At 41.6% G+C, this 121,745-nt stretch overlaps 2 protein-coding genes across 2 annotated transcripts; one reads left to right on the forward strand and one right to left on the reverse strand.

The window, feature by feature from the left end:
• The first annotated feature begins 37,750 nt into the window (after positions 1 to 37,750).
• On the forward strand, positions 37,751 to 44,220 carry LOC306860220 (uncharacterized protein). The gene is made up of 13 exons (XM_079401808.1): positions 37,751 to 38,402; positions 38,596 to 38,763; positions 38,887 to 39,023; positions 39,421 to 39,532; positions 39,625 to 39,705; positions 40,441 to 40,621; positions 40,753 to 40,859; positions 40,969 to 41,046; positions 41,166 to 41,226; positions 41,519 to 41,561; positions 41,644 to 41,831; positions 41,949 to 42,133; positions 42,284 to 44,220. The coding sequence occupies exons 2-8, from the start codon at positions 38,608 to 38,610 to the stop codon at positions 41,020 to 41,022; spliced, it is 828 nt and encodes a 275-aa protein (XP_079257934.1). The 5' UTR covers positions 37,751 to 38,402; positions 38,596 to 38,607; the 3' UTR covers positions 41,023 to 41,046; positions 41,166 to 41,226; positions 41,519 to 41,561; positions 41,644 to 41,831; positions 41,949 to 42,133; positions 42,284 to 44,220.
• A 9,672-nt stretch (positions 44,221 to 53,892) lies between these two features.
• Positions 53,893 to 107,434, reverse strand: LOC306860215 (uncharacterized protein). Its single transcript, XM_079401794.1, has 9 exons — positions 107,343 to 107,434; positions 106,271 to 106,370; positions 88,780 to 88,904; positions 88,604 to 88,658; positions 75,125 to 75,318; positions 59,725 to 59,879; positions 57,215 to 57,627; positions 56,900 to 57,105; positions 53,893 to 54,564 (listed from the first exon to the last, which is right to left on the reverse strand). The coding sequence occupies exons 3-9, from the start codon at positions 88,870 to 88,872 to the stop codon at positions 54,367 to 54,369; spliced, it is 1,314 nt and encodes a 437-aa protein (XP_079257920.1). The 5' UTR covers positions 88,873 to 88,904; positions 106,271 to 106,370; positions 107,343 to 107,434; the 3' UTR covers positions 53,893 to 54,366.
• Positions 107,435 to 121,745: the final 14,311 nt, after the last annotated feature.

Consider the following 121,745-nt stretch of genomic DNA (forward strand, 5'->3'; position numbering starts at 1 on the left):
CTGAAGTCTATGAACAGCATCCTGACATATGAGTCTTTTTTCTCCAGATGTGTGAGGGCTGGGTGGAGGGCAGTGGTGATGGCATCATCGGTCGAGCGGTTGGACCTATATGCAAACTGGAAGGGGTCCAGGGAGGGGGGGAGGACAGACTTGATGTGGTGCAAGACTAGCCGTTCAAAGCACTTCATGAGGATGGGAGTGAGTGCTATTGGACGGTAGTCATTGAAGCAGGATGGAGATGACTTCTTAGGGACTGGAATGATGGTGGTAGCTTTGAAGCATGTGGGGACAACAGCCTGATTTAGTGAGATGTTGAAGATGTCTGTGAAGACCTCAGTGAGTTCCACTGCACAGTCTCTCAGTACACGCCCAGGAATGTTGTCAGGACCCGGAGCTTTGCGTGCATTGATCCTGCTGAGGGATCTCCTCACACTGTCTGGGGACAGCGTCATCACCTGGTCACCGGGAGGAGGTGGAGTCTTCTGTGCAGTGGTGCTGTTTTGTGCCTCAAAGCGAGCAAAGAAGGCATTCAGCTCGTTCAGCAGGGGGATGGTGTTGTCACAGGTCTGTGGTGGGGGCTTGTAATCCGTAATGGTCTGTATCCCCTGCCACAGTCTCCGCGTGTCTCTGCTGTCGCTGAAACGATGGGCTATCCTCCTGGAGTACTGTCTCTTGGCCTCTTTGATGCCGCGGGATAGGTTGGCCCTAGCTGTCTTCAGGCTCTCCTCATCTCCAGCTCTAAAGGCAGCGTTCCGAGCCTTCAGAAGTCTGTAGACCTCCCCTGTCATCCACGGCTTCTGGTTGGCCCGGACAGTGATGGACTTTGTGACTGTTACATCATCAATGCACTTGGAGATGTAGGCAGTAACAGTCTCTGAGTACTCTTGGAGGTCTGTAGTATTGTTGTATGTGGCAGCCTGTTTAAACATATTCCAGTCAGTGGTGTCAAAGCAGTCTTGAAGTGCCTCTGACGACCCTTCCGGCCACACTTGAATGTGTTTGTGAACTGGTTTGGTGACTTTAACGAGCGGTCTGTATGCAGGCATTAGCATGACAGTGATGTGGTCTGAGGCTCCGAGGTGGGGGAGGGGGAGGGCCTTGTAAGCTCCTCTCTGGGTGGTGTAAACAAAGTCCAGAGTGTTTTTCCCCTTGTTGGAAAGTCTATGTGTTGGTGAATTTTTGGGAACACATTCTTTAAGTCTGCGTGATTGAAATCCCCAGCCAAGATAAGAAAAGCATCTGGGTGGGCTGTCTGCTGCTCACTGGTGTGCCGGTACAGATCATTTAGTGCCTCACTCCTGTTGTTGTTGCTGGAGCTGGGAGGGATGTATACAGCAACGAGCAGTATGGCTGTATATTCCCTCGGTAGATAGAACGGCCGGCACTTACTAATCATAAACTCCACCAGGGGTGAGCAGTGTTTGCAGACCACAACAGCGTTGCGACACCATGCATCATTGATGTAAACACAGAGACCGCCGCCGCGGATCTTACCTCCCTCGACGAGAGCTCTGTCAGCTCGATAGCATGTTAGCTGGTTGAGCTGTATAGCACAGTCCGGTACGCTGTTGTTAAGCCATGTTTCCGTAAACACAAAAACACAACAGTCTCTTACAGTCCTCTGAGCAGAGCGGAGTAGTCGGATGTAGTCCAGTTTATTGTCCAAAGAGCGTACGTTCGCCAGTACGATGGTGGGGATAGCTGGCTTGTGTGGGTTGGCCGCTAGCCTAGCTCGGATACCTCCGCGCTTACCCCTCTTCTGCTTCCTCTCACGCAGCTTGTAGCGTCTCCGCTGTGGGCGAGATGCAGTAGTGGGGGTCGGTGATGGAGAAGGCATTCGGAGCAGACCGAGGTCCCGCAGCTCTTCAGCGTGCGCGGAGTTTAACTCTAAAAATGTGGTTCTGCCGAATTTAAACATTAAATGTAATAGAAATATAATCATTTAAAGAAAATAAACAAATACATCAAAACAAAATAATGAAAAAAAAAACAATACGAATGTACAAATATTACTTTTGCCAATAAAGCACTTAAAAACTGAAACATAGAATTAAAGAATTCACCAAGACCATATTTCTATATCAGTCTGAAAAAGGTGCTATGTCCAACACCTCTGTAGGATCAGAACAACCTAATCTGTAGAATAGATACATTTATGAGAAGCAATCTTAAGTTAAGAATTATTCAAACCACCAACTTCTCAGACCTGCCCACCCTATCCATTTCCTTCTAACAGTGAAGGTCTCTAACTGACAGCGGATATCCTCTATGTCAGGGGTGTCCAAACTACGGCCCGCGGGCCATCTGCGGCCCGCTATCACTCCTGTGGCGGCCCATGAGGATTTTTAAAAATTATACGAATCTGCAGAAAGTGGGCAAACTACAGGCGTTTTCATCCAGCCCGTGAGGCAGTTGTTCCAAAATAGGTAATTTGATGCAATATCAGTAATATCCAATAGATGGCGAAGTGCAGTATATAACCTCTGATTTACACTGTCCCATCGCTCCGACGCGGCCACCGGAGCGGATCGCGGCCACTTCAGTCAATCCGCAGCACGTTTCAGAAGCAGCTCTCCGCACGGCTTCACTAAAGATAGGCGCCTAGTCTAATTTTGACGGACGCCGCATTCAAGCCGCACAGCAAATACAAAATAAAAAGTCAAAATAGTTTATGCTACAAAACTGGCACAATTGTAAATAAGTTACTTGTTTTGAAAAATACCTTGTATTGGAACTGTTTTAAAAATGCTCTGTAGACTTTCCAGTATCAGAACAAAAACCAGCGTTATCCCGTTATCTTCCTGCTCACGGGTGCTGTCATTTAGTGGGGAAAACATGGAAACAATTTGTCATTTTATCTTGCAAAGATATGCTTTCTTCTGTTTTCCACACACATTTTTATGAAAATGGACATAGCACTGTTTTCTGTATTATAAATTGCGTTTTTTCATCTGAAACGTGCTGCAATTTCCAAGGCGATTTATATAAAGCAATCAAGGTCAAGCGCAAAGCACGCACATTAGGATGGGTGTAGAAGAGGAAATTCAACTGCGCCATCTGCTGGACACTCTCAGGCATCCAGGTTAACAAGCATCCAGGCCGCAGTAGTTATCATGCACCGATCACGTGAAGGGACAGCCAATCGAATAACCGCATTGTCTGACGACTGTTAAAATATATATTCTTTTAGGGATTTTGCTCAGTCAGAAAGATATGGTTCGTGTGTTTTCTCCTGATTCCTTGTTGTGTGCATTAATGACCAAAAGTAAGTGTTTCTTTATCTTGTATAGTGTTGTTAATGCTAATTAAGATTATTTATCGAGTTGTTTATATATAAGATTAGACAGATGCGCGGAAGACCTGCGACCCTGCACGAGCGATCGTTTATGTAAAGAGTTGGGCTGTATACCAAATATGTAGAATCGTCCTATTTAACTCATTAATGCGATTGTGAGATATTTCTGCCTAATTCAAATGCTAGTTAGTTCAGAAGTGTGGTTAATGTCAAATTTACACTTAATGTGTATACTCATGTTTACATATCGTCGCTGTCGGGCGGAAACCTCCTATGTCCAAATTTGGTCAATTTCATATTTTTTCACAAATCGATGCTATTGGTCAGTCCCCACGTGGGTCTGTTATTTTTACAAATTATTAACCAATCTAAAGTGTTGAAAATAGCTTGAGAGCAAACCTCCTAACTCCATTGGACACTTCCACTATCTGAGAAGTCTCATAACTCCACCTCTTTTTCACTCCGCGGGAGCTTCGCGGCATTACGTCTCCTGATTGAAAGTCTCAACGAATCATCATCGAGCAACACGTCCTCTGAGGTAAATGTCCTCAAAACACTGGTTATTCATGATTTAGTTATATGAATTATATAATATCATTTATATATTATATATAACAGTTTTATCTCGATCTTGTAGTAATGGTAGTGCAATGCAAGGTGTAATGTATTGTTTCTGAGGATGCTAGATTTTTCTTCTGCTAATTTAGGTCTAGCATAGGATGGTAGCTATCTTTGAAATCTTCCATGGTTTTGTTTCTGAAGAGGATAATGAATTTAAAGCACAAAAATTGCCTGCCGTTGACTTAGTTAGCCACTATGCATTGATTTTGTCGTCATGTTTGGTGAGATAGCTAACTTGATTTTCATGGGGCTTAAAGAAAAAAAAATCTCGACCTCCGCTAGTTCTGGCACACTTGAGGATCGGAAATTAGCGCAAGACAATCCACTGCAATGCGGACTAAACACTGTACATTGCAGATAAGACAGGATTGTAGCTTACAATGTCAAGGCATGCTGTCACGTTCAACAAATAGCTGCCTTTACCGTCATCACTTTAAGCAAGCTAGCTGGCTTCTTGCCTCGTTACTTAAACATGCCGTATAACTTAGGGAAACGATCATTTGACCTTTATTCATTTTATTTTTTGCAGCAACCATGTCTGTGTCCTTAAAATAACTCTGTCAGATGGTCAATGTGCCATATGATCAGGCAAGGGCCCTAATAGAGAGTGAGAGCTCTGATGGAGAGAGTGTAGAGAGAGAGGAAGCAACAGTGGTGGAGGCTGGTAGAGTGAATTTCTGAGACATAATCATGATTTCACGTGCCAAAATTTATGAGATTTATGCAGATGGATTTCACAACAATAGACATTTGTTAAATAAAAAATATTCACACTAATTGTACCATGTGTTTGAAAAGATTTCTCTGGTGGTCTGGAAGGAGAGGAGGCCTCGCTGCTGGCTCCAGAGCAGGTGCAGTTTGACACGGGTAGGTTAGATGCTTTTCTACAATTTCTCATTAAATTGGATAAGGTCCTTCAACGCTAACACTTTATAATAACGTTTAGTTATAAGTCACATATAGGTTATTAGTTAATGATGAACTAATCATTTACAAAACATGACTATACATTCATAAATGATTTATTAGTGGCATGCTAACATTTTGTGAATGTTTTGTAAACTCAGTTATAAGTTAGTTTTAAATTATTAGTTAATACGTTCACAAATTATTAATAAGTGGTATGCTATACTGTATATCTGTATATATCAGTGATGAATAGTTTACACTTTAGATTAGGGGGATGCAGAAAGCTTTGTAAATTATTTGTATACAAGTAAAATGTAAGAAAGGTTCACATCACTAGATCCCACACAGAACACAAGTCTGTGCTGATGAGTGAAACGATTTATCATAACCCACTGCAATCCCCAGACTGTAAGTCATTTATAAACGTTCATCCACTTGAAAAAAATTAATTACTCTTCTTAAAAATACTGCTCTAGCATACCTGCATGTTTGTCCTTTTAAATTAATTTTAACTGAATTAACAAACATTTATAAAATGGTAACATACCACTAATTAATAATTTATGAACATATAGTCATGTTTTGTAAATGATTAGTTCATCATTAACTAATAATTTATAAATGACATATAACTGAATTAACAAAATATTTATAGAATGTTAGCATGTCACTTGTTAATTATTTATAAATGTAACAGTCATGTTTTGTAAATTATTATTTCATCATGAACTAATAACTTATAAGTAACTTATAACTGAATGTTATTATAAAGTGTTACCCCTTCAACTATAGCTCTCACTGTTGACAGTTTATAAAGATGTAACTCATTCATGCACGTTTGGTTTGTGTGTGTATTTTGAAGTTTTCCATGGTGGAAGAGATGAGGACCTGGATGCAGAGAATTCAGGCTCAGATGCTGAGGAAGGCGCACCTCCAAGGACAAGACTGAGAACTGAAAACACCTGGAAGAAAGTCATCAACAAGAAAAGAAGAATGGTTGGGAAGTCATATGTTGGAAAACAGAAGCAGAAGGAAATAATGAGGGAGCCACGGGCTATGGGGCCTAGATGTTCATCAGCAGCATGTGCCAAGTCAACTAAACATCACTGCAGTGCAATCGGCGAGCCCGAAAGGAATAAACTTTTCAATGACTTTTGGCAACATATGACCTGGGAGGAGAAGAGGGTGTATGTGCGTGGTCTAATTGATGTGGTCCCCGTGCAAAGGAGAAGGGGGGCTGAAAATTCTCGTAGATCAAATTCCCTGTTGTTTTTTTTACGGGTCAGCGGGCAGAGAAGATGCGTCTGCAAAGGTATGTTTTTGTCTACCCTAGGAATAGGCGAGTGGTCTGCCCTTAACTGGGCAAAAGAGGGACACACGCAAGCAGACACTGAGGGACAAACACACAGCAACGCACGTCGTTCAGTGGCAGGCCTTGAATTCATTCGTAGCTTTTTGCAGGACCTCCCAAAGGTGCCCTCACACTACTGCAGATCCACAACATCCAAACAGTATCTGGAACCTGTGTTTCAGTCGATGGCTGATCTGTATGCAGTGTATTGTCGCGCTGCAGCAGAGAAGACTGTAATACCTTTGTCAAGGCAAGTGTTCACAGATGAGTTCAAGCGTCTCAACCTAGGCCTTTACCACCCAAAAAAGGACCAGTGCAACATCTGTTGTGCTTTCAAGACTGGCAACTTACCTGATGACGAGTGGCAGCACCACCTCCTTCAAAAAGAAGAAGCCCGAGCCGAAAAGTTGTCCGACAAAAACAAGGCCAGCAACAACATCATGGTCGTATGTATGGACTTACAAGCCCTCCTTTTGTGCCCAAAGCTAAAAGCCTCTGCCTTGTATTACAAACAAAGCTTGCAGTTCACAATTTTACCGTGTACAACATGCTGACACACAGTGCCACATGTTATGTCTGGCATGAAGGTGAGGGATCCCTGTCTGCCAGTGAGTTTGCTTCATGCATTGTCGACTACCTGTCTGCACACACTGAGCCTGACACATTTATTCTGTGGAGTGACGGCTGCGGGTATCAGAACCGGAATGCAGTTCTAAGCAATGCACTTCTTCTGTTCTCCATGACGAAAAACAAAGTCGTCATTCAGAAGTACCTTGAGAAAGGGCATACGCAGATGGAATGCGACTCCGTTCACAGCGTCATCGAGAGACGTCTGAGGGACCAGGATGTGTATCTCCCAGCGGAGTATGTTAACCTGATGAAGAGGGCCCGTGTGAAGCCTCATCCATATGAAGTCAAGTACATTGACCACACCTTTTTCCAGGACTTCACCAAGCTGAGGCTCTGCAAGTCTCTGCGCCCTGGAGTAAGGCCTGGTGACCCAACTGTTCATGATATCAGAGCCATCAGGTAATTACCAATGTAAATCTTATGTCTTACCAATATACTGTAGACATAACATTATGATGTTGCATATTGTTTTATGAAATCTTACAGTGATTATGTTGTTGTGTAATATTTTGTGCTATAAGGTACAACAACAATGGAACGATGGATTTCAAAATCAACCACTCTGATGACTGGCATCCACATCCGAGTCACCAACTCCGAAACTCCACCTCAGACAGCCACACAGTCACCCCGCTCTATTCAGACCGTCTGAAGATCAAAGAGCTGAAATTCAGACACCTCCAAGACCTGAAGGAACTCATCCCGAAGGACTTTCACAGCTTTTACAACAATTTGCTTCACTAGCTTAATATAGGATACACTATTAACACAGTCAATATGATGGCAATGTAACAACACACACAGAGCCTCACAGATACATGCACACAGACAAGGGCTCACACTACTCACAAACACAAATACACTCAGAAATGGGCTTAATAAAGCAAGCCTTAACTATGATTTTATCTGTTAAACTATGATATCAGTTATTGATGTATTTTAAATATCTACTTATTACTGGGCTTATTATACATGTGCATTGAAGTTTTAAAATGTATCTAATATAATACTTGAATTGAATTAAATGTTTTGAATACCACCATTAAATGATTGTTTTTATGATTATTTTACTGACTTTAAGTTCAGCTGTTCTAGACTATGCTTCTCTTGGCACTGTGCATGTAAAATACCTCAAGTAGCAAGGTTTTCATTTATGGGAGAAAAAAGGGCTGTCTAATGGCGCCAAGTAAGCCTATCTTTGGATAACTGTCTGTTTTTTAGACATTAATGAGTGAAAATAGTTAGGTTAGATGCATTTGAATAGGCCTGTTTTGTTAAAAATCGATAGCTGTAATGCTTCGGTGCAGAAGGAAGCCCGTGAACCACGAAGGTAAGTTTGCGAGCAGGTTAGACAGTTTAGTCAATTCATCGGTTTTTGTATTGCATCACTTATAAGCTCTTAAACATTTAAAATAGAGTTTAGGAAGATGTATGTAACTACAGTCGTTAGCTTTGGTTAGCTCTTAAAGCCTTTTTTCTCTTGTCAAAAGGTTCAACGCGACCGCCGACTTTGTTTGCGTGCAGATTAATTTCCACCTATTAGACAGCCTAGTCAGTTTATTGTTTTATTTTGGTATTGCATCACTCAGCTCTAACGTTTAAAATAGAGTTTAGGAAGATGTATGTAACCACAATCATTAACTCTGATTAGCTCTTAAAGCCTTTTCTCTTGTCAAAAGGCTCAACGCGACCGCAGACTTTGATGAATACTGCTGGCAGCAGCGACGTCTGTGTCCGTCCAATTCTTATCAATGACAGCGTAACCTCGTATCTCCCTGCTCCCAAGTCATAAATCTTGTATCTCCAATTAAACATGATTTTGGGGAAATGTTGTGTTAATGTTGGTACACAGCAGTATATGATAGCAATATAAGGTATAATACCAACTTTAACGATACAATGTTTAATAACTCAAAAAATATGCAGTTTTTTTTATTTCCTGAATAATAATGGTTTTGGAGATGCGAGGATTCCGCCCGACAGCGACGATATGCTGTTAGTTTCTAAAGCTTATATGCTTAAAGATGTGCATTATGTCTGTTGCTATACAGACATAATGCACTATCAGAAAATTAAGGAGACGGGACTGGCTATCCAAAACCTCTCAAGGCTGCCCATCATGATTGAGGCTGTAGGCAGAGCGGTCGCCTCTGAAACAGAGACGATTAACCGCAATATGGATTCGATCACGGCTAAGCTCTCGGCTTTGGAAAGGAAAATTGATGGACAAGGAGATCAGAATGGACAATGAGAATAGCTGTGAAACTGGAAGACAGCTGTTCGCCCAAAGACAAAACAATCTTATCTCTTTCCGGCTTCCCACAACAGAACGGCTTGGCAAGGCCGCTCTGGTATCAACTCTCCTGTGAATACTGCAGGGAGACGCTCTTTCTTCCCTCCCCCATCAAACACCTTGTTATTGTCGGGCGCTTGCGCTCTGTCCAAGGTCGTTTCCATGGCAATTGCTATGTCGCATCACAACCTGCGAACTGAGTCGACTGGTTTGGAGTGCTGGCGAAACGGATTTCAAGACATACGAACTCACACGAACTTACATACACACACTGATACACCTCCCTACCCCCATCCCACGCCTTCGTCGCTTCATCCTGTCAGTTGATAACGGGTCTGTGTGTTCGCGCTGTAATGGCTGCAGGCCGGATGGCTGTTTCGTCTGAACTAGGATTACTATGCAAGTTATGTTCCTGTGTTGACTGTGCTCTATGCTGAGTTTTTTGTCTGTTCTCACACTGCACTCTCGTTCAGGAGCGTAGTGTGAGGACAATTTTTTTTCTCCTCTCTTTCCTCATGTTATGCTGTATTTCTTCTTCTTTATTGCATTTCGTTGCCTTGTACCTACATGTGCAATGACAATAAATTGAATCCAATCTAAAAAATCCAATCCAATACTGCATACAGTTTTATACCTGATAATTTACATGTGATAATGTTTTCCTGTTTGTTCTAAATCACTCAATTTATGTAATTCTATTTCTCCTTTCCTTTGTTTAGACCACACACACACACACACACACACACATATAGCCACACGACCATGCACAAGTTTGTATAAACCAATGTAACCAGTAAACTTGTTGGACATTAAAGTAAACTAACTGGAGTTCCTGTCTCCGTGTCCTTACTGACACTCCATGGCATTGACCAAGTATACTTAAGAACCAGCACACCTTCCCTACAATGGGTGATGAATGAGAAAAGGCAAGTGAGTTTGCGTTGTGCATTTTCCAGCAACCACGCCGCTAGTTTCAGTGTTGCGTTAAATATTTAAGGCTGGGCGTTTATAATATATTTTTATAGTGAATGCCACTATAATTTGTGTTTGTTTTTTACTTATATTTTTGTTCTTTTTTCTATTCTGAACACTGCTAAATTTACAGGATTTTTTGTGGAGGGTGGGGAATATAAAAACCATGTTTCTAATGTTTGTAAACGTTTAGTTTATTTTACATTATTTCTGAATGAAATTATAAAATGTGTCTATACATAGACTATATACATAGACTTGTACACCAATGCAACTTATCTGTGTGTCATAAAGTGCTCATAAAAATAGGTAGAGATGGTACAAGAAAAGAACTGCCATGTATGTACAAGCATCACAGTACAGTAGTAAGTGAGTGTCAATTTAGAATAAAAAAAATCAAAGCTTAATTTGTCATAAACATATTATGCAGCCCCTCACTACATGTGGAAAATTTGATGTGGCCCTCGAGTCCACACTGCATCACTGTGTGGTATGGCGCTTGCAACGCATCCTGCCGCAAGTCACTTCAGCGCATAGTGAGAGCATCTGAGAAGATCGTTGGTGTCTCTCTCCCCTCCCTCCAGGACATCTACAGCACCCGTCTCACCCGCAAAGCCCTCCGCATGGCAGGTGATCCCACCCACCCAACACACAGCTTCTTCAGTCTGCTGCCATCAGGGAGGAGGCGTAACACAGTCTCATCCCAACTCGTCACATATTGACGCTTGGTTTTTGCGTCGCTTTTTGACGCTCAAGGTACCCCTTTAGCGTCAACTTTTCGACGTGAAGGGAAGGTAATTTTTTTAAATAGGAAACACTTAGCGTATATTAATCATTTTTAAATAAATTATGCCAGTACTTGCATCTGTCTCCTATATCTTGCGTTTTCTTCACAGATGGTAGATTTAGGGGCAGGGGTTGGGTAAGTCACTATTTTGACTGTTTACATTCAAAAATCACACCCCTACATATAAGCAATAATGGCAACCTTATTATGACGATAAAACTCCCAATAGCGCGTTAGCATATCGACGCTGAAAAGTTACGCTTCCCTTCACGTCGAAAAGTGACGCTAAAGGGGTACCTTGAGCGTCAAAAAGCGACGCAAAAACCAAGCGTCAATATGTGACGACTTGGGATGAGACCGGGTTGCCAGGCGAGGACCAGCAGACTGAAGGACAGCTTCATACATCAGGCTGTCAGGAAGCTGAACTCCCTCCCGTCCTTGCCCCCCCTCCCCTCTTTTACCCCATGCAACATTGAACTCTGATACTACAACCCCCCCCCCCCCCCCCCCCCCCCCAGCTCCCCACATCCCCAGGACCCCCCCACCAACTTAAAAACTGTGACCAGCACCAGTCACTTGTGCAGCATTGGACTAATCACTACCTCATCCAGCATTGACTGCAAACTACCTCTTCGGATAGTCTGATAAAAGACTGTTCTCGTCACTTTAACAGACTGATAAGCTCTTCTTGCACTACACATATATCTGCACAGTTTTGTTTTATTTAACTGGTTTGCACTCTATCTTCCATGTGCCTTATGCCACTTTATCTATCTATCTTTTCTTTATTTTTCTACAATGTCCTCATTTGTATATCTGTATAGTTGTATGTACATAGGTTTAAACTGTATTTATCTGTATTTGAACGTCTGCTGTCAGTGTTTAATGTTTACTGTATGCACCAAGGGTCTGAGAGTAACTAAATTTCAATTCTCTGTATGTATGTACGGTACATGTGGAAGAATTGGCAATAAAGCAGACTTGACTTGACTTGAGTCAAAAGGTTTGTCCACCACTGCTCTATGTGCTTGTGTTAATGGCTTTACAGCATCCACCTCATATAGATGTGCACAGAATCATGCTTTAGTTCAGTTCAGTTCAATTTATTTATAAAGCACAATAAAACAACAATGGTTGACCATTGTGCTGAACAATATCGTTTAAAAGAAATCAAAGTACATACCATGATATGACAAGACAAACAAACATTTTAAATAAGCTCTGCTTTAGACAATGAACACACACACACAGGTTAGGTTTCCATGTTTTGTGGGACAATCCATAGGCGTATTGGTTTTTATACTGTCCAAACTGTATTTTCCATCACCCACACAAACTTACACATAAATGTACCCCTTACAGAAAACTTTGCGCATTTTAAGATTTTCAAAAAACTTAATTCTGTATGATTTATAAGCTTGTTTCCTTATAGGGACAAAAATATTGCCATCTTTGTCCCCCATAACGTAGGGTATACCTGAGCCATGTATCTGGTATGATATACCTGAGCCACACACACACACACACAAATCTGAGTATGCTAAATTTTAAATGAGTAAAATCGTATATGTTGTTTTTACTTTTTAAGAAATGTTTTCATTTTAATCTAGCCTGTAGATATATATATGTACTGTAAAAGAGCAAATATACATTTCACTTTAAACTTCTCAGTAAAATAATTACACCTACAGTTTTAAACATTATTAAAAAGTTTTAAACACATTGTGTCGCTAAAGCAAGTCATGCTGTCTATTGTCTTTAAATTAAACTTTAGATTTATTCTTTAATTTCTTCAAAATAGTCTGATGAGAATGCACCCACGTACTTTTCTCACATGAGTAGAAAACTCTGGATGTTTTTGACAAACACATAATTATTTTACTTCAGAATTTTTTTTTTTTAAATGCATGATTGAACTTTTCTCATCTGACTGACCTACGTTTTTCAAATTATTTATTATTTCAAATTATGTTTAACAGCCACAGGAAATACATGTTGTTTTCTAACGTTCATGAAACCTTTATTCATTGCTTACATACTATTGCTTACATATTTCAGATTGTATTTTGTGAGTGTTGTATAGAGTACATGGCACACAGTAATGGATACTTGCACATTCACATACTTCTTTATTCTGTTCTGTTCTGTTATACATTAGTCTGATTAGTCTATGTTAAAAGACATATCTTATCATAGACAATGCTGTAAATAATCTTTACCTCTGAAGCCTCACTGAAACTGTCTGCCTCATTCACTCTCAACTCTGAATTCACTTCTGCCTCCGTCTACAGCAAATAAAGTAGTGTTTGAAACATGTACATACAGGGAATAGTGACATACAGAAGAAAATAACACATTAAGTACACTGCTGGACAATAACCAATCATTTGTATCCTAAATTATTTTTTAACACTTTAGAATGATAAACACATTCACTATTAACTATGACGTTTGCCTCAATAAACTCTTCATTTACTGCTTATTAATAGCTTGTAAGGTAGTCGTTGTAGTTGTTAAGTTTAGGATTATGGGATGCAGAATATGATCATGAAGAATACATAATTAATATGTGCTTAAGTACTAATAAACAACCAATATGCAAGCTAATAATTACCTACTGTAGTTAAAAATGATAGCTGAGAAGTTGTTCATCATACTAATGTTATTTTTTATTTTTCTATATTTGACTAATTATTTTCTATGATTGGTCCATATATAATCCTACAAACGCTTGTTTATTAATAGATTTTATACAATGTAAAAATAGCCAGGTGTTAAAAGCCACTCTATCAGTTCTTCTCACCTGTGAAGTTTGTTTTTCTTGCGTGTCGTCCTGATTCTGCTCTAACAAACCTAGGCTGACTGTTTCTTGTTCATTCTTGACAACACATAAAAACGTCAAATTAGTGCAATAATGACAGAGCACCCCTAAATGAAGAGCGGTCCTGTATCAGATCAGAGCTTGCATACTTGATTGAAATACATCATGTAGATGAGTGTCACAATGCTGCAAACGCTGTAAAATCTCAGTTCAACATTATCTTTATTCTTATTTGAAGGGTTCTGATAACATACGTCTTAAAATAAAAGACGTTACAAAAGAGTTACGGAAAAATACACTGAAAATAAATAAGTGCATGTTTGTCCAGGCAGGTTTTTTCCCCTCCATATAATGAACATCAAAACTTGCTAATTATTCAACAAGCGCAATAGGCAGAGTCACTGAACACCGTGCAGCACTATTCGGATCCCACATGACAACTTACGCTGCTTGACTTCTTCCTAAAAAAGGAGTGAAGAGTTTCTTGCCGCTTTGAACTCATCTCGACCTCTAATGAATGATGGATACAGCGCGGGACTGCGAGCGCGAGCCTGGGCATGTCGTGACGTAACAAACTGAGTGACTGATTGCCATGGAAACGTAAACGTCATGTATAAATTATCTTGTCTTTTTGAATTTTAAATCATTCTGCATTTATATACATTGCTCCATTAAAACCTCAACATGTGGAGAACACAACTGTCCAATGAAAAAGTGCGGGGGACGAATTTACTTTTTATAAAAAGTGGGGGGGACACGTCCCCCGCGTAATCTACACCCCTGAATCAGTGCAATCAGCTGTGTGATCAGAGCAACGTCAGATTGGTGACAGCTGTGTGTCCTCAGTGCAATGGATGATGGGAATTGTAGTCTGAGGTGAATTGCCAGTAGTGTAGTGTAGTGCAAGAGTCCATGCAGAGAGCGAGTGACCTCTGGTGGTGTGTAAGACCTGGTCGAAACCAGAACACACACACATACACAATTTCGGACAGCACATTCTTGAGCAAAGCTTCCCTCCTGCTGATCTCCTGCCCTGAACCTTCTTATCTCCTGGGACCATAAAAACCAGGATATATTGGAGAGGAACATCTGGATGTCTTTAGAGAAGAGAACCTTAATAATTCAAGGATGGTATCGTTGAAGATGATGTTTTTACAATCAATGTCCAACTAAGAAAATCTCCAGATCTTCCCAAAAAGTGACATTATGACCTCGCGTTATCAGCACATTCCAGGAACGCGCCTTGGTGCTCCCTAACAAACAAAGAGGCGCCACGCTTTGCTCAAATATTTTAAAAGGGACAAATTATACTAGTTTCTGCTATTGAAGCAATCAGTGTTAATTTCGTTGACGAAGACGACGACCAAAAATATTCGTCAACAAACCTTTTTTCTGTGACTAAGACGAGACGTTGACGAGCTAAAACTAATATCTGATGATAAAAACTATGACGAAATTTATGCGCGTCTTCGTTCACAAGACGAGACGGGACTAAAATGTTATTTGAGGACTACCGGACATTCAAAATACATCCTATAGGCTAAGTTAACTGTCTTGTCTTTCAAAATGTGCGTCTCTGTCATTGGATAAGGTGCGTTTGCATATCTAGTCTCAGTATGGCAGCTGCAGTGGACGGATAGCCTACCAAAACGCGAACTAGCGATCTGAAACAATGGCCTCAGCAACCGAAGGGTTAGGGAGTAGGTGACCAGACGTCCCGTTTTTCTATTTGAGGGTAGTGCACTATTTGAGGGTATAGGGGGCGATTTCGGATACAGCCCAAGACAGAGAGGAAGTTTAAGGCTTATAAAGCGTGTGTAATCAGTGCAATCAGCTGTGTGATCAGAGCAATGTGAGATTGGTGACAGCTGTGTGTCGTCAGTGCAATGGATGATGGGAATTGCAGTCTGCGGTGAAGTGCCAGTAGTGTAGTGTAGTGCAAGAGTCCATGCAGAGAGCGAGTGACCTCTGGTTGTGAGCGAATGGAAGTTCATGGCCAGGATTTGTGACAGATACAATGTACAGTTCTCATACTATGTGTGTAAATAGCTGTGCTAAAACATTTATGAGTATTTTTGCATGCCAACAGATTTTGTTAGGGATGTGTCGCATCAAAGAATCACAATCTTTGAAATCTAGTAAATGACATTTTTCTTACACCACTAGTTTTAGTCATATTATCAAGATTTCAGATGGCCGTTCACAATTTGTTTGTTGGACTGTGTATGTTTTTAGGTGAAGACACCTCTTTGTGAGCTGTTATCATAATAGGAATAAATGAAAATTAAGAAATTAAGTAACAGCCTTTTCTCTTTGAGAAATTTCTTTTAGTGCAACTTTGTGTCTGTCCAGGATGTGCGAACACATGAAGCATCAACATGAAAATTAAGTCTTGCTGTTTTACCCTTAAAACTATTACAACTGAAACAAATCAAACTATTGCACTGAAAGCTGCACATTCATTTAAGTTTGAGCATGTTAAAATTTCCACACTCTTGTAAAGAGTATTGAAAAATTTCATTCATAACCTTTCATACATTCAAGAGACAAAATCACTAAGAAAGAGAGTATAGCAAGACAAGAAAATTATTATAATGCAGATAGAATTCAGAAAATCTGTTTCATAAACAATTGTGAAAGTTTATTAAATGTGGATTTGTAAATTAGATTTTTATTACTCCGCAGGATTTCACAATTCACATTACGTTTCTTTTACTGTATTTGTTTTAAACTCCTCTGCAAGTTCATGCTAATCCTTGCATGGCAAAGAGAGCATGACGAGCACATATTTATTAATTTAAGAAAAATTCCTGAACACTTGACTGAACTTTTTATTATTTTGACAAACCTCCATTTCAAATTATTTCCCTTGAGGTGTTTGTCCACAGAATTTTTTTCAACACTTCAAGAATGTTATCAGTCACTATCGCCATCTTCTTTGACTCAAATAAAGCAACATTTCTGGTGTACATAAGCATCTACAATGTGTGCATGTGCTAAACGTCTTTATTTCTCCACTTCTTTCTCCACATCAAATCTTATTTGATGTAATGCAAACATATTTTGAGAACTATGATGTCCCACGCTTTTGTAAAGGTTATAGAAAGTATTCAAACATAATCGTTGCGTAGGAATTATCTTTGCGCAAAACGAATTTATTAAAAATCTTTGAATTACGAAATGCAAAGTGTATACATCATTTAAGAAAAATTGCTATCAATGCATACAGGATACAGAAATCCTCCTCTTGATCTATTGTGGCTGACGCTTTAGTAAGTCAGACGATCAGGATTATGGATGATGCGGCTCACATTTTGTTTGTTGGACTGTGTATGTTTTTAGGTGAAGACACCTCTTTGTGAGCTGTCATCATAATAGGAATAAATGAAAGTTAAGAAAAATTTCTTGAGAGTGTTTGACTAAGTCGGTATTTATTTTTTAGGACAATTATCCATCTGTTTGATGTGAGACCCCCATTAAGTATCGACACGAATATTAAGGCGTGCTGTTTTACACCCACAACTGAAACATATGTAACCATTGTGCTCAAAGCTACACATTCAGTAAAGTTTGAGGTTGTACACAGTCTTGAAAAGGCTACAGATATCAAGGAATTTTTTTGTGCTCCCTATGAAACTCAAGAGTTCAAGTCATTATGAAAATTATCATATGAATACAGGAAACCATAACATTATACTACATTCCCTTTGAAAAGGTTATAGACATCGTTTAAACAGGAAATATGTTTGCACAACAGAAATATGTATCAGTATAATAAATACCTAATACTGAAATCCTGTCCTCTAAATATATTGTTAAAGTTGTAATGTTGATTTTGATGGCCTACCTCACTTGCTGATACCACTCTATACTTTTTCATTGTTTTTTTAGATGAAGACTATTCTCAGAATCTGGTCAATCGCGTCACAGGTGTTTGCAGGAAAACATAAGATAATAAAAGGAAAGTCCTTCTACAAGAGATTATTTAAACTGAGATTGTGATGTACTGTAGAGCTGTTTCTGGTCTGTCTACAAACCGGCCACGAGACACAAGCCCCGTACTGTTTCTCTGTTACACGTACATCTGTTTCATTTAGAACACAAAGTTGCACATTACAACTTGAAGATAGTGTGGAAACACTATATTCTTTGCACATGTCTCTAAACATGACTTTAATAAATAAATCACAGATGTCATGTAGTTAATTCATTGAAAGGTGCATGTTTTTGACCATTTTAGATGGTCTACACTGGCACACAGACACATGTTTTAGGTATTCATCTGACCAAGAGGTTTGATCCTGGGGAAACACACACAACAGCATCTGTGTGTTATCATGACTGTCTTCATAATTGATCCACTTTTATTAAAACTTTCCTGTAGCTCAAATAGTAGAGCATGGCGCTAGCAACGCCAAGGTCATGAGTTTGATTCCCAGGGAAAGCAAGAGCTGATAAAATGTAAAAACTTGAATTCAATGTAAGTCGCTTTGGATAAAAGCGTCTGCTAAATGCATAAATGTAAAACAATGCGGCATGAAGTTACTGTATTCAACAGCACGGCCCCTTGAAATATTGTAGTATATCTTTTTTCCCTTCTAAATATCTAAACATGTATTTAGCTTAAATATTAGTTAAGTGTTTACAAAGTTGCCATGGCTGTTGTTGAATTTTATAACATATATTTCACCAAACTGAAAATGCAAGTGAACTGAGATTTCATAACTGAGATAATCTACAGGATGTGAAACAAGCTCACAGTTACATTAGAGTTTTGGATCCTAGTTTATGTCAATGTTTTTATGTTAATGTTTGTTACTGTTCCGCATGTTTAACACCTCATTACTTGAAGACACGTACTGTATAAATCACTGTAGTAGGCCGACTCTGAAACCAGACCAAAAAAAAAATTAGACTTGTAGCAGTATGAAAATTATGTTTTTATCTTTCTATGATTTGTTTGTGTTGTTCTGAACCAGGGTTTTCATTTTTAACATCACAATTCATATTATATTGTCATGTGTGATTGTAAAAGTTTTGTGCGTGAGTGTCTTGTTTTTTTTTGTGGGTTTTTTGCAAACAGTACTGCTGTAACGTTAGCGAGCTCTTTGTGTTCTTTGGCTTCTCTTCATATTCATCGATATTTATGTGAATTTGCTTGATTCAAATATTTACCAAAATGTTTGGGTAATGTATGTAAATATAGAATGCAGCACAAGGATCTTTGAAAATATTTTATCTTGAAATATCCATGTAGTAATAATTCAATTAACACATTAACATTTTACAGGAGATGTGAATGTGAGTTCTTGGTTGATTTGTACATTATTCGATTAAAATAATTATATTAAACACTGTGCATTTGCCAGCAAGATGCACAGTGCCTTGTTCGCAAGAAAAACATAAGATTGTTTAAGTGATGATAATCTCACTGAATGTATCAAAGCATCTGATGTTTATGACTACTGAAGGAGCCACATCCTTGGTTGTTTCACACCTACAGGCCCTTCCTACATTCAGAATTTGGTATTTAAATAAGGTTTAGCGGCCACATAGTTAACCGGAGAAGACAATGCAGTCTCCTGTTACAATGGCTGCTGCTGTTCCAAATAGTCCTGAAACATCTAGAAGAATGATGTGTGTAACACCGCCAAGAAGTTCTATTGAAATGAGAGAAGAGCTGGCTTTAGCACCAAGGAAAAATCAAGGGAAGAGCCTATGAAAGGTTCTCATTGAAGATGAAGATATTGTGGAACAAGATTTCACTGTGTCTTGTGATCATGTGGGGAGATTTGTGTTTGACAAAGAGTTGCAGATTGTGAAACTCTATGTTTTGGAATCTTATGATGAATATACACCCGAATGCTCCTACCTGCTTTTTACTGCCATAGACTGGACATACTTCTACAATCAAATTTGGTGAAACTTTATTATGGATGAAAAAATTTGGTACAATTTCCAGTGGGATGGTACAATGCCTGGCACGAGATATAATGTGAGCAAGCCACCGGACTACATATCCATATCATCCTGTTGGAACAAAACGGTTAATGACCAAAATGATCTCATGCTGGTAAATAAACGTCGGGAGGACTCACTTTCTGTCTCAAAGTAGCAATGAGTCTGACTCTGATGAGTATGATCGAGACTGGCCTCTTCCTGAGGTCAACCCTTTTGAATGCTGCAAAAAGAGTCTATATTTCGAGCAAAGCGATGTACCTGTGTTAAACACCATTTTTTCAATGATAGACAAGCTGTTTCAGTCAAGTTAAATTTCATTTAAAACCAAATAATTAGTATGTGTATTCGGTATAACAAACCTGAACAATTATGTTGTAATGTTTCTTTTACAGCGTTCACTCACCCATCTATTTGTTCCTTGCTGTATGTTTAATCGTTTAATAATTGGCTATTGGATTAAGTTTTCCCAAGCCACAATACATTACCGTTTACTTGAAACAAATTACCAACATCTTAACAAAAATCCTAATAAATGACCGCGTTATCTCATAATCTTTAATCAAAATATCTTTCAAGGTCCCATGGCATGAAAATTTCACTTTATGAGGTTTTTTAACATTAATATGAGTTCCCCTAGCCTGCCTATGGTCCCCCAGTGGCTAGAAATGGCGATAGGTGTAAACCGAGCCCTGGGTATCCAGCTTCTCCTTTGAGAAAACGAAAGCTCATATGGCCCGATCTGGAATCTTCCCTTTATGTCGTCATACGGGGAAAGGTTACCTCCTCTTTCTCTGCTTTGCCCACCCATGAGAAAATGAGCTACGACCGTGCGAGGAGAGCGAGAGACATCATGGCTTGCAAACGAGCGAAGCATTATTTTTTGGCACTTCAGATCTGTTCTACTCTATGAACTGTAACATACTGTAATACAACTGAATGCAATAAAGCTGTTCACATTTACATATTTTCTGTTGTCATACATAAAACAAGTATAATAGTAAACACGACCCATTAATAATACATGTTAACCCTGAATCACTCTCACTATACTCCTTAAATCCTGATTTATAATCGCAACATCGTCTGATAAAATCAATATACAACTAACTTACACTAAAAAGAGACTATATGCAGTGGTTTTGGCTACATTACTGTTTTGCGTCTGCGTAATAAACTGCGCATATTAACAGACAAATTATGTTCATATTTAAAAGTCCAAACAGTCAGTAAGCGACAAGTGCTTGTAAACGCTGTTTTGTAAATGATTTATTGATGAGTCTGCTGCTTTAAGGCAAACTGAAAGCGCTGCTTCTCTGCCGCTCGCTGCTCAGAACAGACACAGAGAGAGGGACACTGCGCCGGGAGAGAGACCTCGTGCTCGCGGGGCAGTAGGCCTACTGGAGACATCTTCCAACTGAATGATAGTTTTTTTTTTAAGTCGCTAGGTTTGTTAGTATGTACCCGTTATGGGAAAAAAGCCGCCAAAAGATACTAAATATTGTTCTAAAGTCGCGCTCGTGTGTGTGAGACGCGGGAGCTGATGGCAGCGGGCGGTGGATATTGTTGCGGTCCGCCCAGGTAAAGTCTATGTGTGGGAGACACTGACCGTATCAGACACAATATTTTAAACTAACCATTCGGAGACGTCCTGCTGTAGCCGCTGAGTTGCAACTTCTTCATCCGGTCCTTCTCCATCCGGATCAGATTCTGGGTCAAACTGAAAAGCTTGAAGGACTGCGTGTCTACGAGCCACTGCGATACATCCACTGTAAACATTAGCGCATGGTACCGTGGCACAAGCTGCAGGCCACACCCACCCTCCACCTTCCCCCGCCTCTCTCCTCCTCATTAGCATTTAAAGCTACAGACACAGAAATGGCTCGTCCTAAGGAAAGCTCATTGTGGGACTGGCTCGTAGTGGCTGAAATTCTGCACCAAGGCTGAATTTCGGGAACGAGACTTCAGATGCAGTACTAGGGACCAATTAGGCCTATATAAAAGCATCCAAAAAACAGCATGTCATGGGACCTTTAAGTCTGAGGGTGTATTTGTGTGTGTGTGTGTGTGTGTGGCCAAAATTACCCAGAAAAAAACTATTGTGAAAGATAACTCAATCATAGAAGAATGCTGACTTGTAAATGTTTTCACACATGTAAGTCTAGTGTTGCTTTAAGTCTGAGGATGTGTGTGTGTGTGTGTGTGTGCGCGCATGTTTATGTGGTATATGAGGACACAAATTTGTATAATGACATGTATGACAGAGGTATTACAATATGAAGGTGGTTTATGAGGACACTGCCTATGTCCCCGTAATTCAAAAGGTTTAAAAAACATACTAAATGGTGTTTTTTTGAAAATCTAAAAATGCACAAAGTCTCCTGTGAGGGCTAAGTTTAGGTGTAGGGTTGGTGTAGGGCAATAGCACACACAGTTTGTTCAGTATAAAAACCATTACGCCTATGGAGAGTCCCCATAAACCACAAAAACCAACATGTGTGTGTGTGTGTGTGTGTGTGAGTGTGTGTGTGTGTGTGTGTGTGTGTGTGTCCAAAATTACCCAGAAAAAAAAAATAGTGAAAAATAACTCAATCATAGAAGAATGCAGACTCGTAAATGTTCTCACACATGTAAGTCTAGTGTTGCTTTAAGTCTGAGGATGTGTGTGTGTGTGGCCAAAATTACCCAGATAATTTTTTTTTTTAAAAATAACTCAATCATAGAAGAATGCAGACTCGTAAATGTTCTCACACATGTAAGTCTAGTGTTTCTTTAAGTCTGAGGATGCGTGTGTGTGTGACCACAATTACCCAGAAAAAACAAAATTGTGAAAGATCACAATCATAGAAGAATGCAGACTCGTAAATGTTCTCACACATGTAAGTCTAGTGTTGCTTTAAGTCTGAGGATGTGTGTGTGTGTGGCCAAAATTACCCAGATAAAATTTTTTTTGAAAAATAAAAAAATATTTTTCATGTATGAGCATGTATGAGCAGCACCCGCTCATACACCCAGGCGTCGAGGCACGTCTGTTATGGTTTGAAGAGGGATAAACACAAATCGCAGACAGTATGCAATTAACACGGATTTATTCAGACGCAACAGGGAAAACAAAACCCACGTTGGGCAAAACAAGGCTGGAGGGCAAAAACAAAGACTAACTTCACTAGGCTAAGACTTGACAGATAACTAGACGAATAACTAACAACAGCAACAAGATCAGGACTTCACAAGGCAGAGTTCTTCACAAGATACTCACGGGAAGGTCTACACACAAGTAACGTATCACAGGATACACACACTGAGAATCACAATGAACCGGCCCAAGACAGCAAGAACAAAGGGATTAAATAAAGAGACTAATGATAAAGCAAGAGGGGCCTGTTTCAATAAGGAGGTTCAACCAACTCAGAGTTTAAACTTGAACTCTGAGTTGATTTACCGAGAGATTAAAATCTCAAGAGTTTTCGGTTTCAGAACAGCTGATCTGAGTTAGGTCAATCAACTCTGAGTAGACTAAATCAGAGTTAAGCGCGCACACCGCGACTATAAAAAGGCATTATCAATGGAGCGCAGATATAACGAGTCACCATGGCAACATCTGAAAAAAAGAGATCTGCATTTTTTTCTCCAGCTGAACTTGATGTGCTCATGCAGACTTATAGCAAATATGAGCATATATTTAAAAAAAAAAGCAACACCACTGCATCTGCGAAACAGAGACAGTTAGCGTGGGAAAACATAGCTGCTCAAGTTAATGTGTAAGTTTACATTTAAAATATTTAAAGTATTTCAATATTTAATTATACTAAAAAAAATAAGTAATGTAAGTGTGACGTGGGGAATTGGCTTAAATTTTGAAGTTATTTCAGATGTAATTGCATTCAAATACATAAACTAGGCTACTACATAGTTTCTAAAACAAATTTGACAAAACAAGAATGCATATAAACTTAACTTGATGTTCAGTAGAAATTTTTAATTAAAGGTTCCCACTTTTACACATGTTGATGAGTTTAAGATAAAATTTGTAAAATTTAGTTTTTAAAAGATTTAAAAATGCACTTGTGTGTCTGCCTTTTTTATTGATCAAGTGGTAGAGGTTGATATGACATTTAGAATGTAAGCAGTACTAAAAAATAGTTTTTAGAACGAGTAATAATCCGATTAATCTAGTTACAGTACATGTCCCTGTTGAAGGTCAGTGAATTTAAGCTAATTATTATTTTTTTTTTGCAGTAATATCAAAGGTAAAACTTAAAACTATGGTATTGAATCTAATTGTAATGTTCATGTAGGCGCAATCCTGCAGGTATTAAAAGAACATGGCAGCAGCTGAAAATGAAATATAAAAACATAATTCAATCAGGTAAGGTTTGAGCATGTCATGCATGTAGTTTTTTTTACAAATGACATTTATGTAAATGGCAATACATGTCTAATGCTGTTTTCATACAGTGCTCTTTTTCATTTGACATCTCTTCAGCCAACAGAAAGAAGGCAGAGGCTCGCAAGACAGGGGGAGGCCCTGCACCAGCACCACTCACAAATGCTGAGGAGATGGCCCTGAGTCTGAACACTGGAAGGCCAGTGGCTGAGGGAATTCCTGCAGGGTGTTCATCAGTGCCAGTCACTCCCCAGGACACAAGTGCCTACATAAAATGTAAGAGGGCTACATACACACACACACACACACACACACACACACATATAAAATTTACTTATTTACTTTCTTTTTTGCATTGGTCTTAATAGATTCTGATGGCAATATCTGTCACCAATTTCACCTCCGTCCGCTGATCGCCAAATCGACTGCGGTGAATTTTCAACCGTTACACGGAAGTCATCTGCACCGAGTTTCCCCACAGGAGACGCGAGCTCGGCGACTATCTCGCGATAATTACTGAACTCGCATTATCATACCGAGGCTCTCACTTCTATATGTACCACAAATTATTTGCAGCTAAATGCACCATTCGAGTGGCCCAGTGGAATCAAGCCCCTTACTGGGGAGCCCTGGACACCGAACTCCACAACAGAGTATTTTTAGGCTGCCGTAACATAACATGTGGGGTCTGCTGATCCATTTCCCACTCCAGCACCATATGCCCCTTCAACAACCCATCCACCCCCCCCCTGCCCAGAATCACCTCAGCTGAAATCCACCAGCTACGTGCCAAGCATTCCAGACGTCTCATCCAACCCATCTCCTTTACTTCGCCACCGCCCATTTTCCTCTGACAGCCAGGTCTGCCAGTTTATGCATGTTTGCAATTTTTGTGGCAGTGCTCACGCCCGCTTGATTTGTCCTGTTAAAAAAGCTGCAGATAAAAATACTAAAAAGATATTTATCGACTCCTGTAAATGTTTATCCACAGAACTGCTCCATCACCCTGACCCTTATTTCTTTGATTATGTCATATCAGGTCTCTCACACGGTTTCCACCCCGGCGTCGGAAATCTCCCCAACCAAAGCCTCATCTGCTCCAATCTCCAGTCCGCTCTCACCGAACCCGAAACCGTCGATATCCTAATCAAAAAAGAAATGGACGCAAACTTCATGATCGGCCCCTTTTCCGTCCCCCCCTTTAACATTTTCCGAGTTAGCCCCATCAGCATAGCTACCAGAAAATTTTCAGGTAAAAAACGCCTCATAATTGATTTGTCATCACCACACAATTCCCTGTTCCCGAGCATTAACAGCCTCATTCCGCTCAAAGAATTTTCCCTCCACTACCACGACATTGACCAAGCCATTACCCTGATCAAAATCGCAGGTCATGGCGCTTGGCTGGCCAAAGTCGACATCACTTCTGCCTTTAAAGTAATGGCCATTCACCCAGACTTTTGGCATTTATTCGGCATCCGCTGGCAGGAAAAATGTTACTTTTCCGTCCGCCTCACCTTCGGCTGCAGAAGCAGCCCCAAAATTTTCGACATGTTGTCAGAAGCTATCTGTTGGATCCTCTCGAACAATTACAACGTACCTTACCTAGTACATCTCTTAGATGATTTTCTAATCATCTCACCCCCCAAATCCATCCCGGCCGCTCATCTTCTGACAACTCAAAACGTTTTTTTCAAGATAAAACCGCGGGCCCTAGCACTTCCATCGAATTTTTAGGTATCAGTTTGGATTCACAAAAATTCCAGGCTTCTCTACCTAAAGAAACAATTGACAGGACGATTCTAGTAGCATCCACTCTCTTAGCCAACCAAGCTGTTCTAAACGCGAACTGCTATCCATTCTCGGGCATTTAAATTTCGCGATGCGCATCATCCCGCAAGGCCGCCCCTTCATCTCCCATCTCCTTTCTCTCGCATCATCCGCCCATGCACTTGAGGATCAAATAGCTCTAACTGACTCATGCTGCAACGAGCTCAGCTTATGGATATCCTTTCTCAAACAGTGTGAACGGCTTATCCTTCTTTTACAATAACCTGATTTCTTCCCCAGTTGACATCCAATTATTTACCGACGCCGCACCCTCCGTCGGTTTCGGAGGTTTTTATCAAGGCCGCTGGTTCGCATCTACATGTCCCCCCCCAGCTGCTAAGTCTACCTCAGCCACTAATGTTCTCAGCATTATTCAAGCTATAACCCTTAGTTGTCGCAGCCCTTCTGTGGGGCAAAGAGTGGTCTGCCACTAGCATCATTATCCACTGCGACAACGAGGCTACAGTGCACCCGCGCTAATGCATTTGCTAAGACGCCTGATTTGGATTTCAGCTCACAACCAATTCATCATAACAGCAAAACATATTCCCGGGTCCAAAAATCTAATAGCAAACTCTCTCTCTCGCTTTGCCTTTCAGAAATTCAGAACGTTGGTGCCAGAGGCGGACCCGTTCCCAACCCCGGTACCTCCCTATTCAGAGCTGATATTCCCGTAAATCATCCTCTGAAACCTCTCCTCGAAGCATCCCTCAATTCGATTCTTCAAGCAGTCTCCCCCAGGACCCTACAGTCTTACCTAACAGCATGGAAATGCTTCAAAATTTTTCACTCTGCTTACAACCTGCTGTTCCCCGACTTTTCCCTGCTCTCCATCACCTCTTTCATCTCTCACCTTAATGTAAACAAAAAGCTCCAAATCAGCTCCATTAAAAGTTATCTAAGTGGAATCCAATTTTTCCACAAACTTTTATATGGTTCCCCTTCCCCCCAAATAGCCAATTCACAAACCTCCCTACTCATCAAAGGTATCCAAAAAGCCCATCCCACCCACCCAGACTCCAGGCAACCCATAACCTTAAAGATTTTGACTGAATGTATTTCCACCCTCCGCAGAGGTTACCATTTCGTCCACACCGGCCACACGCTCAACGCCATGTTTATCCTGGCTTTTTCGGCTTTCTCAGATGCTCTGAGCTCGCTGTTACATCTAGCTTTAACCCAATCATTCACCCCACAATTTCTGATCTAGCGGTGCTGGACGACGAAACCATCTCTTACTTCATTATGCAAAGTAAAACAGACCAGTCAAAGAAAGGTCACTTCATTTACATCTTCAACCTCCTATCGCCCATATTACCATACCAAGCCCTCCTAGCTTTCCTCCACCTCAGGAAATCACAGTCCAAACTCCCATCCGACCCACTGTTTACAGACGACTCCAACCGCCACGTCACTCGCTTCTGGTTCCAAAAGCACCTTAAGTCAGTCCTGCTCCTATCTGGTACCCCAGCCAAAAACTTTTCCAGCCATTCGTTCCGAATAGGCGCAGCAACCACAGCGGCCCATAAAGGCCTTTCCCAGCAGCAGATACAAGCACTTGGTCGCTGGTCATCAGAAGCTTTCAAAAGCTATATTTGATTGGACAGCTCCCACATCAAGGAAGCTCACCAAACACTAATCGGCCAACCCCTCTAATGACATACATTCCTGGGAACCCGAACTTTAGACCCTCCATAGCCAACCCCTCTTTAACATCACCTATATCCATTCATTCCAACAGCACTACATTCAGCCTTGTCTGTACTCCCCCACTGCCGCAGCAGTGACTGCTCTAGCAGGAGCCTTTTCTGTATTCCTCCACTGCCGCAGCAGTGACTGCTCCCGCAGGAGCCTGTATCTCTACCTCCCTCTTATCTCTACTTCCAGACTCCACAGAAGTACCACTACCACCGCAGTATCCAGCATCCCTTCAGCCCTAAGCCATGCAAGTTTTGGGGGTGTTATCAAGCCCCTCTTCGGCTGCTGTCCCGCGATAATAGCGTTTTGGGGGAGCGCTCTGGGTCTGGGCTAAACAGCGAGCTCGTACCCTTTCCCCGATCGAGGGGAGTACCCCGGGCTCGGGAATGATTACCGAGCTCGGAGCCCTCTCCCTGGACAGCACGCCAAATACGCATAAACTTACTCTGTTATTATATGTAAGTGTGAACTCGTGAAATGTAAGTCTAGTGTTGTTTTAAGTCTTAGGATGCATGTGTGTGTATGTGTGTGACCACAATTACCCAGAAAAAAAAACTTGTGAAAGATTACTCAATCATTGAAGAATGCAGACTCGTAAATGTTTTCACACATGTAAGTCTAGTGTTGCTTTAAGTCTGAGGATGTGTGTGTGTGTGGCCAAAATTACCCAGATAAATTAATTTTTTTAAATAACTCAATCATAGAAGAATGCAGACTCGTAAATGTTCTCACACATGTAAGTCTAGTGTTGCTTTAAGTCTGAGGATGTGTGTGTGTGTGTGTGTGTGTGGCCAAAATTAACCAGAAAAAAAAGAAGTGAAAGATTACTCAATCATAGAAGAATGCAGACTCGTAAATGTTTTCACACATGTAAGTCTAGTGTTGCTTTAAGTCTGAGGATGTGTGTGTGTGTGTGTGGCCAAAATTACCCAGATAAATTTATTTTTTTAAATAACTCAATCATAGAAGAATGCAGACTCGTAAATGTTCTCACACATGTAAGTCTAGTGTTGCTTTAAGTCTGAGGATGTGTGTGTGTGTGTGTGTGTGTGGCCAAAATTAACCAGAAAAAAAAGAAGTGAAAGATAACTCAATCATAGAAGAATGCAGACTCGTAAATGTTCTCACACATGTAAGTCTAGTGTTGCTTTAAGTCTGAGGATGTGTGTGTGTGTGTGGCCAAAATTAACCAGAAAAAAAAGAAGTGAAAGATAACTCAATCATAGAAGAATGCAGACTCGTAAATGTTCTCACACATGTAAGTCTAGTGTTGCTTTAAGTCTGAGGATGTGTGTGTGTGTGTGTGTGGCCAAAATTACCCAGAAAAAAAAGAAGTGAAAAATAACTCAATCATAGAAGAATGCAGACTCGTAAATGTTCTCACACATGTAAGTCTAGTGTTGCTTTAAGTCTGAGGATGTGTGTGTGTGTGTGTGTGTGTGGCCAAAATTACCCAGAAAAAGAAGTGAAATATAATTCAATCATAGAAGAATGCAGACTCGTTTAAAGATGGTCTTCTTTACTTTTTTTCTTTACTCCCACGTGTGAATCCCCAGTGGTAAACCAGCATGAGAATGGTAAATGATCTCGCAACATAATAAAATAACGATGATAATAATAATGAACAGGAAACATAATACTAAATAACTCTTTCTTATCTCAACAAACTTACTATATATAAAGTACCTTATATCGGTAATCTGCGCATCAAAATAATATCAAAATAATAAGTCTAATTTGTTTATCATTTGTATGAATGCATCTGTTTGGTCAGCCTACTAGTTGGCAAAAAAAAAAAAAAAGATATTTATGATATACAGTAAAATGAACTTATTTAACCCTTTCAGTGGTGTTTAAAATATTCTAGGGGTCCCCCCAGAGTGAGTTTTTTAAAGGCGACCTTATTTTAGAACGTTTCCATGGCGATGCGTCATGATTGTCACGTAACACACCGCGGCCACAATAACACTGTGACAGATGGATCGCTTTTATTTAGTTTTTCCTTTTTTATTTAATATATTCACAAACTTGCTCATGTCATGGACAATCTGATATTCCGATTCACAAATATGTGTAAATGAGTGGCTGCGTCTGAAACCGCCTACTTCTCCACTATATAGTAGGCAGTGTTGGGGAGTAGTTAACTACAAGTAGCGACGCTACTAACTTAACTACATTTTTCAGTAGCTTGGCAGTAGCTCAGTTGCTTTTTAAACAGTGTAGCTTTTCCAGTAGCTAACTACTTTTTGCAGCAAGTAGCGGTGTAGCGCGAGCAAAAGCTACATTGCGTTTTGTCGAGCCTGCGCGAATCAGCGCGATGCAAGGATATTCTTCTTGTTTGATTACAAACTCATTTTTTGCCATTACCGCCACCTGTTGTTTAATCACGCATCTTGCGGCTAACAGTTCACTGACGTACAGAAGTGGGTTGACACACCCATATTATCCATGATGGAGCAAGACGTGGCGGCAGATTTGGAGGATGGAGAAACAACTAACTTTAATTACCCATGGCCTTATTTGTCCAAGTTCATGTCTCTCAAAGAAACGACAAGTAAAGGTTACACTTTTTGTAACAGTCTGAGATATGAGTGTTGTGTGTAATAAAACAATACTCTTTGAAATCATAATTGTATTGCATTGTTTTAAACACTAAATATTTTACTTAAAACATTCCTCAGACACTTATTCAGTTATTTATAATATACGTTGTTCAAAAAAATCAAAAGTAGTTTCAATGTAGCTAGCTACTTTTTGATAGTAACTTGTAGTGTAGCTAACTACTTTTCCAAAGGGGTAGCTTGACTGTAGTTTAACTACTTTAACTTACGAGTAGCTTGTAGCTTGTCAAACTACAGTTTCAGAGTAGCTTCCCCAACACTGATAGTAGGGGAAATGCAGTAGGCGAGCGAAGAAGTTCCCGTATGTCCTACTGCTTCTGCCCAGATTCTCGAGTGTTCATCTGATGCACACTTTTCTATCCCAGAAGCCCACGCGAGAGGATACGTCATCATCACGTGACGGAGATCAGCGACGCGGGTGTTTACAAATGTGAGTATTATCATCAAAAACACGGTTACATGTGTTAAAATTGCATTTCTTGAGCTACTGTATAGTAAACTGTTGATTTGCTGAAGGTGTAGATGCTAGACAGTAACGCTACAGTATATTAGTAGAGCTCCAGTAAACACATTTACATAGACATTTAATGGTCTTTAAGATGTATAAGGTTTATTTAATAAGAGACAGGAACATATTCTAAAAGAATATTCAAAGGCTCTCAGTGAGCTGAAAACCTTTCAGTTACTGAAATGAATAAAACATGATTTTAAATCTTAAGGTTTCGTTTATTTTAATGATTGTAATGTCAAACAAAGCTGTTACAGTGCTTTTCTGATTCTTGAGTTCTGTGCATTTGATGCAGATCTTTTGTGCTGGAGCAGCTGACAGCGGGATTTGTGGAGAAAAAAAGGATAACAAATATAAAGTAAGAAATCATTTTGTTACTTCTAATACAGAAATCAAATGACATTGTGCTGTTAAAATGACTGCTTGTGTATTATGTTTGTGCATCTTTGTATGATCTGAAATGTCTGCAGACTGGTGTGTGCAGTGAGGATGGAGAAGTCCACAGCAGCATCCTGGAAATGATCCAGTGCAATGAATGGGACGCTCCATCACTCCACCTGACCTTACTGCCTCATCTGGACCGAATGCTGCTGTGTTCTCCTCATCCTCAGTGACCCCAGAGCCAGCGAGACCATCTAGAGAAAGACCAAATGAAATTAAGGATGTGATTTTATTCAAGTTTGACCTGCTGGTTTCTGTTCATACAACATCAGTCAATGGAGCACGAGTTTCAGAAGCTTCAAAAGCATTGTCAAATAATTTCACGAAGAATCTGAAAGTTAGGCTCCATTGACTGATATATGATGTTTTATTAACAAAGTTCGGGAGGAGCACGTCAGATACTTAGCCTAATTAACCCTTGTGCATTGTTTCAATTTACAACCTTTCGTTATGTTTGTGGCTGAAAACAGCCACTACTTTAAACTGCTGTAAAAATGTATCAGATAAATATTTTTTTCAAATGTTTTTGCATAAATCTATTAATCAACCTCAGTCCTGCTCAAAAATACTAAATGTTTAAAAAAAATTCAGGATTTTAACTCTTTAATTGCCAAATTCGTAAATGATGTCACTGATTTGGGAAAAAACCCCCACAAAATTACTAATTTTCAATATAAAATGTGAATGTGGACTGGATTTTTTTTTACCTTTTATCACAGTCTTGGACATGTCAAAGATTAGAAACAACATTGGTTTTGATGCATTGTTAGTTTTTGTGCAGCATCAGATTTTAACTTTTTCTCCCTCATTTACTGTTCGTGGCTGTTTTTGCCCCATTGACTTCCATTATAACCACATTTTTTGTTTGCAAAGCCATGACACCATATAAGCATGCATTTTTGATTGTTGGTGGTTTTCCCTGTTGGGAAGAGGTAAAATTTGTAATTTTTACTGTTGATAACCAGGTGGCACCATTAACCCTTTAGATAGGCCTGTGCAAAAAAAAGCTTAGTTTCTGGCTTTTACATGGAGTTACATGGAGTATAATAGCATATTAAAGTGTGTGTGTGTGTGTGTGTGTGTGTGTGAGAGTGTGTGAGAGATAGAGTATGAGAACTCACCTTGATGCGTCTGAGAAAATCAAAACATGCACCTCAGCTCTCAGAACTACATGGAGTAAACAAAAACAAAGTAAGTGTATTTATGCATCTGCTGCCTTTTGATGGTGAGAAATGCAGACTAAACAAAAACAAAGCAAGTGGATTTAAACACTTGCATGCAAGCATGCTGGTCATTTGATGGTGAGAAGAGCAGCAAGCAACATGAGAAAGGGCTTGACTTGTAGTGAAGTTTTAGAGATGATTATGCAGCCTGACCCCTCCAGCGAGCTGCAGGATGTATCGTCTTCTCCCTCTGACACCACAGACTCAGGAGAGTCAGATCCTGATTTGGATGTGGCACCCTCATCATCCTCTCTAGCTTCCACTGAAGGAGAGGAGGATTCGGAGGATCCTGGATCTGGGTGGATAGGGAGAAACGGTGAAGTGTGGTTTTCCACCAACGTGGAGACAACTCCCTTTCTTCAGCCTGCCAGAGGCGTGACTCCAGGGCCAACGCGCTATGCCATCGCAAGGGTCCAGAACATGGATTCTGTGTTCAATCTTTTTTTTACGGAGGAGATGATTGACCTCATTGTCAGCATGACTAACCTCCATGGGCGCCGCACAATGAGAAACTGGACCGGGGTGGACTCCACAGATATCCGTGCCTACATGGGGCTACTGATTTTGGCCGGCGTCTACAGGTCCAGAGGGGAGTCCACACGTTGCCTGTGGGATGATCGCAGTGGTCGTGCGATTTTTAGAGCCACCATGTCCCTCTCAAGATTCCATGAAATAAGCAGAGCTCTGCGCTTTGACGACAAGCTGCAAAGACCAGCTCGCCATAGAGAGGACAAGCTTGCCCCGATCAGATCCCTGTGGGAAATGTGGACGCATCGCCTTCCCCTCCTATTCAACCCTGGCAAAGATGTCACAGTGGATGAGCAGCTTGTGCCATTCAAAGGGAGATGCAGCTTTCGGCAGTACATGCCAAAAAAACCAGCAAAATATGGGCAAAAAATTTGGGTGACTGCTGATGTTCAGTCTTCTGCAGCTGTCCCTCCAGACACAAATCCACAGACACCAGCAGGCACCAGCAGCTCAGAAGGGAAGAGGGGAACATGCAAGTGGTGCACAGGACAAAAAAAAAGAACAGTGAGCACTTGCATCCGTTGTGGTGGACACACTTGCAAAGAACACCAAGTGATATGCTGCAAGTCCTGCTGGAAATACTGAAAACACACACACACACACACACACACACACACACACACAGTTTGTGGTTCGTTTAAATGTTTAGTTCTTCATCCATCCTCAACTCTTGAACCATTGTTCAGTTTATTTGAAGTTGTTGTTGCATTTTGGTTCATAATAAATTGTTCATAAATCTGATGCAGATGCTGAGTAGATTTTTTTTTTTACAGAAAAACTAAGCTTTTTTTGCACAGGCCTATCTAAAGGGTTAAAGGTGCCACCTGGTTATCAACAGTAAAAATTACAAATTTTACCTCTTCCCAACAGGGGAAACCACCAACAATCAAAAATGCATGCTTATATGGTGTCATGGCTTTGCAATCAAAAAATGTGGTTATAATGGAAGTCAATGGGGCAAAAACAGCCACGAACAGTAAATGAGGGAGAAAAAGTTCAAATCTGATGCTGCACAAAAACTAACAATGCATCAAAAGCAATGTTGTTTCTAATCTTTGACATGTCCAAGACTGTGATAAAAGGTAAAAAAAAATCCAGTCCACATTCACATTTTATATTGAAAATTAGTCATTTTGTGTGGTTTTTTTTCCCAAATCAGTGACATCATTTATTAATTTGGCAATTAAAGAGTTAAAATCCTGATTTGTTTTTAAACATTTAGTATTTTTGAGCAGGACTGAGGTTGATTAATAGATTTATGCAAAAAAATTTAAAAAAAATATTTATCTGATACATTTTTACAGCAGTTTAAAGTAGTGGCTGTTTTCAGCCACGAAACATAACGAAAGGGTAGTAAATTTGCCCACAGTGTACTGTTGAGTTTTTGAAAAATTTCAAAGCATTTTCCCAAAATATGTATCAAAATAAGATTAGTCACCAAAAATCATTCCATTTGCTGAAACATGGAGAACGTTATGGCCAAATTAAGACTCAAAATCACCCCCTAGTGGATGAAAACATCCCCAACAGCACATAAGGGTTAAACACAAGTGGTACGCAATCAAGTCAATCAACTCGCGGACATAAATACAGCTGACATACCTCCACTCATTTGACGGTCTATCAGCATTCGGTCCGCACCTCTTGCTATTACATCACAGACTCAGCTTCTCCCGTCCAAACCACGAGACCTATGCTGGGAATCTTTTCGGATCCTCCAGCCAATCTGCCGGCCCCAGGATCGGTCTTTCGCCACCAGACACGGCCGCTGCTCTCTGCTCAACCAGCTACACACTCTCCTCCACCGGCGTCTTAAGCCCGATTCTGACGGTAATTGTTTCTCTGGGGGACGTAAGTGATTTTCACCATATACAGGGGGTAGTTGGTGATTTAATTGCGGTCCGAATCCAAGACGCCTGTGTTTTTCTCTCACCACCTCCGTAAAAATCCCCGGCCGAATTATCTACGGTTTTTGACAAACACCAAGGTTGTGTGGTAATTTAATTGCCTTCCGAATCCACATCTCTGAGTTTACGAGAAGAAATCGATTCAAATTCAGCGTTTAACCCCTTTTTGAACACTCCCGAACACCGTACGTCTGTTGTACTTCGGTGTAATTTGCATAAATATTTATTCTGAAATGCTGGAAAGTATTTAAAAGAATAATACTTCATAACTGCTCCACCACAGCGAGTGAAAGCAGAAAGAGAAGAAAAGCACGTAAACATTCGAAGTGGGTCTTTATTATGGCAGCGGCAAGTATGCAATACAATTTTAAAATGTGTATCATAAACGGATATATATCGCGTATAATTATATACAACCATAGGGCGTATTCCTATTCTAAACAGGAGATTAAATAATCAAATAATAAATAGGATTATACATTATAAAATATGCTTGGAATAATAAGAATATATTTTACATAATAATAAAAATAAATTATTTCTATTTACAGCACACAATCATGTGACTGGCCACGTGAGCAGCGCGTTCGCAGGATCACTTAAATCACTCCTCCACTGTGAATAAATTGCCGTCGAATCCATGAGTTTTATCACTGAGAGGTGATATGAATATTAATCTTTACAGACATCCATATGAGAAACAATTACCGTCCGAACCTGGCTTTATTCCTCAGATCGGAATATAGATCGTATTCAAGCCTGAGGCAAACACTGATTAATTCCGACGCACCGTCCTCGCGGAAGGTAAACAAGCAGATTTACACGATCTTCCATCACCCTGCAAACCAGCCAACCTCACTCCTAAATCCACTCCAGCCGCCAATAGATCGAGGAAAGCCCGAAATCGCCTCGCAGACACCACCATTGTCCCGCTAAAGACCCGGCTCTCCGCAAGCGTTGGGTCTCTTCCGCAGGCCTTTAACGAGCCTGGGCCCCGCCCCAGTTCTCACCGCAGCAAAGCCTCACTCGCTTCCTGCTTCGGCTCAGCCTTCACCGCGTTTCTGCCGGCCGCAGCGTCTCATGCAGCCGGGCCTCTAGCTTCTGTTTCCAGCCTCCGTTAGCGGCGCAACCACCAGTGTTGCCAAATAATCAAGTAAATTCGCTAAAGGCAGGTAATTTGTTGATGAAAGTTGTTAAAGGACGTCGCGACATCATTGGATGTTAATGCCACTATGTAACCATGGCGCAAGTGCGTGGGATACACACTGGGATTACTCAAACTATCTTTATTTTTCACCAGCATTTTACCCATAATTAATTTACACATTGCATTTCAATAAATGGATAGAAAAGATTAATAAGATTAATTTTCGTTTTGTGGGTAAAACCAACAGTGGAAGAGGAAGTTTCACAATTGATCACAGTGGACCAATATATATAATTTACTTTACCACTTTAATTTTTAAATCACCACATTTGTTGCTTGAAAAACAAGTTACTAGGGTAGTGCAATAAATGGCTAAATCGGCACCGCCGCAGGCTGACTGGACATTCCGGCATGTCCAGCTAAGATCTCAAGCCACTTTCTGTGGCCTACAGCAGCAAAAGCAAGCACAAGGCTGTCTCCACTTGCTACACAAGCCCACACATCTCAGTCTTTTACCTCCCGCTACTAATAACCCCTTTTGTCCTTTTCAGCAGCCTCCAGTGGCAGACACTCCGTTAGCAGATCAGGCTACACAAGTTTTTCCAGACTCCCTTCCTGTGGCCTACAGCCACAGCAAGCGACGCAAGCGCAAGGCTGCGTCCGCTTGCAACACAGACCCACACATCTTTTTCTCATACTCTCCTTTTTTTTTAACGCTTCTATCAGTTTCCCAATAGGCCATAATCATTTGTATAAAGTATCAAGAGTAAGTAACATATGGTTTTGTTAAACTTAATATAATGTATTAAACAATATCATGCACATATGCATTACACCAAAGCCTCCAATAGCTAGACAATCGTCTATATCGGTGGTTCTCAGGGCCCCCGGCCACTGCGCGTCTTTGTGTGTCTCTCTCACGGGCTGCGCCCATTTCAAGTCTTGCAGACTCTATCAATGAGCTGATGAGTTGGATCGGGTGTGTCAAGTGGGGGGGGCATGCGGAGCGTGCCGTGGCTTGGGGTCCCCGGGATGAGTTGGGAACCACTGGCCTATATGCCACCGTGCGATCTTATCCTCGTTCGGCTAAAACATCCATACAAATGTCCACCTAATCTCTAACATTTGTCCATTTCTTTACGACAGAAACGCAGCATCAGTCGTAAATTATTTTACCTAGCTCGTCTTCTACCACGATGGGGTCCAGCCCGCTCCCTAGGGTCGCAGGGCTCTTGGACTTGGTGGTGCCTAGGATGGCAGAATCCACTGGGGGAGGTGGAGATTTTTCACGTTTGGCTCCTGGGCTCCGGAGTAGCCTTCCTGGTGGCGTTCGGGGTTCGGACGCATTCTCTCTGTTTGGATCTGGATCGGGGACGCATCTCTTTGGCCAAGCATGGCCAGGATTCGTGACACTATCAGTTTTTCTTACAGAATGACTACTATGAGCCATCCTCCCTGGGGTTATTCCTGTATTTACCTGAAGGCCATGGCACCCATGCTGTGTACACGAAGGACATGAAGGTCATTGTCAGCACAGGTTTGTCATTTTACATTGAAAAATCTTAATGTATTTAATTTTCTTAACAGGTTGAGGAATCCAATCCTATTAAATGTGGAGTAATGATTTCCTATAAGGAATTCATAAAATTTGTGATACATTTTTGAAAATAATTTGATGTGCCTGTTTACTGATTCCAATAATAACAAACATTAAGTTATAGGTGTAGGTGACACACACAGGTGATTTAGTCTATGCTGATAGTAGTCTCTATAGTAGTACTTGGTTATGTTTTTTATTTTATTTCCCTCTTTTTATTTGGCAGGACGGCTCTGCACCGTCACAGTCAATATGTGTGCGTGTGAACCAGAAACCTGCACTCTGCTAAGGTATGGGCTCTGGCCAGCAACTGCCGACAAGCCTCAGACAGCCTTCTCCATTCCTCTGCTAGAGCTTTTTGTTTGTCTGTCACTGGAGTGTCAGGTTTCTGTTGAGGGTTTTTGCAACACCCTTTTGCTGGAAAAATAACCTCACACTTGCAGAGGTAAGTCAGTTTGCAGTGGTCAGTTTGAAGTCCTGTCTGTGAAGTGACCATTTCAGCTACTTTCACAGAAGACTGACGAGTCCATATAGATGTGAAAATGACACCTTTTTCCTTGATTGTACTACATCATTAATTATCACAACTAAAAGTAAACAGTTATGGAACCATCTAGGATTGTACAGTTGCATGAAAAGTATTCTTGATATTTTTCTATAAAATAACAACTTCTGAGTTAACCACCATCACAAGATGTAAGTATATGAAACAGTAATGTTTTCACTGACTGCTGCTTATACCGTAGGTTAACACACTCTACAGAGCCCTGGTGGGAGAATCCATTTCCCATTTTAGGCATCACCACTTCCGACAAAGAAGTTTGGTAGATCTTTGCCCACAATTAGATGATGGGACCACATGCCCAGCATGTCCAAAGGTTGGTTCTAGTTCCAGCGTGGTTCTTGTTTGTTTAATGATAATTGCATTTTCCATCACCTGATGGCATTGAATTGATATCTGCAAAATTAGCTAATTTTCGTATAAAGTATTATAATAAAACAGTAATATTACAAGTGTATAAAACTGGTGCAGATACAAAACCAGGATTATTGTAAGTGTTTGTTTTTCAGGCGGATGGAGATATGATAGTGACATTGGATGCCAACTTTGGCCTTGTGAGGAAGCAAAGCTCAGGGTCAAGTGCGGTTGAGCCATTACATGGAACCCGCATGTTTGTTGATGAAAAGAATGTAGAGGAATACCTGCTATCACATCTTGACAACTCAAAGCCTCAAGAGGTTAGTCATAGTTGCAGAATACTTCTGAGAATCTGAGAAAACTGAGTCCATGAAATATTAGATTTGACTCGTGGAAAAAAAACATTATTCCTCCCATAAATCCATGTTTTCTTTAAATTTTAGGACTGCAGTAACTTCAAGGCTGGCAACGTGCTGAGGTCACAACAACAAGCAAAGAAACTTGATGTTACAGGAGTGTTTGGAGCCTCTTGTCGTCATGAAATGCCCCTAATGTTTGTCAACATGAGCCAAGGAGAACGGCAAGTCTATGCCACAGTTGTTACATCTCTGACTATTGACTCAGTGTTCCAGAATGATTATCCCCGTTTGATTCTACATATTCATAAAATGCTTAGAATAGCATGACCCTAACATAAGCTATATATATATATATATATATATATATATATATATATATATATAAAATTTTTTTATTTTTTTTTATCATCAAATATGATCCTCATGGAGTGTTTATGGGAGATTACAAAATTTAAACTTTACCACCATTCTATAATCTTCACTAATATAAGAAAACATGAAAAATGTTTGGATAATTTTGAGTGCCGTTATTGAGTATTTAGGTATTGAATTTATGCTGGAGATTGTATTTTCCTCAGTATAAAGTGTGACATCATTCACATTTTTGTCTTGAAATAGATTAGCCTATCCCCTGTATGTCATTGATGAGCTACTTCGAAGATGTGAGGATAATAACATACACCTGCGAGTAGTCTATGACATTGCCTGTGTTGTTGCCTCACATTTGCATGTAAGTACTTTTTTTTTTGTAATTATTGAATTATTGTTTTGAGAAAACCTTGACACATTAACTGTAAATTATGCCATATTGTGTTCAATCAGAAATCAGGGAAGGGTATACCACACAACATCTCCTTGGCTGTACCGGCATTTCACGTTTATGGACACAAATTGCCCTGCCAGGTAGTTCATTGACTTTATAGAGACATCAGGAACTGTGTCGCACATCATTCACTCCCTGTTTGGCCTCCATTTTCCTGTCTGTCCACTGCACAGCTGAAATTAAGTAGAAATGCCTAAAAGTAATCTTTAATCTAACATTTTCCCCACCTGGTGTTTGTGTAAACTTGTTTCAGAGATGCACTGTTTAGGACAATACAGTGGAAACCACTTATCTCACATCTGTATGGGTCAAACTAATCACAATAAGTGGATGATTGTTATAGCCAAATTTGTTTTCTTTTTGTTTATTTTTATGCAGATTACCATCTAATTTGTAGAAGTATTACATGCATATAATAAAATGAACCGCTTCTCTATTTGTACTGATTTAAAGATAAAATAACATAAGGTGTGCCAAGGCCCTCTCCTGCTCCAAGACCTGTATGAGTGGTCAGGGTAAATGTATTACACTCCACTCATGTAATATACAGTAGGCCTACCTGTTGCTGTGAGAGAGCGGAAACATTAATTATGCACATTAAAAGTCCCAAAACTGCCAGCAGAGCAGGAACGGGAGGGCCAAATAACTTACTAGACCACAGCAGTGTGAGTATACGGAAAACATCACATGACGCGCAATTACGCACAGCAAGCTTATGTACACACACACACACACACACACGCTATAAGCAATTTCCACTGTAGTAGGATCATGCTCAGTGTCTGTGATATTCTACCACTTTGCTTTAATCACAGATCAAGTACAGCACCAGACGGCTCGATGGGTTTGGGCTCACAGACGGGGAAGGAATGGAAAGGCTGTGGTCTTTCCTCCGAAGATTTGCCAGAGTCACAAAGAAGATGACTCCATCTCACCGCCTTGACCTGCTGACTGATGCCCTTTTGCATTATGGACGGAGGAAATCAACTGACCTAGGTTTGTCCACTGCTGTATAACCTGTCAAAATTCTGTGCTGGTGGTTCACTGTTTATACATTTGATATTTTCTGGAGTGAAGCTGATCACACACAAATTGGTCCGTATAAGAAAATTAAACTGTCTTTACAGAGGTGCAGCAAAGACTAGACAAAGCAGAGAAAATATCTATTCTCGCTCAAGAAGACATCTCATCTGTCATCAGAGAGGCACCAGGAAACAATGCACATAAGAAGCAGGTAACAATAGTTGTAAATGGGAGACTTTTAGATTCCATTTACAAGCTCATTTTTCACAGACTATGCACCATTGACGGTTGTCTTGTTTCCTGTTATTTTTGCTGTCTAGTGTTGGTTTCTGAGGGAGACATGGAGAGATGGAAGAAAAGGGAGATGGAGCTAGCCCAACAGAAACAGAAACCAATAAGTAAGCAACTGAAGTGAATGTGTGAATGTTTTGAATACTGTAAGATATGTGAAGGAGTAACATTAAATGAAGCACTTTATTAGAGCAGTAGTAATGACTTTAAATTATCTGTTCTCCAGAGCCTGTCTGTAGATGGAAAAGGGACTACATCATCAAGCTGATTCAGTTCTACAAGTTCAAGTAAGAGTTCCATGTGTTATGTAAGACTAAATGGTAATTACAGCCGTCTTTAAGTGGTCTGCTGATGTGCTTCAACATGGAAGCCTAGGTGTGATTACAGTAACAGCATAGTTTTGAAGGACACTGTCACAGTGGTTATAAATGAAGAGTTGCTATAATTCTGTAGTAATTTAATGTGGTATAATAAGTAATCACTTACCACCAAGGCCTCCCTTATAATATATACAATGTTGGGTCAGGTTTCTGCTTGGTAGCTATTGAATTTTTGTGCTGCACTTTTTGTGATGTATAGATCTGGGACTCGTGAGTCGTACATGGAGGGTGAAACAGAATAAGTAAGCAGTAATCTGTCTGTTACTGTACTCTGATCAAGTGTGTAAATAAAATTTTATAATATTTATTTGCTGACCATATTAGAATTGAAGACTCTCTGCTGAACATGGAGAAAAAACACCGCATTGGGAGAAGATGGCAAGAATCTGATTCAGACTTCCAGTCTACCCTTAAAGATGTTGACCGTGAGCTTAGAGGCCAACTGATCTGCAAGGCTAGAACTGAATCGAGGGAGAGAGGTGTCCTCCTCCATCTGAAAAGAAAATATCCAGGTAAAGTAATGTGAATAAGTAGATACAATAAGACATTATGATCAAACTTTAAAAAGGTCCATGATACAAACTGATCAATTCATTTCTCTGCATGTGTGTTTACTAACTTTGCTTCAGATGGGCAGGCCATTGCCATTAGACTGTCCAAGCAGGTAGCCAGCTCCAACAAGAGACTGAGACAGGCAATAAAGGAATACAATTGCATTCAGTGGCCACCACAGATGAGCATCTTCCCTGCAACAATTGATTTTCAGGAAGCATGCGATCCCTCTTGGCATGTCTACTTCTGCTTTGATGACACTGTAAGTATAGTTACCTAACCCTAGTAACCACACAGCAATCACTCTAGTAACCATCTGACAACCGCTTACTAACCACAACTACCTGACAGTCATTTTAGAAACCACCTGGTAAAATGACATAGCATTTAGTTGTCTTTTGTCTTTCTCCAGATCGAAGATGATGTTGTTTCACAGAGTCTAAAAAGGCGAGGGATAGATGCCTTGCATATGAAGACTCGGGCAGCTGAGGAAAAGCGCATGCTTTACCAGGAAATGAGAACAGTAACTGAACATCTCCATCAGCAGCATACCTTTCTGTGCTCTGCCATCAAAGACACAGAGCAGCCTGGTGCAAAGGCTGCTCTCATCCAATGTCTCCGACAGCTGGAAAGAAAACTACATCAAGCCACTGTGATGTTTCACCCACATGTTCCAGACATTGTTCCTGAAGACAGTCCCTACTTGTGTCAGGCCCTCCCCATGTCAGGATTTCAGACACTGGTGTACAATGATGATGGAGATAATGATGACTATGAGGATGACAATGAGATCTAGGACTGGAAGCAATTGCTTGGGAATTATTCCTTAGGCAATTTTCTCCCACAACAAAAATGACTAACACTGTTTATCATCATCTTTGAGAAATGTTTCTCAGCCCGTCCATCTGTCTTTCACCTGGGGCCTCATTTATAAAGTGTGCGTACGCTCAGATTTGATCTTAGTGTGAGTACACTTAAATCCACGCCAGCGCTCATATTTATAAAGACTGTTTGAGCACTGCAGGTTTCTGTTCTTGCAGCTCGCTGTTTTAAATTATGATTGGTGATATTTTATGTTAATGACATTAATTAGGAGTCGTTTACAAGGCAGCGAGCGGAAACCATTCAATTGCGTGTGAGTTGAAGATCATTTGCGATTCATAAATTTCACATCTAAAAGAGACGTACATTTTATAAATGAGGCCCCAGGTGTGAAGTTCAATCTTTCTGTGAACACAGAAGATTATTTACATTTCCAGTGTTGTATGATATCATTGTATTCTGTGAAAAATGAATGATGTCCTAAATTGTAAATGCAAAGCGGAAAATGTGTTGCAGCAGATCATAGAAAAATTTCATGGTGGTGGAATATAATGTAGATGTGCTGTTTTACTAGGTCTGATCAGCTTAGGTGCTGTTTTTAACCACACACATCGCCAATAGTCTGTGTGATGACAAATTTTGTGTTTACCATATTGTGATTATTTTACTTATTTTACTTATTTACTGTAATGTACAAATGTGATCAATGTGCGTGAGGTGTTTTGTTTTTTTGTTTACTGTGTTGAGAGTTGCTGAAATCGCGTTTGGTCTCGTACTGTATCGCGTATCTTGTCAGTGAGTGCACATGCTTGGCCATTTTTAGTTGATTAACAGGAAAGTGGGTTCAAACGCCAGCAGAAGGCAGTGTAATGAAATAGTCTTTAAGAGAAGCAGTCTGTCAGCCGAAGTTTCAGCTCGTAAGTGTATTTACTTGTCTCAGTGTTTAGCGCATTTGCCGTTGCTAGGAAACGCTTTTTGTTTACTGTGTTGAGAGTTGCTGAAATCGCGTTTGGTCTCGTACTGTATCGCGTATCTTGTCAGTGTGTGCACATGCTTGGCCATTTTTAGTTGATTAACAGGAAAGTGTGTCCAGCTGAATTAAAATGGTGATTTGTTGGATTGGTATAAAAAAGGTTATTATACCGCGGCAGCGGTCCCGGCAGTCGTCGTGTGAAGCCCTCCTAGTGTGAAGACCAAAGAGTGTAAAGACCATCAACTCTACCGTGCGACTCCACCGGCAAGGGATAGAAGTATCGCTTTTTATTTTAGTTTTTTCATTTATATGTTTATTATTGAAATGATGTGTCAATTTTATTTAATTTCTTTATTTTCTTAAACATGTAGGTATATAGTATTTATAGAGTTGTAACTTTTAGTTTTAGTTACTTTTTCTTATTTGTAAGTCGCTTTGGACAAAAGCGTCTGCTAAATGACTAAAAGTAAAAGTAAAAGTTTTTGTGAGTTCACCAAACCAAATCCCCTTTGACTACGTTTAAATGACAATAAAGTATTGAATCTCGAATCCTTGAATCCTCTGAAGCAACTATAAGTTTGTAAAAATAACAGGGAACATACAGGTGTATTGACTCTACAATACAACTTTCTCAAAATTAGTTACAGCCGTGTTTTCAGCCATTGTCACAGCACGCTTGAAAAGTAATTGACTTAATAAATTAATTCTACAATGATTTTACAGTCATAATCTGCCAGAGAGTGTGCTACATATACTATAAACAATACTCGGCAGTGACAGAGAGGAAGTCCAAGGCTTATAAAGCGTGTGTGATTGGGTGATTATTCTCAGCTGTGAGCGTGATTAGTGTAATCAGCTGTGTATGTCGTCAGTGCAATGAATGATGGGAAATGTAGTCTGGTGTGCTGTGTAGTGTGAAAGTCCATGTGGTGAGCGGGTGACCTCTGGTGGTGAACAAATGGAAGTTCATGGCTAGGATTCGTGACAGCGTGTGTGAACGCGCTGATGACATATCCTGTCTGCGCGAACAGGGGTATGCAAATACATACGTTGACAGGCAGGTAGGAAAGCCAATTAAAATGCTCAGACCAAGCGTTTTGATTGTACGAACATTTCTTGGTCCTACACCTTCCACAGAATATATAAATACAGATAAATACACTGACCAAAATTATAAACTATATCAATTATAAATTATATAAAAAAGCATTTTTTTTTGCCCCCATTTTTCCATGAGCTGAACTCAAAGATCTAAGATCTTTTCTATGTACACAAAAGACCCATTTCTCTCAAATATTGTTCACAAATCTGTGTTAGTGAGCACTTCTCCTTTGCCGAGATAATCCATCCACCTCAAAGGTGTGGGATATCAATTAGACAGCATGATTATTGCACAGGTGTGCCTTAGGCTGGCCACAATAAAAGGCCACTCTAAAATGTGCAATTTTACTGTATTGGGGGGGTCCGGGGGGGTCCAAAAACCAGTCAGTATCTGGTGTGACCAACATTTTCCTCACGCAGTGCAACACATCTCCTTCGCATAGTTTATTATGTTGTCCACTCCTCTTCAATGGCTGTGCGAAGTTTCTGGATATTGGCAGGAACTGGAACACGCTGTCGTATATGGCGATCCAGAGCATCCCAAACATGCTCAATGGGTGACATGTCCGGTGAGTGTGCTGGCCATGCAAGAACTGGGATGTTTTCAGCTTCCAGGAATTGTGTACAGATCCTTGCAACATGGGGCCGTGCATAATCATGCTGCAAGATGAGGTGATGGTCGTGGATGAATGGCACAACAATGGGCCTCAGGATCTCGTCACGGTATCTCTGTGCATTCAAAATGCCATCAATAAAATGCACCTGTGTTCGTTGTCCATAACATACGCCTGCCCATACCATAACCCCACCGCCACCATGGGCCACTCGATCCACAACGTTGACATCAGCAAACCGCTCACCCACACGACACCATACACGCTGTCTTCCATCTGCCCTGTACAGTGAAAACGTCTCGGTTACGTACGTAACCCTCGTTCCCTGATGGAGGGAACGGAGACGTTATGTCGTGACGACATAGGGATTTACTTGGAAGCCCCAACCATCTCTGACTAAAGAGAAAACGCCAATGAAATTGGCTAGTGGATTTTGCATACCTGAGCCACTCCCCGTACATACAGGTATAAAAGGGCGACAGGTGCATCCACTCATCAGGTTTTACCCGCTGAGGAGCCAAGAACGAGTCCTCGGCAACCAGCAATGGTTCAAGATTGTGGCATGGGGACATAACGTCTCCGTTCCCTCCATCAGGGAACGAGGGTTACGTACGTAACCGAGACGTTCCCTATCTGTCGGTCACTACGAGTTATGTCGTGACGACATAGGGGTCATATGGAAAGCGCCACAACCTGAACCCCGTCACGACCTTGTGCATGCAGATGTTGACAAGCTAGTGCGTGACAGACAAATGCCATGCGAAGGTCGCAACCTTCCCATCGCCCCAGCGCAAATTTGATAACCTTGGTGCCCGCAGGGACCACTGAGTACATTGCTGCTGGACATAGCCAAGCCGCTGTTCCTTTCCCCAAGAAATCGGAAGGGATTTCGACCTTCTATGAAAGACCGCTTCAAGTCTTTCCTATTTGTTGTTACAGCTTGGCAGTAACGACGGGGAAGCGAGCCTTCCGGAGAAGGGCGCTACGGAGGCCACATCCTACCCGAAGGGAGGTAACATGTGGAGACACTGATATGGACTGACCCAGGCCCAGGGAGGAGGGCTGCCAGCAGGGCCTGACAGAGGTCTGCCAAAGGGAAGACACGGGTTTACCGTGAGGGAAACCGTACCATGGACGAATACACGTGTGGGATTACCCGAAGGGAATCAGGCCATACGGACACCTAGCCGAGTACAGGGGCTGACCGGAGACCCGGGCGAGCTAGCACCAGTACTGGGCCTGGCGTCAGACTGGTCCGCCCAGTCTGACTGCCGGGGGTGCTGGAGGTCTCCACCAGGGTTCGCCGTCCGGGGAACTGAACTGGAGGAGGAAAACAGGCGCTCGTATCCCCGGGTGAGGGGGAATGGCGCAGCAAGCGTGACACCGGCCAACTGTTCCCGCCACTTACCTGTTACCCAACACACGGGAAGAGACTGGCTCCACGCGGAGACTGTAAAATCTCGCGAAGATGTTCGATGTCGCCCAGCCCGCAGCTCTACAGATGTTTACCAAAGAGGCGCCGTGCGCCAACGCATAGGAGGAGGCAACACTCTGTGTGGAGTGAGCCCTCACCCCAAGGGGGCACGGCTCGCCTTGGGATTGGTACGCCAAGGCGATGGCATCCACTATCCAGTGGGCCAACCTCTGCTTGGAGACAGCCTTCCCTTTCTGCTGACCTCCGTGGCAGACAAAGAGCTGCTCAGAGCTTCTGAAGCTCCGGGTGCGGTCCACGTATATGCGCAATGCTCTTACGGGACACAGCAACGCCAAGGCTGGATCTGCCTCCTCCGAAGGAAGTGCTTGCAGGTTCACCACCTGATCACGGAAGGGCGTGGTGGGAACCTTGGGCACGTATCCAGGCCGGGGTCTCAGGACAACGTGAGAATAGTCCGGCCCGAACACAAGGCACTCTTCACTCACCGAAAATGCTTGGAGGTCCCCGACCCTCTTGATGGAAGTGAGCGCGGTCAGGAGCGCTGTCTTAGCCGACAGGAATTTCAGCTCGACTGAGTCCAGCGGCTCAAAGGGACCCCTCTGAAGTCCCGCCAGGACGATAGAGAGGTCCCAGGAGGGCATCAGGGTTGACCTAGGCGGGTTCAACCTCCTGGCACCCCTCAGGAACCCCACGATGAGATCATGCTTTCCCACGGACCGGCCGTCCACTGCATCGTGATGGGCCGCGATAGCAGCCACATACGCCTTCAAGGTGGAGGGTGACAGCCTACGCTCCAACCTTTCTTGCACGAAAGAAAGCACTACTCCAATCGTGCATCTTTGGGGGTCTTTCCGGCGAGAAGAACACTAGTTCGCGAACAGACTCCACTTCAGAGCATAGGCTTGCCTTGCTGAAGGAGCTCTAGCCTGAGTGATGGTGTCTACCACGGCCTGTGGTAGACCACTTAAGTCTGCCGCGTCCCGTCCAGGAGCCACACATGGAGGTTCCACAGATCTGGACGCGGGTGCCATATGGTGCCGAGCCCCTGAGAAAGGAGTTCCTTCCTCAGAGGGATACGCCAGGGAGGGGCTGTCGCGAGGAGAATGAGTTCCGGAAACCAGGTCCGGGTGGGCCAATACGGCGCGACCAACAGGACCTGCTCCTCGTCCTCCCTGACCTTGCACAGTGTCTGTGCGAGCAGGCTCACTGGGGGAAATGCATACTTGCGTAAAGCCCGAGGCCAGCTGTGTGCCAGTGCGTCCGTGCCGAGGGGCCCCTCGGTCAGGGAGAAATATAGCTGGCAGTGGGAGGACTCGCGGGAAGCAAACAGGTCTACCTAAGCTTCCTCGAATCGACTCCAGATCAGCCGGATCGTCTCAGGATGGAGTCGCCACTCTCCGGGAAAAGTGAGCTGTCGTGAGAGCGCATCGGCCGCACAATTGAGCTCCCCCGGAATGTGGACAGCGCGCAGCGACCTGAGCTGCGTGTGACTCCAGAGGAGGAGATGGCGGGCGAGCTGTGACATGCGGCGTGATCGTACACCTCCCAGCCGGTTGATGTACGACACAGCCGCAGTGTTGTCCGTACGGACCAACACATGCTTGCCTAGCAGCAGTGGCCGAAACTGCCGCAAGGTCAGATGCACTGCCAACAGCTCCAGGCAATTGATATGCCAAAGCAGTCGAGGCCCTGTCCAGAGCCCCGAGGCTGCCTGCCCGTTGCATGTAGCGCCCCAGCCCGTGCTGGAGGCATCTGTTGTGACAACAACATGCCGGGACACTTGTTCTAAGGGCACCCCGGCCCGTAGAAAAGCAAGGTCCGTCCAGGGGCTGAAGGAGCGGCGACACTCGTGTGTGATACTCACCCGAAGTGAACCGCGGCGCCATGCCCACCTCGGGACTCGGGAGTGCAACCAGTGCTGAAGTGGTCTCATATGAAGCAATCCGAGCGCCGTGACCGCAGCTGCGGATGCCATATGCCCCAGGAGCCTCTGAAACTGTTTCAGTGGCACCACAGTCCTGCCTCTGAAGGAACTCAGGCAGTTCAGCACTGACTGGGCGCGCTCGTCCGTGAGGCGCGCCGTCATACTCACCGAGTCTAACTCCACACCGAGAAAAGAGATTCTCTGCACAGGGGAGAGCTTGCTCTTTTCCCAGTTGACCCGAAGCCCCAACTGGCTGAGGTGCCATAACTCCCGCTCCCTGTGATCGCACAACTGCTCTCGGGACTGGGCCAGAATGAGCCAGTCGTCGAGGTAGTTGAGGATCCTGACGCCCACTTCCCGTAGCGGGGCAAGGGCACCTTCTACGACCTTCGTGAAGACACGGGGAGACAGGGAGAGCCCGAAGGGGAGGACCTTGTACTGCCATGCCCGACCTTCAAACGCAAACCGTAGGATCGAAACATGAAAGTAAGCATCCTTCAGGTCGATCGCTGCGAACCAATCCTGGGGCTGAATGCACCTGATCATACGCCTGTACGTCAACATCTTGAACGGGAGCCTGTGCAGGCCCCGGTTCAAGACTCGGTTCAAGACCACCGCCTTTCTTGGGTACGATGAAGTAAGGGCTGTAAAACCCCTGCCTCATCTCGACTGGATGGACCGGCTCGATTGCATCCTTTGCCAGGAGGACAGCAATCTCCTCGCGCAAGACAGGAGCGTTCCGAGCTACCACTGAGGTCTCGAGAACGCCGCTGAACTTGTGAGGTCGGCTGGCGAACTGAATCGCATAGCCGAGTCGAATTGTACGCGTGAGCCACCGAGACAAGCTGGGCAGCGCAAGCCACGCTTCCAGACGTCGTGCAAGGGGCTCCAACGGCACAATCGACGTGCCTGTGGTGGTGCAGTGCAGAGGAGTATGGCTGGATGATACAGAAGGCAGCGCGTTCTGAAGCATCCTTACCGAACTCCCTGGGTCCCAAAGGTCCCAGTGTTGATTTGGCACGGGGCGGAGCAGCTCTAGAGGACGCAGGGGGGCGCCCACGGCGACGAGCAGACTGAGGCCTGGGCTCGGGGGCAGCTGTTGCAGGTGAGCAGCCCAACCGGGGAGATGGGAGCGTCAAGAAAGCGTGCTTTGTCGACATCCTTCATCTCCGCCAGGTTGAGCCAGAGATGGCACTCTTGGACCACCATGGTAGACATCGCCTTCCCGAGGGACCGCGCCGTGACTTTCGTCGCTCGTAGAGCGAAGTCAGTCGCCGTGCGCAGCTCCTGCATCAACCCCGGTTCGGAACTACCCTCGTGCATTTGTTTGAGTGCCTTGGCTTGGTGTACCTGCAGGATAGCCATGGCATGCAGGGCAGAGCCGTCAGCTTACAGGCTTTGGACGGGAGACGCGGGCGATTCCTCCAAGTGGCGGCGTTTCGCGACCGCTCTCTCCACCTGGGGAATGCCCACGTACCCCCTGGCAGCCCCGCCATCGAGGGTAGTGAGGACGGAGGAGGCAGACGAGCGGCTTCTGGCCGTGAAAGGGGCCATCCACGACTTCGTCAGCTCCTCATGCACCTCCGGGAAGAAAGGCACTGGAGTAGATCGCGGTTGTGAGCCGCGCCCCACTCCGAGAAACCAATCATCCAGCCGCGAGGGCTCGGGACTGGGCGGTCTGTTGACCTCCAGCCCGATGCTCACGGCTGCCCGGGCAAGCATGGCCGTCAACTCTGGGTCCGGTGCAGGGGTGGCGACCACACCCGAAGGGGGCAGCCCCTGTGCACCTTCATCCTCAGAGGACGTAAACCCGTCCCCCGATGCTGCGATCGACATCCTATCCTCGGGTGGTGCACCGAATGAAATGCTGGGCGTCCCGTGGGACGAACCATCGAAATCACCCGGGAACCAGACGGGACATTCGCTGCGTGAGGAGTAAGAGGTCCGTGGGGACGTACCCGGCGGAGAGGCTCTTACTGTGACCCTCAGATCTCCCAGAGCGCCAACCGGCGGTCCTCTGCTCGAGCCAGAGAGACCGGGGCAGGTGGCGGCAGAGGGTGCCAATCCTTTCAAAAAGGAAAGGCGAGATCGCAGCGACGTCATGCTCATACGCCCACAACAGGCGCATGAGTCATCCACGAACGCAGCTTCAGCGTGCTGGAGACCCAGACACTGAAGACAACGATCGTGTCCGTCATCCGCGGACAGAAAACGACCGCAACCAAGAGGACACGGACGAAACGGCATCTTGAAAAAGACGCGATCGTCCGTGATTTTGCTCTTTTAGAATTTGCTCTTTCAGTTGAAGTGCCCAGGGGAATCGCTGGTGAAGGGACTCCGCTGTTTGCACCGTGACGCCAACCAGGAACAAAACAAAGATGAGGCTTTGTGGAGAATCGCACAACCGTCTTCATCCACTTGGCTCCGAAGCAAAAATCTGATGAGTGGATGCACCTGTCGCCCTTTTATACTCGTATGTACGGGGAGTGGCTCAGGTATGCAAAATCCACTAGCCAATTTCATTGGCGTTTTCTCTTTAGTCAGAGATGGTTGGGGCTTCCAAGTAAATCCCTATGTCGTCACGACATAACTGGTAGTGACCGACAGATAGGGAACCAGGATTCATCCGTGAAGAGAACATCTCTCCAAAGTGGGAGACACCATCGAATGTGAGCATTTGCCCACTCAAGTCGGTTACGACGACGAACTGCAGTCAGGTTGAGACCCTGATGAGGACGACAAGCATGCAGATGAGCTTCCCTGAGGCGGTTTCTGACAGTTTGTGCAGAAATTATTTTGTTATGCAAACCGATTGTTGCAGCAGCTTTCCGGGTGGCTGGTCTCAGACGATATTGGAGGTGAAGATGCTGGATGTGGAGGTCCTGGGTTGGTGTGGTTACACGTGGTGTGCGGTTGTGAGGCCGGTTGGATGTACTGCCAAATTCTCTGAAACGCCTTTGGAGACGGCTTATGGTAGAGAAATGAACATTCAATTCACGGGCAACAGCTCTGGTGGACATTCCTGCAGTCAGCATGGCAGTTGTACGCTCCCTCAAACCTTGCAACATCTGTGGCATTGTGCTGTGTGATAAAACTGCACATTTTAGAGTGGCCTTTTATTGTGGCCAGCCTAAGGCACACCTGTGCAATAATCATGCTGTCTAATCAGCATCTTGATATGCCACACCTGTGAGGTGAATGGATTATCTCAGCAAAGGAGAAGTGCTCACTAAAGCCCAGTTCGGACGGTAATTGTTTCTCAGGGGGACGTAAGTGATTTTCACCATATACAGGGGGTAGTTGATGATTTAATTGCCGTCAAATCCAGGACGTCAGTGTTTTTCCTCACCACCCCCCATAAAAATCCCTGGCCGAATTACCTACTGTTTAAACACCAAGGTCGTGTGGTAATTGAATTGCCGTTATGTATCCACATCTCTGAGTTTACGATATCGTGTGATATTGATTAACTATATGAATTGATATAAATATATAAATTTCTACCCCCTTATCTTGAATTTGTGATCATTCTTAATGCATATTAATAGACTGAATTCAGTGAAAGAACGCACTCTAAATGCGCACGCGCACTAGTTAGTCTAACCAGACTTCATCACATAGTGCACTCTGTAAATGTGTTTTGTTTGGTTTTTGCAATATACTCGATAATGCCACGATGTCTCACGAGTTCAGTATTTACACTAAACCTGCGCAGATTTTGCTTGCATGAACTTCCCCAAGAAATTAATGAGTGAACATAACCTATGAAAAGTAACCTGCCAAATTGGCTAGTGATTTGACAGCGTTACCCGCCACAGCTGACTTTTACCCGCATTTGGCGGGTTGTCGGGTATTAATTTCAAACCCTGAGCGTACCCTATACATTTTTATTGAAATGGTAGAATAAAGACTAATAATTGATGAATAAAAACAATAAATATTAATGTCTCATATAAAGCAGAGGTGTAAAAGTTTTTCTTAACCTGTCAGCAATGTAAAATTTTAAATGCAAAATAAATTGGTAGTGATTGGCATTTCAAATACAATAATGACCCACAAACATACAGTACTGATAAATCATATTATTAGTTAATTGTGCCTTTCTTCAAACCCAAAAACAAATACAGAAATAGGAGTAGATGAAAATTAGTAATAGTAATAATAAATTATAATAATATAGTATGATATTTTTGCATTTTAATGTTTGGTCTTATCTTACACTAATTGTGAGCATTAATCTTGATACAATATAATTGAAGCTGGCACAAGTATTGCAGAATTAATAATAGTAATATTAATATATAATACTAATTTTCTAATCTAGGTAACTTGGAGCTGAAACTGGATGATAGAAAGCTAATGCTGTTAAACTGGTAAATTATTTAAGGTTAAACTCTTAAAATAATGAATTTACCACTGCAATATTTACACACACACACACACACACACACACACAAATATTTAGGACAGCCTACAGCCTTGACAGGGCTATTATAATTCAGTTGCATTTCTTAATCTCATTAGCTGATAGACAATACACAACCTTCATGCTCCTAGGTTTGCATTCAAATTATTTTACTTGTTTTTTACAATTTTTTATAGTGATCAAACTCCATCGCACACCTGCAAGTAATAGGTGCGTAGGACAAAGGACCAACCAGGTGGATCGCCTCAACAGACAAGCAATTCCCGCACACTATCGTAACTTGCAAAAAAGTAATATTTATTAACACAACGTTTCGGTCACACGACCTTCATCAGGAGTATACAAATGTTCAAATTCATCTCTTTTAAGATGAACACATGACCACTTAACGAAGCTCCATCTGTAACAATTAATTCATCTTAAAAGAGATGAATTTGAACATTTATATACTCCTGATGAAGGTCGTGTGACCGAAACGTTGTGTTAATAAATATTACTTTTTTGCAAGTTACGATAGTGTGCGGGAATTGCTTGTCTACAATTTTTTATAAACCATCATTTGAGGCGTCTTCAAAACTAATTGGTTCATAACACCACAGAGCCTAATTAGCATAGCATGTGACCTACACAATACAGTACGTTCCTTGCATCTCCAAATAATTCTTGGTTTATTACAAAATGGCTTTAATTTTCTGATTAACACTAAATGTAGTAAATTTGTTTAGACAAGGGTTATGTTTATATTGCATTACAGTTAAAAATAATTCCACAATTTCTTCTGCATTTTAATTTCTTTTGTGTTCTAGAGAAGGTATCAACATATTGTCTCCGCTATTAACATGATTTATGGATGGAAGCAGAACTGTAATGATCCCTGATGTATTGAACACTGAAGCATTAGAAATGGCTTTTTTAAGGATTTGGCTACAATAAAATGTTTCATGTCTTTTTTCTTTATTGTGTGACATAGACATTAATCATGTGAGCTGACCACAAGATCTGTACATAGCATAATAAAAATGCAAAGCGATTTTGAAAGAGATAGCCATAAACTGATCTAAATAATATTCCTAACATCAACTTAAAGAACATGTATATTGTAATTAAACATGTTCAAGAGCAGTTGTAAAGATTACAAAGCATTATGAAAATTACGAGAAGCTGTATGCATTGATTTGTGTAAGCAGCATCCAGGAAGCATCATTCCTGGGTGTCACACAGTGCTGGCGGATCTGGATTGATTTTCTTCAGCTTCTCCGTGATAGACAAATACTGCCGGTTCCTCTCCTCCTCAGAAAGCGAAGACGGATTGATCTCCAGGAATTTATATGCATCTCTAGACTGAACGCTGAAGGCGCCTTGAACTCTCTGACAGCACATACCAAATCTCTTCCAGTACTGAAAGATAGAACGCATGCCACCATTAATCACATGTACTAAAATATATTTTATTAAATATATGGACATAATTTCACTAGTTTCAACTTCAATAATAAGCTGCACTGATAGATAATAATAATAATAATAATAACTGAAATGATACTTGTGTGTGTGGGGGGGGGGGTTCATGAAATCTTCATGAAGATTTTAAAGGGTTAATTCAATGTAAACTATGCAACTACAGCTTTCAAAGCCAAGAATGGTTGTAAAGATATCATTAAAGTCATCCACGTGTCTCCAAAGATTTAACCTCAATTTTATAAAGCCAATGCCTTTTGATGGAAAATAACCCCTCCTGTTGGTATTTGTTCATTCAGTTGGCACACAGGAGCCTGATGTCCCACAGCTGATAGATTGAGAATTAGGCTGGAAATTCACCTATGGTTTCTATTACTAAATAACTCAGAAGCAGTAGAAATGTCTATGCCAGTGCCTCCAAAATGTACAGTTAGCCTGTAAAACCTTACTACATCCCAGAACGTTTATCTTAGAGTAATACAAATTATTTATTACACGCAATCAATGTAAAGAAATATAAGGCAATCACAATAAAATAAATAAAACATTTTAACTGTACTTCACATTATGAAATAAAAATCATTCCCAAATGAATTTGTTGTATTGAGTTTTTTTTAACTCAAACAACCTTTGTTTGCATGTATGAACAACAACGAGGAACCCTGATTGGTCGATGACAGTCTGTCTCTCAAACAGGGAGAGTGTCCTCATTGGCTAAATATGAGACATCATTCTATCAGTATATATTATTCAAGCACAACAACAGAAACATTTTTCATTAAATGTTTTTGAAAACACACAAGAACAATGAAACATATTAATATATACGTTTTTCTTAAATTTTGAATATGTTACAGAAATAATGGAATAATTGAATCAATTCTAAATTTATTAAATGTGATATCTAGATTCAGTAAATCTGGCCATTATTGTCACCTTTTTGAAGTCATGTATTTTTCCTATGTATTCTCATCATATTTCAGCAATCTCTCCCAAATGTGTAGATGCTTACTGTAGTTTTTATGTAGCAGAATCTTTGTATAAGACCGTGGGATAATGGGCCTTAGGCATAAAATGGCATTACTGCAGAAAATGAATTCCAGAATAAAAATATTCTGTTACTAGGCTACTAGTCAAAATAAAGTGTAAAATATAAATGAATATTAAAGTGCACAACTTGTGATAAAATGTAGAAGTAACAAAACAGGGGCCTAAAAAGGACATTATAGCCATGTACTGGGCAATACTGCCACAACATGACTTGATCTGACTTGATAGTCATGTGTTTTAATCTGACCCAATACATGACAAATTCCTACAGTTTGTTTTGTATCTAATTTACAGAAGTGTAGATTTTCACAGTCTTGAGGTTATATAAATGTGCTCATTTGCACATGCAAATTAATGGCAAAGAAGATAAATTAATATGTAAATAAAATAAAATCATAAAAAGTGGATAAAAAAACACTGCAATGATACATGGAGAAAAAAAATCTAAAAAACAAAAAATCTATTTTTTCATGATGATTTTAAAGAGTTTGTTCAATGTTAATTCAGCCTATGAAACTACAACTTTCAAAGCCAAGAATGGTTGTAAAGATAACATTAAAGTCATCCATGTGTCTCCAAAGATTTAACCACAACACTGTAGTAATCAACTGTAATGACTTGATCTGACTTGATAGTTATGTTGTGTTTTAATCTGACCCAATACATGACAATTTCCTAGTTTGTCCTGTATTTAATTTACAGAAGTGTAGATTTTCAATCTTGAGGTTATATAAATATGCTAATTTGCATATGCAAATTAATGGCATAGAAGAGAAATAAACATGCAAATAAAATAAAAGTAGATAATGTTACATAACACTACCATACTGTTTGTCTCCTTGGTCATTTCTGACCAGAACCAGCCGGTACTTTAAGAGCTCCTTTCTGATTTGTCTAGAATAACAAACATGCTATGCACAACTGTGCATTTATTTATTTTTATCTTTTTTTTCCCTGTCACACGGAATTTAAAGTCACACGGCATCCTCGTCTGATTCTAGTTAAGATGGTAATAACGTTCACTGATCAGACACTAGCATCTTGCTTGAGATTACAAAACTCTTTGCTTTGGATTCTGGAAAATATAGCATCAGCCGTACACTATTAATCAGATTATATTATGGATAAACGTAAAACAAAATAGGAACTGAAAGTGAGAACTCAGAGAGTTCATGAAAGGTATAATCAAATTACATCAGGAACATTTGCTCAACGTCTAACTTACATTTCCTGCATCGTCAATGGACTTTATAAAGTCATACTTCATGTCCTCCATGTCAATGATTTCCTCCCCAGCAAAGGTTTTATCTTTCAGCGTGTGCAGAATAGCATCCACCTTCTCCCAAAACTTTTTCAGATCAATCAGAATTTGTTGGATTCGAGAAAGACACTGCTGGATTTCCTTCAGGTTGTCAGGATCGGGGATCTCACCTGGAATGATTTATGAGAGATCATTGTGAAGAACGTGTCAAGAGCATAACATGCATGCAGATGCATTTACTGTATGTTTGTAACAATAAAATCACAGAGAGACACTCACCCATTCGTATTTTATAATTGGCCAGCTGCTGCTGAAGATCAGTCAGCTTGATTTTGATGTTCCACTCTTCATTTCGCAGAAGGCTCTTCTCAGAGTCGAGTTGTTTCAGTTTTATATTCAGAGCGATGGCATTAGGCTCCTTCATAACATCTGGATAGCCTCTAAAAAAGTCAAGGAACTTCTTAGTCCAGTGGCTATGTTCTTCCTGAAATCTTCTGATGAAGTCGTTCAGCTCGTCAGTTGTTTTTTGAATTTGTTTCTCCTTCATCTGCATTTTGTTGACTACTCTTTCCATATCCATTTTGAGCTTGGCCAGAGCATCCTCCAGACCCTTCATCTCATCAGATTTCCCTTTTTGTTCTTGATACACGTCACTGGTGCATGTTTTCACACTTTGGTTCAGTTGATCATACCTGAAGAATACAGCTTTTTTAATAAATAATTGAATAAAGCGATGTGGTCCGGATTGCATTTGCACAAGACAAGACACTGAACAATTTTCGGTAACACTTTAGAATACTGTTTCTTGAAGAATTCTTGAATTACTGAAGAACTAACAGGTAATTATTCATTAAAAAGTAGTATGAAAATGCAATATTAATAAATGCAATACATTTTATAAAGGTTTGCCTTCGTAGTGAATTGTTTTGTGAGTGTGTTTGGTAAGAAATCATCTTCCAATAGGAACCCCACCACAACTCCAGTGCCATGTGATAACTTACCTTAGTTTTTATATTTTATATACAGTACTGTATGTGTGCCTCCTCGGCAAATAGCATATTACCATTAATTCAATTCCTGTATGTAAGGCAAGGACTGAGTCAAAGTGAAAATACAGGTAACCAATTAGTAATTAATAAAGAACTATCATATAATTATGCAGTACTTATTTTGAACCTGAAACAGTAGGCCTATTTTAAAGTGAAAATGGTAAAACTTTATTTCGATAGTCCACTTTAGACATTCTACTAACAGTAAGTAACTTTGCAACTACGTCAACTAGCAGTCATTAGAGTATAAGTAGACTGTCTGTTTAATATCTTCTAACACTTTATTTTGATGGGTCCACAACATACAACATACTGACTATGAGAAACTTTGCAAGTATATGTCAACTTATTCTACTAACCCTAAACGTACCCTATTGAGAAGTAGTAGACATGTAGTTGCAAATTAATGAGAATTAGTTGACATGTAGTTACAAAGTTACTTATAGTTAGTAGAATGTCAAAAGTGTACTTTCAAAATAAAGTGTAACCGTGAAAATATAGTGAAACCTTTAGTAATTAATAAAGAATTATCAGATAATTCTGCAGGAATTACTTAGGAACCTGAAACAGTATTCTAAAGCGAAAAGATAGGGAACCCATTAGTAATTAATAAAATAATCATCAAATAATTCTGCAGGACTTATTTAGAACCTGAAACAGTAGGCTTATTCTAAAGTGAAAATATAGTGAAACCTTTAGTAATTAATAAAGAATTAATTACTTGTGCGGGAAAGTGTAGTTAACTTTTACTCAAGTAATTTTGAATATGAATAGGCCTACTTATAATTTTACTGGAGTAATATTTTATTGGGGTATCTGTACTTGATTTATGGGCCACAACCTGATTATTATTGTGACTCTTTGTGTATAACTGTTCAGTAGTAGTTATTTCAGTTATTTTTCTTGAACCTTAACTAGTAGATAATTAATAGTAGTTCTTCAGGAGGTATGACAGAATAAATTAGTTATTGATTAGCTAACTGTTACTTAACACAATCATAAAATTTTATTACATACTGATTTGTTAACACATCTTCCTTAGTAGTTAACAGTAGTTAAGTGTTAATGAATAATTATGCAGTAAGTAAGAAACAGTATTCTAAAGTGTAACCCAATTTTCTTAAAGAGGACATATTATTATGCAGAAATGTAATTCTATACAACAGTTCAGTAGGCACTTTAACACTGGAGTAGCCTTTTCATAGTTCCTATAACCAAGTTCCCTGTTTTTGGCGTGTTCGCACTGCAGGAAATGGGAACGGTTTTAGTTCTAGGAACTCCATTTGGGGGAACTAAATTACCTCCTACTTCAGAGTAGGGTCTAAATCAGTTCTACAGGAACTGTTGTGCATCTCTGATCAATACAGCAGTGTTTGGTTTCTAAATGAATCAAAAAGAAGAGTGCTAACTAATGTAGAGAAGACCTCCCTTGTGTTCTTTTTTCATGCTCAAACAGTAACTTTACACACATAATTTCTATATGATCTATACCTATATATCTTGACACTTTTTACAAAAAATATATTATTGTTATTACCCAAAACATCTTGTGATTCATGACCCTGAATTGCAAATTATTTTAATACTTAAAAATAATCACCATCGGTACAAACAAGACAAAAAAAAAAAAAAAAAGACGATTTTGGACATTAAATTACCTGCAATTATAAAATCACCCATGTGTTTCCCCTTTGAATGAAGTTGGTGCATGTTCCTATAAGATATTACTAATATTTTCACCTCTTCACTATGCCATCCACTTGTGCTACAATGTCACTGATCCACACTTTGGCTTTCATCAGGTACTTCACTGCCAAAAGAGGTTTGTTCTTCTCCGTAGCTTGTTTCAATATTGGAAACAGAGAGGTGACCAGGTTGGAACTCGTGCCGACACACTACGAGACAAAATCAATCACCAATTTAATCATGTGACAGACTAGAAAGTCATGACAATTCACAGTGACTACACAACCGTATACAGTTAAAAACATCAGGGAATCATAACAGTATAGTAACTTCGGAAGTTATGTGACGCTGTCATGACTAATCATGGTATTTTTTTATTTTCTAGTTTTCTCTTCCTGTTCTAGCTCGTTGTGACACGTTTGAGTCCAAATATTGTCCGATGTACCTGTGCTGCTTAGTTCTTCTGTTAGCTGTGCGTTGCTGTGTTGTCTTGTGATACAAAGCTGTCATGTTTAAGATCAACAATTGGATTATTGTCTTCATGCATAGATCACATTGTTTTTAGACTGCTTCTCAATTTTTTCCACCCAATTCTATGGCTCCTCTGCTTATTCCGTGTGGTATTCTAGCTTTGCCTTCTCTGCTGGTTCTGCCTTCTCTGCACTTTCCTTCCTGTGATGGACTGAAGCAAGCTCTATCTGTAAATCCAGTTTTTGCTGATTTTGAATAATCTTTCTTTCTTTCTTTCTTTATAAAGCACTTTCACACAACTACCGGTTGATCCAAAGTGCTATACAATACAGCTAAAATAAAACAAATAAGAGACATCAAAACACAACATAACAATACAATTGACATGGCTAACTAAAAGTTACTGACAGAAGATGTTTTTTAAGCCGGCATTTAAATACAGGCAAAGAGGGCGCAGCTCTAATAGAAGCTGGTAATTTGTTCCAAAGACTAGGACCAGCAACAGCGAAGGCTCGATCACCTCTGTAATAGAACCTAGATCTAGGAACAGAGAGGAGACCAAGATTACTAGATCTTAGGGACCTATTTGGTTTATAAGTAGAGATTGCTTCGGAGATATATGATGGGGCTTGATTTTGCAGAGATTTAAAAACAAAAGTTAAAATTGTTAAAATAATTCTAGATTTGACTGGTAACGAGTTTAGTGAAATAAGAATGGGCAAAATGTGGTTGAACCTTCGTCTGCCTGTAATCAATCTTGCAGCAGCATTTTGGACCATCTGTAAACGCATTATAGAAGAGTGACTTATACCATAATATAGTGAATTACAGTAATCTAAATAAGATAGAACAAACAAATGAATAATCTGTTCAAACTGTTTTACAGAAAGTAAAGATCTGAATTTTGATAAATGCCATTAGTGGAAGAAACTTGATTTGACCACTGCACTAATTTGTTTCTCAAAACCCAGGTTGCAATCAAAAAGAACACCAAGATTTTTAGCTCAGGGCGTAAAGTAGGAAGAGAGATGACCAAAATGAAGGGCGTAGTCTTCATATGACTTTGACCAAACAAAATGATTTCAGTTTTGTTCTCGTTTAACACTAATAGATTCTGCTTTAACCATATTTGTAATTCATTTAGACAATTCAACAGGTCTTAAGAATTCTTTACTTTTATGCTGCAAAGAAAAAAATACAGCTGACTATCATCCTGACTATCATTCTGATAAAATATCATTTACAACTTTTAAAAGTGCAGTTTCTGTACAGTGTTGAGACTTAAAACCCGATTGGAATTTTTCAAGAATATTATTTGACATCAAATGGGACTGCAGCTGGGTCATCACAATTTTCTCAAGAATCTTGGAAAGAAATGGCAAGTTTGATATAGGCCTAAAGTTATTAAAATTAGAAGAATCAAGATTGGGCCTCTTTAATAATGGAGTTATTGTAGCTGTTTTTAGACAGTTGGGAATAACCCCAGTAATTAGACTAGTGTTAAAAATAGTTAAAAGATCATGTCCAACAGTGTTGAAAGTCTGTTTTAGAAATCTAGATGGAATGATATCTTGAGAAGATGAAGTTGATCTTGGACGTTCAACAATGCCTTTACAGGATTCAAAGGAAACAGTGAAAATCGTTCCACAGCATTGGACCGCTTGATTTCTCAGGTTGAACAGAGTTCCCCAAGGGCAGGTTAGATCTGAATTGCACGGTTTTCTCACAAAAAAATGTACAGAATTGTCCACACAGTAATACAGAAGCATCAGGAAAAATGTTGACAGGGGGACTGGGCACAGAATCAATAACAGAGAAGAGGGTCTTAGGTCTGTGTAAATTGTCACCAATAAACTCCGATAGATATTTGGACTAGGCGGGCTTGACAGCACTCTGATACACATATAAGGAATCTCTCCACATTTCATATGAGACCTGTAATTTATCCTTACACCATTTTCGCTCTGCTCTTCTGCAAGCCTTTCTGAGCAAACGAGTTGAATCATTAAGCCATGGCTGAGGTTTAGTAACAATACGCTTGAGTTTTACCGGAGCTGTCAGGGATTCACAGTCACAGCCACCTCAGTCACCGGCCAAAACAATCACCATATCGCATTCACCTGCCTTCTGATCACCCGCACCTGCAGTCACTCATCAGCTCCCCTTTAAATACACGCTTCCCACAGACACTCACAATCTGATCTACCGTTCACGACCTTGAACAGTCACCAGACCCAGCTATACTTACCTGTGCTACTTACCTTCTAGATTCTCCTGCGTTTCCCCGTCTTCGTTCCTGGTTTGATCCCGATTCCCGCTCTCCGTTGTTCCTGCAAAGAAAGGACTCAGATCAGTTTACAGCTAAGACCCATCTGAACTGTTTCTCTCTCCAGATTCCTTAACTGCTAGTCTCTCCGCATGATCTACATCCTCTGTTCAATAAATCATCCTGTTGTTTCCCTCACCTGTTGTTTCCGCCTGTGTTTAGGACTGAAGACCGGACCTACACCGACACTTCCATGGATCCCTGGCCTTCCTCACCCACTGATATCCTGGAGGAGCTGGTCACCACCCTTCGGGCTTCGTTGATGCCAGCTCCTGTCCCTCAATCTGCCTCTGCCAGTCCCATGGCCATGCCTTCTACTTACGCAGGTGATTTGGCTGAGTGTGGTGGCTTTCTCCTCCAGATGGCGCTGTATACCGAAATGCAGCCGCAGAAGTTTCCCACCGAGCGTTCCAAGTTAGCCTTTCTGATTTCCCTCCTTTTCCGGCCGCGCTCTGTTATGGGCGAGAGCAATATGGAACGCCAAAAATGTCATAATTAACTTCTATGAAGATTTCACTAACCACTTTAAGGAGGTGTATGGCTCGGCTACCAGAGCGCTCTCTGTCTCAGATCAGCTACTGCGCCAGGGCTCTTCTTCCACCCACGAGTACACCCTGCAGTTACGTACTCTGGCGGCGATTAGTGGATGGAATGAGGTGGCTCTTCTCTGTGCCTACAGACACGGATGGAATTTAGGTATCCGTGCCCAAATGGCAATCTATGATGATTGGAGAGCTGTATGCAGAAAGCCACTCGGATTTCTCAGCGCTTATCAGCCTGCCACACCGCTGAAGCCGCACACCCGCCACCGGTTCCCCAGTACCAGAACCTATGCAAATTAATTCTACACGGCTGTCTGATCAAGAGCACGCTCGCCGACTGGCGGCAGGGCTGTGCCTCAAGACCGCCTTCAGCACGGCCCCCATCATTAAACATCCAGATCCCCAGGTACCATTCGTGGTGGAAGTGGACGCCTCCACCACGGGAGTCGGGGCCGTGCTGTTTGGTGAGCCTCCACACCTCCAGCCTTGCGCATATTACTCTAAGAAACTGACCCCAGCGGAGCAGAACTATGACATCGGAAACAGGGAGCTGTTGGCCATCAAGCCGGCCCTGGAGGAGTGGCGGCATTGGCTGGAGGGAGCAAACCATCCATTCACAGTCATTACTGATCACAAGAATCTCCGATACCTCCGTGAAGCCAAGAGGCTCAAGCCCGTTGGGCACTGTTCTTTACCCGGTTTGATTTTGTCATCACCTATCGCCCTGGAAACCGCAACTGTGAGGTCGATGCCCTATCACGCCTCCATTCCACCAACGCTCCATCCGATCCCGAGCCGATCCTCCCCCCAGCCTTCATTGTAATTCCTATCGCCTGGAACATCGACGAGGACATCCGTGCCGCCACACAAACCGAACCTGCTCCTCTGGGAGGCCCAGAAGGGAAGACTTTCGTCCCCACTTCCCAACGGCAATCCCTTCTGGGCTCAGTTCATAATGTACTGGGCTCTGGACACCCTCTCGTTCCTCCAAGCTCGGTACTGGTAGCCCAGTATGTCCCGTGATGTCACCAAGTACGTCCGCAGTTGCTCAGTTTGTGCCATGTCCTCGACTCCTCGTCACCTTCCGGTGGGCAAGCCTGTGAGTTGCTCTCAGATTGGTTCTGAATCACTTTTAAGCTAAGACTCCTAGTTAGAAATTAAGATAAATTAGGAGCTCTCTAAAAGGATTCTTAGAATCTTTAGGAATACGGGCCCAAATTCTCCTGGAATTTTTGTTTTGTTTTTTCGTCTTCGTTCCTGGTTTGATCCCGATTCCCGTTCTCCGTTGTTTCCTGCAAACAAAGGACTCTGATCAGTTTACAGCTAAGACCCATTTGAACTGTTTCTCTCTCTGGATTCCTTACCTGCCATTCTCTCCGCAAGATTAACATTCTCTGTTCAAAAAATCATCCTGTTGTTTCACTCACCTGTTGTTTCCACCTCTGTTGACAGGACCAATAAGATTCAGAGTAGACAAACATTTTTGATTGAAGAAATTAAAAAGTCTGTTCACATCCTGCACAGGAGAGAACAGTTCAGGCACAGGTGGATCATTTATAACATAAGAGGCTTGCAAATCTCTCAAATGACTGAGTAGGGCTGTGTATTGGCAAAAATCTGGTGATTTGATACAGAATCTTGCGATACTGTAAGCAAGGCGATATATTGAGATATTTCTTATTTTAGGAATAGGATAATTTTTTTTTTTGTAAAGCTGTCATTAAGAGGTATTGTAGCATCTGCTTATGATCCTTGATGGTCATTGGGGCTTCATGTCTTAAGAGACCCTTTTAGCCTTTTGATATTTGCATATAATTCACAGCCTGGCCCCACATTCTACCTTTTATATGGGTGCTAAATTGCCAGTGGTTGTCCCCCCATTGTCAAAAAGATGCTAGACAGAATTGACTATCTGTTCTCTCTATCAGACTTCAAACACATTCCAGAGAACTAAATGACCCTCGATACCAGACACCAATGGCCTGGCTGACCAGTGGACTACCTCCACGAGTACAACACACATAACACACACGCATATAGAGACATTTCCTTTATTTAGACCATAATTAATCAGTTACAAAGGTATCTGGTATAAGCATGTGTTGTTTGTATGTTTCCTTATTATATTAGCCTAGTGACCACTCGTTATTTGTATTAGTGACCTCATGAAATGCATCATACTATTCTTACGGTACTTTGGGAAGAATTACACCGATTGAGCAGAACAGTCGTAAAACATGCAATTGAGGTGTCAAGTGAGACAAAGAAACACTTTCCCGCTGAAACTATGTGCCTTGTTATTGGTCAAACTGACCAAAAATGGGTGTTACAGGATCCAGATAAAACTTCTCCCACACCCAAAAGGAGCGTTCTTCTCTTTACCTTCGGTGCCCTAGAGACACATCACTGTGGAAACCTCTCCGAGCTTCTGGCAGTTTTGAGCTCAGTAACTTTGGCGGTTTAACTTCAGACCAATCAACCCATGGCTGGAATGACGAAGCTTTCACTCCTAAAGGAATTCATCAAGAATCTACGCATTATACATGCACCAGGACACTTTACTCAGCATCAACAAACCAGTGCAAGTAACCGCTTGTTAACTATTTAGATGCGCTTCTATTTAGATGGGCTTCGACCCGTTTTGATTAAGGTGATGTAATTCTTTGATGGTTCTAACAGGTTGTGTTTAGCTGATGTGCAAATCCTGCCATTATGCGCTCTCTCTCTCTCTCTCTCTCTCTCTCTCTCCATGCCTTCCTTCTGTTGGCATCTATGTTTAATGTGTGTATGTTTGTGTTTAGTTTAATGTTACATGTTCCCCTGTACTGTAGTTTAACAAACATCCATATGTATCCACACTTGGTTGCCTGTGTCTGCAGCTCACAGAAACTAGGTCAATTTAACATTCCGGTTTTGTTACATGCTAACGAGCCATGTATTAGTAAGGAAAAAATGTTCCTTAGAGTCAATAGACAATTAAAACTGTCCGTACTGCGGACGAACGAATAATTTTATTGTACTATTAATGCTACATTTAATTTCTGAAGATGAATATATAATTGATAACAACCCGTTATGATTAATTATGTTCATCTCACTTTGAGCTAATTTGCTACAATATGCAAACATTGGCAATAAATAAATAAAAATTGTTTAACCAGAACACACTGGGATCTGCATTTGCAATAATCAGTCCGTGTAACAGTCAACGTTATTGAACCACTTTTTGTGCAGTACAGTAAAAATTAAAGTGCTTGCAGGATTCTTTAGTTAAATGTATATAAAATGTATTTTATAAAAAGACCACATATACCCTGCTATAAAGGTTCAGTTTAAATTTACAATTGTAATATACGTCATAACATTTTGATCTGAAAAAATTACATCTGCTTAATATCAATGAAAAATAAAGTGATTGCAGGATTCCTAAAGAAGACAAAACAATAAAATAAATACAGATGTTGAACATTCTCAGAACCTTTCAACTTAGATTTCACAGGTTTTTCAGTTTGTATTTATGTTCCGCGTGGAGACCACGACATGAGCACCGACCCAACTGCACAAAATGCCCCCAACACGAGAGAAAGCTGCAGCCGTGCGGCGAATCTACCACCCGCCACGCCCCACGTGAAGGCTCTTCACATGGGACGCGGCAAATGGCGGAACCGAGGTGGCGCTCACGCTGCGGTCCCGGGGCGGACGTTACCACAATAGCCCAAATGACGCCACACTTCAGCTTTGTACACGAAACGAGAGCTGGAACAATTCTTTCATCCTCCATTACTGCCAGCAAACAATATTAACGCTAAAATTAGTGGAGTGCCCTAATGCTAGTATTTCCTGTCACTGTTTCACAAGTTCAGAGATGAAGACTGATATCTAGCGGTTGGGATATGAACTCAAAACAAAACAACTGCCATGAATCCTATATGATTATTATTATTCTTTTTAAATATCTATATTCCGTTTTTGAGAATCGATACAGTATCGCCAAACAAAATATCGTGATACTCACATGTATCAATATTTTCTTACACTCCTATGACTGAGTGGAGAAATAACGATTCAAACGAGTAACTGAAGGTGTGGCAACTACTGGATCGGGAAAATGAGAGGAAAAAAGTACCAGTCTGTGGTCAGAAAAACAAGTTTCATTGATTTCAATGTCCAATATTTGGAATCCATGTGAAAGAACCAAGTCCAAAGTGTGACTATGAGCATGAGTAGGCTCTTGCACCTGTCGTGTTATTGGGCATAGATTCAAGCGACACATTGTAGAGCAACTGAACAGCATTTAATAGTGCGTCTTTTTTCCAAACTCACATTCATTCACCTGCCCCTGAGCACCTACTAGTTCCGGTACTTCCTGTTAGACGCTTCACAATAAAACCCCCCTTTCATAATAAAACCCCCACATCCCCCTTTCTAGGAGATGAATGCAGACTTAAATGAACATTTACTGCATGAATGAAAACACTTTTTTTTTTTCTCTTACTTTTTACAACTTATAGAACACTTTCTTTTTCTGTAACTCTTTTGTATTCACAAGTCCAGTCTTTGAGGTTTTATAACACTTCTACCAGACCTGGTTCTGACAGGGCCTGGGGAAGCTGCTTTTGGAGTCTTAACTGCGGACTCTGAACAGTTCGGTGTGAGCCTGGCGTCCTCAGTTGGACAGACTGGTGTACTTGGAATTAGACCCGTTGGTGTGATTTCAGGCAATGGCAAAAGATGATGCCTATTTCTCCTGATGACTCCTGAAGGACTCTCCACGATGTACGAGCGGGGTGTAGAATGAAGTGAGATGACAGTCCCTTCACTCTTGGTGTCTGTGATCCACACCGTTTGTCCTGGTGAAAGCTGAGGAAGATCTCTCACACGATGTCTTTTGTTAAACACTGAACTGTCCTTTATTCTCCTTTCTCTCTCTCTCTTCACCACTGTAGCCTCATTTGGTAGGCTGGGAATGAGCAACGAGGGAAGCTGAGGAACTGGCGTACGAAGTCTCCGTCCCATTAGAAGTTGCGCTGGGCTGTATCCATTAGCCAATGGGGTCGCTCTGTAAGCTAAAAGTGCAAGATATGGGTCTTTTGCTTTCTTTAGTAGTCTTTTCACAGTCTGAACGTGACGCTCAGCCTCACCATTGCTTTGTGCAAATTTTGGACTGCTGGTTACATGTCTGAAACCATATGCTGCTGCAAAGTCTTTGAACAGCTGGCTTGAGAACTGAGGTCCATTATCGCTGTAGAAAAGCTCTGGAATGCCATGTCTGGAAAAGATTGACTTTAGGTGAACTATAACATCTTCTGATCTCGTGGGCGTCCTTCTGATCTCGTGGGCGTCAGTTTTGCTAACTCCACAAATCTGGAATAGTAGTCCACCACCAGAACATAGTTACTGTTGTTAAGAGTAAAAAGATCAGCTCCAACTTTTTGCCATGGTCTTTGAGGAAGCACACTGGGCATTAAAGGCTCCGCTGAATTGGCACGTTCCTTAATGCATGTGGTGCAGTTTTTTACAAGCTCGTTGATTTGGCCACTCAGACCAGGCCACTACACTGTCTCTCTAGCTCTCTCTCTGCACCTAGACATTCCCTGATGACCCTCATGTAGGGCTATTAGAACAGAGTTGCGCATAGTGGTAGGAATCACGAGTCTGGTGCCTTTCAGTAACAGTTCATCAAGTACAGTTAGAGTGTCTCTGTGTGGCCAATATGCTTTGATTGGACCTGTGAGATGGCTGTAATCTGGCCAGCCTCTCTGACACAATGACATGACTTCCGAACATGTTTTGTCTGTTTTTAGTTGTTCTTTCAGTTGTGAGATGTACGTTGAGCTAGCAGGTAGACTTCTGACTATTTCATCGACGTAGATGTTTGTGTCAGCCATTAAATCTGCTGCAGCTTTAGAATCTGAATCTTGTTCGACAGGTGCGCGTGAAAGGGTGTCCGCTGTGAAGAGTGCTTTACCTGGAGTGTGTGAGATGGAGTAACTGTACCTCATGAGCCTGAGTCGGAACCGCTGGATCCTGGGTGGAAGCTCGGTTAGGGCTTGTCGACCCAGCAGACTGACAAGTGGCTTGTGGTCAGTTTCTAAGGAGAAGTGTCTCCCGATGAGGAAGTCTTTAAATCTTTCACATCCCCACGTTAGTCCAAGCGTCTCCTTCTCCACCTGTGCATACCTCTGCTCTTTCTCAGTTAAGGAGCGTGAGGCGTATGCTACCGGTCTCCACTGCTCACCTTCTTTTTGAAATAGGACTGCTCCGAGTCCGTAGGATGAGGCATCCGCAGACAGCTTAAGATCTTTGTTTGGATCATAGAGTGTGAGAACAGGTGTTGATGTCAGTTCACTTTTCAGCTGATCAAATGCTTTTTGTTGTGCATAGCCCCAAACCCACTGGTTTTTCTTTGAAAGCAGATCTCTTAGGGGCTTATCTTTTTCAGCCAGTCCTGGAATAAATTTACCTAACTGGTTGACCATCCCAAGAAAGCTGCGCACTTCGCTGACATTTGACAGCTCTTTCATCGCCTTGACGGCTCTGATTTTGTCCGGGTCCGGTTGGACTCCCCCCGCAGACAAAATGTGTCCTAGGAACTTTACCTCATTTTTGCTTAAGTCACATTTCTCCATATTTAGTGTGACTCCAGCCTCTTGCAGTTTGACAAGCACTGTGTGAAGTCTAACATTATGTTCCTGCTGGTCCTTTCCCCAAATGAGTATGTCGTCCATGTGACAAACCACGCCTGGTAGCCCATTGAGAATCACTGACATTCTCCGCTGAAAATGTTCTGGGGCTGAGGCTATTCCAAAAGGAAGTCTGTTAAAATGGTAGCGTCCGAAAGGGGTAATGAATGTTGTATAGTGTGCTGACTCAGGTGACAATGGGACTTGCCAAAACCCTCTGTTTGCATCTAACTTACTGAAGACGATTGCTCCAGCCAGGGATCCAAGTGTCTGTTCCACTGAAGGTAAAATGTACTTCTCTCTGCACACTGCATCATTGAGGTGAGTGAGGTCCACACAAATGCGCACTGAGTCATTTTTGGTTGGCACTGGGACCACACCTGAGCACCATTCCGTTGGCTCTTCAACTCTGCTGATTACTCCCATGGACTCCATTTTTTCCAGTTCATGTTTCACCTTTCCCAGCAAAGGAATGGGGACACGTTTTGGTGTGGCCAGGGAAAAAGGAACAGCGTCAGGTTTCAACTTAATAGTATAAGGTTGCTGTATTAACCCCAAACCCTGACACAGTTTTGGATATTTCTCCTTTAACACTTTCATGTCTATGCAATCTGCTCTAGACACAAGGTTTAGCTTGACACTTGCTGGCCTGCTCAACAGCGCTATGTGCAAATCTTTGATAACATATAAGTTTTCTTCAATTTCTTCTTCACCTTTGCACAATGTTTCTCTGCACATACCCACTACATTGAGAGGAGTGCCCCCAGGTCCAAACAATGGTCTGTCTGGTTTGCATAACTCTGTCACATTTTGATTTATACTGTAGTACGTCTGGGCTGGGATAACTGAAACATCCGCTCCAGTATCTATCTTAAATCTGACTTTGTGGTTTCTGATGGTAAGATCTGCATACCAAGGATCTGAACCTGCGTCCACAGAACCAAGGAACATGGGTGTGTCATTATTTTTCTCTGTTTCTACCACATGCACGGATTTAACAGACTTACACACCTTACTGAAATGTCCTCTTTTACCACAAGTATGACAGGTCACATCTTTCACTGGACATTGAACTTTAGCATGTGCAGGTGTGTTACCACATCTGTGGCAGGATCTCTCATTTGGTGTTTTGGACTTTGTTGTGTATTTTGGCTGAGTTGGAGACTTGTATTTTGGAAACTGTTGTTTTGGATGCTGTTGTTTTCTATATTTCACTGACACAGCATCTATTTCCGTGTTGTTCTCTCCTCTAATGTCTGTTTGTTGCCTTTTTATAACTTCTGACTGTCGGGCTTGATTTACTGCCTTCTCCAGCGTCAAATCCTTGTCCATTTGTAATCTCTCAGCTAAGCTAGTGTCTCTAAGTCCCACGACGAGGCGATCTCTTATTAACTCATCGTGTAGTGCACCGTAGTTGCAGTTTTCCGCCAAAGCATAAAGCGCGGTGACAAACGAGTCAACAGTCTCATTAGCTAGCTGCACTCTTTGATTGAACCGGGCTCTTTCGTAGATAATGTTTTTCCTGGGCACGAAATATATGTCCAAAGTGTCTCTTACTGCTTGATACTGTTGTCTCTGCACATCCGATAAAGCTTGACCTCGAAGAATGTCGTCCGCTTCATCCCCCCCATACAGTAGATGAGCGTGTTTACCTGGTTAGCCTCTGAGCTAAGATGCAGATTGCTGGCTAGACGGAATCTTTCGAATCTCCGTATCCACTTTTCCCATTGCTGAGGCTTAGAAAAATCAAACGCTTCGGGAGGCTGAATGGTGAATGTGGCGTTCGGGGGTGGATTTGTGTTAGCATTGTTGCCGCTGTTTACCTGTAGCTGGGGCGATAGCCTGCGAGGCTGCGTGTGCGGTGCGCTTGCTCCCGCTTCCTCTGTATTCGACATTATTTTCTCCAGATAAAACCTTCTTTTTCACTCCCAGAACAGCATACTTTCACTCCCCGGCGATTAAGCTCTTACTGCCGCCCGACTTCTGACACCATGTCGTGTTATTGGGCATAGATTCAAGCGACACATTGTAGAGCAACTGAACAGCATTTAATAGTGCGTCTTTTTTCCAAACTCGCATTCATTCACCTGCCCCTGAGCACCTACTAGTTCCGGTACTTCCTGTTAGACGCTTCACAATAAAACCCCCCTTTCATAATAAAACCCCCACAGCACCCACTGCACAAAATCAAATGAGTCAATAAGATTTTTGAATTCAGTTACCAGGGGTTTAGTGGGGCAACATAAATGGATATTAAAATCACCCAACACTAAGATGTAATCAAACCGTGTGATCAGTTCTCCTAGTAAATCAGAGAATTCATTTAGAAAGGCATTGTTAATACGTGGTGGGCGATAGATATTAACACAGAGAACTGGACGTACCAAATCTATTTGAAGAAGCTGTACCTCAAAGCTCGAGTAGACACCAGTCGGAATGGTACGTATAATAAACTTTCGTTTGAAAACAGCTGCAAGTCCTCCTCCACGTCCAGTTTTTCTGGGGCAATTATAAAAGGGGCAATTTTGAGGAACAAGTTCAGAAAAGGGACTAGAGTCTCCTTTAACCCAAGTTTCCATCAAAAATATAAAATCCAAATCCTTTGAAGTAAAAAAGTCGTGCAGGATAAAAGTTTTGTTGACCAGAGAGCGAACGTTAATTAATCCCATTCTGATCGGCGGGGACTCACAAGGCAAAGGATGACCTCGATTCAGTAGACAGAGAACGCCGTAGTTAACTCCTCTAACGCGAATCTGGGGAGAGATGGGGCGCGTGGGCACATCCAGGAAGCCGGGGACAATCGGACGAATCCACCGATAGGGCTTCTCCAGCGAGCGTCTTGCCACATAACAACCAGAAATGGGCCAGGATGCCAGTGAGGGAAAGTCAGAATGCCGAATAGATCCAAAGACAAAACCGGACTTGATCCTGACTGTAACACTAGCCAGCTTCCCTCGTCTCCTGCGACGCCTTCTCCGCAGCGTGTCGAAGGGCCTTTGACACAGAAAATCGGAAATGTTCGAAACGAACGGTGGTGGATACGTATAAGATCCACACCACACGGCATCAGGCGAGTGAGAGATTAGATTTCCAATGTCAAGTAATGTTTGATGGTCATAGGTTAACAATGTAGAGTTCACAATAGTAAAAACTGATGTTAAAATAGCCAACATCAACACATAAAATGAACAGGGCAGACTGCTCGCCACACACACCATAGCCATCTTGCCACTTGCCATTAATCTTTGGAATGACTCCTCTCAGTCCAGTGGCGTTGCTAGGGGGGTTTTCTACTCAGCCCCCCGTAAAGATTTTGTGATTAGCTCCATAAACTGTATACAAATATAAACTGTACACAAATTTGTGATCGCCTCAATCCCCTTTAAATTTCATATTAAAATGGTGGCAGACTTCGATCGGCTTTTCCCCATCTTTCAGTGCGTTCTTCAATCCACAGACTGCGGCGGCGCAGAGCGAGAAACAGAGGACAAGGTGTGTGTTTATCGATAGATTGTAATAATATCTGCATCTGTTTAGTTCTTTGTCATAAATACAGTTTGATGTCATTTTGATACATGATGAAACAAAATGTCATGGGGAGCAATTGGTTTCCCATCTACTGTAAAGCTTTCGCTGCGTTCACTCCTCATCACACCGTTCCTCCAGCGAAAATGTAACATTATCCCTTACACATGTGGCAAAATGCAGTTATTGCGAGGGGTTGCCGCTGTCTGGTTGAATACATCACCTAGGTAATTGTTTGTTATTGTGCCCTCGTTAGGGGAGTGTATATAAAGGTGTGAGGCAAAATAAAAGGGTGTTACGTCATTCTCAGCTGATCGTATTTCCGGAGTTTCGTTGTGTTGCACGAGGGGTATGTATTGGCGTCTTTCATGTAGGTTGTTAGTGTTGTAGACTTTAGTGACTTTAACTTGTTGTCTGCTACTAGTAATTCTTGTGAAGCGGGCGGTTGTTCGGGTATATGTTGCACCCATATCTGGGAAATCGCCGATCCTCTGCTGTGTTTCTCTACAATTGAGAATTGCCGGTACCACCTGCTTGAGTGACTTGCCGCTGCCTGTATGCGATCTATTGATGTAAGGGCTGCTGGATAGATAATGTGGTTTCCATTATCCGGTATGTATGTACAACCCACTTATCTCTCTAGCCTGTATAAAGGGGTATTGGTTTGGGTCATAATTAACTTCTGTGTCCTAGGTGTTTAAACCATCATGTGAGAGTCCCGGTTTTTGTGCTCCTGGCTCTGTATGGTTTATAGCAGGGATTACAGCATGGCTTGCAAGTTTAACACTGCTGTTTTGCTTTTACATAATGTTAATTAATTTGTTAGTCTGGATTATTATGTTTGGTACGAATTGATTTGCTTTGTCTTACTGTATGCTTTGTTTATAAGTGTTTTTGTTTGTTTGGTTTGTATTTAATTTACTTATTTTGCTTTAATCTAGGTTTGGTATTTAAGTCTTTTTTTCAGCAGTCAATTTGGGTGATTGCTTGCATTCGTTTATTTGTGTTTAAATGCATATGGGTTTTTTTTATTTTTGGTGTTTGTAGTTAATTTCTTTCTTTGCTTGTCATTTATTCTTTGTGGATTTGTATTTAATCATTTTTTTTTCCTCTTTATTTTGTGGCAACAAGTTTATTGGTGTTATTTGTGGCTTAATTGTGTGTTTAATTTTATTTTCTTTGTAGTTGTTTGGGGGAGCTGGGGCTTGGAGAAGGCAGGCTGGCTGTTTCCGTGCAGAGATATCCCTCTTCACCAAAGTGGTGTGGATTTGTAGTGATTTTTCTGGGGTGCAAGCGTGATGTGGTGCATATGTGGGTGTTATTGCGAAGCCCCTGCTCTTTCTATGGTTGTTTGTTCTAATTGTTGTGTATGATTTTCCTTTTGCTTATTGAATAAGATTTAGTGTAATTTAGCAATTGTTTAATAAAGATTTGTTATTTTTATACAAGGTATTCCTGTCTCTGGGTCATTTTGTGAGAAGGCGAACCTGTGGGTTTTTCCTGGGTGTTAATTCCTGGGTGGCGTAGTCATGATTGTGTGAGTTGGTGGCATAGTTTTAAAGTTGAAATTCCGTTAACCCTTTATATCATCGCCTCTCGTCACACACATATGAACGCATACTTTATAAAATTACCATGTTGCCATTTTCATTTGAAAATTTTACTTTCAGTATAAAACTTTTTTACAGTGCATGTGGCATTAACTAGGCCTTCTATACAGTCATTCACAGAAATGATTAAAGACAGTGACAGAGAGCACCTTTTGAAAGTTAATCACAGCATCCACATAATCCACTGTCCAGCCTCATAGCTGAAGTGTTAAAGGGGGAAAGACTCTTTTTGAATAAACTTTTAAATCAGAGGGCTGATAGCTGACATTGATGGTTATGATGAATTAGGCCTCATACCTTCAGAAGAAGGGCTTCAGAGGATCCGAACAGCAGTTGTGTTTCAATAGCTTGATCTCTGATCACACGCTCCAGCTTTGGGAATCCTCCCAGACTCAGGAAAGTCAGATGATAAAGGAGAGCCGTTTGCTCCGCAAATGGAAGAAGGTCCTGAATGAAATCCGCTCTCAATATAGAGTTGTCATCGACAATCTCTGAAATATTTCAAACATTTGTGATGGTTAACAACCTTTGGCATTCAATAGCTAATGGATGAAAAAGGATACTGTACAAATAAAAGGCTATTTTGGTTTGAACTTTTAATTCATCATTATTATTAAAATTTTAGTATTAATTAAATCATTACACTCTAAAAAAATGTTGAGTTGTTTTCAGTCCATGGCTGGGTTACATTTATAATCCGATATGTATAAAATTTCCCCACCATGCGTTGAAAACAACCCAAAACATTTTTTTTAATGTAAGTGGACAAAACACACACTACTAGGGAGTCCCTGCAGAACTGGGACAAGAACCACTGTCATAACATTTTAAAGGGAAATCACCCTATTTACAAGGCCCTGGTTACACCTGTTATAAAGATGCATTTTGGTCAATCGGATCACAAGTGGACAAAGGAGACGTACATGTTTACACCTGCTGTCTCTTTTGCCCACTTTCAACCACTTCTGTCCTGATTTCATGGAGGGGAGGATTTATAGGTGAGCAAATGAATGGGCACATGCAATTTACATATAAACGTGACTGGAGACGGCAGGAAAACCTACTGACAGCAGTGGTTTTCATTTCTGCAATGCGTGTTAGAAATCCGGAATGGTGAGAGAACATTGCACTTGAGTAGTCAATATCCGATAGCTTATGACAAAAAGATTTATGGCTTTGACCTTTTGACCTTTCCCCCTCCCACATGGCGTTGACCCCGTGATAGTTAATGAGATCAAGATGTTGGAATAGGCATGCGTGAAATTCCGACACCATCCGTGGATGAGATATGATGTTTGTACGTGTCCATTCGGTGACAGGAGATAAATGAAGCCCTGAGGAATGTTTTTGAAGATTTTATGTGCATCCGGGGGGGTTGTCCATCTGCAGACTACATGGTATCCGGTTGCATTCCAAGGCATGGTGTGTTATGGGCTCTCTGTATGGGAGAGCTGTGAGAAAAAGATATTGGACTTAAAGGCAATAACTGCCATGGCTGAATAACGAGGAAGCAAGTTGCAAGTGAAACAGTGTTTTATTTGTAGTCCGAGAGTGTAACACAAACAGGAATCCGATGGCGATGAGTGACGCAGGGACCCTGATGAACTACACAGGTGAATGGTGGTGAAAAGACGGATCCGTAGGTGGAGAGTGAAGTATCCAGACACAGAACGACGAAAACAGCAACACTAGAAAGGGACTCCGACTCACGACACCAGACAGCAGCACGGAACAGGAAACTGGAGACAGCATGCGAAGACATCAACAAATGATCTGACAATGAGAGGAGAAACTGGTGAGTATTTGAAGGTGCGTGAATGAGCTGCAGCTGGCACAGCCAAACGAGGCTCAGCTGAGCGCTGATCAGCGGTGATGGCTCGGTCACGCCCACACACATCAACACACACACATGACAACAATAACACGGGACGAGAAGGAAGCAATGAATAAGTGAACCGTGACAGTACCCCTCTCCTAAGAACGCCTCCTGGCGTTCCCAGGTTCCCCTACCTGTCGATTGTAATCATCGATAAGAGAGTGATCCAGTATGTCTCTAGCAGGTACCCAACTCCTCTCCTCCGGACCGTAACCCTCCCAGTCCACCAAGTACTGAAATCCGCGTCCCCTCCATCTTGAGTCCAGGATACGATTTACCGGAAATGTGGGCTCCCCGTCTTCGAGTCGCAGCGGGGGGGGAACCGGGGCTGGCGGGTTAATAGGAGAATGAAACACGGGTTTAATTTTAGATATGTGAAAGACAGGATGAATCCTCCTGTACACCGGAGGAAGGTTAAGGCGGACTGCCACCGGACTAATGATCTTGGTGACAGTGAACGGGCCAATGAATTTGGGAGCAAGCTTGTTAGAAACGGAGCGGAGAGGAATGTTCTTGGTTGAAAGCCACACTTTTTGACCCACAACATAAACGGGAGGCTTAGACCGGTGGCGATCGGCTTTAGCCTTGGTGCGTGCCCCAACTTGGAGAAGAGTCTCACGGGCTCTAGTCCATGTGCGGCGACACCTCTGGACAAAGGCGTGAGCGGAGGGGACCGCGACTTCGGATTCCAGACTGGGAAAAATTGGTGGCTGGTAACCTAAACTACACCTAAACCACCAGAATCGTTGCTTAACCAAAAAACGTGCGATTGACTCCTGGATGACAAGCCACGTTGGAACAATGCCCCCACTGAATAACGTCGGACCGTAATCCCTCCGGCACAAATAACCGATTCGGTGGGCAACCGGGTGGAGGCATTACCCCTTCTAAGGCCGTTTTGACCTTCGACTCGACCTCCCATGTGAGAGTGGAGACAAAAAGAGTCTAGGGTAAAATGCACTCGGGAGTAGACGGGCGTTCGTTCTGCTGGAGAAGAGGAAGGGCGGATGAGCTTAGATGCTAGAGAATCAGAAATATATTTCTCCATAGCCTCCCTTTCTGGAACAGAAAGCGAATATAACTTGCCCTTAGGCGGAGACGTACCTGGCAGTAAATCTATGGCACAGTCGTAAGGACGATGCGGAGGAAGAGAAGCTGCTTGAGACTTACTGAACACTTCCCTCAGGTCCTGGTACTCTGCGGGCACATTAGACAAATCCACCGCCTCCTCCTGAAAAACAGAAACAGAAACTGACGGACAGGCAGACACTAGACAGCACTCATAACAACTACTGCTCCAAGCTACAATGGATTTCTGATGCCAGTCTATTCTGGGATTGTGACTGACGAGCCAGGGGTGACCGAGAACGACAGGTGCAAGGGGAGAGTCCATGATCAGGAAGGAAATAGTCTCAGTACGATTGCCTGACGTGATGAGAGTGATGGGTCCAGTGGTGAAAGAAATGGTGGGTAGTTCATAACCGTTAAGGGCGTGGACAAAAATCCTGTGTGTGAGTGGTTTGATGGGGATCTGAAGTTTATGTGCAAATGTACTGTCCAAGAAATTACCTTCCGCCCCGGAATCTAGTAGAGCCTGACAGTCGAATGAATGTGTAGTCCATTTCAGTCTTACCGGGAGGAGGGTCGATGATGGTGATGAGGTCTTCTCGGCGGAAATCCCACCCGATAGTAGCCTCACAGTTACTATCGGGCTTGGTCTTTTACTGGGCATTTATTCAGATAGTGTCCTGCCCCTCCACAATATAGACAGAGACCCTGGGATCTCCGCCTCTCCTTCTCCTCCCGGGAAAGCCGAGCAATATATCAAAGAAAATACCAAAATTATCAGATAATGCTACATCCTTAATAACAATGGATGAAATGCTTAGACCTCTACTGATGAGTAAATCTAGAGTGTGTCCACGATTGTGTGTGGGTCCATGCACATGCTGACTCAGGTCAAAAGTGTTTAACACTTTAACCTTCAACCCCATTTAGGGCCTCGCAGGTGAAAATAACCTACCTGAATTAAAATGGTAACAGTTTGTGACAAAGTGTGCTTACACAAACAAATTAGGTATCTTTGGAAAGAAGAGACTCTGGGCTTTACTATCTATCATCCAGAGTTGATAATGCTCAAAAAGATAAAAAGTTATAGACACTGACGTGCCTTGAAAAATATTTTTCCACACTGAATGTTTTTTTATTTCATATACAAATACATGAAATAAGTCCTGGAGCAATCCAGAAAAGTAATGGATCGAAAGCCATGTGTCTCATCAGTTCATATTTCAAATTTGAAGAAGATACCATGAAAAATGAGATTCCTGCAATATTTTTTCTGAAACTATTTATAGTCCCCCCACCCCCCTGTTTGAGGAAAAATAACCACCAAATGGATTGCAGAATTATACAAGCTATTTTAGTCATTATACATGTTCCTGCATAGTTTTTCAATTATAAAATAATAGACAGATTTATTTGAGCACTAAAAAATACAAAAATAATTATTTGAGTAATAAAAAAGGAAAAAAAATAGAAAAAAATGCTTTGTATATAGTATGTATACTGAAGTATTCTTCGTTATTCGTTATTACAATGATAAATATCACTGCCAGACGTGAAGTGATATTGCCAGACATGGTCATAGAGTCAGTAAACACACGCTGATGTGCTTCCATTCAGATTATAATCAAACAGATGGGCCATATAATCAATAATAGCTGATCAATGAATCACAATGATAGCCGTCATAGAGTCGCTAATAAACACGCTGATGTGCGTCCATACAGATTATAATCATGCAGACACGGCCACATTCCCCACACAATACACACACACACATATAAAAAATGTAGAAGAAAAAAAAAACTGTTTTTTATGGATAAAGCAGATCGCTAAGTTATGCCCCGCTCAGATGACAGCGTGCGTCACAGAAGCGTCACTGCCGGCAGGAGGGAGCGCCAAATTCAAATAATCTATATTCCGCTTTTCTGAGACTTTTTTTTCCGTAGACGGTCTCATTATGTTTGTAAGACCGTATTCTACAAAATCGTTTTGTTTTTTTTACCACCAAGACGCTGTTTTTGAGCGTAATTTATTCCATAACGGACGCGAACAATAACTCTCTGAAGAAATGAAACGTAAACAAAGGAATATTCATCCTTATTACAACGTTATTGTTTCGCTGGACTAAAAGTGCTCGCTGGGATGTTTTTCTGTGGACCCTTACCTCTCTAACTAAACTGGGATTTCAGCAGTGGACGCGTTTGTGGCTCGTTATTACAATGATAAAGGTACGTACGGCTTTTTTACTCTGCGTGTTTGGATGTGTACTGCTTACACAAATGTAGCAAATTTGTGCCACTCATTCCTTATAAGCTTTCCATCGAAAAACAGCGATCTGTCGTCGATGCTTGAGGCTTAGACCCTCAGAATGATATAGAGTTTGACAAGATTAACTTTGTCCCGTTTCATTTATTCTATTAGAAAACAATGACACATGCAAACAAAGAGCGTTCAGTGCGAGGTCGCTCTGGTGCAGGCTAACAGGTTAAAACAGTTATAATTTATTTTGCAGTTTTGATTTCTGTATTATCTATGTGAATATTCAAATCCCCTGCAATAGTAAAACAGTCAAACTCTGAGGAAATCATTGATTAGAGTTCTGTGAACTCTTCAACAAAGACTATAGTATTTTGGAGGCCTGTAAATAATGATAAACAGAATGCGTGGAGCACCTTTCAGCACAATACCTAGGTATTCAAAAGACAAGTACTGACCAAACGACGCTTGCATTGATAGACATCTTTAAACAGAGCAGCTACACCACCACCTCTCCTAACAGTCCTGCAGACACTTATAAAATTAAAGTTAGGAGGGTAAATTAAAACACAATACTTACATTTAAAAGCGAAATCCTCGGCCACTGCCACTGAAGTCTCACCCCCCATGTTCTTTGAATATAAACTGTCCATCAGATGTTAGTCCCAGCCTCAGACGTCACGCCCACGGACCATTGGCTAAACGTCTGATGCATATGGCACACTTTTCTGGAAACACTTCAGGAATGTCGAAGTCGTCATCTGTCTGGTTGAATTAAACCGGATTCTCGGGAGACGCGAGTGTTGCGTTTATTTTCGGCCTGCCGGAAAACAAAGATGGTGCCAAACCCCCTCATGAAAGAAGAAAGCCGTCGTGTTTACAAATGTGACGACGAACGCTTATCAGGCTCAACTAAACGCTGTATTTTCAAATGTATGTGAAATATTTCAAGTTCGCGACATAGAATCTTTCAAATACATCCGAGAGTTTCAGCTTTTGTCGTGCCGCGGTGACTCAATCAGCCTTGGAATGCGGCCATTGGAGGATGCATCCTGAATTGGAACAGCTTACATCTGTCCCGCTGTGACACAATCACACTTCAAATGTGGTCTTCGAAGTGCGCACCCTTCATTTTGGGCCACAGCTAGTGCTTGAAGTGAGCCGGTACGCATCAGTACGCAGTACCTGCACTTCTATATTTGAGTCTTTAGAGCAGTGGTTCCCAACCTGGGGGTCACGACCCCCACTAGGGGTCGTTAAGATTTACAAGAGGTCGCCAAGCTCACTCTAGTTTGACCACAAGATGAAATTCCCGACAATGAATATGAATGAATTAGAGGTGTGCGATATGACGATTTTTGATCGTGGACGATAAAAATGTCTCCACGATCTGCTTTTGAAGAAATATCATAATATCATGCTACAGCACACATTATGTCAAATACAGTTCTGGCGCCTCCGTCTCTATATACTGTACAACAGGACATACAGCAGTAGAGTTACTCTGACAGGACACTGCACTTATTCGCGATCGCAAAAGTACATTATTTGCACACAAGCCTTGCTGGTTAAATGTTTAATTCACGTGCTGGTCTGACGTGCGCTTTTTCTGAGCGCATACACCTGAAGCACGCGCACTAAAAAGCCTGTCTAACAGCGCCTGATTACTCAGTTAAGTTATCTTTTGCGCTAATACTGTCAAAATACACAAGGTTTACATACAGACTCAGTTGGTTATCTCTAAAAATGAAAGTAAATAGTTAAGAGAGAAACAGATGCGTGCCTGTATATTAGATGCGTGCAGGTCTTAAAGGGACAGGACACTAAACATGCTGTCGACTATCATTAAATAGTTCACCCTAAAATTTTATTTCTGTCATTATTTACTCACTCACATGTTGTCCCAAACCTATTAATTTCTTGTGCTGAACCCAAAATAAAATATTTTGAAGAATGAGGGTAACCAAATAGTTGCTGGTCCACATTGAATTTGATAGTAGGAAAGAAAAATCCCATGGAAATCACTGTGGACCAGCAACTGTTTGGTTTTTCACCTTCAAAATAGCATTTATGTTCAGTAGAAGAAATAAACTCATTCAGATTTAAACCAAATTTTGAGTAAATTATGGTATAAAAATAAAACATTATGACAGAATTGACAGACAGATGACAGATGAATATTTATTTTTGGGGGAACTATTCATTTAACATTAACAAAACGCAAATAGAAAAATCACTCACTATTCTTGACAGAAAAACTTTAATACAGGTGCTTTAGGAATCAGTCTATGTAGTGTTTTATTTTTATATTTGTTTATACAGTTTTTTGAATGCTCCTGCTAAATACACCTATTGTACCTGAAAATAAAGCACTGTTTGTTTTATTTGTATATGAGTACATGAGAAGGTAGAATATGACAACGTTTTAGGGCTGGCAATTCTCCCAGACATAATTAGTCATATTCTCTGCGCTAACATTAATTATCTTCAACCTGCTGAAATGTTCCTATAAATATATTTCCCTTCCAAATGTGCATTCTGAATAATAAATATATTTCCCCATTGACCTGCCGAGGTCCAGTGCTTGTCTTCTCATTAACAGTATTTTTCTTTTACTGATCATATTTAATACCTATTGAATCTACAGTTTTAAATTAATTTGACTGATTATTCACAATCATTACGAAATGTGACCATAGTTTTACTATAGTAAAAGTGTAGGAACCATGTTTTTTTTTTTTTTTTTTTTTTTGCGATTTACCATTTTTATAACCAAATTTAAATACCATGGTTAAACTATGGTTAGTGAGCAAAACCCGAGTACATTTGTGGTTTATTATGGTTTAACTACAATTGCAATTTTTTGGTTTTATTTGTAGTAAAACTGTGGCTAATTTTCATAAGAGTATTAGTGATTGTGTGCATTAATGCTCTTTTTCCAATGTTTAAATTGGTTGAATGAATGTGCAGTAACTGCCTTAAAGAAATTTAACAATGTTAAACATTAAATTAATTTTAAACAATGACATGCTGACAGTGAGACTACTTTGAATATTCATATTTTGGCATTGCATAGCATTAAATGATTGTGAATAAAAAATGACACAGAATGACTAACAAATTTAATACAGATACACCCTGTGGTGAAACAATCACATATGTTTATCAGCCACAGCTTTCTCAGATCAGCTTATATTGGATTAAAACTGAAAGCTCTGTTGTGTTTGGAAAATTCTGTACACAGTTATCATCAGAATCTCTTCTCCTGTCTCTCAAAATGTCTGAATTTTTAAATCATCCCGCAGACTCTCATTTTAATAGGCGTAAAGTCAACTAGATGATTATGGCACATTGAAAACATAACCGGAAATAACTGAGCTGTATTATTTCAAAACAGAAGTGCATCACGAGGCTCAGTGCAAGTAGACCATTATTGATTACTAATTTGAATCAGTAAATTATAACGAAAAGAATACCTTAAAAATGAAAAGAAGCAGGTTTTTGCAAGTAATTTTAAACCGGTAAACTCCTGGAAAGCAAGGATCCAGTAAGCAAATTCAAACAGTAAGTTCAAAACAGCACTAATGCAGAGAAAACACGGCCAATTTTATCAGAGATTGCGGAGAGAATAGTATGGAAGCCCGTTTCCGCCAATGAATAAAAAATAAAACAAGGTAATTGCGACTTTTTATCTCGCAATTCTGACTTTATAACTCGCAATTCTGAGATATAAACTCGCAATTCTGACTTTATAACTCGCAATTCTGACTTTATAACTCGCAATTCTGAGATATAAACTCGCAATTCTGACTTTATAACTCGCAATTCTGACTTTATAACTCGCAATTCTGACTTTATAACTCGCAATTCTGACTTTATAACTCGCAATTCTGAGATATAAACTCGCAATTCTGACTTTATAACTCGCAATTCTGACTTTATAACTCGCAATTCTGAGATATAAACCCGCAATTCTGACTTTATAACTCGCAATTCTGAGATATAAACTCGCAATTCTGACTTTATAACTCGCAATTCTGACTTTATAACTCGCAATTCTGAGATATAAACTCGCAATTCTGACTTTATAACTCGCAATTCTGACTTTATAACTCGCAATTCTGAGATATAAACTCGCAATTCTGACTTTATAACTCGCAATTCTGAGATATAAACTCGCAATTCTGACTTTATAACTCGCAATTCTGAGATATAAACTCGCAATTCTGACTTTATAACTCGCAATTCTGATTTTATAACTCGCAATTCTGACTTTATAACTCGCAATTCTGACTTTATAACTCGCAATTCTGAGATATAAACTCGCAATTCTGACTTTATAACTCGCAATTCTGAGATATAAACTCGCAATTCTGACTTTATAACTCGCAATTCTGACTTTTTTTCTCACAATTCTGACTTTTTTTCTCGCAATTCTGACTTTTTTTCTCACAATTGCGAGTTTATATCTCACAACTCTGACTTTCTCGCACCATAGCAAACCACTCTCCGTGTAAGGCTTTGCAGTACTTTGTTCAGTTTGCTATAGATGAACTATTGAACTAGATGAATGTTGCGTCCGAATATGATTTTTGAACAAACACAAAAATTACTCATTCTTCTTTATTTCTGTGTTTTGCGCTCGCGGTTGGACAGTACCATTACTGCCGGGCTTTCAGACACAACATTCTTCATTTCTTTATAGTTCTGAGTTTGAGGCAGCTTCTATCACGTTATTTTAATAACAGCTGTCAAGTAAAGCGCGTATTATTGTAACACGAGAGTGGATATATATGAATGTACGCAGGTGGATTTCCTTCACTCTCCATAAAGCCCGCTTTCATCTCTATGTTCTTGCTATAGAATTATCTTATCTCCTGTATTTAATGTTGTAAGATATCGACCAAGCAAGACATCCCCAATGAAAATTATAAATAAATTAAGGATTCATTAATTTGAAATAAGTTTTTTTTATTATTATTATTATTAGTCAATTATATAAGAAGCCTCTAAGTGCCATCTGAAATTTTCTTCTAAAATGAGCATTTTTCTCAGGTACAGGTTCTTTTTATTGTCATTAAAGTAAAATAACTGAATATAAACGAAAAATACTAATTTTAGAAGAAAATTTCAGATGGCATTTAAGCTTTTGCTCTTCATATATAATTGACCAAATAATAATAATAAAATTAATGAATCCTTTATTTATAATTTTCATTGGGGATGCCTTGCTTGGTCGATATCTTACAACATTAAATACAGGAGATAAGATAATTCTATAGCAAGAACATAGAGATGAAAGCGCGCTTTATGGAGAGTGAAGGAAATCCACCTGCGTGCATTCATATATATCCACTCTCGTGTTACAATAATACGCGCTTTACTTGACAGCTGTTATTAAAATAACGTGATAGAAGCTGCCTCAAACTCAGAACTATAAAGAAATGAAGAATGTTGTGTCTGAAAGCCCGGCAGTAATGGTACTGTCCAACCGCGAGCGCAAAACACAGAAATAAAGAAGAATGAGTCATTTTTGTGTTTGTTCAAAAATCATATTCGGACGCAACATTCATCTAGTTCAATAGTTCATCTATAGCAAACTGAACAAAGTACTGCAAAGCCTTACACGGAGAGTGGTTTGCTATGGTGCGAGAAAGTCAGAGTTGTGAGATATAAACTCGCAATTGTGAGGAAAAAAAGTCAGAATTGCGAGAAAAAAAGTCAGAATTGTGAGAAAAAAAGTCAGAATTGCGAGTTATAAAGTCAGAATTGCGAGTTTATATCTCAGAATTGCGAGTTATAAAGTCAGAATTGCGAGTTATAAAGTCAGAATTGCGAGTTTATATCTCAGAATTGCGAGTTATAAAGTCAGAATTGCGAGTTATAAAGTCAGAATTGCGAGTTATAAAATCAGAATTGCGAGTTATAAAGTCAGAATTGTGAGATAAAAAGTCGCAATTACCTTGTTTTATTTTTTATTCATTGGCGGAAACGGGCTTCCATAGTGACACATCTGGATGCCAGTAAATTATTATTTTCAGCGTATATTATGGATGGCTCGATACCATAATGCAATACCTCGGTATCGATACTAAATCGATACCACAGGTGACAAATAACCAGCCTCAAAAGATAAGTGAATTGAAAACAATTTTATAAAAAATAGTAATTAAAACAGATTCATGTCTTAATATCTTTGTATCAAACTGTAGCAAAAAACCTACAGGGAACATAAGGTTACATTTTGATGTTGGGAGAAAAAAAAAAAATATATATAACTGAAGTAATACAATGAAAATCTAATCAAATCTTCTATCTTTTCAGTGCAAACAAAATGTAACAAAAAACCTACCAGGAACATAGGTTAGATTTTGACGGAGTTTGAAGAAAAGAAAAAAATACAACTAACACAATTAATTCAACAAATGTTGCTTTATTGTAAAGTGTTATTCTAACGGTAATATTCAAAATGACGTTATTATTTCTCTCTTTATTCAGGTTGTTTTTAGATTTCAGACTCAGATAGCCAAAGAAAAATCATTAAATATAAATCTCTCTCTCTCGGCTGCTTCATATTAGCGGTCGGCAGCACAGCAGTAACATTCTCTTCATATAATTGATGCTAAAATTAATATAGCAAAACTCTTGCTTAATTCAATTTCAAGTAATATTTGATTGTATGAAATGCAAGTGCATATATTACGTGACAAAACCTTCACTGGTTCTAGCGTGTCACACACGCACGTTTGAGCTTACTGTATCACATCTTTATGTGCGTTGATCAGTTGTAAATAAAAGTTAAAATTCAATCTGAATTGATCAATGATGCACTCACCTGTCAATCTCTTAATTCTCTGAAAAGATCAGGATGAGTAAGCGACAAATGCTTAAAAATGTTTGATACGTTGCCTCCTGTGGCAACACATGATTTATAGCAATGCTTGTATACAGGTGCAATAAGGTCAGATCATTCACCTACATCGTCTGTTTTGTATGCAAAGTAAAGCCATATTTCACTTCTACTGTTCTCTTTATTTATTAATTTTGGATGCGTTGATAGAGTTTCATCTGTTTGATCCATTGCGGTGTTCTGTTGTCACATTTACCGGTTGCGCACCAATTTGGGAAGCACTGCCACCTACAGGTGCACTTCGTAACAGCAGTGTATGAAATACCGACTTAAGCAAAATTATGATATCGTACCGTTTGAAATATAATATATACCGGTATTTTTACTGTACCGGTACACTACGCATCCCTAGCGTATATTTGGCTTAAAAGCAAGAATGTTTTTAATGGATGCTGGCTGAAGGTGTTTTAGATTATATGTTGGTCAGTGGTTTAGTGATTCTGAATGGATCCGTATTAGTACAGGCAGGCGGTTTAGTGGTCTTTGGCGTCTCCTTGTCCTGTTTGGTATCACAGCTTGACTTGTGCTTGTATTGAAAAGGTTTAATTAAATTTATAAATTTAATTATTGATTGATTGTGGCACTACATGTAACGGGTCCCACACGCCTGCTCTGAGCGGGTCTCTGGCGTGGGAGGAGGGCGCCGGGCGCACTAACCAGGAGGCTAGATGGCTGCAGCCACTAGTGTCAGTCGCCAGTGCGTCTCTTGAGATCAGGGGAGTGAGGTTTACCTGCACAGCACCTACTCGCTGGCCTCCGTTACATGTGCATACATTGTGAAATATGAAAATTAAAAAGTACTTATTTACTTATTTAATATTTAAATAAATTAAAAGAAGAGGAGAGTACCGGCATTTCTTTTTTCCACTTGAAGCACTGAGCAGAATACTTCAAATGTTACATGTCAAATTCCCAAACACATCTGCTTACACGATGTTGATCACATTTCGAATGAGAAAAAAGCTACGTAATGTTTTAGATTACAGCCCACAATTTACAGCGTAAGTAAAAAGAATTTACAGCATACCTTTTTTTTTATAATTATAGTGTATCTATAGTATACAGTAACCCTGTGTAGGTATAAGGGAACAATCTGCAACATTTAGAGAATAAAGAGGTAATATCCTGAAAAATTAAAAATTATTTATACTATAAATCTGATGCCACATTAAAATATAATGTGAACATTCAATAAAAAAAAAACAAAAAAAAAACACTCTGCTTTAGTGTTCATGTTATAAAGCACTCATCTCAAAGTTTGCTTTAGTGTTCATGTAAAAGCAAGTTTTGTTCATGGCTTTTTATTAAATTATTTATTGGGGATTTTATTTAAAAATAAGTATGAAATAATGAATGAATAAAGATATATTTAAAAAAGATATTTGATTTCCTTCTAAGGAAAATAAGTCCATTGAATCTTTATCGCTTGCTTTTAATCAGCCAGAGTTTTAACATTAATTGGTGTTTGGTGTTTAAATTGTGTTTGGGGTTTAAATTGTGAGTCTATCCTTTTTATCATTCTATTTATTATGCTTGTACAGCACTTTGGGAAACCTTGGTTGTATAAATGTGCTTTAAAAATGAATACACTCAAACTCATTGAATCTGTCCTGTGATATTGCTCTAATCAGCACATTCATATCTTGTAATACCATTAACATCTTACCTTGAATCTTATTTTCGTCTTGGGGTATTGAGAGAAGAAAATCTTTGGGTTTAACCTATGTTTGAAGAAATACTTAATAGAACATTTTCTAAATAATAATAATAATAAATGTATTCCTAATATCATGAAATACATCTGGTTAAACTTCTGCATTTTGTCTGAAGGAGTGCACTTACCTGGAATTCTGCCATAGCTAGGGTTGCTAACAATAGATATGTACATATGTAAATGAAGTGTGGCTGCTTCAGGTACTTCAAAAGGGCCACCATCTTAGAACAGTCAACAAGGAGACCTGTTTGAACTGAAGTCACACGAGAAGATGCCTCAGTGTCCAGAATAAAGTACTTTTGCACTGAAAATAGGGGTGTCACAATATGCTAGTATTCTGATATTTAAAAAAAGTATTGACATCATGTTAATACTACATACTGTATACGATAATAGAGAAAATTAACACTGCTAGATTAATAATAATGCATTGATGTTTCTAAAAGGAATATGATAAGAAATATGATTGTTTAAAATAATTCAATCAGTAATGTCTGGGATTGTCAATTGAGCTGCAGCTCAAGGGTGAATGAAAACCAGTAAATGCAAACACTTTGCTAGCGGGTTAGTAAACTCAACCAAATGCAATCGCTTATGATATTAATTAGGTATACTATATGTACAACATAAAAACATTAAAACTTACATCTGCACAATGCACCAGTGAGCTACTGAGCTGCAGTTTGAAAATACACAGTCAAGCCAGCCGCGATAAGTGTAATAAAAGCATGCATCAATCCTGCCTTGTCTCAACGATTCAGGCTGCTGGTGGTGGTGTAATGGTGTGGGGGATATTTTCTTGGCACACTTTGGGCCCCTTAGTACCAATTGAGCATCGTTTAAAAGCTACAGCCTACCTGAGCATTGTTGCTGACCATGTCCATCCCTTTATGACTACAGTGTACCCATCTACTGATGGCTACTTTCAGCAGGATAATGCACCAGGTCACAAAGCTCAAATCATCTCAGATTGGTTTCTTGAACATGACAATGAGTTCACTTTACTCAAATGGCCTCCACAGTCACCAGATCTCAATCCAGTAGAGCACCTTTGGGATGTGGTGGAACGGGAGATTCGCATCATGGATGTGCAGCCGACAAATCTGCAGCAACTGCGTGATGCTATCATGTCAATATGGACCAAAATCTCTGAGAAATGTTTGCAACACCTTGTTGAATCTATGCCACAAAGAATTAAGGCAGTTCTGAAGGCAAAAGGGGGTCCAACCCGGTACTAGCAAGGTGTACCTAATAAAGTGGCCTGTGTGTGTGTGTGTGTGTATATACACACAGTGGTGTGAAAAAGTGTTGGCCCCCTTCCTGATTTTTTTTTTTTTTGCATGTTTGTCACACTTTAATGTTTTAGATCAAACACATTTAAATATTAATCAAAGATAACACAAGTAAACACAACATGCAGTTTTTGAATGAAGTTTTTTATTATGAAGGGAAAACAAAATCCAAACCCACATGGACCTGTGTGAAAAAGTGCTTGCCCCCTAAACCTAATAACTGGTTGGGCCACCCTTAGCAGCAACAACTGCAATCAAGCGTTTGTATTAACTTGCAATGAGTCTGTTACAGCGCTGTGGAGGAATTTTGGCCCACTGATCTTGGCATAATTGTTGTAATTCAGCCACATTGGAGGGTTTTAAAGCATGAACTGCCTTTTTAAGGTCATGCCACAGCATCTAAATAGGATTCAGGTCAGGACTTTGACTAGGCCACTCCAAAGTCTTCATTTTGTTTTTCTTCAGCCATTCAGAGGTGGATTTGCTGGTGTGTTTTGGATCATTGTCCTGCTGCAGAACCCAAGTTCGCTTCAGCTTGTGGTCACGAACAGATGGCCGGACATTGTCCTTCAGGATTTTTTGGTAGACAGCAGAATTCATGGTTCCATTTATCACAGCAAGTCTTCCAGGTCCTGAAGCAGCAAAACAGCCCCAGACCATCACACTACCACCACCATATTTGACTGTTGGTATGATGTTCTTTTTCTGAAATGCTGTGTTACTTTTACGCCAGATGTAATGGGACACACACCTTCCAAAAAGTTCAATTTTTGTCTCGTCAGTCCACAGAGTATTTTCCCAAAAGTCTTGGGGATCATCAAGATGTTTTCTGGCAAAACTGAGATGAGCCTTTATGTTGTTTTTGCTCAGCAGCGGTTTTTGTCTTGGCACACTGCCATGCAGGCCATTTTTGTCCAGTCTCTTTCTTATGGTGGAGTCATGAACACTGACCTTAACTGAGGCAAGTGAGGCCTGCAGTTCTTTAGATGTTGTTGTGGTGTCTTTTGTGACCTCTTGGATGAGTTGTGCGCTCTTGGGCTAATTTTGGTCGGCCAGTGGTGGAGAGGTGGAGAGTGGTGGATATTGCAACGTCCGTGGAACGGTTTGGATGGTATGCAAACTGGAATGGGTCCAATGTGTTTGGGAGACTGGACTTGATGTGATGCATGACTAGCCTCTCAAAGCACTTCATCATGATTGGGGTCAGTGCTATGGGACGATAGTCATTCAGACAGGACACGGGTGATTTCTTTGGTACTGGAATTATGGAGGTGGATTTGAGACATGTGGGGACGACTGCCTGGCTCAGCAAGGTGTTGAAGATGTCTGTTAGGACATCCGTCAGCTGTGTAGCACAGTCTCTCAGTACATGTCCAGGTATGTTGTCAGGGCCCGCAGCCTTTCATGGCTTAATCCTGGACAGGGTCTTCCTTACGTCGGCTGGAGAGAGACAGAGTACCTGGTCGTTTGGAGATGTTGGTAGTTTCTGTGCAGGTGTGTCGTTCTGTATCTCAAATCGTGAGTAGAAGTGGTTGAGTGCATCTGGTAAGGATGTGTCATCATCACTGGCCTGTGGCGGGGGCTTGTAGTCAGTGATGGTCTGAATGGCTTGCCACAGGGACCGAGTGTCTTTACTGTTTGTGAAGTTGTTAATTTTTTTAGCATATTGTTGTTTTGCCTTCTTGATACCACGAGACAGATTGGCTCTTGCTGTTTTGAGGGCTGCTTTGTCTCCTGATCTGAATGCTTCATCTCTGGTCTTTAGCAGCCCACGAACCTCTTCTGTCATCCATGGCTACTGGTTGGCATGTGTGGTAATGGTCTTGGTGACTGTCACATCATCTATGCACTTTTTGATGTAAGCAGTCACAGTTTCTGTGTACTCCTGCAGGTCTGTGTGGTTGTTGTAGGTGGCTGCCTCTTTAAACATGTTCCAGTCTGTGTCCTGGAAGCAGTCCTGCAGTGCTGAGGTGGCATTGTCTGGCCATACTGTGATCTGCTTTTGAACCGGTTTGGTGAGTTTGAGAACTGGTCTATATGCTGGTATTAGCATAACAGTGATGTGGTCCGAGTACCCGAGGTGGGGGCAGGGTTCAGCTTTGTATGCATTTTTCTCTGTTGTGTAAACAAAGTCCAGCGTGTTGTTTCCCCTTGTTGCAAAGTTCACATGTTGGTAGAACTTTGGTAAAACTGTCTTTAGGTTTGCATGGTTGAAATCACCGGCTATTTGAAAGATAACTGATAGAGATAAGTATAAATATCTGTCCTGGAATGTTAATGGCATTAATAACAATTTAAAGCGAAAGAAAATTCTGTTCTTAAAGAAAAATAAGATTGACATTGCTCTCTTACAAGAAACCCATCTGACCGAGGAAGATCATTGTAAGCTACTACGCCAATGGTCTGGACAAATATTTTTTTCTTCATATAGCTCTCATTCAAGAGGGGTTGCCATTCTGATTAATCACAGAGTGCCTTTTGTTTTTGAAAACATGGTTAAAGACAATTATGGAAGATATATTATTCTTAAAGGATATATTGCATCTGAGAATGTGACCATAGCAAATGTCTATGCCCCCAACCAAGACGACCCTCAATTTTTCCATAATTTTTATTTTAAACTCCTTTTGCCCTGCACAATCATTGGAGGTGATTTTAATTTGGTTTTAGATGCAGTAGATAGATCACCCAATAAGAGTTTTGTCTTAACCCCATCAGCAAGAGCTGTGAAACACATGATGGCTGAATTAGAACTGATAGATATTTGGAGGGCTCTACATAGTAAGCAAAATGATTTTTCTTTTTATTCTCGGCCCCATAAAAGTTTCTCTAGAATTGACTTTTTTCTTCTACATAAAAGACAAGAACACTTAGTTGAATCATGTGAATACCTTCCATGAATTCTGTCTGATCATTCCCCTTTAGTTCTTACAATTTATACCCCCACTACTAAATTATATATTAGAAGATGGTGCTTTAGTAACTATCTTCTTAACGACCTTGATTTTATAGCCTTTTTAAACAACAATATAGAAGATTTCTTGACTCTTAATGCTGGATCTGCCTCTCCAGGGGTGATTTGGGAGTCACTTAAGGCTTATTTGAGGGGAATAATCATAGCATACTCATCTGGGAAAAAGAAAAAATATCAAAGTCAACTGAATGTACTCTCCAAAGACATTAAAAAATTGGAACAGGACTATTCTTTATGTGGAGACGAACATATTCTTCAGAGACTAAGCTCATTGCAGCTTGAGTATGATATGCTGTCCATTAAAGAAGCAGAGTGTGTCCTCCTCAGAACCAAACAACGATATTATGAGCATATACGAAAAGAAGATGCAATGAGGTCTATTAATGCAATTCGTCGAATGGATAATACTGTCATCAGAGATCCTAATTTTATTAATCAGGAATTTATGCAGTTCTACAAGCTGTTATACACCTCCCAGGGTGCAGATATGGTGAAAATATACTCTTTTCTAGATAGAATCGACATACCCTCACTTACCGAGGAATGCAGGGACTGTTTGGAGAGGGACATCACTGAGATCGAAATTCAAGAAGCCATATCTTGCCTAGCTGTTGGCAAATCGCCTGGTATGGACGGTTTTTCTATGGATTTTTTCAAGGCTTTCTTACCTAAACTAATTAAACCGCTAAATGATATGTATTTATGGGCTATAGAGACTCGGCATTTACCTAATTCACTTGAACAGGCTATAATAACTCTCTTACTTAAGCCTGGTAAAGACCCACATTTATGTGGCTCCTATAGGCCGATCTCATTACTCAACTCAGACTATAAGATTTTTGCCAAAATTATTGCTTTAAGATTAGAAAAAGTTATCTCACAGTTGGTGCACATGGATCAAACAGGATTTAGTCAAAATCGATCTCTTTTTGACAATGTTCGGAGACTTTTGAATGTAACTTTCTCTGCCTCTCAGGTTGACTTTCCTGTTATTGCTATCTCTTTGGATGCCGAAAAGGCTTTCGATCGTGTTGAGTGGCCCTATTTATTTACAGTCCTTCAAAAGATGAATTTTGGTCCTAAATTTCTTAACATGGTCAAAATGCTATATAACCACCCAACAGCAGTCATTCGGACCAATAATGACATTTCGGCTCAGTTTTCTTTGGAGCGGGGCACAAGGCAGGGTTGTCCACTGTCTCCCCTTTTATTTTCTCTTGCAATCGAGCCTTTAGCTATTGCAATTCGCTCACATGACATCATTAGCGGTTTTACAGCCCTTCAATCGGAGCATGTAATCTCATTATATGCAGACGATATTATGTTGTATCTGACAAATGTAGATTCTTCTATACCAGCTCTGTCAGCGTTGTTACAAGAGTACGGAATCATATCTGGTTATAAAATTAATGTGAATAAGAGTGTATCTATGCCTCTTAATACAGCTGCTACCCAATTGTCCCTTAACAATTTTCCTTTTTTCTGGAATGCAGATAAATTCATGTATTTGGGATTACAAATACCTAGAGATCTGTCCCAATTATATAACTTAAATTATGCCCCCCTGCTTAAAAGAGTAGAAAAGGACTTAGATAGATGGAAATCTCTTCCTATTTCATTAATTGGCTGGGTAAATTCTATAAAAATTAATGTGCTGCCCAAATTTTTATATTTGTTTCAGGCGCTCCCTCCTGTGTTACCAAAGTCTTTCTTTAAAGATCTTCACAGAAGTATTTCTAGGTTCCGGAAAGGGAAAGTTCCGCGGGTAAAATTGAGCTCACTGTGTATGCCTTTTCAGAATGGTGGACTCAAATTGCCTGATTTTTATTTATATTATTGTGCAGCTCAGCTCAGCTGCGCATAGTCTGGATTTGGCAATCAAAATCTGTTTCCCCCCCTGCATGGCGGCAATTAGAAGAGGTCCAGGTACAGGGTATAACTCTTGCTGCAATACCTTTTATTTCTATAAACTGTTTAAAGAAATTGACCTCTAATCCACAAATCGTTGGTACCTCTAAAATTGTTACAGACCTCAGAAAAAAGATGAACTGCAAGCAGACTCTCTTCAGATCCACTGTTTTTTATTACAATCTTTTTCTACCCCCTGCTCTTAAAGATGGCATAGCCAAACAGTGGTACGATCGAGGCATTCAAACCTTCGACAAACTTTATGAGGAGGACACTCTCATGTCTTTCGAGAAGCTACAACAGAAATTTATCCTTCCCTCTAAATTTTTTTTTAAATACCTACAAGTTAGACATTACATTCAGACCCAGCAAGGTGGCCGTTTATCCAAGCTCCCTTTTTCACCTCTTGAGGCTATCTTGTCTGAGAAAAAAGGTCCTAAGTGTCTTATTTCATTTTTCTATGGCAAGTTGTTGCAGTTGATGGCTGGTAATATCTGTGATGTCAAATCTAAGTGGGAAAAAGACTTGGAGTGCTCATTCATTGATGATGAATGGGAAACAATATGTAAGGATGCTCAGACACTCTCTATTAATACTCGTCATAAACTGATTCAGTTTAATGTGATACATAGAGTTTATTATACCCCAGTTAGACTGCACTCCTTTAAAAGCTCCTATTCAGAGCTTTGTCCTAGATGTAAAGCAGATAGAGGGACTCTCCTACATATGCTGTGGTCTTGTCCTGACTTGGAAGTATATTGGAAAGAGGTCTTAGAGATAATTGCCACAGTTGCTGGCACTGATGTGCCTAGAGAGCCTAGACTTACTCTTTTAGGGGACATCACATTACTCGATCAACAAGGGCTTAATTTGAGATTTGTTAGGCTTGCCCTCTTAGCGGCCATAAAATGTATAACTTTGAGATGGAAAGATTCCAAACCACCTTCTACTTCTATGTGGATCAAAGAAGTATCATCTTATATACCTTTGGAAAAAATTTCATTTCGTTTGAAAAAAAGGCAAGATTTGTTTGTCAAATTCTGGGGTAGTTTCCTTTCTTATTTGGGCATAACAGGACAGAATGACTAGATACTATCTAATTATCTCTGTTTTCTTGTTTGATTTTACTTATGGTTTATTTGTGGCACTATGGGATGGAGGTCTGGGGTATGTTATAGGGTAGTCTATATGGGAATTATATATTTGGATTATTCTGTATCTTGTATGTTGTGTTTAACTTGGAAAAACCCAATAAACAGAATAAAAAAAAAAAAAAACAAAGAAATCACCGGCTATGATGAAAAAGCCGTCGGGGTTATTTGTTTATTGTTCGCTGATGGCGCTATACAGTTCACGAAGCGCGTACTTAGCGTTTGCACACGGGGGGTTGTAGACCGCAACAACAACTATGGCCGTGAACTCCCGCGGCAGATAGAACGGTCGACACTTCACAACCATAAACTCCACCAGCGATGAACAGTGTTTTGATATTACCGCAGCATTATTACACCATTCCTTGTTGATATACACACACAAGCCACCTCCACGGGTCTTACCAGATAGTGATGAATCTCTATCCGCTCGGTAGCTGGTTAGCCCGTGCTGCTGAATGGCGGAGTCCGGGATGTTGTCGTTTAGCCATGTTTCGGTGAAAACAAACACACAACAATCCCTTGCTGTGTAGACCGACTGAGTTGAATTAAGTCCAGATTGTTTTCCAGAGAGCGAACGTTTGAGAGCATGAGTGTTGGAAGAGCCGGTCTTGTGGGGTTAGCCCTTAGCCTAGCTCGTATACCTCCACGCTCACCGCACTTCTGTCCTCTCTCACACCGCTTGCGACGCTGCCTTGTGCGGGTAGCGTCAGTGGGCGAGGCCGCGGTCTCGAGGTCTGGCTCCAGCAGTAAACAAAGGCCTCGTAGCTTCTCAGTAGCCACCGGCGAGAGTTGGTGTTTGTATGCGTTGCCGATATCCAAAAGACTTTTTTAGCGGTAAACTGACACTATTTGGAGACGAACAGACGACATTAAAAGACATAAAAGCACCGTCTTTGGGACCCGGAGTAGCCGCTGCGTCTGACCGCGCCGCCATCTTGGATCAATCCAGAGAGGATTCATGTAAAGCAGTGTACAGTGAATTCTACATAATAACACAAATACATCTCGGACTCAGATGTCTATTGCATATCTATTAACCTGTTAACGTTCACCAGAGCGACCTCGCACTGAACGCTCTTTGTTTGCATGTGTCATTGTTTTCTAATAGAATAAATGAAACGGGACAAAGTTAATCTTGTCAAACTATATATCATTCTGAGGGTCTAAGCCTTAAGCATCGACGACAGATCGCTGTTTTTCGATGGAAAGCTTATAAGGAATGAGTGGCACAAATTTGCTACATTTGTGTAAGCAGTACACATCCAAACACGCAGAATAAAAAAGCAGTACGTACCTTTATCATTGTAATAACGAGCCACAAACGCGTCCACTGCTGAAATCCCAGTTTAGTTAGAGAGGTAAGGGTCCACAGAACAACATACCAGCGAGCACTTTTAGTCCAGCGAAACAATAACGTTGTAATAAGGATGAATATCCCTTTGTTTACGTTTCATTTCTTCAGAGAGTTATTGTTCGCGTCCGTTATGGAATAAATTACGCTCAAAAACAGCGTCTTGGTGGTAAAAAAACAAAACGATGTTGCAGCATACGGTTTTACAAAAATAATGAGACCGTCTACGGAAAAAAAAGTCTCAGAAAAGCGGAATATAGATTATTTGAATTTGGCGCTCCCTCCTGCCAGCTCTGACGCGGGCTATGACGCTTCTGTCATCTGAGCGGGGCGTAACTTAGCGATCTGCTTTATCCATAAAAAACTGTTTTTTTTTTTCTTCTACATTTTTTATATGTGTGTGTGTGTATTGTGTGGGGAATGTGGCCGTGTCTGCATGATTATAATATGTATGGACGCACATCAGCGTGTTTATTAGCGACTCTATGACGGCTATCATTGTGATTCATTGATCAGCTATTATTGATTATATGGCCCATCTGTTTGATTATAATCTGAATGGAAGCACATCAGCGTGTGTTTACTGACTCTATGACCATGTCTGGCAATATCACTTCACGTCTGGCAGTGATATTTATCATTGTAATAACGAATAACGAAGAATACTTCAGTATACATACTATATACAAAGCATTTTTTTCTATTTTTTTTCCTTTTTTATTACTCAAATAATTATTTTTGTATTTTTTAGTGCTCAAATAAATCTGTCTATTATTTTATAATTGAAAAACTATGCAGGAACATGTATAATGACTAAAATAGCTTGTATAATTCTGCAATCCATTTGGTGGTTATTTTTCCTCAAACAGGGGGGTGGGGGGACTATAAATAGTTTCAGAAAAAATATTGCAGGAATCTCATTTTTCATGGTATCTTCTTCAAATTTGAAATATGAACTTATGAGACACATGGCTTTCGATCCATTACTTCTGGATTGCTCCAGGACTTATTTCATGTATTTGTATATGAAATAAAAAAACATTCAGTGTGGAAAAATATTTTTCAATATAACTTTTTATCTTTTTGAGCATTATCAACTCTGGATGATAGATAGTAAAGCCCAGAGTCTCTTCTTTCCAAAGATACCTAATTTGTTTGTGTAAGCACACTTTGTCACAAACTGTTACCATTTTAATTTAGGTAGGTTATTTTCACCTGCGAGGCCACAAATGGAGGTGAAGGTTAACAGGTTAAATGTGCTCATATGCAATTATTTTAGAAAATGTTCCTTGTCTCATATTAAATACACTTAGTAATCGTCTTTAAGCTGTATGGTTTATGTAAATCCACTCTGGTGACGGATGTGTGTTTACTGGAGCTCCCCTGTTCGCTTTACATAATAAAACGTGCTTTTACCGCAAAATCACAAATAAACTGTACTGTTTAGCTTTTACACCTTAAAGCTATGGTCTACGATTTCAAAGATTGTTCATTATTAATAACCTCGTTTAGATGCTGGTTATGGTTCTACAGTACAATCCTAATAATATGAAGAGAAAAAAGAATGAAAAAAATCCATTCACTCTATTGGGTGTACACCCGCAGAGAAATTGACCAATGTAAGCTGTCCGGCCGGACAGCTTACATTGGTTAACTTCTCTCATCCAATCCCCTGCTCCACTCGCATCTCCACCCACCGCACCCCACCCCGCCCCCTCCTGCGACATGAAATTTCGCGCGAAAGTAGGCAGCATCAACTCAGCAATGGAGAAAAACCAACAAACAGACAGCAGCAAGCGGCCCCTGCTCGCCCCAACAGTCAAGGTTGGAAGAAAGAGAAAGTCAATTGAGGAAAGAGCAGAGATTAAAAAAAAATGTGAAGAACACCGGACTCAAAGCCTCAGAGAAACCTTGGACTTAAAACCGACGCTGACATGGCTGACTTTTTGTTGAGCAGGTAAGCATTTATTTATACTTTTATGGTGTGGTGTATTACATAAATAGCTTTTTATCAGTCTGACAACATGATGCTACCGGTCGGCATTGGAATGTTAGCCGTTCAGCATCGCCTATCACGGGTCAAAGTAATTATATTTCTTGAAGTGCTTGACTATTTCAGTAGGCCTAACGTTAGCGGTTTTCTGTTCGAGCCGATAGAACATTGCATGTGTTGCTAATCTTGCGTGTGCGTGACCTCAAACGTGTGCCTCTGAGCTATTTTCCATGTTTACTCCTGCTTGACTGAGTGACGTTGTTCAGGTCGTTTCCCGGTGGGAGGGATCAGGTAGCACAGAGGGGAGGGGTGTGCGTGTGGAGGGGCGTAATGGCTCATCAGTGTGACTGTGACTTTGAGGCAGGTAAGAGAGAATGTGAGGAGATTGAAAAAATTAGTTTTTTAATTTTTTTGTATTTTATATACAAGACAGTATAATCAAAACATACATAATGAAGGTCAAAGACACATTATTGTGCACACTGATCTAACCACAGAGATGTGAACAGACTTCGAGTCATTCCTGCAACAGATTCTGTTCAATAAGTGAAACAAGTAAATCATGTGTTAAGTGTTTCTGCTTCTTTCCATGGATTCAAGAAGAAAAAAACAAACATAATCAGTAGTCAAGGAGCTTGTTTTACCATAGAATATCAGTGTAGTTGAACATCTGATGTTGGTGCAGCGCTCTCAGAGGAAAACAGTTTGAAGAGATTGAAAGTCAGCGGGATTCATCTGTGGTGCAGGTATCTGATTCAATAAAATACAAACAACCAAAAAAAAAAAACATTTGTGAGCATGTTAATATCTGGAGTTAATATCTGGAGCATGTTAATATCTATATATATATATATAGGTTTTGTAGCCATAGACTCACGTATGCTTTGTACTATCGTAAAAAAAAGACATTTTATATCTGAGAAACTAATTATTATTGTTTAGCACGTTATTAAACGTGCTAAACACGTTTACTCTGTTCAAAAATAGATTTTACTCTGCATAGCCTACTCTGTTCAAAAATAGATTTTAATAGCGTGCTAAACAATAATAATTTGTTTCTCAAAAATAAAATGTCTTTTTTTTACGATAATACAAAGCATGAATGAGTCTATGACTACAAAACCTATATATATATATATATATATATATATGCTCCTGATATAAACATGCTCGCAAATGTTTTTTCTCTTTTTTTGGTTGTTTGTATTTTATTTAATCAGACACCTGCACCACAGATGAATCCTGCTGACTTTCAGTCTCTTCCAACTGTTTTCCCCTGAGAGCGCTGCAGCAACATCAGAAGTTCAAAGTTTCTTCTTGAATCCATGGAAAGTAGCAGAAACACTTAAATAACACGTAAATATCAGGTATGATTTATTTGTTTCACTTGTTGAACAGAATCTGTTGCAGGAACATGTCAATGTCTCTTCACATCTCTGTGGTTAGATCAGTGCACAATAATGTGTCTTTGACCTTCATTATGTATGTTTTGATTATACTGTGTTGTAAATAAAATACAAATCATTTAAAAAAAACAGTCTCCTCACACTCTCTAACCTGCCTCAGTCACAGTCACACTAATGGGCCATTAGCAGCTTTAGGGGAGGGCCCTTTCTCTCTCAGGTGAGAATCACTTAATATTCAAGCCCATTACCACTCCCTCGCATATTGGCTTTCAATCACAAAACATGTCTTTTAAAACTTTAAATCAATATATTGTTTTCTGTGAATGAGTAAGCAGAATGATTTTCACATAATTGTGAAGTAAATATTCTAGCCTACAAGATCTGGTTCTCAAAAGTCTTGTAAACAATTGTTCTGTATGTGTTTTATGGTCTTATTTCAGTGACTTCAAAATTTTAGTTTTTCACTAACCACGCATAAACGTTGTTTTCTCAAAAACACAATAATGTACATAAATGCTGCTAACATATTATTGTAGCCCTGTTTGTGCTGTCTACAGTGTTATTAGACTTTAGCCATTTATATTTTTATAAGCAACTGAAAAAAGCACAAATGTCAGGGGATGTCGAAAGTTCTCCAGGCCCCCAAAACACCCTCAGGGCCCAGAGGGTTAACGCTGAGCGAAAGATGCTTCCACCACAAGGAGGCCCGGAGGACTGGGAGCGTGTGCAGAACTGCCAGACCAGCTGGACCAGCAAGTGACAGCAGATTAAGAGGTCAGGGAGCTATAACAGGAAGTAGAAAGTTTTAGTATGCCTCTACAAAACCCACACAGACACAAAGAGCAGCGGGAATAAAAGCCAGAGAGGCTCCAGCAGGCTGAAGCTGAAGCTCAGTACTGACCCAGGCGAACCAAAACAATGCCTGTGAATGCCACCTGCAAACAGCCTGAGTTGAAATCCAAGTCTCTGCTCAGCAACGCGGTAACTTCAAACACCAACCAACAAAGTCAAGGTGAACTCAATGTCACAAATTAACTGAAATAGGCTTGCAGACCACAAGGTGAACAGAAAGGGAAAACACAACACAGAATTTCCCCCGACAAGCCGGCCCAGGCCCCCTAGCCAAGAGTCCAAACCTGCGAAGGGGGGACGAGAGCCCACTGTTCACACTTCACCAGCCAGCAATCACAGCGGGGGTGGGGCAGGGACCCTTCCAGAGGATCACTGCAGACACACACACCGTGTGACCCCACAGACCCCAACAAGCTGGCCAGAGACAATACGACTGTTAAACTAAATACTGCAGAAGGCCACCACACTTGCCTGCCTGCCTACAAAACATGAACTGTTACGCTTGAACTCTGCCCAATGTGACCACATGAAACAGACTATCCGATCAGGAACACCTCCAGCCTTAAGGCACACAACATGCTGCACGAGCAGTCTGAAACTGTCAAAGCGGATAACAAAAACTACAAGAAGCCTGCTACAGCCAGCTCTGAGTCTATGGCCACAGAACAGAACAGGCCACAAGGGAGGAAGGCTTCAACTCCAGAACCTTCCCTCCTCCCGAAATCTGCATCATATTGTGGGTCACCACCCAATTGCCATGGCCTTCCCCTGCACAATGACCACCTGATATCTGCGGAACTCAGCCCATATGGCCTACAGAGAACACAGCGCTGCCTCCATAGAGACTGTTAAAATCCTGCCTATCTCTGCACAGTACCCAGAACTTACTCTGGAGAGCACACGGGCCAGCAACAGAGATCCTGAGGACATAAAAGAAACTGATCCTGAGAGTGGCCTCCCCAGCAGGGCAAACAGGATATATCAGACTATCAGACTCCTTTTAACTGGGAGTGGCATGAGAAACCAACAACATAACAGAAAGCCCTCCTACTAAGAGAAATGCCAAGATCTTGGCAAACGGTCTCTTGCCACAGAGACATCCATCCTAACGCCAGATGGTCATGTCACCCAAACAGCACATCAGCAGACAGCTGACCACCCACGACAGGCCAAAATACACACACGGCCAACTCCCCTGCACCTGACCATCAGCTCCATGAGACTGTACACTCCATGTACATAACCCAAATGGACACAGGCTCTCTTTTCACCAACATGGACCTGCCATATGGTTTTGAGTTCAATGGACTTTAAGCATTCATAGTATTGGCCTCAAGTGTGGGAACATTCACATTTCCAGCCAGCCAACTCATCTGAAGTGCACTGCCAGGTCACAAAGATCAGGCCTGACATTTCAGCTGGTCGCGAGAATTGAGTCTCAAGTTTAGACCAGCCCATGACCCAGACTCCTCCTGCCCTTACATATTGAAAGGCACATCACTGTGATAGATGCTTCATCAGAAAGTCAACACAGTTCCCAACCAGCAGGAACAGCATAGCCGTGATGGTGCCGGTCCCAAGCACCAGACAGAACACTGAGCAGCAAACCTGAAATCTCACCAGCAGAAACCCTCTTGACACGTCCCAGCTCTTCTCAGAGCTGAACAGTGTGGCTACATCTGAGACAGTAGAGATATTGAGTATTCTAAAGGAGCTCATTCAGAGGAGGCCCCGTAAAGGGAAAAAAAATGGACAGTACAGACTCCTTAGAAGTGTGAGAACTGAAATGGATGACCGCCCAAAATGCCCGCCAGCTGAACACTCACCCAGATCTCTGCTAACCAACCACATCACCAAGTAATGGCATCACCCAGCCACTTAAGCTGATGGCTGCACATCCAGGATGATCGAACACCTGTCAGCATACCGGTCACCACACAAACCCGGTACTAGGACTCCTGAGGAACCCAATTGAAAAGAAGGGAAACCAGGAAACAGCATGTTGGAAAACAAGGTGAGACTTAGAGCTCTGGTGACACTGGAGTAAATCCAACTTTTATGTCACTTTCAATACTTTGGCAGACCCCAAGCTGATGCTCAGAAACAGAACTGAACTCTTAAGGCCCAAAGGTGTGCACTGAACATGCAGTCATACATGCATACCACCTTCTCAGTCATAAAAAGCTGCTGGGTCACATTGACCCTTTTCTGAAATTGAGACAGCCGAAACCCCGGGCTGTAGTGCGAGAACCCCTGCCACTCCAGCCAGACAGGTCACCCAGACAGACTGTCAGGTCACCAAGGTCACGGGAAACTCTCACAGCCAGCCATGAGGACATGGCCTGAAGCCTCACATGCTTCAAGGCATTCACCGAGCACACACCAGACCGGCCTTCGCAAGCAAGTGCACAAGTTTCCTGTGAGGTCCTGTTGTCAACCAGAGTGACTGCCAAAGACACCTGCGTCTTAACTTGAAGTAAAATAACCAATGCTCAACCTGCTACTCCTTGGTTCTTGCAGACCTTGCAACCCCCTGGGGAAGCCCTGTAAAGTGCAATAACTTCCGGCCAGACCACACCGGACGTTTACTCTGGTAAAAATATGAGACTGCAGTACCAAAAGCTTGCACATGGATCCGCATGTCTCACGTCTTGTTCGCCCCGTTACAGAGTGTTATGTTTGGGGATCAATGCTGTACTTTTATACCAAATAATAATGCTCCAGAAGGAGCATTCACTGAAGTAATGACCAAATTGAAAAATCTAAGAATTTAACTTAAAACTAACGCTGGGACCGATCATCAAATGTGGGACTGGTTGGATCTAAAGTGCATGGGGAGCATCGTTAGCTAAATTAGGAATGTTTTTAGGAGTTGCAGTATTGATAGGAGGATTACTGTGTTGCTGTGTACTTCCTATACTGAGGTCACTAGTTGTCAAAGCCACAGCTAGGCAAATGGAAATTCTAAGATGTCAAGATGATGAGAAATGGAATTTGAAGAGTAATCAAAATGCACGATACTAGGACTGGTCTTATACACCCAACTGGAAGTCACGAACATTGACAAATGACGGAGACTCTAGTATCTCAACCGAGGACGAAGAATAGGTATAAAGATGAACCATACCCTGGGTGTAAGTGCTAACCTAACCTCTGCCCAAGGGTGGCCCTCTACGATGCTCAAAGTGTCTAGGCTGGAGATCAACTATGCAATTTTTTTGTGATGTTGCAATTTTTATGTTTTGATGTTTACTACTATTATATTATACATCACTGTGACAACCACAGGCAAGCGCTGAACCAATTGCACGCTCATGCTTTAACATTGTTTTATCTTAGATAAGGGGTTACGGAGACGGGATCTTTTACTCCTTCCTAGTCAAGTGTGGGGGGAGAGGTTTGGTTCTGCTGCTCAGCCAGAATGCTGTTGCATAATCTAGTCATTGGTGGTAAAACTGTGTGACTTAATTTAGTCACTAGGTAATGATAACTGATAAGACAGAGTTATGAAACTGCACTCTGGGTAAAGACAAGTAAAGGTGAGACTAAGTAAGTCTCAAGTAAGTCACTTCTAGTGCTTATTGGAGCAGACTTCTACTGGAAGGTTTTATCTGGTAAGATAGAGATTAACTGATTCCCTTGTGTCTCTGGACAGAGTCTTTGGTTGGGCCATTCAAGGTTTTGTTTCAAACTCAAGTGAAAAAGAAACCACATGTGTGCACATTAGTGTAGCAGAAGACAATCAGATCTGAAAGCAGTTACACGCGTTTTGGGAAATTGAATCTCTCGGCATCGTCCATGGCAAAACACCTAGTGTAGGAGAAGCTGAAGCACTAGAGATATTTGAAAAGACAGTGAGCTTTAAAGATGGATGCTACCTAAAGGAGTTGCGGTGGAAACATGGCAGCGACGCATCAGAACTTAACCCTCTGAGGTCTGAGGTAATTTTGGGGCCCTTGAGATGTGTTGACATGCCCTGATATTTGTGCTTATTTCAGCTACTTATAATATACTATTGACCAACATGTATTTTTTTTGTATTCAGCACAAACTATGCTACAATAATATGTGACCAAGGTGGATGTACATGTTTGCATTTGTTAGAAAAAAAATATTATGCGTGGTTAGAAAGTTTTGGGGAAAAAAATGTAGCTGAAATAAGGCATAAAAGCCACACTAAATCGTCCTGAATAAGACTTTTGTGTAATCAGTCTTCTAGGCTAGAATATTTACTTCACAATTATGTGAAAATCATTCAGCTTACTCATTTACAGAAAACAATATATTGATTTAAATTTTTAAAGACATGTTTTGTGATAGAAAGCGTATATGCGAGGGAGTGGTAATAGCCTTGAATATTAAGTGGTTCTCACCTGAGAGACAAAGGGCCCTCCCCTAAAGCTGCTAATGGGCCATCAGTGTGACTGTGACTGAGGCAGGTAACACAGAGAGTGTGAGGAGACTGAAAAAATGGGGTTTTTAAATTATTTGTATTTTATTTACAACACAGTATAATCAAAGCATACATAATGAAGGTCAAAGACACATTATTGTGCACACTGATCTAACCACAGAGATGTGAACAGACTTTGAGTCGTTCCTGCAACAGATTCTGTTCAACAACATTTACTTATTTCCATGGATTCAAGAAGAAAAAAACATAATCAGTAGTCAAGGATCTTGTTTTACCATAGAATATCAGTGTAGTTGACCATCTGATGTTGGTACAGCGCTCTCAGAGGAAAACATCTTGAAGAAAGTCATCAGGATTCATCTGTGGTTCAGGTACCTGATTCAATAAAATACAAACAACCAAAAACATTTTTGAGCATAGACTCATGCATGCTTTGTACTATCGTACACAAAAAAATACATTTTATATCTGAGAAACTAATTATTATTGTTTAGCACGTTATTTAAATCTATTTTTGAACAGAGTAGGCTATTAATAATAAACATGTTGTAAACATACTTAGACTCGTAGCATTCATCATGTTACAATGTACTCTCATATTACTTTTATTGTTTTATATAGAGCATGAAAACAACAGTTTGGGGAAAAAAACCCCCCAAAAAAACAACTATGATTTTGTAGTCATATAGTCTAGTATGCATGATTTTATAGAAGCTGTTATGATTCTGCAGCCATAGACTCATGTATGCTGTGAACCACAAAAGGATGTAATTTGTACTATAAAAAATATTTTATATCTGAGAAACTATTTATTATTGTTTGGCATGTTATTTAAATCTATTTTTGAACAGAGAAGACTATTAATAATAAACATGTTGTAAACATACTTAGACTCGTAGCATTCATCATGTTACAATATACTCTCATATTATTGTTTTATATAGAGCATGAAAACAACATCGTGCCGTAAGAAATTGAAATACAATGAATTGTCCATCATATTCAAACACTGTAGTCTGGAATTACAGTTTGGGAAAAAACAACTGATTTTGCAGTCATATAGTCTAGTATGCATGATTTTATAGAAGCTGTTATGATTCTGCAGCCATAGACTCACGTATGCTGTGAACTACAAAAGGATGTACTTTGTACCATTAAAAAAAGGATATTTTATATCTGAGAAACTAATTGTTATTGTTTAGCACAATATTAAATCTATTTGTGAACATTAAACATTCTTAGATGCGTAGCATTCATCATGTTGTCGTTTGGGGAAAACCCAACTAAACGCGTTCAGGTTTGTCACAATAACACGCTAACTAATGCAAAAAAGAAGCATTTACTTACTTATCAGATCGATCGATGTATTCTGGAAGAACTCTTGGCTCTTATTCTGAGGTAAATCCAGCCTTTACTCAGCGCGTCTTCTTCCAGAAACTAACAGCAGCAGAGATGAAGGAGTCTCGTGACTGTGTGTTTGTTGTTGGGCGTCTCCAAGCGCGCGCGCGCGCGTCACGTGGTTATTTACATGTGAACACGAGGGGGCGGGATCACATTAGAAATAATGAGTTAGACTGGACAGACTGAACATCGTGTCGGTTTCATACGGATTACTTTATCACAGAACATTTGTTTTCGGCAACACTTACTTCAGTTGAAAGCAGACACTTTAGGCTTTCTATAGATATAACTCTCATGTTTCTGTGTTGAGTATTTGCTGAGTTACACTTCATTTTAGTGACGCGTTACTATAAATATATCGCGGAGAAGACAGACAGCGCACCCTGTTTGTTTTCTTTTTTCCCCAAAACCACAAAGTTTTGTTGTAATCGTGAGTGTACTCAAAAAAAAAAGTAGACACTTAACAGTTTCGATTGATGTATAACACTTATTTGTGTGACCAAAATCAACAGAGCATTTTTAGTGTCTTTAGTCATCATTGTATCTGCTCTACGAGAGATACAATGATGTGATTCAAGAATCTCTGCAGCAAGAGATGTGAAGAGGTAAAGGACATATCAACTGTAGAGCAGGCCAGCACTGTGGAGTATTACATGCCAGACCATCCAGTAATCTGAGACGATAAGGAAACAACCAAATTGAGAACTGTGTTTGATGTGTCTTCTCACGAAGAGGGTTCGCCCTCCCTCAATGACTGTTTGCTTATTGAACCCAACTTAAACCCAGACTGAATGTGCTTATTATTATGTTCCACCTTCACAAGGTCACCTTCACAGCTGAAATTGCAAAGGCTTTTCTGCAAATAGGATTGAAAGAGAGGTTCAGAGACGTTGTGAGGTTCTTATGGACCAACAATCCCTCAACACAGAACTCTGTTCATTCTCATGATGCGAGGCTCCCTTTCAGAGTTGTGTTTGGAGTTGCATCTAGACCCTTTCTGTTGGCAGTGACAATTAGAACCCATCTCAAATAGTATGAATCTGAACAGCCAACAACTGTAGCACTACTCTGGGAATTACTTTATGAAGATGATCTCATTGCGAGCTTTCCTGATGTGGATGAAGCTTGTTTTATCTCAGCACAAGCAAAGACCATCTTGTCTGCTGCAGGAATGGAGCTACGGAAATGGACGACCAACTCCTCTGACCTTAGAATGAGATGGATAAAAGACCGGATGGAGAACCCAGCAGATTCAGAGACACACAACATTGCATTGAAAGTGTTGTCATTGATATGGAGGCAAGACCATGATGACTTTGTGTTCGACTTGCGGCAAGTGCTGGATGTTCTGGAAAGGAAAGAGAGTACTAAGAGGAGTGTTCTTCAAATATCATCATGTATCTTTGATCCAATAGGTTTCCTAACACCCTATACTATCCGTGTAAAATGTCCGTTCCAGGAAATGTGGGAGCGAGGTCTCAAGTGGGATGAAGAACTACCCCCAGATTTAGCCCACAAATGGAAGCAGTGGTGTGATGAGTTGCAACAGCTACATCTTGTGGCCATACCTAGACGGTATCACATCTTGACAAATCAGCAAGAGACAGTGAGACTTCATGTCTTTCGCGATGTGAGTGAAAGAGATTACTGTGCAGTTGCATATCTGCAATGCAAGAGTCAGAATGCAGAAATGATTTAAACTCTGGTAGCCTCAAAGTCCAGAGTTGCACCACTAAAGAAAATGACGCTTCCTCGACTGGAGCTAATGGGAGCCTTGATAGGAGCCAGGCTAGCCCATGATCTGTTAAAGGCTCTAAAGATCAGCAAAAACCATCTACATATGTGGACAGACTCAATGATAGTCTTGAATTGGATCCGTAGTTCGGCGCAGAAATGAAAGCCCTTTGTGGCAAATCGAGTGACTGAGATTCAGAGCTTCACTAAACCGGAATCATGGTCACACTGAGATGGCAAACGTAATCCAGCAGAACTGCCAACAAGAGGACAATCTGTCAACAATTTGATTGATAATCAATTGTGGTGGAATGGACCTGATTTTCTTCAGTCAGTGAATCCAGTAGTTTCAGCAGACATAGAGCTTCCAGAAGAAGAGGTAAACGCAGAACTCAGTTCTAAATTCTAAGTCCCATTGCAGTTCAGCAGCACAGACAAAACAGTAAATTCAGTAGTGTTCTCGTAATAACAGTATGGGTACAGAGATTCCTCACCAATACACGTTCAATTATAAAGAACCGTGGAGAGCTTTCTGCAGAAATGTTAATGGCTGCTGAAGTGCATTGGGTTAGAATGACTCAAGAGGAGACATTTGAAAGAGAGATGAATTTGCTCAGGGAAGGACAGTGTGTACATAAAGACTCAAAGATCAAATAACTTAAACCATTCATTGATGAGAAAGGCCTGATTAGTGTGGGAGGAAGGCTGCAGCTATCTGATCTCAATTTTAGAGAGCAGCACACATGAATACTTCCCGCTAAACTGAGGTATTGTGAACTGTTGATTCAAAACTGTCATGAGAAACGTTTGCACTCAGGTACAAGAGATACACTCATGCAAGTCAGAGACAGATTCTGGATCTTGAGGGGTAGACAGCTCGTCAAGCAGAAGGTGTCCCATCTGCAAGAGTTTTGAGGCTAAACCAGCACAGCAGGCTACCGCACCCTTACCGGCAGACAGAATTATTGAATCTCCCCCATTTGAAACCACTGGTGTGGATTTTGCTGGGCCGCTCATGGTGAAGACCAGTAATAGTACTGGTAAAGCCTACATAGCACTCTTCACTTGTGCAGTCACTAGGGCCATACATTTGGAACTAGTCTCAAACCAAAGTACAAAGAACTTCCTTTTAGCATTAAAGAGGTTCATAGCAAAGAGAGGGGACTTTGCAAGGTCATATACTCAGTTAATGCAAAGACCTTCAAACGAGCAGATTAGGATCTGAAGGAGCTTTGTAAGTCAATAAAAGAGCCCTATCTCCAAATTTACTTAAGGAATAACCTGGAAGTACATAGTTGAGCGAGCAGTCTGGTGGGGCGGTTTCTGGGAACGTCTTGTGAGGTCACAAAGTCATGACTTAAAGGATTAGTTCACTTTTAAACAAACTTTTGCTGATAATTTACTCACCCCCATGTCATCCAAGATGTCCATGTTTTTCTTTCTTCAAGCAATGACGTTGAAAAGGTCACGGTTGACTTAGGCGGAAGTACCGAGTCAGTGTTTATGTAGCCTGTCGATTTAGACAATCAAGTTTAATTTTATATTTTTTTATGGGTAAGGAAAAATGTTGTATAAACTGTTAACTTCAGCAAAACTTGTTTTCAATGTTCTATTTTCAATGGTTCCGGTCGGTAGTTCCTATTAATTGTTGTATGTGGGGCTTTAATTAGTGGCACACCAAAGGAAAATATATCGCTTCTCCTTTAAGCGTTCGCGCTCAGACGCATGGTGTATGCAGATGGGGAAGCAGAGGTAGTTTTTCTCTCTCATATTTGTCTTGCATTTATTGTATTTTTGTAATGTAATCACTATGATTATGATGTTAAAACACTGTTAAGAGTTTATTTCATAATGTGTATCAGTGTGATTAGCTTATTTTCTTTGAAAATGGTTCTTTTAACGGTGCTAAAGTTAGCGCCTCATTTTCACGTGCATCTTTCAATGCAGGAATGAGAGAGTAGGCCTTGTGATGTCTGTGTACTAATCTCGCCTCACTACTCTGTTTAAGGTATGTTGTTTCGATTTGTGATTATTAATTTGACTGTTTACTATGTAATTTGTGAATTTAATTTGATAATAGTGTACCTCAGTATATATTAGAACTATTTTCACATTAATTGCCTTGTGGTGTACTTCATGCAATGAGACTGTTTGTGTGGGGAAAAAATTACTTTATTATACACAGTGGTTCAACAATAAGATTTTGATGCAGTTAAGAGATTACAGTATATGTGAGAATATGTGCCTCTCTGAATTTAAAGCATAATTGTATGTTAACCTTTACAATTGTTATGCCTTTACAATTATGTTAAGCATTTTTCATTTATATTTCCTATGTGTGCTATCCCGTTATGTGAGGAGATTCAGCGCCGACATTTACACGTTAAATGCTATGTATTGCTACTGTTTAAGCGTTCGCGCTCAGACGCATGGTGTATGCAGATGGGGAAGCAGAGGAATGAGAGAGTAGGCCTTGTGATGTCTGTGTACTAATCTCGCCTCACTACTCTGTTTAAGGTGAATAAATTCCACGTGTCCATTGCCCCATTTATTGTGTGGTCGTGTTTCCATGGTGTCCGGAGGTTACCACTTGAAGTCTGCTACATTTACAAATGTGCGAAAGGAGGACCATATACACATATTCAAATGTCTTTGTGTCAGTTTATCGTTTAAAATGCCTATTTCGTGTGCGTATCCTGGGTGTTTTAATATTAAAAAGCCTACTGACTCGGTACTTCCGCCTAAGTCAACCGTGACCTTTTCCGCGTAATTGCGTATTACGTGACGTCACGAACGCGCATCACAGAACAGAGCAAGGCGAGCATTTGTGCTTATAAAACTTAAACTTTTTTATTTATTTTTGAAATGACCGATTGTTTCGCTAGATAAGACCCTTATTCATCGTCTGGTATCGTTTAAAGCCCTTTGAAGCTGCACTGAAACTGTCATTTTGACCTTGAACCGTTTGGGCCCCATTGAAGTTCATTATATGGAGAAATGTTTTCATCAAAAACCTTAATTTCTTTTCGACTGAAGAAAGAAAGACATGGACATCTTGGATGACATGGGGGTGAGTAAATTATCAGCAAAAGTGAACTAATCCTTTAAGAGAATCTTGGGGAAAGCCTCTGAAAATTCTGAAGAGTTAACCACCATCTTAACTGAAGTAGAGGTCGTGCTAAATTCAAGACCCCTCACTTACGTTCACCGACTTACATCTTTGCCACCCAAAACCATTTAATCTAACACTCAGCCAACTGCGCAGAGTCGAGAGACCTTGACAAAGGGATGGAAATACAGTCAGAGGCTGTTGAACGAAATTTGGACTTGTTGGTGCAGGGACTACCTGATGCATTTAATGTCTGCACATCAATGTGTAAACACCACAGCAGAGGCACTGAAGGTGGGAATGTCGTCCTTATAGGAGAGGACAAGATGCCACGACAGATGTGGAAGACAGGAAAGACTGAAGATGTTTTCATGGGGAGAGATGGATTAATACGTGCATGTTCTGTGCGGACTTCCCTTGGAATGGTGTCGAGAAGACCAGTACAGTTACATCCTTTGGAAATTAATGATGAGTAGTAAAGAGTAGAGAGTGATGAACTATGGTCTGTATCCCCTCCTCCATGCCTCCCATGTCTCTGTAAATGGTCTGAAGCAGTCAGTTTCACAATGGATAAGGCAAGGCTCTGTTGGTTTTTGTTTATGATTCAACTTAAACTAAATGCATTTTTTAAATTTATATATTTCTGTAAATCACTCATCCATGTTTGCACATCATTACATAAAGATCTACCTTTTAGAGCTCTGAAAAATGTAAGGCTTTTTTCATATTTATTATCTAAAACTATAGTAAATGTTTCACTGTGTTTTAGAGCTGTTTATTTTTATATTGTGTTATATGTAGTCACATATTTGTATTTATACTAAACCTAATCCATATGCAGCATATGCATTTATATAATCAACCGAGGAGTAAACAGCGGCCTGATATTGTTTTTAAAATATTTTTTATCAGTATGGGACATTACCGGTCATGAGATCTATGTATTCAGACAACCCCAGACGTAACATGATAATCAGGCCCCCTGACTTTCAAATTTTTCCCTTGGTGAACTAATATGGTGTATCTCTCAAATAAACAGGGGAAACGGGTCATTATCTTGACGAGTCAACCTGGAATCTCTCTCACGTCCCGTGAGTTCAAACACATATCTAGCTCTCCAGCATCCATGGGACTTCAAACACACAGAAGTCTTATGGCAATTTTTATTCACATTACCCCTGAGTTATGTTGTCCGAAAATGGTAAAGTTTGTAGAAAGAAGAAACCTAAAGTGACCTAAAGAACCTAAAGTGATTAAAGCAGACTAAACCTAATACAAATTATAACTTGAGTTTAAGTCAGAATTGTTCTACCAAAGGACTTCAGATATAGTAGGGGCATTGTTTATTTATACTTTAAAGCTGCACTATGCTTTGAAAACATTATTATTAACGTGGACAAAACATTACAAAAAATTTCTACAATGTCTTCCCCTCTCTCTCAGTCCGCCTGTGTGTGTGTGCGCGTGGTGGTTCCCTATCAGTCAGTCACGTTCGACGTAACGTCAGTGTGACTGACTAATGGGATCTCGCTTAAGAGCCCAATCATCTTCGAGTGTTAACAAAACAAGCCAATGACAGTTGGCGTGCGTGTTTCGCCACGCGCACCCCGCCCCGCAGCGTGGATATAAAAGGAGAGCACGTGCAAACGCACATCAGCTTTTCGCTTCGGAGCCGAGCCTTTCTGCGAATCTCCGAGAGTGTGCTCCGAGACAGCATTTGACGAGTGTTGGTGTTACGGCGCGTCAGCGGAGGTTGCTGTCCAGTGCTGCTGCTTCATCTCGGCGTGCTGCAGCTCTCATTCTGCGGTCGCGCTGCGACCTCTCCTGGGCGCTTCAACACTTTTTCTAAAGAGCAAATTCTGAAAGAGCTCCACGAGCGACGGGCGTCTTTTTAAAGATGGCTTCCCGCTCGTGTGTTTCTGGATGTGGCCGTTTCCTGGCTTCATCTGATGGTCACGATCGCTGTGTCTCGTGCTTGGGCTTTCAGCACGCTGAGGCAGCGCTCATGGATGACTCATGTTCTCTGTGTGGGAACATGACCATCGCGATGCTGCGCTCCAGATACCTCCTCGTCAAGCGGGGGGGTATCCCCCTTGCCATGCCCCGTTCTAGTTCCAACGCCAAGAGTGGCGTTGACCGAGTCAGATCCAGAACTGACTGCTATGCTTTCCCGGGCCGTTGAGAGCATCGGGCTGCACTGGAGGCCTCCTCCTTCTCCCGAACGCTCAAGGCTGGATGATTGGTTCCTGGGGGCGCAGGCCAATCACAGGCAACCGCCTCCGGTTCCATTCTTCCCGGAAGTGCATGAGGAGGTGACTAGGTCTTGGAGGGCACTTTTTTCTGCCCGAAACAGGCCTAGTGCCTCCTCCGTCCTCACCACCCTCGACGGTGGGGCGGCCCAAGGGCGTTCGGGAGAATCTAAAGAGACCATTTTTATGACTTTTGGCCAAATCATTCACAAGTTATAAGCAAAAACATGCATTTTTCATATCTCCTGACCACTAGGTGGCACAGCGCCGAAACTCTGCAGGTGGTCTCAGGTCATAGTTTTTATAAGACACATCGAGTTTCGTGTCAATAAGCCAAACCCTTGCGGAGCTATAGTCTCAGATCCATTTTTGCATGCTTTTCGACTAATTCGTTAGTGTGGTATTCGAGCCTTTCTGCGAATCTCCGAGAGTGTGCTACGAGACAGCATTTGACGAGTGTTGGTGTTACGGCGCGTCAGCGGAGGTTGCTGTCCAGTGCTGCTGCTTCATCTCGGCGTGCTGCAGCTCTCATTCTGCGGTCGCGCTGCGACCTCTCCTGGGCGCTTCAACACTTTTTCTAAAGAGCAAATTCTGAAAGAGCTCCACGAGCGACGGGCGTCTTTTTAAAGATGGCTTCCCGCTCGTGTGTTTCTGGATGTGGCCGTTTCCTGGCTTCATCTGATGGTCACGATCGCTGTGTCTCGTGCTTGGGCTTTCAGCACGCTGAGGCAGCGCTCGTGGATGACTCATGTTCTCTGTGTGGGAACATGACCATCGCGATGCTGCGCTCCAGATACCTCCTCGTCAAGCGGGGGGGTATCCCCCTTGCCATGCCCCATTCTAGTTCCTCCGGTTCTTGGTCACTGCATCGGGGGATGAGCTAGGTTCTGGAGATGATGATTCGGCTGCGCTGCCTCCATCAGGAAGAGTGGCGTTGACCGAGTCAGATCCAGAACTGACTGCTATGCTTTCCCGGGCCGCTGAGAGCATCGGGCTGCACTGGAGGCCTCCTCCTTCTCCCGAACGCTCAAGGCTGGACGATTGGTTCCTGGGGGCGCAGGCCGATCGCAGGCAACGGCCTCCGGTTCCATTCTTCCCGGAAGTGCATGAGGAGGTGACTAGGTCTTGGAGGGCACTTTTTTCTGCCCGAAACAGGCCTAGTGCCTCCTCCGTCCTCAGCAACCCTCGACGGTGGGGCGGCCCAAGGATATGTGGAGATCCCCCCAGTTGAGCGCGCCATAGCAATGCAGCTCTGCCCGCAGGGCGCTGCCGCCTGGAGGGGTAATCCACGCCTTCCGTCCAGGGCTTGTAAGTTCTCGTCCGCTCTGACGGCCAAGGCTTACAGTGCTGCTGGACAGGCTGCTTCCGTCCTGCACGCCATGGCGTTAAAGCAGTTGCACGAGGGTGGTGCTGACCCAGCCGGATTGCAGGAACTGCGCACAGTGCTCCACTTCGCTGCCCCGCCGCGGGTACGTCCGTGGCTCCCTTGGTCCCGCCTGTACGGTTTCTGGGGGCCTGGCTAGCGCTCCCCAGGCCGTCTCGCTGGCTCATGAGAACCATCAGACTTGGCTACTCGATTCAGTTTGCCCGGCGTCCTCCCAAGTTCAGGGGCGTTCGGTTCACCTGTGTTGAGCAAGGATGCCCCTCTCTTGCGTGCGGAAGTCGCGGTCCTGCTGGCGAAGGACGCAATAGAGCCGGTCCCTCCAGCCGAGATGAAGTCGGGGTTTTACAGCCCGTACTTCATTGTACCCAAGAAAGGCGGTGGGTTACGACCAATCTTGGACCTGCGCGTCCTGAAACGGGTCCTTCACAAGCTCCCGTTCAGGATGTTGACGCAAAGACGCATTTTTCAATGCATCCGTCCGTTCGATTGGTTCACAGCGATCGACCTGAAGGACGCGTACATTCATGTCTCTATCCTGCCTCGACACAGACCGTTTCTCCGCTTTGCGTTCGAAGGACGAGCATATCAGTACAAAGTCCTCCCCTTCGGGCTATCCCTGTCGCCTCGTGTCTTCAACAAGGTCGTGGAGGCAGCCCCTGTTCCATTAAGGGAAGCAGGCATTCGCGTTCTCAACTACCTCGACGACTGGCTCATACTGGCCCAGTCTCGAGCACTGTTGTGCGATCACAGGGACACGGTGCTTGGCCACCTCAGCCGGTTGGGGCTTCGGGTCAACTGGGAAAAGAGCAAACTCTCCCCTGTGCAGAGGATCTCTTTTCGGTTGGACTCGGTCAACCTCACAGCACGTCTCTCAGTAGAACGTGCTCAGTCGATGCTGAACTGCCTGGAGTCTTTCCAGCGCAAGACAGCGGTTCCACTGAAACACTTTCAGAGGCTGCTGGGGCATATGGCATCCGCAGCCGCTGTCACGCCGCTCGGATTGCTTCATATGAGACCGCTTCAGCATTGGCTTCACGACCGGGTCCCGAGATGGGCATGGCGACGCGGCATTTACCGGGTCTCAGTTACCCCGTCCTGCCGTCAGACCTTCGGCCCGTGGTCGGATCTTGCTTTTCTTCGGGCAGGAGTTCCCCTAGTGCAAGTATCCAGGCACATTGTTGTCTCAACAGATGCCTCTGCCATGGGCTGGGGAGCCATGTGCAACGGGCGCGCAGCTGCAGGGCTCTGGACAGGGTCCCGGTTGCAGTGGCATGTCAATTGCCTCGAGTTGCTAGCAGTATGGCTTGCTCTGCGCCGCTTCAAAGGGCTGCTACACGACAAGCATGTACTGGTCCGTACGGACAACACTGCGACCGTTGCGTACATCAACCACCAGGGTGGTCTATGCTCCCGTCGCCTGTCGCAACTCGCCCGCCATCTTCTCCTTTGGAGTCAGAAGCATCTGAGGTCGCTTTGCGCCGTTCATGTCCCTGGCGAGCTCAATCGTGCAGCTGACGAGCTCTCACGTCAGCCCGCCCTTCCGGGAGAATGACGACTCCACCCCGAAGTAGTCCAGCTGATTTGGAGATGCTTCGGGGATGCTCAGGTAGACCTGTTTTCGTCCCCGGACACGTCCCACTGCCAAATGTTTTACTCCCTGTCCGAGGGTACCCTCGGCACGGACGCGCTGGCACACAGCTGGCCTCGGGGCCTACGCAAATATGCGTTTCCCCCAGTGAGCCTTCTCGTGCAGACCCTGTGCAAAGTCAGGGAGGACGAGGAGCAGGTCCTCTTGGTGGCGCCGTACTGGCCCAGTCGGACTTGGTTCCCAGAACTCATGCTCCTCGCGACAGCCCCTCCTTGGCAAATTCCTCTGAGGAGGGATCTCCTTTCTCAGAGAGGGGGCACCCTCTGGCACCCGCGTCCAGACTTGTGGAATCTCCACGTATGGTCCTTGGAAGGGAATGCTGAGGTTCTAGGTGGGCTACCTCCATCGGTAGTAAACACCATCACTTCAGCTAGAGCCCCGTCTACAAGACACGCTTACAGGCTGAAGTGGAACCTGTTCGTCGATTGGTGTTCTTACCGCCGTGAAGACCCCCGGGGATGCCCGATCGCGGTCATGCTTTCTTTCCTGCAAGATGGGTTGGAGCGAAGGCTGTCTCCCTCCACCCTCAAAGTGTATGTCGCCGCTATTGCCGCACATCACGATGCAGTAGACGGTAAGTCTGTGGGGAAGCACGACTTGGTCGTCAGGTTCCTCAGAGGGGCGAGGAGGTTAAATCCTCCGCGCCCTCATCTGGTACCCTCTTGGGATCTCCCCTCGGTCCTGTTGGCCTTGAGGGAGGAGCCCTTTGAGCCTCTGCAGTTAGTAGAGCTTAAGTTTCTGTCATTGAATCACTGCATTGGCCTCGGTCAAGAGGGTAGGGGACCTGCAGGCAGTTTCGGTCGGCGATTCGTGCCTAGAATTCGGGCCGGATGACTCTCACGTTGTCCTGAGACCCCGGCCTGGTTATGTGCCCAAAGTTCCCACCACACCCTTCAGGGATCAGGTGGTGAACTTGCAAGCGCTGCCCCGGAAGGAGGCAGACCCAGGCATTGCTCTGCTTTGTCCCGTCCGCGCTTTGTGCACTTACGTGGACCGCACGCAGAGCTTCAGGACCTCAGACCAGCTCTTCGTCTGCTTCGGAGGACAGCAGAAGGGGAAGGCTGTCTCCAAACAAAGACTTGCCCACTGGATAATCGAGGCTATAGTCTTGGCCTATCAGGCCCGGCGCTTACCGTGCCCCCTCGGTGTGAGAGCACACTCTACAAGAGCCATTGCTTCCTCTTGGGCGTTGGTGCGGGGTGCCTCAATAGCAGACATTTGTAGAGCTGCCGGCTGGGCGGCACCTAACACGTTTGTGAGATTTTATAATCTCCGTGTAGAGCCCGTGTCCTCCCGTGTACTTGGCTCAGATGGCCAGTAACACTGGGACACTGCTTGGTGTCAATCACGCTTGCTGCACCATTCCCCTCTACGGACCGGATACGTGCGCTTTGTTGCTTCTCAGTTCAGTTCCCCATGGCGAACCCTGTTGAAGTTCCTCCCGCACCCTCGGCAGTCAGGCGTGGCGGAGTGCCAGACGCCAGGTCCAGCACTCGTGTGTTTGCCCAAGGTCAGCCCTTGTGCTGGGCTAGGTGCCCGTGTGTAGTGATTCCCCTTCGGGTGATCCCACATGTGTATTCTTCCCTCACGGTGAGCCCGTGTCTTTCCCTGGCAGAGACCTTCTGCCGTCTCTGCTGTGTGGTTATCTCACCCCAGGCTGGCTGAATCTACCTCAGAGACTTCCATATGTAGTACTGCCCTTGGCCAGTCCATATGTGTAATTTCCACGTGGTACCTCCTTACGCAGGATGTGGCTTCCGTAGCGTTCCCCTACTTGTGGTACGCTTTCCCAGTGTTATCCATACCCACTGTACGGAACAGCAGTGGCTGTCACCTCTGCCTAAGCCCTGTCCTATCTTCCACCCCAACTGGTGTGGGGGGACTTGCCGGCTTCCGCAGGGCACTGGAGGGGGTTAGCAATAGTGGCGTTTTCTAAGGGATCCCATTAGTCAGTCACACTGACGTTACGTCGAACGTGACTGACTGATAGGGAACGTCTCGGTTACGTATGTAACCCTCGTTCCCTGAAGGAGGGAACGGAGACGTAACGTCCCGTCGCCATAGTTGCTGTACCACCGCTGTACGGCCGGGCCACACAGTCTCGGCTCCTCAGCGAAAAACTGATGTGCGTTTGCACACGCTCTCCTTTTATACCCGCGGGGCGGGGTGCGCGTGGAGAAACACGCACGCCAACTGTCATTGGCTTGTTTTGTTAACACTCGAAGATGATTGGGCTCTCGAGCGAGATCCCATTAGTCAGTCACACTGACGTTACGTCTCCGTTCCCTCCTTCAGGGAACGAGGGTTACATACGTAATCGAGACGTTTTCAACCTCCCTGAAAAACGTAAGACATTTTTTTTCATTAAGCTCAAAGTTTTTTTAATTAATTTATTTATTTGAATTCATTAAGATAACGTTTTTATTTATTTCTTTATTTTAATTTCATTATACAGCATGTTATGCATTTTATTTCAATCCATTATTATAATGCTGAGGATCAGAATACAGCCATCAGAATGTATGTCTGTCTCTGCCTGGGTGTCTGTGTGCATGTGCGTGTGTGAGAGAGTGTAGTTATTTTTATTTTATTGTATTTATATATGAATTAATTTTCTCTCATTTATTGTCTCATTTTTTACTTTGGTGGTGTAATTATATGCTGTATTTTACACATGTAAAATGCTTTGGCAATACTAACACAAATATCATGCTAATAAATCAACTTGAACTTGAGAGAGATATACACAATATGATTTGATCTCTTCAAATTGTTCATTCTGTTACATATTTTTTTCATATTGTCCTTTAAAACCAATATCATTCTCACATCCATGTAGACTAACCAAAAACCTCTGAGATGGAATGTAACCAGATACTCCCCACATATGTGTGTCTGCAGCATGCTTAACTTCAAAAACAAACCTATAACCCTCAATTTCGAATTTTGATATGGCCAATTTAAAGGGGTCATATAATGCTAAATGCACTTTTACAAGTTGATTGAACTGAAATGTGCGTTGGCAGTGTGTGTACACAACCACCCTATAATGATAAAAATCTTTCCTAATAATGTGCTAATTAGCAAGTTTCAAGATGAATGCAGCTAAAGTAATCAATCCCTCAGAGAGGGGTGGAGTCAGCAGAGCTCACAATACGACACAATACAGCTTGCTCTAACAAGAGCTGTTTTTGACAGGGTTAAAAAGGTGTTTTTTACACTACCAATGAGAAATTTTAACCAAACTATGTTACAGACTTTTCATTAAGACTCTAAAGAATAATATCAACTTGTGGAAAATGGGCATTATATGACCCCTTTAAACAAAACTCATATTTCATCCCCGGAGGTCACAGGTCAACCTTTGTATTCCAACTATTTTAAAAACATGGCATATCACAGCTGGAGATCATTAAAAGGTCATAGGTTATTCCCCATGAAGGGGGGAAAGGTCAAAGGTCATCCATCAAAGATTTTGACATTTGCTGTTACCCTATTTACTACTGCTGACCGATCAGCAGAAAGGGTCGTTTCATTCCTGCCCACATGCAGAGATTGAATATTCAAGCCGTTTATTCATTTTCTAGCCCTGAACGTAAAAACGTTTTTTTAATTGCTGTCACAGGGGCTGTACCAATTGTGTACCTGCACAGGGTCTCATGGCAAAGTAAAGTAACAGCTGACTTAATGATGTTAAACCAATAGAAAGAGCACTATAATAGCAGTATTTCTTTCACGCTCACAGCAGCATGTTGTGGATGTATTTGCAGTAGCAAGTCTCGGTACTTGCTCTGCTTCATCAGCAGCAGCAGTGTAGCAGATCTATTCAGCCAAGACCAAACACAAATTAGTGTCATGTACATTGCCATGCCAGTCCCTCTGAGAGTTGTCATGACAGAACTGATTTTTTTTTTTTTAAGCTAGCTGACAAGGCAACATTTCCCATTTTCATTTTTCTTGATGTTATAAAATAACTAAAACTTAAAAAATATTAAATAGACATTTAACAACAACAAAACTAATTTAAAAAAATATAAAATTAAATTACTAAAACTTTTTAAAATTAAAATTACTAAAATGAAAATGACAGCAGAAAATATAAAAATAATTCAAAATATTATATAATAGTACCTGAATGATACTAAAATAATATTGCTTTACAATAAGTTGTCAGTGTAAGATGTGTACGATAGGAGGTAGAGGTGGTTATGGGGTGGGGGGATTA

This window comes from Barbus barbus (assembly GCF_936440315.1).
Source record: "Barbus barbus genome assembly, contig: SUPER_3_unloc_1, whole genome shotgun sequence".
NCBI lineage: Eukaryota > Metazoa > Chordata > Actinopteri > Cypriniformes > Cyprinidae > Barbus > Barbus barbus.

What these genes read in the sequence shown, in the direction of transcription:
- LOC306860220 (XM_079401808.1), top strand. Translation starts at nt 38,608, where the DNA reads ATGATAGTGACATTGGATGCCAACTTTGGCCTTGTGAGGAAGCAAAGC. An exon ending in ACAACTCAAAGCCTCAAGAG is followed by an intron (nt 38,764 to 38,886) that starts GTTAGTCATAGT and finishes TTTAAATTTTAG; the next exon opens with GACTGCAGTAACTTCAAGGC. An exon ending in ACAATGCACATAAGAAGCAG is followed by an intron (nt 40,860 to 40,968) that starts GTAACAATAGTT and finishes TTTGCTGTCTAG; the next exon opens with TGTTGGTTTCTGAGGGAGAC.
- LOC306860215 (XM_079401794.1), bottom strand. Translation starts at nt 88,872, where the DNA reads ATGGTGGCCCTTTTGAAGTACCTGAAGCAGCCACACTTCATTTACATA. An exon ending in CTGAAGCCCTTCTTCTGAAG is followed by an intron (nt 59,880 to 75,124) that starts GTATGAGGCCTA and finishes TTTGTCTCGTAG; the next exon opens with TGTGTCGGCACGAGTTCCAA. An exon ending in CCATTGACGATGCAGGAAAT is followed by an intron (nt 54,565 to 56,899) that starts GTAAGTTAGACG and finishes TCTATCTTTCAG; the next exon opens with TACTGGAAGAGATTTGGTAT.